Raw genomic sequence first — 139,495 nt, forward strand, 5'->3', positions numbered from 1 at the left:
TCCCGCTGAGTTACATCACTAGCCCACTTTCACCTTGAGAGGCAGTAATTTTATTGCACTTATTACATGTCAAGCACATGCTACACAATTATATGATCATTTTAACAGAGTATCTTTTACTCACCCTTGGACAACTTCATGTGTGTTGTCTTGATTTTAGGCAGCCCCAACTCACTTCTTCCATCCCCGCAAGGAACCCCATCTCCTCCTTCCCACTCCCCCAGGGACCCCATGTCCTTCCCCAATTCCTCTAGACACACAGTACACTTCTCGCCCTGTCCTTCTCGTGTTTTGATGACCCCCCTGAGCACATTCAGCGCCACCTGCTGGAATGTTGGCAGACCTTTGCAGTAGCTACAGCTGCAGCGGTTTCACCAGGCAATGGCCGAAAGACAGCATTCCGCAGGCTCCACCCCATTCTCCAGCTCTTAGCTCCTTCCACCCTTAGCTGTCAGAAGTCTCTTTAGGGCTAAGCACTTAACAGTCACTTATTGCCCGCTTTTTGAGTCTCTGCATTAACTGCTGCTCACCACGAAAAGAGGCGCCTCTGGCCATGGCTGAGGACAGTACCAATTCATGGACAGAAACATCCAGAAGGAAGTATGACAACATGTAGTTTAGCAAAACAACAGCTGCAGGTTCCTCCTTGGAGCCATGACCTCCGGAGCCAGGGGATTTACAGGACCAGGTTCACAGGACCAAGCCTGAATTCAAAAGTAGCTGGTCCCCCTCATAACTGTCATGCCACCACTCCAGTGGGCACATCTTGCCTGACAGGGTTGTCTGCAGGGACATCATGGATGCTCTCTCTTCCCTAACAGCCTGCTCAGCGCCAGCACCTTCCGCCACTATGAAGGCTGGTCATCAGGGAGGAAATTTCCAGGTCAATTCTGCCTGGATGTTCCTACGTTCAGCTACCAAAGTGTATAGCATCTTCAGCAATAGTGTCTTACTACTTAGTTTTGGTGGGCAACCAAGAACAGTAGCAATAGCCTGTATTGTTTGGAGGGCCTCTAGGGCTTCCCCGACCCTAAGTCAAAGGAAGCTATCCCATGCCTGGTATTGAGATTTTCATTTAATAAACCATGTCTTCTGGGGGAATAATCGTCCATCCATGCAGGGTATCTATATTCAAAATTATTTTTTTATCTATGTATTTTCTTTTGAAGATTTACCTTTTTTTATGTGTATGAGTGTTTTACTTGCATATATGGGTATGCCAGCTGCACGCACTCCCTGTGGAGGCCAGAAGAGGGCCTTTGGAATTGAAATTACAGACACTTAGGAGCGCCCAGGTGGAGGGATGCTAGGAACCAAACCTAGCCTTCTTCAAGAGTAACAAGTGCTCTTATTTTCTCAGCTGTCTCTCCAGACCAATTATATTTTTAATTAGCTTACAAAGGTAGTAAGTTTCCATAGGGGTTATTGTTATGTCCAGATCCAAGAAGTCCCCGCAAAAGCCAAAAAAGAGACCAAGTCCCATATGTAAAAGCAAAGAGCCTTTATTTTAATCAAGTTTGCAAACTCGGTCTCTCCACATGTCCAACATATGGGAATAACTGGAGAGCCCCAAACTCAGTTAGAATTAGGTTTTTATAGTAGTAAAGGTGAGAGTGAGGGGTTTCTGAGGTTTAGAACCCCTGATTGACTGACATTTGTCTAGGGGTGTCCTGGTGGGTGTATGCTGGCACGTGGTCCTATCTACAGCGGTTGGAACGCTAGGCATTTCCTTTGAATGGTCTGTTCTGGATGGTACTAGGTAATCTCAGTTTGTGGTTCTTTCTGCAATCAGGTATTGCCTCAGGCCTCTTATTAAATTTATCGATGGCCGAGTTTTACTCTGGCAGGTGATAATGGTTGGAAGTAAAGAACCTCCTTTGGGTGACCTGCCCATACTTAGCTTATCATGGCTGGCCCCCACAGTTATAATACTTTGGCCATATTTCCTAGCCAAGGTGATGATTTAAAATATTTTGACTGTTTCCAATCAGGGACAATGCTAACATTACCTCACTTAACTTCTAAGACCCGTATTACCAGCTATAGTGGCACGAGTCTGTAATTCCAGCACTTGAGAGTCTGGGGTCTGGTGAGATAGCTCACTGGGTAATGGTGCCTGCTGCCAAGCCGGAGTTAGAGCCTCAAGACCCGCATACTGAAAGGAGAGAACCGGCTCCCACAAGTTGTTTTCTGAACTCTAAATGAGTCTGAAGTCATACATTCATACATACATACATACATACATACATAGCACATTCTACACAGTATGACCATGCCTCAGAAAATAAGTAACAAAGTTTTGCTTTTGTTTTTTTTTTTTTTTTTTGGTTTTAATTTAAAAGCTACAAATATGGAGATGCAGTTGGAGACATGGTACAGAGGCTAAGGGGACTAGCTGCTCCTGCAGAAGACTCCCAGAACCCACGTAGTAAAACTGTAGTAATTCCAGTCCATGGGATCCGACTCCATCTTCTGACCTCTCTGGGTACTGCGTGCACACAAATAAGCGATAAAATTTAAATTAAAAAAAAGATTCATAATAAAGCTGGGGCGGTCTCTCTTCAGAATGCTGGCGTCTGCGGCAGCTCTGCCTCCATCAGCTTTACCGTTCGCACGTGGCTCCTTCTCCGAGGTGCAAGCAGCCCGGAAATCCTACGCCCTGCCTACCTTCTGCCCAACCAAGGGAACAGGGAGGGACATCCGCCGGCGCCGAGCCTCTCCCGGAAGTGACGTCGGAGTGTCAACATGCAAGATGGCGGCCCATCACCGGCAGAACACAGCCGGGCGGAGGAAAGTGCAGGTATGGCGGCCCGGCTCCGCAGCCTTGGCGACGCCGCCGTCGGGTCGGCTTCCCCCGCGGGCGGGAGGATGCCTCGGGCCGCGACCGGCGGGGTTCGACGGCCGGAGGATGACGGGGCGGGGCGCAGCCTCGCGAGGGGTGGGGCCGCGGCGCCAACGGCCCGAGGCGGCGGCTGGGCGGACTGGGCGCCCGCGCGGGCCTCGCGAGCGGTCGCGGGGAGCCGCCGTCCCGGGGAACCGCCGTCCCGGGGCAGCGGGCCTGCGGCAGCGCCATGGGCCTTCTGCCCGCTCACCTGCCTCTGCTCTCGGCCGCCTTCCTCCGGAGCGGCCGCGACCCGGCGGCGGAGGCCACGCGGCGCCCGCGGGTGGGTGAGCCCCGACAGCGAGGGGCCTTGCGGGGGCGTGGCGGGACCGGGCCGCACGTGGGAGCGTGCGCTGGAGGAAATGACAGTTTCCCCTCCTTTGCAGTGGGGTTCGCCTCCCCCTCCACGGTCCTCCCTGTGCGTCTTCCAGTCCCTGACTCCTTAGCGTCGGCATAGCGGGTGATGAGTTCGTTAACCCACAGCGTGGGTATTGTGGGTTTCCCTAAATCGCTATGGTATGGTGTACGTTTTGAGTTCTGCTTGCTGTCTTTGGGGCTGGGTCCTGAAACTCATTTGACAGTACTTCCTGTCCTGAGCAAGGTCAGCCCCCCTGCACCACAGAAAACCGGTGGAACTTGCCTGCTGCCTCTACTCTTAGCACCCAACACGGGTCAAGGGGCGTGGTGTTGAGGGCAAGAGGGTCAGGAATTCAAGGTCATTCTCTGGTACCTAACAAGTTTGAGAGCAGTCTGAGCTACATAACAGTCTGGCTCAAAAAAATGTTATCTGCTACCTTTTATCTTAAAGATGGAGGAATTTATTTTAAGGTCCTGTTACGGGTGTTTGCCTGCAGGTAGATTGTATGCGGCTTGGAAAGGTGTATTGTGTCATTAGACAAGTACTGAGTACATAGATTGGGCCCAAAGATGGAAAGAGATTGAAAGGGTTCCACAATAACACTCCACAGAAGAGGGGACCAGGGGACAGTAACCCCAGCATAAGGTTCTAGACCTGTGAAATTTTCTGACTAAATATCCCCTTTAGATTCCTGATCTCACTGGCCAGTTCAGTGTTCCTATGTACTCAGTAGGTGGTTGTTACATTGACTGCAACCAGGCTGAGGAAATTGCTCGGTCTGGTAAAGGGCCTAGGGCACAAACAAATCTAAAATTCTGTCCCCACTGAAAAAGGAGCCTGGCATGTTGGTTGGCACTTGTAATCTCAGCTCTAGGGAGGCAGAAACTGGAGGATCCCTGAAGCTTGATGGCCAGCTAGTCTTGCTGGTCAGGAAGCTCCAGTCCAGTGAGCAACCAAGGAAGACACCCAAGCCAAGCTCCAGCCTCCACACTCGTATACATACATGTGTCTGCATGTGCTGTACACCCCCACACATACACAAATAATAAAATACTTAAAGAATAAGTGAAATTAGAGCAATCTAAAATCCCTTAGCTTTCCCTGAATAGGTGTTGTTTTTCTTTTAAAGGGCATTCGTGATGGGATTGCAGTAACCCCAGCTTCCAGGCCAGGTGGTGAGAATGCCGTTTCCAACTAAGCTGTAACTTAGTCATGTTCTGCACACTAGGATGTTGGTTCTCAATAGAGTAAGGATTATCACTTCTCTCAGTTTGGGGGCAAAGGTTTTAAAGACAAGGGATGGTGAGATGGCTTGGGGGAAGAAAGACTTGATTTCTGGGACTCACATGGTAGAATGTGAGAGCTGACCATGTTATCCTCTGACCTCCAAAGGTGCTTTGTGGCACCACCATCCTATATATATATACATGCTTCAAAGCATCTAAAAGACGAAGCTATGAATATACCTCAGTGTAGAGCACTGGTCTGCCTTGCGCAAGGCCCTGGAGTTCAGTCCCTAGCCTCTTAAAAAAAAAAAAAAAAAGTAAGACAATAGGGATCAAGGAGTGTGAAGATGAAAATGAAATACAGCAGAAGCAAAAACAAAACAAACAAAAGTTTAGCTGGGCTGGGTGTAGGCCAGTGCATGCAGCGAGAGGGAGATGGTGGTCGGTGCAGAGAGGACGAGGGAGGAGATGGTGGTTGGTGCAGAGAGGACGAGGGAAGAGATGGTGGTCAGTGCAGAGAGAACGAGGGAGGAGATGGTGGTCGGTGCAGAGAGGACGAGGGAGGAGATGGTGGTCGGTGCAGAGAGGACGAGGGAGGAGATGAATCTGCTCTTAACCACTCAGAATAAAGCTAGAGTATGGTGTTCAGCAGCAAGCAAATTGTAACTAAACACTATTTCCTAACAAAAGTGAAATTAGCCGGGCGGTGGTGGCGCACGCCTTTAATCCCAGCACTCGGGAGGCAGAGGCAGGCGGATCTCTGTGAGTTCGAGACCAGCCTGGTCTATAAGAGCTAGCTCCAGGACAGGCTCTAAAGCTGCCGAGAAACCCTGTCTCGAAAAACCAAAAAAAAAAAAAAAAAAAAAAAGTGAAATTAGCCTGCTGAAGAAAAAGTTCAGAATTTGTCCGGTAGGTACAGAAACGGTGCTAGAAGCCACAGAGAAGATCTCATCTCATTGTGCAGAGAAGTGGGGACATGTATGCCCACTGCAAGAAGAGCAGTCCTGTCCTGCTGTCCCCCACTCTCTCAAGGCAGCCACTGTGTGGGTTGTCCTGTGTCACCCTAGGGCTTATCAGCCTGCTCACTCTCCGCACCTCAGGTTAGCTCGGTCCTCCCTGAAGGAGCTAAGGGTCCTGTCCTGTAAGCTGTTTAGGACCCCCTGACTCCTACCCACTGGATGGACTTATCCTCTCCATCAGAAGTTTCCCATAAGGGCAGAAGCGACACTGCTTGAGAGCCATGCCTGTACTTTCCCAGTTTGCTACCTGACTTATGTGACATCTTACTTTAAACAGAGCCATGGCACTTACTGCTTTGTCTCCTGCCTTGACAAAACCTAAAGGCAACCCCTTGAGTTCACAGTGCCTTACTGTAAAAATGTGTTCTGTCCTTTCCTGGTGGCACACCCCTTCATCCCCGCCCTCGGGAAGCAGAGGCAGGCCTGATCTACATACCACATTCTAGGTACCTAGGGCTACTTTGTGAGACCATCTCTTTAAAAGAAATTATTCTACAAAAATTACATATATATCTGTTGGCGGAGAGCGCTCATTTGTTTCCCAGCCACTCAGACCCAAATAATCACATAGAAACTATATTAATTACAACACTGTTTAGCCAGTGACTCAGACATATTTCTAGTTAGCTCTTATATCTTGAATTAACCCATTTCTCTTAATCTGTGTTTCGCCATGAGCTGCAGCTTACCGGGTAAGGTTTTGGCTGGCGTCTTTCTTCCTTGGCAGCTACATGGCTTCTCTTTAACTCTGCCTACTCTCTTTATATATCTCTGTTCGGATTTCCCGCCTTGCTTTGATCTGCTCAGCCATTGGTTGAAACAGCTTTATTCATCAACCAATAAAGCAACATATACAGGACACCCCACGTCATATGTCTTTATCTTTCTCTACTTACATAAGATTATTTTTTAGGAGTCTTGTTATTGTAGAAAACTAAATAAACATGTTTAGAAATCTCAGTGTATATAGTTGTCAAAATATGAAATATTCATGTAGTGGGTTACTTTGCAATTATCAAAAAGTAAATTAGAGGCTGGGAAGGTTGTGTTGTTTGAAAAGTGTGTGCCACATGAGGGTCTATGTTCAGATCACCAGTACCCACCAAAAAAAAAAAAAACAGGTGTGGTGGCATGTGCCAAAATGTTAGTATGGAGAAGGCAGAGACAGGAAGAACACTGGAGCTTGCTGGCCATCTAGTCTTGAAGAATTGATAAAGTCCAGAGTCTGTGAGAGACCATGGTCAGCCTCAGATAAAATAAAATGGAAGTAATAAAACAGAAGGCGCTGATGCTTGACCTCAGCCCTCCATGTGCATTCTGCATTCTCATTCTCTCTCTCTCTCTCTCTCTCTCTCTCTCTCTCTCTCTCTCTCTCATGTTAGGGCCTCATAATCAAACAGAAAGGTATCCTGAAGTAAGCAAGTTAACACAATATGTTCACATTTCTGAAAAGTAAGATAGTAGCTTTACTGGACAGTGTGTTGTACGTGGTGGCGCATGCTTTAGTCCCAGCAGAGCTCTGAGTTCAAGGCCAGCCTGGTCTACAGAGTGATTTCCAGGACGGCCAGGGCTACACAGAGAACCTGTCTCAAACAAGCAAAAAATCTAGAGTTGTCAGTGCTGCTCCCTGGAGTGCTATTTTGTGGTCTGGGTCAGAAGGACATGGGGTACATTACTGTAAAGATGTGCACCTCTGGGGCAGCAGAGATGACTCACCAGGTAAGAGCACTGACTGTGCTTGTAGAGAACCCGCATTTAATTCCCGGCATCCACAGGGTGGCTCCCAACCCACTCCAGCTCCAAGGATTTGATTTCCTGTTATGTCCTCTGCAGCACACATGTGGAACACATATGTGCATACACTCAGGCACATACACATAAAATAAATCTTTTTTTTTGAAATATGCCCCCGTATATACTTTAGTATTTTTGTTGTTGCTGCTGTGTGGTTTGGTTTTGTTTGGAGATGAGGCCCCACAATGTAGTCTTGTATCTTGCCTGCACGCCAGCTGGTGGTCTTCCTGTCTCAGCCCCTTGAATGCTAATTACAGGCATCACCACTCGGCTGTTTATGTTTATGCTTGTAAATGATAAAAAATAAAACCTTCCATTTTGGGAAAGGTGGGGAAATGAATGTATTTTGCCTCTTGACTGTGTCTTGGATGAGAAAACAGTACCTTGAATTCTAAAGTCAAGTTACAGACAGGCCTTGTGATTTAATGTTGTTAAGTAGCCAGTGAAGAAGGACCCTCAAAGAGTACTCAACAAGTACAGGTGTTGTGTGAGTGAGTATAAGCAGGAGTGTTTTCGGCTCTTGGGGCTTTGTGGTGTTAAAACGATTCAGCTCTGCGCCCTAAGCATTGGATCTGTCCTTACAGCTCTCACCAGCCGTGGAGAGTCTGTAAACGAACAGGGATGGCTGGACTCCTGCACGCCTAGTTCACAGAAAGAAGGTTGGGGCTGGATTTGTCCGTCAGGCACTTGTTGCTAACCCCTGGTCTAGAAGAAGGCAGACTAGAGACTCTCTCTCTCTCTCTCTCTCTCTCTCTCTCTCTCTCTCTCTTTCTCTCTCTCTCTCTGTGTGTGTGTGTGTTAGAATATGAACATGTGTCCCCATGTATGTGACTGTAGACGTGGGTGTGCCGTAGCACACATGTGAGCTCAGAATAACCTTTGGTATCCGTACTCACTTTCTACCTTGTTTTTGACAGTCACATGCTACTTAGCTGCCATGAGTGCCCTGATCCCCTCCTGTGTCCGCCTCCCGTGGTACTATATAAGCACTGCGATTCCAGATGGGTGCTATTCGGCCTGGTGTTGATGGCTTCTGGGTATTCTACTGCATTCTTGTGCTTTTGTGGCAAGTGAAGCTACTTACTCACTGAGCCATTTCTCTGGCCCTAAAATACTTTTTAAAAGCTGAAATAGAGTTACAAATAGAAAGTCATTATGGGAGTAGACAGAGGAACAGTTGTGAGATCATGGTTATAGTTGGCCAGTTTTTCCTGGACTCAACTAGACTAACCTGCTTTCTAGAAATAGCCTTGCTCAGGAGCTGTGTGATCCTATTAACAGTTGTTGTAGTGATAAAATTAGAGTTAGATTGTCTAAGGATGAACAATCCTTAGATGGGAACTTTGTATGGTGTAATAATGTTCTCTTTGTAAGGTTTGTATTGCACAGGTGTGTTGATTTGTCACGTATCTAGATGTGTTTCGCTGTAAATTTTGTTTTAAATAAATTATATATAAACAGTAAAAACATAAGCAACTGGACAGCGGCACGTACGCCTCAGTGTCTCACGAAAGGTGTCCTGATGTGCTGCTGTCTGAAAGACCTGAGAGGATGGGTGGATCCCATAAAGCAGATGTGGACAGTGTTAGCTGAAGTGTGTGGACTGGGCATGTGCTGTTTCATTGTAGAACTCTTTCCAACAGTACCTAGGCCCTAAGGATTAAAAACTGACCATGGAATCGCCGGGTGGTGGTGGCCCACACCTTTACTCTCAGCACTTGGGAGGCAGAGGCAGGCAAATCTCTTGAGTTCCAGGGCATCCAAGGCTACCAAAGAAACCCTGCTCAAAAAACCAAACCAACAGCTGATCATGGTAAACAGTAGGAGAAACACGTTGTGATGGTGGTGCTGATGGTTTGAGACGGGGCTCTCTGTGTAGGCCCGGCTGACCTGAAACTCGGAGGCCTGCCCGTCTCTGCCTTCATGTCTGTGCCACCAGAGAAGCTCTGCATGAGGTGACTGGAAAGGGTTTGAAGGAAAAGAAGTGAGACAGTTTCTAAGCTGTCTAGACCAAGAACACTCCAATGAGACTATCCAATGGATGTGTCCTGAGGTAGGAATGGCGGCCTGTTCGTGGACAGTAAAGAGGCCTGGGGTTAGGGAAACAGGAGTAGAAGATGGAGTCAGAGACCCGTGTCATGTGGTAGGAAGCTGTGAGTGCAGTGAGGAGTGAGTAGCGAGTTCTGAGCAAAGGAGCAGTGTAGCACACTCATCAGTCCTTTCTTTTTTAAAAAGTGAATTTCGTTTTTATTCTATAAGATGGCCATGGCCATTTTTATTTGAAAACTATTCTGTTGCTGTGGTAGGCAGAGGGGCTGGTCCCAAAAACGCTGGTGCCCTTCTCCCTGGGACTGGTACATCTGTCATGCTGTATGATAAGGATTTTGTGGGTGTGACAAGGTTACAAGTCATGAAGTGGGAATTATCCCAGGAGCCCTCAAGCAGAGGCTTCCCCGCCTGGAAATGGAAGGCTGAGGAGATGGGAGATTTGAACGCCAGGCTCCATGGCAGGCCATTGAAGACCATGGGGAAAGCATGAGAGGGAATGCAGGCAGCTGTAACGGAGCCAGGATGGACTGACCTCTGCTGACTGACAGTTAATGAAGCAAGGACCACAGGCTACAGTCACAAGAAACTAAATTGGCCAGGGTGGTAACTAGTATATAGCTGGCACTATTAGGAGGTGTGGCTTTGTTAGAGTGGGTGTGGCCTTGTTGGAGGAAGTGTGTCACGGTGGGGGCGGGCTTTGAGGTTTCCTGTGATCTGGATACCACCCAACGTCTCAGTTGACTTCCTGTTGCCTGCAAGATGTAGCACTCTCAGCTCCAGCACCTCGCCTGCCTGCACGCCACCATGCTCCCTCACCATGATGATAATGGACTGTACCTCTGAACTGTAAGGGAGCCACCCCAATTAAATGTTTTTCTTTCCATGGTCATGGTGTCTCTTTAGAGCAGTAGAAACCATAAGACAGCCAGCAGCCCCAATGAATTTGGAAGCATGCTCTCTCTTAGTCTACTAAAGAGTGCAAACCTGCTGACTGCTCATTTGAGCCCGTGAGTCCCTTCACAAGGTTCACGGGGGGGGGGGGGGGGGGGACGGGGGGGTGCTCCTAAGCCCAGCCTGGGCTTCGACTTTTAGGAAGGGAAGAATGACATGCTTTAAGCCATTACGTTTGTGGTTATTTATAACAGTTATGATGGAAATCCTAGCTGGTTTCCTTGAAGCAAGAGATGGTGATGATGAAGCTAGGCAGTAGTGGCACACACCTTTAATTCCAGCACTCGGGAGGCAGAGGCAGGTGGATCTCTGTGAGTTCAAAGCCAGCTGGGACTACAGAATGAGTTCCAGGACAGTCTCCAAAGCTACAGAGAAACCCTGTATCACAAAAAAAGAAGGAAGGAAGGAAGGAAGGAAAAGGAGAGATTGAGATGGTGATGTGAGATGAAATGGGGTAAGGAAAGCCATTGTTTCATTGGGAACCAGAAATTTGAAATCAACAGAGGGAGGAGTTCTCTGGTTGTTCTGCATTAACTGTCAGTGGCCTCGGGGCTGTTGAGGTTTAGATGCTGAGGCAGATGGAGGAGGGTCTCCCACATAGCTGCTGAAGAAATGAGTTAGGCAGTGCTTACTATGTGGCATGTTAGGGGTATACTACCCCACTATTTTTCTCCTGTCCTAGTCCCTTTAATTGGCCCTTGCAAAATACATGTTTCTTACTAAAAGTCTGACTTTCTGTTGCCTTACAAAGCTCACATTGTGCCTTTCTGATTTTGCAGGCAGATGAGAATAGTCAGGTATGACTTCTCATCTCTGCCTTCGGTTGTCACAATAACATTATAGTGAAGTCACTGTTGCCTGCTAAGGTTTGCCCAGGTCTGCCTCTCTTGGCCTGCTATTACTTTCAGTTAAGCTCTTCCCTTAGAACACCATACCAGGAGGACTTCTGTGCTCTCCCCAGAATCCTCCACGTTTAAATTGTACCTGGCAACTGGTGCTAATTACTTAGAAGTTGTTGAGTATTGGATGTCAGGCCTGGGCAGGTAGCTCAGTGGCTAAGCACATACTGCTTTTGCAGAGAGTCTGCTTTAGTTCCTAGCACCCATGTCAGGCAGTTCACAGCCACCTGGAACTCCAGCTTCCAGCACCCTCTTTTGCTCTCCATGGACAATGCAGTCACACATGCACAGACTGCATGCATATGCCCATAATTAAAATTTTAAAAATCATGAATTAAGTTCTATTTTTTTTCTGTCTTTCTGTATCTAGACATTTTTTTTTCTATCTTAATAACCACAGTGAGTTGATTGGGGTGGTTCCACTTTCTTGATTCAGGCCTGGCTTCTGAGAATTCCCCTGCTGTGGTCTTGCTTCTCTGGCAGACAGTAATGGAGGCCAGCATATAAGACTAGCATTTGTGCATGGCTAAAAACCTTGGGGGTTTGATATTGTCCCGGACATCTCACAGTAGGAACTGGGGTTCTGCACCCAGGCCCTTGTGTTTACTCTTCTCTTCTGAAGGCACAGTTTTGAAGGCAGGTTGTCACTACTGGACTTTAATGTAAAATGTCTTAAGAACCCATACGTTGGGAGGCAGAGGCAAGCGGATCTCTGAGTTTTAGGCCAGCCTGGTCTACAGAGTGAGTTCCAGGACAGCCAGGGCAACACAGAGAAACCCTGTCTTGAGAAAACCAAAAAGGAAAAAAAATCTTATGACTTTATAAATTTTCCTTCTCCCTTTAATGACTGCATAGAGTGTCTGTAGAGTCAGTTTTAGATACTGTATTATCACTGCACTGGAGGGGTCACGTGCCATGGCACATGTGGTGGTCAGCTCTCTCCTTCCACCTCAACGTGGCTCCCAAGGACCAGATTCAGGTTGCCAGGCTTGTGTGACCAGCACCTTTACCTGATGAGCCATCTGGCCAGCCCAGTGTATGGCAGTGTAACCATTTCATTATTAAAGACACTGTTTCTACTTTTCATCATACTACAGTTTATTGGGAAAATGTAGCGGCAGAAGCTGGGTATGGTCGCACTTAATAACAGTACTAGCACTTGAGAAACTGAGGCAGGAGGATTGATTGGGAGTTCAAGGCCACCCTGGGCTATATAGAAAGTTCCAGGCAAGCCTGGGCTATATGGTGAAATCCTGTCTCAACAAAAGAAAAGATAGGGTTATAAATAGTAAAGGAGGTCTTTTCGAGAGTAAACAGAAAAAAGATGATCCAGATTGTGTTAAAGAAGTTCCACTGTTCACCAGTGGACAAGAAGGAACAAAGAAAGCAGGCATAGCAGTGTCCACACAGGGGCGTGAGGACCACACTCTGCACACAAGGGTGTCTGCAGGCGTGAGGACCACACTCTAAATTAAAAGGGCGTTCTAAATGCATAGCAAAGCCAGTGGATGGTCAAAGGACAAAATCCAGAAATGTCACAACACAAGAAGATCCTAGAAGGCTAGGGGATGGCCTGGGGGTAGGGTAAGGTGTTGGGAGCTATAGGTTCCTCACCCCTTGATTATCTTTGCCTGCCTCAGACCCTTCACCTGCTGGAGTGAACTGAGCAAAACAACTTGTTAACTCTGAGCACAAGACCCTGATGGCAGGCTGGTGGGTCTGTAACTGAAAGATCCCAAGAGCTGGGGCATGGCCAGAGCCCTGTATAAGCTGCCCCTGAGCACAGTAATCTTGGCATTCCTGTATCAAGAGTGACCCATGTCTCCATCTCCATGTGTCTCTCTGTGTGCCTGTGTATGTTTAAGTCTCTCAGCCCAGTTCCTGGCCGCTCCTGTGGTGATGGGAGCGACAGGCGAAGAACCATATCGTAGTACAGGCGCCCGGGTCTGACAGTGGAGGCCCTCAGCAAGATTGGGAACTAGGGGACCACTGAGAGATCGCCCATAATTATATAGAAAAGGGACATTCTTGGCACTCTTGTCTCAAGGATGTCCCTGTGGCCTTGTCTGTCTGCCTGTCTCTGTGTGTGTGATTTTAAGTTTTCGGCCTAGCTCCTGTAGCGAGTAGAGCACAGGGACGGAAGCGGTGGAGTTACAGAAGGTGTCCAGGATGGAACACAAATGAGGCCGCTTTGAAGGAGACTGGAGGCTCGGGCTCGGGAGCAGTAGTGCTGGAGGAGCTAAAGGAGGATTTGTGCATGGGCATCTACCTTTGGTTTTCATTTTTCTTTCTTTTTTATTTCAGGACAGGGTTTCTCTGTGTATCTCTGGCTGTCCTGGAACTCACTCTGTAGACCAGGCTGGCCTCAAACTCAAAGATCTGCCTGCCTCTGCCTCCTTGTGTTTTTTCTTTCTTTGTCATGCTTGAGGCAGAACCCAGTGCCTTGCACATGCCAGCCAATTCTCAGTCAGCTTTGTAGCCAAACTTCCTTGTCTACTTCAAGTGTGAGAGAGAGAGGAGAGACCTTTCCAGTCACCCAGGGCTGTGTATGCCTTCACTCTTCTCAGAACTACGGCGTGAGGCAAGATGGCGCCTTTTGAGCTAGGAACAGTGAGAGCTCTGGCCCAGAAAAGCAGGAAACTGCTCTATCTGTGCTAGGCTTTGGGAAAAGCTGCTCTGGTGCTCTCTCCTCCTGGGCCGCTGGAGAAGGGCATGCTGGAAGAGAGCATTCGGTGCACCAGCCATTGCACAGTCTTCTCAGAATGGGACTACAGGTCTTGTCCTGGCATCTGTCAGCCAGTGATAGGCAAACCAGGCGGGGTTGGGGCAGCTTTCTCTTCCCACGTTTCCTCCTTTTCCTGACTGACTGTCTTCCTCAGGGGTACTGGTGGTTGAAGGTTGGTGAAGTGGATTAGACAGATACAGGCAGACAGGAGGCTGGGGAGGTGTCCAGGTGCAGCTGTAGCCCTGCTTATCCTGAGCTGGGTTAGAGGTGCCCTGTAGTCTCCATGGAGTAAGATAAAGACAGAAACTGTTAGTTTGCTATTGGAACTAGCCACTAATAGGCTACACCTCACCATGGCCTGGCTCTTGTTGGTGTCTGCCAGGTTTCCTATGTTATTCGAGATGAAGTGGAGAAGTACAATCGCAATGGAGTTAATGCCCTGCAGCTGGACCCAGCACTCAACAGGCTCTTCACCGCAGGGCGGGACTCCATCATCAGAATATGGAGTGTCAATCAGCACAAGGTGAGGCGGCTTGGACCAGTGGCTTTGTCTGGTGGGCTTCTTCTTCAGCTCTGGCTTTAATCTCTGAGCACTGAGCTTCACAATATATTCTGTGAAGACATTATCCACAGAGTTCTATAAGGCTGTGAGAAAATGCCTTTGTTAACACAGGGTCTCCATAAATTATTTTGCCTTAAGAGTCCCCTGCCACAAAGGAGCAGAAATATTTGGCTGGTGGGGAATGAACACTTCCACAGGATTTTGGTGTCGTTATGAACTTGGAAAGTCTCTTGATAACTGTGCATTTACAGTCCCTCATTCTGTAAGGCTGGGGTGTAGCTCGGATGGCAGGGTGCTTGTCTAGCACGCACAAGGCCCAGGGCTTGATGCTCAGCCCTGCAAAACAGATAGTGACGTCTGCAGAAGCCCAAAGAGTGGAAGGAGACTACAGCCTTCATGGTTTCACACCGCCATTAGCCAAGAAGACACTCACATGTTGTAAGGACCTTAATCACTTTTCATAAGGAAATTAAATATTTGTAAAAGTACATAATTCAACATTCTGTTCTATTTTTAGCATCATAATCAAGAGACTTTTCGAATATATTGACATGCAAAGGGGTCTGCAGTCGAATGGGAGGGAACGCAAGGGTTTGTTTGAATGTTGCTTTGTGAATGATACAGAGAATGGCACTGGGGAGGGAAAGGAGCATTTACACAACTCTCAACTATGTGTCTGGCCCCTTGTACTCACCAGGCAGTAAACTGAAACTCAGCCTAATCACAGACCCCTGGTGCCAGCACCTGAATTTTTTTTTTAAGTTTGTGTCTTTTTAGCCAGCCCTACAAACCGGTATTCACTGCAGTCAGGGAGTCATTGGCACAGCTGCCATATAAGGTTTCTTGCAGTGGACGCAATCTAGCTCTGAGTTCTTGAGGAGATGAAGACAGTGTCAAATGCATGAAAATAAGAAAAGTGTGTTGCCTTTGCTGTGCTGTAGGAATTCTTTGAATTAGAATGTTAACTTTTTGAGAATTTCCAGTATTTTGAACAAATTAAGGGAAAATGCAGGTTACCTAGAATCTGGCAGTCTTTCTGGCCTACACTCAAACATCTTTTTCCTGGTCTTTATGACAAGTTCTTAGATATGCAAAAGAGCTCTTCCCTTGCCTCTGAAGTGTGTAAACTTGCTTGTGTTGGTGTGGGACATAACTTGATATTGTGTATAAAAGGCTCTGGTAAAAACCAGGGGGTAGGAGTCTGGCAGCTGGATTGGGGTGCCGGTGCCCTTGCACCTTGTCTCCTTCTCTGAAGGACAAGCAGTATAGGGACTCACCGAATGGGATTACAAGCAGCAGGAGGAAGCTAAAAGCCTTTAGGCTAGACTCCAGAACCACAGGTATGCTGGTGTAAGAAATCCCTACCTGTCCTCCGGCACTCTGTGCCCTGTACCATGCCTAGCCCAGAACTGTCAACTGTATAAAACTTAACCTTGGGAACCTAGGCTTTTATTATGGTTAATATCCTGAAACAAGCTTGCTTAAAACATCAGGTCCCTGGAAGCATCGCCTTTTCAGGGGAGTGTCACTCTAGTTAATCTAAGCATGGTAATATATCACATTAACCGAAGAATCTGAGCTTGATTCTACTTTGTCATGATTGTGCTCTCTGTTGTAAACTCTGGTTTTTCGTTTCAGCAAGATCCATACATAGCATCCATGGAGCACCACACCGACTGGGTGAATGATGTCGTACTCTGTTGCAATGGGAAAACGTGTAAGTGCTTCTCAGGCTTCTTGAGTTTTTCAATTCTGTTTGATATGTCTTTCATTCTTTATGTAAGTCTGTATGTGTGCAGGTTTGTATGCGTGTGGACACCAAAGGTGGGTATCAGGTGTCACCCTCCATGATGCTACACTATAGTGTTTGAGACAGCATCTCTCACTGATCTTAGAGTTCACTGATTGCTACATTAACTAACTCCCGAGCTCCTGGAATCTGCTGCTTTCATCCCCCACCCCTCTCCAGCATTGAAGTTATAAGAGGTTCAGGTGTGTGCTTCCACACCCAGTTTTTTATGCGGGTGTTGGCAGTGCCTAATGCCTACACAGGAGGCACTTACTTGGTGAGCCATGCCCCAGACCCTGTAAGACTTTTCACTGAAGCCAACATTCATACAGAATAGTACACACACATTGAAAACCACAGTGAAATATAACAGGATTACCAGATGCCTCCTTGTGCCGTTCCAAACCTTCCTTTTAGCTGTTCAGCATGAGCACACAATTAGTTTGACACAAATTTGAACTATAGATAAATAGAAGTCTATACTGTATATAATTTTTTTAGCCTTAGTATTACGTTTTTGTTATTTTGATGAGTTGCATTTCTTGGTTTTGCAGTCTGAATTTCTCAGTTAAATTAAGGACTTATACCTGGGAGATTAGAACAGTTTGTTCTGTATAATTAAAACCAGTATAATTAAAAGCAATACTGTGTGTGTGTGTGTGTGTGTGTGTGTGTGTGTGTGTGTGTGTGTACATTTACATATGAAAAGAGCTTTTCAGCGTGCATGTATGAGCAGGTGTTTGTGGTAGCATCGCTTGGCTGTTGAGTAGCCTAAAGCTCAAGCCCCTCTAGTAAGTCTTTGCTCGACTCTGTCTCTTCTAGTAATATCTGCCTCCTCTGACACGACAGTCAAAGTGTGGAATGCACACAAAGGATTCTGCATGTCCACACTCAGGACACACAAGGTAATGTCCACGGTTCAGTCTTCCTGTCATGTTGGGAGCTCAGTTCTTTGTGGGACTCGTGTTCTTACAGCATAGATCATAGTGTGTCTGTTCTGTTATAGGACTATGTAAAGGCCCTAGCATATGCCAAGGATAAAGAGCTGGTAGCATCGGCTGGGTTGGACAGACAAATATTCCTTTGGGATGTGAATACTCTGACAGCATTGACTGCCTCAAATAACACTGTCACAAGTAAGGTGTTTGAAAAACATTTTTGAAAGTGATCTAAGTTGACATAAAGAATGTTATACAACATCTTTGATACGTTTGCGTCAAGACGGTGGCTCATATTTTGAGAGTACTTCTGCATACAGCTTCTAGCCCCCAGGATTGTGATTGAACTAGGAGATAGCCCATCGCTGTGCTGTAGACTTAGTAGCTTCTCCAGGTGGAACCTGACTATTCCATGTGTATTTCTTAGCTACATAGCTATGGTGTAAGTCCCTGCAGACAGAAGAATCTTTCTTGTCACACCGTGTACCTCCCATAGGGTTGCTGCCCCAGACACATACAACCAGTGTTCTGAAGAAGGTGATAGTTGGCAATGCAGGCTCTTTTCTGACTTTAGAGTCTTACTGTATTCATGAGCTTTTCATGACCAAGATGAGAAATACCCAGAAGAGAATGTTCCCAGTACCAGTTGAGAAGTCTGTTCAGAGCAGCCTGAAAGAATCCAGCAGTTCTAGAAAAGCCCAGTACGGCTCAGGTGTTTCTAGAAGGATGTAGAGGTGTTCAGTGTGGCTGTTTGATAAACTTCCAGGTCAGGCTTACACGGATCTAGACTTGAAGTTCGATACTACAATAGCTCAGCCTATGGAAGCCTCCAGACTGAATGTCTGAGGACTTCTTATGGGAGCAGAGTTTGGCCTAACCTCAACCAGAGGAGGTGTTGAAGACACAGACTCGGACAGTGAGGTTTCTGCGCTCTGTGGTCTCAGCTTGTGTGACTCCAGGGCTCCCATGGCTTGGCTGAGATAGTTACAGCGTGACCAAGTCTGCTGGGAAGACTGCTAGAGAGACTGCGTTTTACAACTTGTTCGGTGTTGGTTTTCCCAGTAGTGTGGATCTAAAGATGCTCTGCCCCTTGTTCCCTTAGGGTTTTTTGTTTGGTGGTTTTATTTTGTTTTTCAGGGATCCAGCAGGTAGGCCTGCCTGGTCTGTCCTAGGCCTTTCTTTGTAAGGCCTGCCTCTAAGGTACACAGAAACAGAAACTTGGCCTTAGTGAACATAGATCCTGCTATAGCTGGGCTTACTTAGATTGTAAGGGAGGCTGTCACCCAGTTTTATGAGTGTAGAACCCATGCTAATCATAGTTACCTTTGTGGAATGCTTATAAGTAGGCATTTCTAAACCTCCCATGTGTGCTTATTCCTTGGGCCACTGGGTGTGTATTTGTGAACCGGTTACCATGGAAACACTTTCACTTTGGCTTTCAAATCAAAGGGTAGGGACATGATTCTGGCTAAAAGTGGTGCTTTGGATTTGGGGGGTTGGGTTTTTATTTTTTTTTTAATCTGATTTGTGTATGAATTGGTGTTTTCATTTTGCATTTCTTTGAATAACAGTGGCTTTGGAACAAGTCAGGCCCATCTTTGGAAATACACTGCTTTTATGTGGGTTGGTTTTAAATGGCAGTACAGTTCCACTTGACAGATATTGAACACTTACACATACGCAAATCCAGAAAAACAAATGTTGATTGATGATGATACTGTTATTTGGAGTTATCGCTAGTATAGATAGATTTCATGTCCTTAAAGTGTTTGTGAAGTTTCTAGGTCAAGTGTGTAAGCTTGTGATCTTTGCTGACAAGTTGCTGAACACCTGGTCACTTTGTTAATACTGAACTCCTTTTATCCTCAATAGCTTCTTCCTTAAGTGGGAACAAAGATTCCATTTATAGCCTGGCCATGAACCAACTGGGAACAATCATTGTATCCGGGTCCACTGAGAAGGTAAGGATGGCCTGGCCAGTGTCTCTGAACCTAAGAAAATGGAGTCCTTAAAAACATGTCCAGAGCTGGGTGAGGTAGCATATAGTAGTCCCAGCACTCGTGAGGCTGAGGCAGGAAGATTTGCTTGAGTCCAGAAATTCGCAATCAGCCTAGACAGTACGACCAATTCCTGTCTCAAAAGAAGCTAAAGAATAAAATAATAAAGACAGTGATTTTGTCCAGTAGATGATAAAATGGTATTTGTATACATCAGAGTGTAACTGCGCAGCTGCTGTGCGAGGGAGTGGGGAGTTGACTGATTTTTGGCCTTAGAAAGGTGCCCTTAAGCTTAGCAGCCGTGGACAGCACACACTGGCTGCAGCACTGTTTCCTCCTTAGAGTTTAATAGTTGACATTTGATATGAAAGTCGGCTGCTTTCAAAAGCTGGTTGTATCTGTGTTCGGTTTGTATAATACTCTAAACTGGCAGGTTCTAAGAGTGTGGGATCCAAGAACCTGCGCGAAGCTCATGAAGCTGAAAGGGCACACGGACAATGTGAAGGCGCTGCTGCTGAACAGGGACGGCACACAGGTAGGCGCTCGCAGGCCCAGCTGACGGCTCTAGCAGAAGTTCCTCTCTCTGCGTGATTGGAGAGGCTGACCTGAACCATAATCTGCATGTGTAATTTATATCCTAATTTTTGGTCTTTAGAATACTAAATTGTGGCTCAGTGGTTAGAGTACTTGTTGCTCTTGCAGAGAACTGGAGTTCTGTTTCCATCACACAGGTCCAGCGGTTCACAGCCTTCTGTAAGTCTAGCTCTGGGGGGATCTGGTTCCCTCTTCTGGCCTTCGTGGGCACTGCACACAGATGACATATACTCACACAGATACACATACATCTAAAAATAAAGTAAATCTTTAAAAAATAAAAAGCTAAGTTGAAAGCTGCCAAGTCCAGTCCTAACGTAGCTGTAACTGCACGGAGGGCACCACAGCTAAAGTGCTGGCCTTGCAGGCAGGGGGAAGCTTGCTGCCAAAGCCTTGACCTGCCTGTTAGTGGGGGTCTCACGGTTAGTGGGGGTCTGGCTTCGGCAGTTGCCTTGTTGTTGTTTGTGTTGTCTATAGGTTTAAGTCTCTAGCAGTGGCTAGAAGGCCTAAAGCTCTTCCTAGCCACCGCAGTCTGGGTCCTGGGTCCTTTTTATAATAGATAATGTACTTCTGTATGGGGTGGTTTAACTGTCGGATGGAGAGCCCTTAAAGTCAGCTGTATTTGCTATTAACCAGTAATGTTAGTAGGGCTCGGTTCTGAAAGCTACCAGTTCGCTCTTAGGATAGGTCACCCGCGGGGTTTTTCTGGTGATTCAAGTTTCAGACCTAACTTAGGGGTCTGGGATCATATCAAGCAACTTTTCCAATGGTAGCCAGGTCCGCTACACATAGGCACCTCCTACTGCTGTCATAGGGAGACAGGAATGTCTGGTTGGGGTTCATCTGATTTAATAGAATGTTGCATTTGTCTGAAATAATTTCTTGTTGGATATCTCACATTCTTAGCCAGTGGAAGGAAAGAGGTAAAAATGGAGGGTGGGAACTGTTAATGGGTCCTGCCAGCTCCTATAGGACAGGGAGTGTCACCAGGGACCTTGAGGAGGAGGGTGCTTACAGTACTGGGCATCCTTGAGCCCTGCCTCTTGCTGGGTGTTTTCCCTGTGGCTTGCTCACCGTGTAGCCGCAGAGTGCTGGCTGCTGTTGTGATTGTTCTATGTTGTGTGTTCATGTGACCCAACCTCTGTGCTTTCTCCTGTGCTGCCACCATGCAGTCTGCATCTGGTAACCAGCTGTTGCACATCCTCAGTGTCTGGACTTCCAGAGCATCGTCTTTGCCAGACCTTATGTCTGTGGGCGTACGTTCTAGGATCTGAGAGATTGGCCGCATCAGAGTAGCATCTTCTGCCCTAGGAAGCCCTCCTTAGCCCTGTCCCAAAGAACGTCTGAGTCCTCCCATACCCAGGTTGGATCAGTCTTCCCCTTGTGAACTAGCTGGAAGAAGTGACTAAGTTTCTGGTGCTCCTGACAGTTGGTGAGGAAGTCTTCTACTCAGTGTTCATGTAATTCACCTGCCCACGCTCTCACAGGCTCCTCAATTCAAGTGGTGGAGCAGTAACGTTAACAATCTAACCCACCCATCTATTTAAGAACCACCAAGCCTGAGCCACAGCTGTGCTCCTCTGAAGCTATTGCTTAGTCACATCCTCCAGCACCAGCAATTGCTTTGTCCTTTCCCAGGGAAATGAAGTTTTTATGCTTTCTACAAGTTGTCACAGCAACCAGTTAGGAATACCGAGCATGCCCAGTATGGCTGTGGGATGACTCAGTCAGCCTGTTTCTGTCTAACTCAGTGTACTCATCCCTAATTTGTGTGTCTCCAACTTGTCTGTAGTTGATTCTCCTGGACCTTGAGAATGTTCAGAACTACTAGTGTTGACTCACAACCCATGTGAGACTCGTTCAGAATCACAGGAGTCAGTGCAGTCCTTGGCTAGACCTTGCTTGTGGTTCCTGACCTGAGCCACAAGAAATCCGGAGCCTTGAGCAAGAAAGTGAGACAGAACTGTGACACAGGATCCCTAAAGGCTCTCTGGCCAGAGCACTGCCGTCAGCCAGCCGTAGAGCATGGGAGTTACCCGGGAAACCTGCTGGGCATCTGTTGGTGACCTGTGTCCTGCCTCCATGGTCTGGGTGGGACCCGAGAGTTTACATTTTCAGTAAGTTCCCAGGAATGGTGTTGTGCTAAGATCACCACCCCCTTGCCTTCAGCTGCTGTCCAACTCTGTCTGCCTCAGTAACTGAGCATCCAAACACAACTCACCTTAGGGTTTACAGAATCAGCAGGTGCTGGCTAGAGAGGACCAGGGCAGGTCCCTCAGGTGTCCCTGATGGAGCATGCACGCTGTCTGTGGTCATTTCGGACCGGCATGCTCCTGGGAGCACCCTCAACTTATTTCCTCTGTTCACAGTGCCTATCTGGGAGTTCTGATGGGACAATTCGCCTGTGGTCCCTTGGCCAGCAGAGATGTATAGCAACGTACCGAGTACACGATGAAGGCGTTTGGGCCCTCCAAGTCAATGATGCCTTCACACATGTGTATTCTGGAGGACGGGACAGGAAGATTTACTGCACAGACCTAAGAAACCCTGACATTCGGGTGCTGATTTGTGAAGAAAAGGCACCAGTTCTCAAGGTGTGTTGAGTTCTCCAGTTTTCCAGCTGAGGTTGTGAGCTTGGTCAGGCCTGTGTGGCAGAATCTGCACTATGCACTGACCAGATATGGGGGTGAGAAGACCCTCCATCCTCAACAGGGTAGGAAAGTGTCTCAGTATAGACCCTCAGGCCAGACTTTGGGGCACACCCCTGGCACATGGATGGATGGCTTCCTTCTGGTAACTAAATCCTGGTGATACCATGTCAGCCATGCTGCTGAGTTCTCCTGCCCTCCCTAAGGGGAGGGACATGAGCAGACAGAAAAAGAGGCCCGGACGACAAGGTTCAAGCCTCTGCAGTGAGGAAAGGAAGAGCCGTGCAGTAGGAGAGCCCTCTTGAGACTGCACACACTGCCTCCCAGCAGCCCTGCTCACGAGGCTCTAGAGTGGGCGGGAGACATGATCTGGGGAAGCAGAGCTACATGTATGATGTTCTGAAAGGACCAGAGCGCATGTACTGATGGGATCCTGGTGAGCCCCTCCCCGGGCGAGGGCTAATTCGCATTTGTTGTGTTGTCAGGATTTTTTTTTTACAAACAGTCTCAAAAAAGGAAGAAATTGATTTGCCTTTAAGGAAAGAATGTAAGCCAAGCATGGTGGCCATCCAAGGCTAGCTTTAAGGGCATAACAAGAGCCTGTCTCAGAAAATTGTGTGCACACAATATAAAAACTGGAATAGCAGAAACAGTGTTGCTTTTGCTCCAGAAAGCCCTCATCCTTTTGAGTGTGTCCACTTAGGTCCCAACAGTTAATCTAAATTGAAATCTTGAGCCTGTCCACAATGGTACCTGTCTATATTCCAGCTGTTGCAGGAGACTTCTGAGTTCAAAACCAGCCTGGCTAATGTAGTGAGATTCTAAAAATATATAACTGTACGTGTATACAGGCATGAGTGAACAGCTGTATGTAGCTCACTGGTGTGAGGGATACTTGCCTACCATAATATAAGTCTTATAAGACTCTCTCGTTACCAGACTGAACTCCTTTGGTGGAGACCCCCTTCCCTGTGCGTCTGTAGCTCACTGCTAGAAGCCCGTGCAGGCACTGTATAGTTGTTGACTGAGGAGTTGGTTGGTACTCCTGGTGTGTCACCAGGCTAATAGCTCGTCTCTGGGATAACAGCAGAGGCATGAGCTCTTGGCAAAGAAGACTTTGTGTTTGGTTTTTAGATGGAGCTTGACAGATCAGCAGATCCCCCTCCTGCAGTCTGGGTTGCAACAACAAAGTCCACAGTAAACAAGTGGGTAAGTGTGTGACCGTGCTGTGGTGAGTCTGTAGGCGTGGTTGGTTTGCTATCCCAGATACGCCAGTTAGCAGCAACAGAGACTCAGTGTGGCCTTGCCCATGTGCCTCTGTGAATTCAGGCGTGATCCCTGAGAGTGAGAGTAACCCTGAAATTTCCTGGATGACAATAAGCTTCTTTTCTGTCACCAGCTAGGCTATGTGCTTGCTGTGCTTAGAAGAGACTGTTGCCTGATGGCAGCAGTCCAGTTAGACAGCTGCTCGCCTCTAAGCTGCACGTGAGAGCGGCTGTGCGGTAGCCCAGCTATAGCCCAGCACTTGGGAGACTGACAGGTGGGAATGCTGCACATTCAAGGCCAGCCTGGGCTACATAGCAAGATGCTGGCTGTTTCAGTTAAACACAAAGGAAATGAAGTAGACAGACCATATACCCATTTTTCTAAAGGTAATAGAGCAGGAAGTTGGCTTCTGACTCATTTCCTGTCTTCATGACATGGAGAGCAGGGGTAGAAGAAGATCGGGCAGCCAAGTCCAACTGAAGGAGCTGAGCTGCCTTGCATAGCTGACTCTGGGAGCTAGCAGAAAGGGTTTGTGTGCAGGTCAGCTACCTTGCTTGTGTGCCTGTTCTTGTGCCCATCAGTGATAGTCTTTGCTGGAACACGGCCCTGCTTGGGGCTTAGTTACTGTTCGGTTGCTGTGATAAATACCAGGGCAGCTTACAGCAGAAAGTATTTAATTGGAAGCTTACTTAGTTTCAAGAGGTTAGTCCATGACCATTATCTTGGTTAGGGTTTCTATTGCTTAGAGGAGACACCATGACCATGGCAACTCTTGTTTGTTTGAGTTTTTTGTTTTGTTTTTGGTTTTTGGTTTGTTTTTTGTTTTTTTTGGTTTGGTTTGGTTTTTTGAGACATGGTTTCTCTGTCCTAGAACTCATGTTGTAGACCAGGCTGGCCTCAAACTCACAAAGATCCATCTGCCTCTGCCTCCCAAGTGTTAGGATTAAAGGTGTGCGCCACCACCACCCAGCTACCATGGCAACTCTTATAAAGAAAATATTTCATTGGAGTGGCTCACTGGCAGATTCAGAGGTCCACTATGTTCTGGAGGGGGAGAGGCAATGTGCAGGCGGGCATGGTGCTGACTCCATCTTCATCAGAAGGCCACGGGGTGTGAACTGTCTCACTGGGCATGGCTTGACAAGGTGCACCTCCACAGTGACACACGTCCTCCAACAAAGCCACACCTAGTAGTGCTCTCCCTATGAGTTTATCGGGGCCAATTACATCCTGACTACCACAACCATTGTGGCAGGGAATGTGGTGCCAGGCAGGTATATCACATGGCTGGGAGCGCATATCTGGTCTAAAAGTTTAAGACGGAGAGAGTGGGCCTAGTGTGACTTATACTCAAACAAGGCCACACTTCCCAATTCTTCTTAAAGATTTCTACTAACTGAGGACCATGCGTTCAAATACATGAGTGTATGGAGAACATTCTCATTCAGACCAGCACAGGGACCTTGGGTTTTGTTTTTGTTTTCATTGTCTTTTTCTTCCTAAAGAACCATTCCCTCATTACTGTTTGCTGGGGGCTGGGGATTTCTTGCTGTTTGACCCTGTGGTTCCCTGCTGTGACAGTGTGCTCTGATCAGCTGTGACCCCTGAGCATTTGCTGCTTCTGTGGCTATCAGTCTCCTTGCTTGACTCAGAGTGACAAGCTGGGGGCATAAAATGATGACATGATAATTTTGTTCCTTTAGACACTGAAGGGAATTCATAATTTCCGAGCCTCTGGTGATTATGACAACGACTGTACAAATCCCATAACCCCCCTCTGCACACAGCCCGACCAGGTTATTAAAGGTAAGAAGGCCACAGCAGCACGCACTTGTGATGCGGTATAGTCAAGGTGGAAATGGAAGCTCCACCTTCCTGTGACTGCAGTGCCGCTGGGGATGCGTGCTTAGGGTGAGAAATGGGAGGGGCGGGGCGGGCGGTTAAAGGATATTTTTGATTTATTCTTTGACAGTTTCATACATGTGTACCACGTATCTTCATCCTATCCATTCCCAGGTCATCTCTCCTGCTCCCTGGACATTATCTCAACACATTCCCATGCAAGATTTCTTTAGTTGCTTCCTGGGTCCCATCAGTGCCGCCCATATGCACAGGGGGATGGTTGTGATTTTTTTTTTTTTTTTTTTTTTTTTTGAGTGCTGTCTAGGATAGTGCAGATCAGGGGTTTCTGTGGGGCTTCAGTACTTGCATGTGCACTGAGGAGATCCAGCCTCCCTCTGCCACCTTCCCAGACTCAGTGATGGCTTTGTGTGTTTGGGTCTGTGTGAGTGACAGCTGTGGTATTCTGTGTCTGCCTATGTTTGCCGCAGCATCTTCAGTTCCGTCTGCTGCAAACAGGGCATGACAAGTTTTGCGTTCAGTATACCCAAGAGCTTCATGCCATGTGTATTTTGGCACCATTCTCAAGTTCGTCTCTTACCCTATAGTACAATAGCCATGTAAAATAACTCTCATCTTGTCTTTCGGCACAGCACATACCAGTCAGTCAGATGTGAGCCTCAAATTCTATGCTTTGGCTAGCTGAGAAAAAAAAATGTCTATGTAATGTTAGCTCCAGGGTTAGCCTCCTACAGCTCTTCCCGCTAGATAAGAATGGGTAGAAACTGGTCAGGAGGACTGAAGGAGACAACGGAGAGATGCAAGAGCACATGCCAGGCTGGCACACTGACCAGTACTTGGTGCTCATGCCTGACAGCTTGAATTCTATCCTCAGAGCCCATGTAAAGGTGGAAGAGGAGAACCAACTCCAGAGTTGGCACCTGACCACATACATGTGCACCGTGACCTTTATGCCTACACACATGTGCCACTTTCTAAGGATGAGTAGAAAGGCATTGGTTTTTTTCTTTTACCAATTGTTCTTTTTTCTTTCTTTAGGTGGCGCTAGTATCATTCAATGCCACATCCTTAATGATAAGAGACATATATTAACCAAAGATACAAATAACAACGTGGCATATTGGGACGTGTTGAAGGTGAGCGTCCTTGAGATTGGTGGTTATGGGACCATGCATTCCCCCTAGTTTTCCTTCTTTGTACATGACAATCAAGATTTATTTGGGATGGATACTTTAGATATAGGATGATGTGGTGGTTTACATTTTTAAGCACCTAAACCATTTCCCTGGTTGCTATATTATAAATTGTTTTTTTTAAAAAAAAAAAAAGGCTGCCTTACTTTAAAAGGGTCCACCAGAGTTCTTGTCCTTTGTGCTATTGGCATTTCAGGCTGGATAATTCATTGGCTATAGGGAGGGGTATTCTGTCCTGCCCTTTCTTTCACAAAGGGGCCCCATGTAACTGAGCAGATCCAGAGAAGCCTCAATCACTCATTGGCAAAACTGATTGATTCTTCCCTGGTTACCCAACCTCACCCTAGTGCAGCCCTAGGTCATGCTGCCCTGCGCTGACTATTTCCATGGTGCCCAAGAGTCTTGTCAGAACAGCATCTCTGTAAAGTTGAGCTGCTGGTGTTCTGTATGTGGCTCTGTTGCCCACTCTTGGTCTGGTTAGCTGCTCTCAGCAGAAACCTACTGTCCGAATGGGATCTAGTTCTGCTTGGGTGGAGCTCTGAGCTAGTGTGAACAGCTTCCCATGTCCAGATAATGAACCTTGAAAGGTTTGAAGTCACATGATCTGGTATCCTAAACCTAAGGGGGTAAAGAAGACAAGGAAGCCTGGGGACATGGAAGAATGGGCAGAGCTGTGTTCTAGTCTGTAGCCAGTGGCCAGTCACATGACCTACTGGACTTATCTAAACTGATGACTTATCCCCAAAATGTCTTTTACCCATTTCCTAGTGATGTCAAGTGCATATCAGGGCTCAGCACACAGGAACCATTCTGCGGCAGCGAATGGTGGGAGGAGGATGGGAAGGAAGTGGAGAGTGAAGGAGGAGGCTGTGAGGATGTGTGCTCGGTTCTGCTGTGGGAGAGCGAAGGAGAGGGCTGTGAGGATGTGTCCTCGGCTCTGCTGTGGTGGAAGTGGTAGAGGGACAGGATGGTGTGAGTCTGTCGTGGACAGACAGCACGCAGTCCACAGGTACTAGACAGAACAACACAGCAGCCGGCCGTGCCGACGCGCACCTTTAATCCCAGCACTCGAGAAGCAGGAGCAGGCAGATCTCTGAGTTTCAGGCAGCCTGGCCTACAGAGTGAGTTCCAGGACTACACAGAGAAACCTTGACATGGAGGGGGAAAACAGCAACAAAAGCTTCCAGGAAGGAAGGACTAGAACACACCCAGAAGGGCACCTTTTTCTTGCGCTGGGAGAAAGACAGAAGGTTTTCTGTCCACGCTTGCCTATGCACTCACGTGCTCTTCCAGATAGCAGGAATGGTCCGTTGTGCTGCAGACTTCATGTGGCAGAGACGGTGGAGGTGTGAGGGGCAGTGTGTCCTGTGTGCTCTCCGTGTGGGCGTAGTTGTAGCTCAGATGAAGACAAGAGCCTGCGATGACTGCATCTGAGTGGAGCCAGGACTTGGGTTTCCAGAGAGGAAGGAGATGGTCTGGGGGTGGGCGCTGGCCGCATCAAGGAGTGTGTGTGCAGAGCAGTAATGACAGACTTCCCCGTGGCTTGAGTCTGTTGCTGTGGTGTAAGCTTTCCCTAGGTCATTGGGAGGGAGCAATGGGATGTGGGAAAGTCCGTGTCTGCTTGCCTGTGGGGAGCTGACTGCGGCACTAGGTGAATGTGAAGACAGTTTAGTGTTCGCAGAATTAAATTACAGCCCCACCCCCTAGAAAAGATTATTTTCAATTTCAAAAAATTTTTTAAAAAATTTAATGTGTATGAGTGTTTGCTTGCGTACATGTCTGAGTACTGTGTGTGCCTGGTACCCAGGGAGATCAGAAGGGGGCACTAGATTCCCTGGACCTGGAGTAATTGGATGATTGTGAGCCAGTGGGTGCTGGCAACTGAACCCTTGTTTTTTTCAAGACCAACAAGTACTCTTAACCACCGAGCCATCTCTTCCAGCTCATTAGTTTAATTTTTTACTAACACGTAGTTATTTAAAGACCTTAGAATAAAAGAAATCGGCTCCTATGGTGAGGGAGGAGTTCAAGACAGGGTTTCTCTGTGTAGCTCAGGGGCCTGTCCTGGCATCGCTCTGTAGACCAGGCTGGCCACCAACTCACAGAGATCCACCTGCCTCTGCCTCCCGAGGGCTGGATTAAAGGTGTGCACCACACTGCCCATTAGCTCTGTTCTTAAGGTATACTTTAGAATTATTTAAACAAGTGTAAAATCTGGAAGAGTGAAGTGTGAGTGGGTCCATTAATTCATGCCGACCCTTGTGCTTCCTTGTGCAGGCATGCAAAGTGGAGGATTTGGGCAAAGTGGACTTCGAAGACGAAATTAAGAAAAGATTTAAAATGGTGTATGTTCCAAATTGGTTCTCAGTAGATCTGAAAACAGGGGTGAGTTAGCAATCAGTATTTGTATAATTTTGGATAACTGCAGATCCCTAGCACACCCTAACTATTCTGATGGAGTTTGATGTTTTTAAGTAATGTGCAATTCCTTTTTCTCCCATGTTAATAAACTGTCATTGAAGCCTCTGGCATTTGAGTAACGTGAGCCATAGCAGCATTGATTCCCATGAAGCATGGCTTGATGCCTTAGTCTAGTGTGTGGATGCCGCAGGTTCAGGTGCTGCAGAAGGGAGGGCATGCACTGACGTTGTTGTCTCTGGCAGATGCTGACGATTACTCTGGATGAAAGTGACTGCTTTGCTGCCTGGGTTTCTGCCAAAGACGCCGGCTTTAGCAGTCCCGACGGCTCAGACCCAAAATGTGAGTTAAGTGTTTAGGTGGAGCTAGGCAGGGATTGCTGGCTAGTCATCTTTGTAGTGTCCCCCTTTTTTTGTTGTGGTTTGGTGTGGGGTTTTTTGTTTGTTTTTTGTTCGTTTGAGACAAGGTTTCTCTGTGTAGCCCTGGCTGTCCTAGAACTCATTCTTTAGACCGGGCTGCCTTAAACTTAGAGATTAAACTGCTTCTGCCTCCTGAGTGCTGGAACTAAAAGTGTGCTCCATCACTGCCCAGCATATAGGACGATTATTGTGTCTTCGCTCAGCATTCTTATAAGAATTTGCTGTATAGAAAGCAGTGCATATGTACAGATAAAGCATTGCCAGTGTCAGGAGAGTATCTCTGTAAATAACATCAAGTTATTTAGTTTTTAGTGACTCATGCCTGTGATCCCAGCACTCAGGAGGCTGAGGCAGGAGAATAGTGTGAGCTCCAGGGCAGCCTTAGCTACTGTGTAGGACCCTGTGTCTACAAACAGGCAGGAGAGTGACTCCTGAAGAGCAGAGCCGTCCCCTGCGTCAGCATCTCAGAGTGGAGGTCGGGCTGAGCCCTGCATCCACACCCCAGCATGAAAGCACCTCCCTGTCATTCCTGGACTTGGGAGTAGGAAGAAAGAAGATGAGAAATCGAAGGCCAGGCTGAACTCACAAAGAAAAGACAGTGCCACTTTAAAAGCCACCAGATTTGGGTGGAATGCTGTAGGCACTCAATGCCGGCCCCTCTCCCGAGAACCTGCTCTCCCTTTGGGTGTCTCCTGCTGCCCTGCTCCTAGCCTGCCCTGCCTGTAGTTGGCTTCTCCAGCATCAGATGTAACATCCGAACATCGCTCTTCCTGTCTGAGCTTGGAGATCACACACTCTCTCCTGTTTCTCCTGTTAACTTGCAGTGAACTTAGGAGGACTCCTACTACAGGCACTTCTGGAGTACTGGCCGAGAACACACGTGACTCCCATGGATGAAGAAGAAAATGAAGTCAACCACGGTTAGTGTGTATGTTCACAAAAGCAAGAGTTGCTTGGGGTCAAAGGGTACTTAACACAGTGTGCTGAAGTGTGACGTGTATCTGTGGTGTGCCCAGTTCATTATGGGGTGTAGAGAGACCACAGCTCTCACAGGTGAAAGAAACCCCATGTTTGATATTCAGAACAGAAACATGCTGTGGTGGGGTGCATACCTTTAATCCCTGCAGAAATAAAACAGAAACATGACCAGCTCCTTCTGTGCCGGGGCAGTTAAGACTCCTGGTTTGTTGTTTGTTTGTTTTGATTTGGTTTGGTTTGGTGTGGTTTTTTTCAAGACAGGGTTTTTCTGTGTAGCTTTAGCTGTCTGTAGACCAGGCTGGCCTCGAACTCCCAGAGATGCCTGTGTCTCCCAAGTCCTGGGATTAAAGGTGTACACCACCACTGCCTGGCAAGACAACTATTTATAAATAATATTTCCCTTCCCTTTCTTTTTCTTTTCTTTCCTTTTTTTGGACAGGTCTCTTGTAGTCCAGACTAGCTCACAGTTGCCATAGCTCCTCCCACCTGTATCTCCCAAGTGCTGGGATGACAGGTGGTGCCACTGTGCTCGGGTTTACAGGGGGCTGGAGGCTGGCAGGGCACATGGTGCAGGGCAGGCAGTGGGTCAGCTGCCTTTCTCTTGTATTAAAACCCTCCAAAGGAGCTCTATTTACAGTGGATAGCATGCTGACTTCTGACCAGCTCCTCTAAGATACAGTCAATATAAAATACCAAATTCTTATTTTCAGGAATTTAATGTTTGTTTTTTACCTTTAATACTTTTTAATATTTAAAAAACTTTTATATGTATATGCCATATGTGGGAATGTATATGAAGGCCACACAAAGGCATCATATCCCTTGGAGCTGCAGGGTGCTGGGAATTGAACTCAGGTCCTGTGGAAGAGCAGTCTTATCTGTGAGCCATCTTTCCAGCTTCCTCCACCAATTTTTCTAACTCTAAGTAACAGGATTTTTAACTTTTAATTTTTTGACTTTTAGTTTGATATGTATCAGTGTTTTTCTGCTAGTGTGCATGTGTAGCACTGTGTGCCTAGTGCCCATGGAGGCCAGAAGGGGTATTGGGTTCCCTAGAACTTAACCTGGGTCCTCTGGAAGAACAGTCAGTGTTGTTAACCACTGAGCCATCTTTCCAGCCCCAGGATTATGTTTACAGCCTGTTGTGATGAGTGTTCAGAAGCTGTGGTCTCAGTACTAACAGACTGCTTGTCTTTTCTAGTGAGCGGGGAGCAGGAAAGCAGAGTCCAAAAGGGAAATGGGTATTTCCAAGTGCCCCCACACACCCCTGTGATCTTTGGTGAAGCTGGAGGTCGTACACTGTTCAGGTATGGATGAAAAGGACCAGAGGCCTGCCTGAGAAAGACCTTGCTTGATAGTCCAACCCTTTTGCTAGGAAGTGCTGGCTCAGACATGAGCAGTGTGTCACTAACCTGTAAGAACGTCTGGAGTTGGCTTTTCCGTCTGCTTGAGACAGTTAAATGCCCGGTGCAGTGCGTGATGCTGCAGAAGGGCCAAGGCAAGAGTCACAGCCCCTTCCCCGCAGATTCCTGCCTCCAGGCAGAGATCAGAAAGCCTTACAGCAGTTCCTGCCCACAGGGGACTGGGCTGCTCCTGGGAACTGTTAACTGCACTGACTCAGCCTGGGCTGCCGAGAAAATCCTCTCTGGACCCCCCAGGAAAGGAAAAGCTGATGTGACTCACGCCCCCAGCACAGCTGTGGGGAGCTGGGCAGGTGTCACTGGTGTCGCGTAGTTGTCAGAGATGTGGAAGGTGTCTGTCCCGCCCAGGCGTAGTAGCCAAACTAGAGCCCTCAGTGCAGGCGAAGTCCGTGTCATGCACCATGGCACTGGCTAGGCCCTATGGTGACCCAAGACTCAGAAGCAGCTTCATTAGGGCCCAAGTCTCTCTGCTCTATCTACTGCCACCTCTGCTGTCCTCAGTGAGCACTGTGAGGGTTCCTCCTCTGATGTCCCCTTGTTGTGACACTGACTACCTGATGGATTGTGTCTAGGCTGCTCTGCCGGGATTCCGGGGGCGAGACTGAGGCGATGCTTCTCAATGAGACAGTACCACAATGGGTAATTGACATCACTGTGGATGTAAGTGTCCCCACCCCCACTTCGCCCTTTGACTTTTCCCAGATTGTGACATTAAGGACTGTTGTAGACAGCACAATCTTAAACTGTAGCAAAAGTCACCTGTCAAGTGGAGTCCCCTCTGCTTTCCTGGAGTTCTCAAGTTGTAGATAATGCTGATAATGGTTTACATATCAATCGATTTTTATTTGTCAGGATTCAGTTATGATGATAACATATGCTTATTCTATAAGATTGGTGCTTGGGGTGAAGTGCCCACCTCTTGCCATCCATCCTCCCCACCTTTCACCCACCCTCCTCAGAGCCAGCACCCACTAGGAGGCTGACGCAGCCTTGGCTACTTTCTTCACCTACATGAGCCTATATTATGTGTGCATGTGCAAGTGTATAGCTCATTTTATTTTGCACAAAATCTCTTACAGTGTTCTGCAACTTTTTATACTAAAAGTGTGTCTTGGACATCTGTTCATGCCTGTACTCAATGGACTATTCCCTTTAAATGACAGCACCCTATTCTGTTGTGGAAATGTAGCATCCTCTATTTGATCAACCCCTTATTAGTGGACTTCGGTTGTTTCCAGTGTTTTCTGTTGCAAACAGTGCTGCAGTGAATGTCCTTGTACTACTTATATCTTTGTGTGCTTTTTAGGATAAATTCCTAGAAGTGGAATTGCTGGATCAAAGAGTATGCACATTTTAAATTCTGATAGATAATGCCAAATTGCCCTTCACAATGGCAATTTACTTCTGAGCCAAGTGTGCGACTGTCCAGTTCCCACAGCCACACAACAATGGACACTTAGCTTTGCTGTACGATAGGCGAATACTATCTGATGACTTTGATGTGGCGTTTCCCTTTATTCATGGGGAGGTTAAGAGTCCTTCATAGTGGCTGTTTGCATCTCCCCATCACCTGCCTGTTTGTGTTCTCTGACTGACTTGTAGGTGATCTTCTGTTGCATATTAACCTGACTCCTCTGTGCCTTCATTAAACTTTTACTTTGTTCAAGGTTCTTTCCCAGGTGGAAACCTAGTTTTTGTGTAATCACATTAAGTTAGGACTCTGGGTTCTTCCGTGTTTTGTTGGGTATTTCCTAATCCAGAATAGGGTGGAGAGAGCCTCCTTTCTTAGGTTCTTTGCACCTTCTCATTTTCTTGCCTGGCTCTGTAATCTGTTATTTATTCTTGTGTTTGCTGTGAGGTAAGGCTCTGGCTGTGCCGGTGCAGCCTGTGGCGTCTGTCTTGTCTCCGCTAATCTGGAAGGCTGTGTCAGTTCGTGCACTAAATTCCTGTAGACACTGCTCAGTCTGTTTCTAGACTTTCTTACGTCCTCTTGACTATTTTGTATATTCCTAAAGCCATTTGAAAAGGGATTTAATCTCTTAAAGCTTTAGAAAATTTGCTTTCTACCCCAGATATACAACCCAAGAACTTAAAGCCAGTTAGACCTGTGGCCTTCTCTGTCCAAGCTTCCCATAAACTACTGCTTCCTTTGAATGTAGAACTCATCTGGATGCATTACTGACCCTGTGGCATGGCTTGTGCCCTGAGAAGGATGGCCAGATGATGTCAGCCATCATTTGAGAATGGGTATTTTCTTCATGGTAGACCTCTGTCTGTCAGAGGGATAGCAGGAGAGTCCCCACTGGTGATGGCCACCCATGCAGCAAGTGAAGGCTCTCGGGCTCTCTCAGGACGCTTAAGCTTCTGGTTAGGCTTTTAGTCATCAGCCCCAATGTTTTGATTTATACAGCTTTAAAATTTTAGGTTTGTTTTCCTGTGATGCCTTGTACAATAATTTTAGAAAGGCCATGCCACAAAGCCTATTTATGGCACAAATATTGTATATAATTTGTCTTAATCTATTTTTACCTTAAACTAAACATCATACTTGGTGATAAAGTTTTCTCTTAAGGCACATTCAGTTGATACTGTAAATCTTGTTTTCCTGTTGACAGCATTTTAGTTTTATCAGCTAATAGAAAGTATTATACCTCTTCAACTTTTAATATTTCAGAAAAATATGCCCAAATTCAACAAAATTCCTTTCTACCTCCAACCTCATGCATCTTCAGGAGCAAAAACTTTAAAAAAGTAAGTAACTATTGCTTCCTTACCCCAGTCACAGCAGACGCCTCTGTCCCTGTGGTCGCTGCGTAACAAGGAGACAGGTGCTAGGTGGGAGGCTGGTTATTGTGGAGCTAGTCTCCTGCCAAAATGTACCTGAGCCATAATTGCTGACTCATGCCTCTGTCGTCTCAGCACTTGGAGGCAGAGGCAGGAGGCCAGCCGAGGCAATATAGTAACTCCAGCCCAGCTGAGACCAAGCAAGCAGTAAGTGGCAGCACACACCTGTAATCCCAGCTCTTAGGAGGTGGGCAGAGGAGGATCAGTTCAAGGCCATGGGAGACTGTCTCTAAAGGACAAACCTATGTGTAGTAGCTGCTCTTACAGATACTTAGGGAGGAATGAGAATGGGAAAATAACCAGTTTCTGAGCAGAGCTTTCCAGGTTTCTAGAAGGAATCACCAGAACACGTACAGATGGGTGGACTGTCAAAGACACAATTCCCAAGCAGAAACAGCCTCAAGATACCAAAAATGGGTATGGGGGTGCATGTTCCCACTCGGGGTGGAGTAGGAAGACATGAATGATTGTATGCCAGGTCGCAGAGCGTGCCGTGACATACCACCAGAAATTCCTGACAGGTAGATGTGGCTTCAAGAGAGGCTAACGGCAGAGAGGTTGAGTCTAGCAAGGAAGTGTGAACCATGATGAGCATGTATATGCTAGCAAGCAAAACCAGCAGGACTGCTAAACCGTCACTGGATTCGCGAGCTCACAGAGGAACCAGTTCCCACTGGCCCATCAAGACACTTCAGGAGTAACCACCATGTGGCCAAACGTTCTGTTCCATCTGTACCTTTGTCTGCGTGCACACACTGGATCACTTTACAGCAAGGTGCAGACATCACTTCCAGTAGACTCAATGACTGAACCTCAGACTCCTTGAAGACTTTAAACCTTACTGAGAGGTTTGATGATTGATTCATACCAGAGATAAGGGCTTAGTGAAAAGGGCTTCCGGTTGTGTAATTTACAACAAGCCAGCTGCTGGGTTTGTGGTCTGGAGCAGGCTGTGGCTCCTCCACTAGTGTGTCTAGCCTGGGGTGTTTGTTGTTTGCTTCTAGTTGAAGGCACAGCAGTGGGAAGTAACACTGAGCCGTGGGTAGTTAATTGGTGGGTCTACCCAGGGCTGCCCTCGCTTCAGGCAGTACTTGGAGTAAAATGCAGGTAGCCTTTGTGTGTGCATGAGCCATAGAGGGCACCATAGGAACTCTCTGACAGCTCTCAAATGGATCAAGACCATGACTAAATACATATATTGATTTTAGATGTCTGTGTGACTTTAGTTGTTGACACAATAAAAAATAATGAGTTTTCATGATGTCAAAACATGTCATTGTCTGTTCTAGAGACAGACTCTCTGCCAGTGACATGCTGCAGGTCCGGAAGGTGATGGAGCATGTCTATGAGAAGATCATCAACCTGGACAACGAGTCTCAGACCACCAGCTCGTCGAATAACGAAAAGCCAGAGCAGGAGAAGGAAGAGGATATTGCTGTGTTGGCAGAGGAGAAAATTGAACTTCTGTGCCAGGACCAGGTGAGTCCTGCAGAGATAACCACAAAGTCCAATACCGCGTGCTTAGGTTCTTAAGCCGTTGGCCTCCAGGGGCATCGGCTTCCAGAGGCTCTAAAGAGCCTCTCCCTCCCCGCCGCATCTCCCGGAAAAGTTCTTCAGCACACCTGAAGGAAACAGATGCACAGGAAGAGGACACAGCTTTACAGATGCCCACATCTGTAATGTGCCTGGTTAACAGAGGCAGTGGCATCTTGATTTGCAGGGTGGCATCTGTCATGTTAAAGAATTTGGGATGGAGGTGGGTGGAGAAGAGATGGAATTACAAGCAAGACGCACAGTGTGTCCTCAGGCAGGGCCGAGCCGGTGCTGCTGGTGGAGCAGCAGAAGCACAACTTCCAGTTCCATGGATGGAGTGGAGACAGGCTCCTAGGCAGTGGGAGCCAGCTGGGCCAGCTGGCAGGGCCTCTGGTTAAGGATGCCTTTAACTGTTAGTGACCGTAATGTTTTCAATGCACTTTGGCTATTCAGGTTTTGGACCCAAATATGGACCTTCGAACAGTAAAGCACTTCATATGGAAGAGTGGTGGAGACCTCACACTCCATTACCGTCAGAAGTCCACGTGAAGAGTGGGCCGTGCTCCTGGGTTATTCATCAACCTTCCTCTGTGGCCCCGAGTAGTCCTAGGAAGCCCGCCAAGCCCTACTGGGAGCAGGAGCTCCGCCGGCCGATTTGATGACGTGACTAATCGAGATGTAATATAGAAGCAGGCTCCGTGCATAGGTTAAGGTGTCCCCAGGGATCAGTGCAAGGACAGACGAGCCCCAGGCACTGTCCTTCGAGATGTACAGAGAACCTGCAACAGGCCAGTGCAGACTTGGATGACTCCTTGGAAGGACCCACCTTTGTCTCTTAGCACTTGGTAGAGAACATCAGCGGGGCCATCTGTCAGCGCATCTCAGTTTCAGACCCATGAGTTGTGCAGCTTTTCTAGTACATTCCACTCATCAGTACCTATGAAGGCTTTTTCCAAATTTGTGGTTACAGAGAACAAAAGTTGTTTTCATCATCATGTAAGAGTTATTTCTAATGGGAACCATCGCTGCTGCGCAGTTCAAGAGCCAGCCCATTTCAGGAGAAATGGCCATGAAATACCGAATCTCAGCTCTGCTCTATAGGAAGACCTGCCACTCCAAGGCTAGGGCACAGTACTCGGACTTGCAGGCAGCAGCCTGTGTAGTGAAGTACTGCCCCATAGTCACCTGGCCGCACAACAGCCCAAGCAGCTGTGGCCACTCTTTTCCCTCCAGCGCCCAGTCTTCCTCATAGGCAGAGCCAGCGGGAGCCACAGCTTCCTGCCCTGGGTGAGCGGCATGACGCTGTCAAAACTAAGGCCATGCTGAAGTTTGTTTCATTCGAATGCTACCTAGAGTTTGTTATTAGAGTAAAGAGATCTCACAGTGAGTTGGTTTGATATTTCTATCGTGGTCCATGTTTGTTTTTCCAGTTTTATATGTGGGCTTTTGTTAGACCTGCGTCCAGATCTTTCCTCTGTCTTTCTAGCAATCAAAAGCTTTCGTAGACTCATGGATCTTGTACAGAGTATTCACTTACTGGGGATAAACACTTCAACTTTGGATTCTTCCCAAGGCTGTTCTCATTCAGACAGATCGATGGTCCCATCCACCCCACTCCAGAAGACAGCCTTGAACAAAGCCAGAAGCACAAGTGCCTTCAGGGGCAGTTTATTCCAGTCCAGTTACCTCCCTACCGCGTGGCCTGTCCCCCACAGGAGCAGGGACTGGGGAGGGCTGGCTTTTCTACATCTTCAGTGGTTCTGCTGGGGGCAGCTGATGGGTCCAGGTCCGTTCCTTACAAATTGAAGCATCGATCCGCACAACCGCAGAACGGGGTCCCCTTACTGCTAACTGTGGAGCACAGACATGCCATGGCTTCCACACCTTCAAGTGAGCAAAGACATTTCCCAGGCATTAAAATATTCTCCCTCAGAGCAACTGACGGCTTTTTTACTGAAGTCCTTTTTGTCTGTTGGATACAACAGTGCACTCGGGGTGCGTGTTTTTAGTGACGGTCATGAACTGAAGCAAGGGATGGGGTGGGGTGCTGGCCCTCAGCAGTGTTTGCAGGAAGGGCCTCTGCACTAAGGGTTCTACTGGTTATGGCCCAGCACTGAGCGGCGGGCAGCAGTGCCCCTGTGGTGGATTTTACCTCCCAGCATGGTTGTACTTTCTTTTCCCCTCTAGTCAAAATAAGTAATAAGTTTTCCAGAAAATTGGACAGTCTGCAATGGCCGAAAAGGTCAGAGTCTGTATTTCAGGTTGTATAGAATAAAGCTTTAGTTAAAATACTTCAGTGTCGTACACATTTATTTTTCCATTTGTCGTTTTCCTTCACAGCAGACTATGGGGAAAGAAAACACCCTCAGCATCCATCTTAACCTGCTTATGGGGTCTCTCGGGAACAGAACCTTCCAGTTAGGGCAACCAGGGCTCAGAGCACCTAGCTACAGAGCTAAGGTGAGCTGGCCCCAGAGCAGCCCTGTGGGGGTGACCCTGTTGTGTGCCCACATTCCTGGCACTCACCAAGAGGCCCTGGGATGCCTCCCTCATAGACCTGGCTATAAATGTATTCCTAGCGTTTGCCCATCTGGTGGCCCACTGCATTGCTCGGCCGGTGCTTCCTAGCACAGTGAGTGCCCTGTACATAGAGTTACACAGATGGGAAACGACCAAAGGCCGCGTACAGTGATGATGCAGGAGACTGCAACTGCAGAGGGCATGCCTGGCCATGTAGAAAGCCAGCAGAGCCCACAACCTCCCCTAGCCTTAGCCTCTAAACTCGAGGCACCTAGAGTTTTCAGGACAGTTTCCCTCATACTAAGGACAGACAGAAGGCCTGTACCCACTCTCACCTGGTCTCTAGCAAAGAGGTAGAGGGGTTTCAATGGAGGAGCCATCAGACCTGGCTGAATACCTTCTGCACTCAGGCAGTTGTCTGTATGTGGGGCCCCTGGTAGGAGGGGTCACGGGACACCACAGCTAGAGTGTGTCTCTCCTGTGGGGAGGGGAAGGTGTCACTAGCACAGGTAGATCCCTGAGAAGGGCCTTTTCCAACTTGAGAAGAAAGTGGCCAAGTATACACCTCTCTCCTCCAGCGTAAGGATTAGAATGGGAAGGGAGGGCCCTGGGACTTGGAACCCCACCTCAGTACAAGGGGGGCTGCTGGAAGACATAGCCTCTCTTGTCCCTCGTCTTCACACTCAAGATTGGGCCCTGCTGCCTCTCCCTACCCATGAGGCTTCAATGCTGTTGCTCCCAGCTTCCCTGCCCCTTCAGTCCAGGACCATGTACTGGGGTAAAGGTGGGACCCTAGGAGACCACGGCAAAGCCCATGCCTTTGGGAGCTACACAGACAAGCTAAGCAACACCAAAGGTCACGGACCCTTCTCACAGCCCAGGCTGCGGTTCTAGGGCGACCCCCTCGGTCTCTGTGTCTGCTGGCTCCTCAGTCTGTGCCTCCAGCAGCTCCGCAGACAGCCCATCTGGTGAGGATGCAGAGGTGAGTCCGTCGGGGAGAGTCAGCTGGGGCAGGTAGTCCTGGGTCTGGGCCCCGGGACTGTCCGGGAAGGAGATCTCAAACTCGGAACCTGACCACGTGGCTTCCCCTGAAACAGAGTAGGGCCAAGGAGGCCCAAGCTTAGGGGTCACTCCCCTGCAGTCAGGCTGTGGTGGAGGTTAGAAGCCAAGCATGTGAACCCCTAACCCACCTTTGAATCTCAGGGCAGCCCTCCCCAAACCCAGGGTTTCTCGGGGCGTCACTGAAGGTCACTCACCACCCCGCTCATGTGAACTGCTACTGGAACCCATGTCCTCTGGTCCCGAGGCGCTGAGAGCTGTGGAGGTCAGCACTACGGAGGAGGACAGGCTGGGGCATACACTGGTGTTGCTGCTGTCTAGAAGAGACATCCCTGACACATCCAGGAAGCCTGGGGAAGAGAGCAGCTCAGGTCTCTGCTCACATAAAACCCCAACTATTGGAAATCTGGGAGCCTGTCTCCCCCTGCCATGTTCCTAACTCGCCTTTGGCCCTACCAATACCCTCCACCAAACCCTATGGAGGTTGTCCCTGAGGGACAAAGAGTTGAACATCATGGGGTAGACCATGGCAATGGGCCCAGACCCTTCTCTGCCTCTGTCTGTCTACCCTTGACTGGACGACACAGGTTAGCAGGTCCTGAGAAAAGCTGGGGCCTGCTACATGAGTGTAACCCTGAGCCTGCAGCCCACTTCAGCACCAGGGCTCCAGGTGCCTCAGTCTCCTCTGGAGCCTGTCCCATACCTGGGTCCATAACCCGCTGCACTGGAGGTGGAGGCTGAAGAGGGATCTCCATGGAATGTGGGCATCCCCCAAAGTCAGCAGCACCATGGCTAGGACTCCCAGGACCAAGGAGCTGCCCTTCCGTGGAGCCACTGGGGACCTGTGTCAGGGCCTAAAGATGCCAGGAAGGAATAAATTGGGAGTCAAGACAGTGCCAATAAAGATTCAATACAGAAATCTCCAACCTGACTGCGGCCCGCCCCGGCACTATAAATAATATCACCCTTGGTTTCTGTGAGTGGTGGGGTCAGGCCAGATCCTCCCTGCAACAGACACACTGAGAAAGGTTTCTGACACTCTGGGGGGGAGGGGGGGTTATCCACACTCCCTGAGCCTCACTTGAATCCAGGTACACATGGGGGCCACGCATCCTAACATGTCCACCACTGGCCCGGCTGTCCCTCCCTCACTGTAGTACAAGGTTCTGTCCGTTTCAGGGTCTCAATTTACCACTCACAAAATGACCACCAGTGCCTCGTCTCTACTCCCAGGGCAACTGAGTCAAAAGCGTGTTTCTCTGAACCCAAGCAGAGCCTCTCTGCTTCTACTGCATACCGGGGCAGATGGGCCTCCTCACAGGCCCATGGGGAGGCTGCCCCAGAAACTCCTCCCATCCCTACCATGACAGATGCTGCCCACACACCTCCGTGTAGTCACTGTGTCTGGAACCCAACTCTGGGCTGGAAGAATCTTGAAGGATGGGCCACGGTGGTGGGGCACCAAGAGGCAAGTCACTAGGTTGTGGAGTATTAGCTGCTGGAGTACCAGACGGTGAGGTCCCGCCTGGCTTCTTGTAGTGGCCGGAGGGCTGTGTTGGGATTCGGTGTAGGTACCCATAACCAATACCACACCCCAGACTATGGAAGGCCAGAGACATTCAATCAGGGTTGTCCACGACACAGCCCTCCCTACCTATACCACCCCCACCCACAACCATGACTGAGCAAGGACACTCCTGGGCAGGGAGGAACCTCAGGACTCGGGGTACAGCTCCGTCTCCTCCAAGGGATGCCAGAAGCCCAAGCCCACTGGGCCAGCCCACCCATCTAGCCCTGTAGCCCTGTGACCCCAGGAAGTACCTGCCCTCTCCACCCCAGGCTGCATTGGGAGTCACAGTCACCTCCCGGCAGGAGTCGGACTCGGAATTATACACCATCAGCTTCAGGGGCTTCCCCTCATGGGATTCAATGAGTGAAAAGAAGTCTTCAGACTAGGAGAAACACAGTGTCTGAGGGCTGCTCCCAGCACTGGCCTGGAAGCCTCAAATGAGACACCTATGCACAACACATCTGTCCACGACCCTTCAAGGGGCCTGGAAACAGACACCACGGGTTCCTTACCTCCTGCAAAATCTGGTCAGAGCCAACCACATAGTCTGTGTAGGGACACAGGCCAGCCAGGGCAGCAGGAGAAGAGGGCTCCACGTCCTGAGGTAAGAAAGAAAAACTAAGACTCACGGCTGAGCAGAGAGACGAGGCAGGGGGCTGTCTCTCTAGGAAGAAGGACCTTGTCCTCTGTTGCCAAGCACAGCCTCAAGCGAGACTTCCTTCTTAGAGGGACCACTTCTCTGCCTCCCCCAGTCTAGCCAGCAGAGGGCAGCACCTGCCTGCAGTCCAAAATCTGACCTGCGGCTCCACTGCCGCACCAGTCACAGGCCAGTGCCTGGGAAACCGCTACCGAGCCAGCCACAGCTACGTAGTGAGACCCTGTTTCAAAAAACTTAAAGAAAGCCAGGGGCGAGGGAGCTGGTTTGTGGGTGGAGTATAAGCATGAGCTCCGGGGTTTGATCGCCGACAGCCTTGAGAAAGCCAGGGCAGCAGCACTGGGCAGGAGGTTAAGGAAGGAACTGCGTGAGAGAAAAAAGATGCTTGTACATACACAGCAAGTAAAGGTATGTGCCACAAAGCCTGGCACCCTGAGCTCGGCTGCCTTGTTGCCCGTGTTGCAGACAGAGGCTGGAAACATGAGGACTAAGAACGTGGTTCCTTCCTTCCTCCAAGGAGAGTTCCACTGGAGCTTGGGCGTCTAGCCCATGGCCTATGGCCACATGCGGCCCGGGATGGCTATTAATATAGTCCAGCCCAAAGTCAGAAACTACTAAAACCATTGGGGGGGTGGGGGTGGAGCAATCAGTAAAGCACTGGCTTCACCTGAGTTCAAGCCCCAGAATCTGCGCCAGGGCTAGGGAGGTGGCAACAGGCAGACCCCAGGAATTCACAGGCCAGGAGTGTGGTCTAGCTGCTGAGCTCAGGCCAGTGAGAGAGACACTGCCTCAAAGGAGGTGAACAAGACTCCAGGGATGAACCCAAGATTGTCTTTTTGCCTCCATGTGCACACACAAATGAGCACGTATGTATCCATGTGCATATACATCCATATATATATATATATATATATATATATATATATATATATATATATCATGATTGGCTAGCGAGCCAGTTTAGTGCAAAGAATGTCACGCTGGACCTGAGTTCAGCCCCCAAGAGCCCACATGGTGGAAGGAGTGTTGTCCTGACCTCCACATGTACCAGGGCACACATGTACCCACAGAAGATAAATGTAATTATTTGTGAATAAAAACAAAGCACTAATTATGAGCTGGTCTGTAACTAGGCTGTGGTTGGGTAGCGTGAGCTTCGTAGACGACAAAAGCACAAAAGGAAGAGGTGCGCTCTCAAAAACCCACGTGTCAAAAGCCGGGCACCACTGAACATGTGACCCAAACCAGAAGCTGGAGCCCTGCTGCGGCCCCACTGTTCCTAAGGAGTGCTCAGGTGGCTGCTTTACCGGCCCATTTCCTGCAGTCAGACTGCAAAGACGTCCCAGAGAAATCGTGGGAGGCAGCTAGAGCCCCAACCAGCAAACCTTCCATCAGGGCACTCCCTCCGCCAACCTAGGAGGCTGAGCATCGGAGAACTCGGGTGCCACCAAAGCACACAGGTGCCAGGTGTGCATGTGTCTGTCACCTAACGCTAACATCTGGGGCGGCTGTTACTGAGGCTGGCTCACGTGGCTGCTATATAGCAACCACACAGAAGGTCACAGAAACTACCATGTGGTCTGTACCTATCCACCTGGAGCAACCCATCAACGCTGTAGAGGGCTTCTGGCAGCTCATTCTACCTCACCCTTCAAGAGAAACCATGGCATGGGGCTGCACAGACAGCTCAGAGGTTAAGGGCACTGGCTGCTCTGGCAAGGGACCCAAGTTTGATTCCCAGGACCCACATGGCAGCTCACAACCATTGGTAATTCCAACCCCAGGGGACCAAAGGTCCTCTTCTGACTTCCAGGGCACTGCACACACGTGGCACACAGACCACAGACAATACATGCAGACAAAACGTCCATATACACAAAATAATAAAACAAAATTTAAAAGAAAGAAACTAAGCTACAGAGTTAAGAATGCCCAAAGGTGCTAGGTGTGGTGACGGTGCACACTTAATTTGGCACTCGGGTGAGAAAGGCTGATTGATGGGTCTGTGCAGGTTTGTGGCCAGCCCGCTGTATACATTCCAGGCCAGGGAGGGCTACACAGTGAGACCCTGACCCAAAGCAACAAAATAGAACCAGAATGCCCAAGGTCACACAGCTAACAGAAGCAATGTTCATCTGTCCTCTGGGTACAGGGACACTAGGCAAAGCCTATCCTAGGGCTTTACTCTGCCCTCTGCTCCCTGCCCCACCCACCAGCCCTGGCCAGCCTGCCCCCGCATGCACCCGCATGCACCCACATGCCCCAGCCCTGCCCAGCCCCACGCCCTGCTGGTACTCACCAGCACGTGCCACACGTGCTCGCTGGCCCTGCGGAAGCTGCAGAAGCGCACGCTGGCTCCCAGTAGGCCCTGGCCACCCCACATGTTGCTGGGCACCACCTCCACCTCGCGCACCTTCATGGTCTTCATGTTGAAGACCTCCAGCTTCACCGGCTTCTCCACATTGGCTTTCAGCAGGGCCTTCAGTGTGTCATTCTCCTTGTTCTGCGTGGGCCAGGAGGGGCTGGCTCAGACTGAGGCCCCGCACCCCTCGGACAGGTCAGGGCCAGAGAGGCATGGAGGGCCTGTATGAGGGCATGCTCCGACAATACTGGGTCCAGCTGCATGGGCTAGGTTTGGGCCTGCAGCCACTGTGGCCATGACTGTCACTACCCAGCTCCAGGAACCCCAAGTCCTACCAAGCCTCGTTCCCTAAGCTTTCCAGAAAGCACAACAAAGCAAGCAAAAGGCCTCTTAGGCCCATGTCCAAAGGGCTCATATGCCTTGAAAGGCTGCCTTCTTAGGGCTGGTGACCACCTCCAGAAGTCCCTCTGGCCCTGGACTACCCAGGAAGAAGCAGGCTGGGCATCCCGTGGGGACAGGGAGAAGCGGGGACCCTCACCAGCCTCGAGTGCCCAATGGTGATGATAAAGTCGAAGTAGGGTTCCAGGCCTGCCTGCTGGGCCGGCGAGTTCTCCTGTACCTGTCACAGGGCAGAAGCAAGTCACGCCCCGCCCCAACTCACGCAGGTTCCAGAAGCCCTGCTCCAATTCCACAACTGCTCTGGCCACTGCCGGGGTTCCCCTCAGCTCCCGCTCACTACCTCCTCAGACACAAGATTCCTCTGAGGAAAATGACCTCTCCTGACTGTGACATACAGATGATTCCAGAAAAGACTCCCACCGCCCTGGGAGTAAGGGACAACTGGGGAATACGGCCCCCCACCCAAAAACTGGGCTGCAGCTGGCCAGGAGGTCAGGGGGATTGGCCAGGAGAGCCCAGACATGCAAGAGAAATGCTGTTGGGCCCTGCTGGTCCCTCAGTGGCCAGCCTCGCCCCCGTCCAGCAGGCAAGGACAGCCTGATGGGGAAGGAAGGAAAGCAGATCCCAGGCAGGGACCGGCCTCTACCTGAGCCCAGCTCCGCCCCCTACACAGTTCTGATCCAGGAGTTCCCCACCCCTTTGGGTGCTCCCTACTGTCTCCAAAGAACAGGCAGTACAGCCAGCTCCCGCCTCCAGCGGTACCCAGGACACACAACAAGCACCCTCTACAGTGCCTTGCTCAATGCAGCCTTTGTTCCCAGGTCCTGAATCCTAAAGATGCACCAAGGCCATTGGCTCCAGCCTTCGCTAGGAACACTTGATTACTCTTTGGGCCAGGCATCAGCCAGGCCCCAAGGTGACAGTTCAGGTGACAGGGCACTGAACTCATGTGACCTCAGATCCTTGGTGCTTCAATGGATTCCCCAGGATGAAGGAGAACTTTCTGGGAGCCGGATAAGAACACAGTATCTGAGGTGCCTCCAGTTCAAGACCAGTCGCGCCCTGGCATGGAAACCCCTCCTAACAGCAACACCAGCTGAGTCCCCGGGTGCCACCTCCTGGAGCTGCCACAGCTGCCAATGGGAGTAAGCCCATGTTGGTTGCTGGCCCATCCCAAGGGCAAGCTGTCCCTAGCCTGTTTAGGGACTTCAAGTCCTGCTCCATCCCTGGAGGGCCCTACTTCTGAGATCTACCCTCTGTCCCTCTTAGACCAGCGGTTCTCAACCTTCCTAATGCTGTGACCCTTTAATACGGTTACTCATATTGTGGTGACCCCAACCATAAAATTATTTCCATTGCTACATAGAACCGTAATTTCACTACTGTTATGAATCGGAATGTATCTGTTTTCTGATGCTCTCAGGAGACCCCTGTGAAAGGGTCGTTCAACCCACGCAAGGGTCACGACCTGCAGGTGTGAACCACTGCTTTAAAGGCTTTGGAAGACCACAGTTCTAGAATATCTTAGAGGGTGGGGGTCCCCCCAAAGCAGGGCCACTTCCAAACCACCCCAACTCCCTTGGGTAAGGCCACTTTGCTCCTAAGAGGCAAATGTCACCGTCCTTCACATGTGAGTAACCCACCACGGTAATGGGGTCCGGAAGCCCCGTGTCCCTGCCCTGCCCATCTACGATCTCCACCCACTCAGGCCTGTGGATCTGTCCTCTACACCGTCTACACTGCCCACTAGAGGTCCAAGCGCTGAAATGATCTAGGCTGTTGCCCATCTTAACCCGTGCCTGCAAAACCCGCTGCTCTTCCACCCTGCTCTCCCTGCCCCCGCCCCCACCACAGCCTACAGCATGCGCAGCCTTTCCTAACCCCACACCTTACCTCCCAACCAAGGACCCTATGGAATGAACTGGGAAAGACTCTCGACAGGAGCTGGGTGCCAAGTATCCCAGATGCTAACGTCTCCTATGCTTTAAAGCGGTCTGCAGGCCATTTCACTGCTTCAGTTCATACATGAGATGTAACCCAGACATCTGAGCCTAGAAAATGCAACCTAGTGACAGCAGCATTTTCTGTGTGTGAATCGTCCACCACTGCGCACTGCCTGAGTGCTGAGGGCAATGGCATCACCAGCAAGCCTGGGAAGATCGGGAATGACAAAATTCAGACACGTTACCTCCCAGTTCTTCAGCTCTTAAAAATATAAATAAATGGCAGCCTGACGGTGGTGGTGTACCTTTAATCCCAGCACTTGGGAGGCAGATGTGGGCGGATCTCTGTGAGTTCAAGGTCAGCCTGGTCTACAGAGCAAGTTCCAAGACAGCTGTTACACAGAGAAACCTCTCTCTCTCTCTCTCTCTCTCTCTCTCTCTCTCTCTATCTATCTATCTATCTATCTATAGTATGCATATATGTATACATACACATACATGCATACATACATACATACATAGGGACTCATAGGGAACTGGTGAGGTGACTCAGCAGGTGAAGACACTTGATACCAAATCTGGCACCCATATGATGGACAGAGAGAACCAATTCCACTGACCTCCTCATATACATGACATTTCACACATGCATACATACACATACAAATACAAGTGAAAAAAAGCACTTTAAAAATTGTGTGTGTGTCTGTGTGTGTGTGTGTGTGTGTGTGTGTGTGTGTGTAGGTAAAGTCATCCCCCACCTAAAATCTTCTGATAGGAGCTGGAAAGATGGCTCAGTAGTCAAGAGTACTTGTTGCTCTTGTAGAAGACCTAGGTTCAGTTCCCAGCACCCACAGGGTGGTTCACACCCATCCATGACTCCAATTCCAGGGCACCTAACACCCCCATCTGGCCTCTGTGGGTACCAGGCACATACACACATTCTTACACATAAAAATGAAAATAAAATCTAAAACAATAACAAATATCTCCAAATAAAGTACCAAGTCTCAGGTCCTGGGGAAGGCACTCAGCAGCATCCCCAGCATCCAGGAGCCCTAGGTTGGATCCCTAGCACTGCAGTCTCAGGACCAGGTGACTTAGCTTGGTGGCATCCCCAGCATCCAGGAACTCAGGACCTAGGGACTTAGCTCAGCAGCATTCCCAGTATCCAGGAGCTCAGAACTTGGGGACTTAGCTAGGGGGCATCCCCGGCATCCAGGAGGCCAACGTTGGATTCCCCGCACTGCAAAACCAAAGCTCTGCAAGTCTTCAGGACAACATGGAAGGCCCTGCACGCCTGGCCTCGTCCTCCACACTCCCCTGATGGCGGCCACACCACGCTGCACACCAGCCAGCCTCAGTGTGATTTCTCTTGCAGAACCTGCCACCTGCCCCCTGCTGCTCTCCCCTCCACTCTTTACTTTCAAACGTTGAGCAGACATCTTTCCCGTTCGGTACCACTCTTTATCCCCTAACCTAAGCTATTTTTCTTGCTAGCAATTACCATGTAGCACATGTTTATTTGGATGTTTAAGATCTGTGTGTGCGTGTGCACAAGCACATGCCTGTACACCCATGTGTGCAGATGCCAGGTGTATATGGATGCCTATGGAAGCCAGAAGAGGACTCTGGGTACCCTAGAGCTGGAGCTACAGACAGATGCGAACAACCCAGTGTAGTTACTTTTGCTTGTGCAAACACACAATGCCAGGAACTGAACCTGGGTTGTCCAGAAGGCAAGGGTTCTTAACTCTGAGTCATCTGTTCAGCCTACTGTGTATGTTTCCAAGATAAGAGTCTTCATGTATAACACAGACTGTCCTCACACGTGAAGTCCTCCTGTCTTTACCTCTAAATAGCAGTACGACAGCGGGGAGCCCCGCACCCCACTACACATAGTTCTTATGGCCTTCCTCCTCTTCAATTTGGCTTCCAATAGACATGCTGTCTCCCATGTTTCCTCTAGTGCCTGAAGTTCTGCCTGCCACAGAACATATATTCAAAAACACTTCTATAGCTAGGTGTACAGGTACTCAGGTGGAGGCAGGAGGACCAAGAGTTCAAGGCCATCCTTGGCTACAAGAGGTCCTATATCCAAAAACAAACACAAACAAAGGGACTGCAGAGACAGGTCAGCAGTTAAAGAGTTAAAGGTTCAGTTCCCAGCATACATTGGGGGGGGGGGGGGGGTAGCTCCCAAATGCCTGTAACTCCAACTTATACAGGCACTCTCACTTCACACACACACACACACACACGAAATACACCTCTGTGAAGGGTTCTCATCCTCTGACCTAATCAACCTGCCCTTTCCACAAGTCCCCCTTGCCTTCCCTGGCACCCACAACCTGACCACCCATACCCCTTGTGCGAATATGCTTTAAAACACCCCTGTCTAGATGCATTCCCATGTCTGCCAATCCCCAAGCACAAATCTTGTCTCTTTCGGTCTGTGAAGCCACCGTGGCTTTCCTGCTAGGAACCACTTCTTAGCCCTGATGCCAGCCTTCCTTTGACATAGACCAGAGAAGCACAGTGGCTCAGGAGGCAGAGGCAGGTGGATCTCAGGTCCCATCCAGGCCGGCCTGGTCTACATAGCAAGTTCCGAACCAGTCAGGGCTACATAGTGAAACCATCACAAATAAAAAATAAATAAAATGTAAAAGAGGCCGAGAAAGGAAGGCTACTGAGAGTTCGAGACCAGCTTGAGCTACAATACTAAGACCCTGTCTGAAGGCAGGCAGGCAGGCAGGTTGACCAACAGCCGGGCATCAACCTGATAAACATGCCTGCCTGCACACAGCTCTGCATCTACCCACTTTTCAAGGAAGAAGAGTTGGGGAGCTGGGTTCAAAGCCTTTCCTGTCCCCAACACCATATTCCCCCACCTCTTTTACCAACCAGGTTATAAACCACTTTGTCTCTACTTCCCATAAGCCTGTTCGCTCGTACCTCCCTGCAAGTGACACGTAAGGCCTTCCCCAAGTCTCGGGGTGTTTCACTCTTGGGTCCCATTGCCTACCCTGACTCCAGTCATTCTGGCCACCTCACCCTCCTGCAGTCTTCCCGAAGCCCTCGCGCTCCTCTAGCCCCTTACACTGCGCCTCCCAGAAGGGGCCTCGGGTCTCGGGCGCGCTGAGCTTACTCAAGCTGGCAGGGAGGTCACCACGGGCCCCGGAGCTGTGCAACCCTTCCCGATGCCACCCCGACTCAGCGGCTCACCCCGTGCAGGTGGAAGCCCTCGCCGCCCGCCGGCTGCTCGGTGCTCGCCCCTAGCCCCATGGCCGCCCTCTCCCTCCGCTGCGTGGCTTGGTCACGTGGGGCAGGCCACGCCCTCCCGGATGTCACAGCTCTTAGCAACAGGCCGGCTGCCAGGTTACCAAGGACGCGCGCGCCTCGGACTTCCGGCTGCGAGCCGGGTCGCGAGTTGGGCAGCCAGAGCTGGGAATCCCGCTCAGCCAGGCATCAGCTGAGCCGGGCTGCAGCAATGAGCAGCGATGACTCCTCCCTCATGGTGCGTGAGCGCTGGGCCGCCTGTGCCCGGGCGTCTTCTGCTGCCAAGATCGCTCTGCCCTGGGCTGTCCCTCTGCCCTCTGGCCATTTCTGCTCCGGGGCCACCTCTCTGCTCTGGGACCATCTCTCCGCTCTCTGGCCATTTCTGCTCCCGGGCCACCTCTCCGCTCTCTGGCCATTTCTCCTCCGAGGCCACCTCTCTGCTCTCTGGCCATTTCTGCTCCGGGGTCACCTCTCTGCTCCCTCATCATCTACGCTTGGCCCACCTCTGCCTGACTACACGCCCTGCTACCCTAAGGCCATCTCTACTCTTGGACACTTCCACCCCTAACCACCCCTACCCCTCTGTCCACTCCTCTGGCAGCATCAATGAGTCGTCCCATCTTCCCCAACTCCCTAGCCAATGTATTGCTTCCTGTGTCCTCTGTACCCCCAGCCTCAAATTAGCACCCTGATCTGACCCTGTCCCCTGTGCTCCCCAAATTAAACCCATATCCATCATCCTGTCATATCTTCCTCTTAGCCTCCCTCCCAAGTCTCTCCCATGTCCCCGCCCCATCTCAGTAGATGCTATGAGCTGTTACTCTCTTCTGTGCCCACCTTCCAAACCTAGTCCTAACCCAGCAGGCCAAATGTCTCCAAGGTTCCCCTATTTGATTTTATTTCCTAAGCCAGAGCCGCCATGTCTCCCCTAGACACCCCTAACCTAGTTTCCCTACGTTGACTCATTTCTTTAGAATATATATTTGAGGTGCCTGGAGCCGTAGCTCAGTTCCTAGAGGATGCACCAAGCCCTGGGTTTGATTCCTACCACCATACAAAACAGGTCTGGTGGTACGTGCTTGAAAACCCAGCACTTGAGAGGTGAGGAAGGAGGGTCAGGAGTTCAAGGTCATCCACGGTTATGTAGCTGAGTTTGGTGCCAGTTTGTCAAAAGGAGACTCTGTCAAAACAATCTTAAAAATCTGAGAGCACCACTCCCCTGCTTAAACCATCCCAACTGCTTCCTGTTTGCTGCCCTGAGATGGTGTCTAGGCTCTTTCAAATGGCCCGTGAGGCTTTTGCGACCCAACCACATCTATCCTCAATTGAACACCCACAAACCTTAGAGGAAGTGAGACTTGACTTTGAAATCTCAGTGTGAGCTCTGTGGAGCTGTATCTCCCTGGCCTTCAGCTTCTTTGACTACTACGATGATGGTCATAGAGCCCATGACAACAGTCCCTAGCTTGTCCCTGCAGCTGTTCCAACATTCGTTCCAATTATTGCTCTGTACTCCTCTCCCCTCCCCACCCCATAACGAGCCTGAGTTTGTTTACATTGCATCTTAACCAGAATCTGTTGCTATCGCCCAATCACCTATAAACTCTGTCCTATAAAAACTGCCTGGAGCGACTCCCAGGGCTGCAGAAGAAGGCAAGGCCTGGCTGTTGCCTTTCCCTTCCTGAGTGTAGAACTGAAGAGGAGTACAGCCTGCCTGGGTCATCAGGACAGAGACGGGCGACCGAGGTTATTCCAACCATGTCTTCTTCACAGGCTTCGATCATTTACTACAGCCAGGAAAAGTACTTCCACCATGTGCAGCAGGCTGCAAGTGTGGGCTTAGAGAGGTACAGCAATGACCCTGTACTGCAGTTCTTCAAAGCTTATGGAGTCCTCGGGGAAGGTAAGGCCTTGCGCTGACCCTGGTACCATCCTCACCCTTATCCTCTGGCAGCATCCGGATGCCTACGCCTAGCTGTGTTCCCATGGAAACAGCCTCACGCTGCCCACAGAGTCCCGCTGATAACCTGTGAAGTCTGTATTCAGGTTGGATTTTGAGATCTTGGCTCACTATACCTGCCATGAGCCTCAGTTTCCCTATCTGCAGAATGAGTTGTTAGAGAGGGGGCTACATGACTTGAATTCCCCTCGGGCTCGGAAGCTGAGAGCTGGAACTTCAGGGAAGGAGAAGTGGGAGGCTTGAGCACAGGAAAGCGGGGCATAGACGCGAGAGAGAGGGACTTAAACAGAGCCCAGATGCTGAGACCTGTCTAAGCAGCCTGTGGCCAATGTTGGGGACATTCAGGATAAATGGAACTGAGAATGCCCTGTCCCTCTTCAGAACTGACTCCAGCCCCCTAGGGTTCCCAGGCTCATTCTAGGGCATACCTCCAGGTTCCAAGGCTCTTAGCCGGTGGGCCACGCATAGTGATATGCGCTTGTCCTAGCGCTAGGAAGTTCAATGTTATCTTAGACTACACGTCAAGTCCCAAGCTACCTGACGTACGTGAGGACCTTTCTCAAAGACAAAATTAAAGTGGGGGTTAGAGACGATGGCTCACCAGTAAAGAGCACTGACTAGACTGATTGTTGATGGTGCACACCTTTAATCCTAAGCACTCAGGAGGCAGAGGCAGGCAGATCTCTGTGAGTTTGAGACCAGCCTGGTCTATAGAGCGAGTTGCAGGACAGCCAGGGGTTACACAGAGAAACCCTGTCTCAAAACAACAACAACAAAAAAAAAACAAAAACCAAGCCACTTAAGGTCATCCTCTGACCTCCAATCACAGACACACAGAAACCTCCCCTTGCCAGCCTGGACCACAGAGCCGGCTGTCTTCAGAGAGCATTGCCCTCCAGGAAGTGTGTGTGTAAATGCAGGTAGCACTTATCTAACAGGAGTCCCCTGTTGTCTGTCTGGGACCCCAGAGCAGAACAGTGTATAATGCTCTTTCTACAGACCATATCCATGATGCCATCAGTGAGCTGGAGAGTATCCAAAGCCACCCAGATATGTCCTTGTGCTCTGCCATCGCTCTGCTTTATGCTCACAAGTGCTGTGACACCATTGGTGAGTGGACCAGGCCCCTAGGGGAAAGGCCGCTGCACAGACAAAGCCCTTGGAGGGCTACTGAAGGAGGGGCATACACAGGCCACTTGGATCTGCTGTTAGGCAGCCAAAACAGACCATGCCTCATGCTCACCCCACAGTCCTCAGAGAAGACCTGAAGCCTGAAACCGCCTGAAAGGGAGCAAGCAGAAAGCATGACAGGAGAGGTCATCCCTCTAGACTGTGCATTAGAAAGTGTCCTTCATTCTTCACCAAGATACTTAGAAAGAGAGAGAGAGAGAGAGAAAGAGAGAGAGAGAGAGAGAGAGAGAGAGAGAGAGAGAGAGATGAATGAAAGAAAAGAAAAGAAAGAAAGCCAGCCATTCTAAATAATTGTGCTTTTTTAATCTTGAGTCTCTAGGGAGTCAGAGAGAGGTGCCAATGTAGACTCCCATCTCTCGCTCAGGATAGGGTGTGGACCTCAGTTAGGGATTCAGGCTCAGCACACCGATGAATGTGGGGTGGGGAGGGGTGCCTTCCAGACAGTAAGCTGAGCCCACGCATACATACTGCTGTGGGCAGTCGTCGCTGGTGCAGAGAAGGATACACTGCATCAGATGAGAACCTCTTGGTCTCACTCGGCCTCTTTCTCTTCCGGATTTAGACGAAGAAGCAGTTCAGGAGTTGGAGAGTAGCTTGAAGGAAATCCGCAAGACAGCCAGTGACACTGCCCTGTACTACGCCAGCCTCTTCCTCTGGCTCATAGGCCACCACGACAAGGCCAGGGAATATGTTGACCACATGCTGAAGGTCTGCAGTGGCTCCAAAGAGGTACGAGAGCATCTCAGGCCCACAGCCAAGCGAAGCAGTATCCAGACACATCGTCAGGGTTACTCCTTGAGAGCCCTGTGGTCAGGGCCACAGCCGGACAGTGGACCTCACACTTGTACCTTGTCGAGAGCCACAGCGCATCCATGCACAGTGCCCTGTCTCTAGACTGCTTTCCTATGGCCTATCTTTCTTTTTTTTTGAGACAGGGTCTGTGCATAAACTTTTCCTGAGAGACACAAACAAGCATACACTCACCCATCAAGAACAGACCAAAGTACAATTCCTCTGAAGTCCAACTTGGTAGAACAATGAGTCTATTGGGCTTGACCCCAAAGCAGCCACACAAACCAAAACAACCTCACCACAGCCTGAATGACCAATCCCCCATAACCACATAGACAGAGTCTCTCTTGAAAGGACCCCCCATATGTACCTTAGCACCTCCCCTGACCACAAGGCCACCTGCAATTATGGCAAAATGACATGCACCAAGCAGTGAGGTGCAAGCTGGTCTACATGAAGCTCCCAACCCCTTCTGTGAGTGAACACAACAGCCTTGCTCTTGAGAGTGGTTTGTGAGCGCTTACAGCTGCTTCTGGTGATGGTGGCACAAGCTGTTGTACTCAAAGCCTGACAAGGTTGAGCAGCTCGACAAGGTTGTACATAGTTCACAGCAATTCACACTGTAGCCAAGGATAGCCTTGAACTTCTGTTCCCCCTGCCTCCACCTCCACAGTGCTAGGGGTGTACTCATTCAGTGCTGGGATTGGAACCAAGGCAGGCACTCTACCGTACATACCCATCCCAATATAACATTTTTTTTGTTTTGAGCTTATTTTTTATGTGTATGGGTGTTTTGACCACTTTTATGTCCATGCACCATGCTAGATGCCTGGGACTAGAGTTACAGATGGTTGTGAGCTACCATGTGGGTCCTGGGACTCATACCAGGGTCCTCTAGAAGAGCAGGCCAATACTTTTAACCACTAAGCCATCTCTCGAGCACCCTCTGCCACCGTATGCTTTAAATATCTTGAATTAGTTGCTGACATGTAGAAAATCAGATGATTTGGCTGGCAAGGTGGCTCAGTAAGTTAAGGCATTTACCACCAGGCCTGATGACCTGAGTTTGATCTCTGGAACCCGTATGGTGGCACATGTGTGAACACACGCACAGACACACACACACACATACTAACTACATACATACATGTATACTACATAAATGCAATAACATTAAAGAAATCATAAAATTTAAAGAGGCAATCAGGCATGGCGTGATGGTAGCTCATGCCTGTCCCCATAGCACCTGGGAGGCAAGCAAGAAGCCAATCTGGGCTACAGGGCAAGACTCTATCTCAGTTCAGGTTCCCTGGTTCTTTTGAAAACCCAAGTGAGCTGTCGGACACTGGGCTCTGCCCTCTCTGCAGCGTCTTGATGGACCTGAGAGTTCAGGACCTCATGCTGGTGCTGATGCTGGGGCTGGAAGCCCGTTCCACTTGTACATTCTCGGAAACCTCGTAGCAATGTTCACGAGTGTAAAGCCTTCGTCCATGGGGAGGGGTGAGAACTGACATGTCTGAAACAGATGCACTGTGCGCAGCTCTAGAGGGAGGCATTGTCTCCTTAGGAGAGAAAAGAGAAGCATTGCACTTAACTATCAAGGGGTGCTCAAGGCCGGCTTTTCCCAAGTGCCCCTCTCCTCCAATGCTGCTTCCCAGGCTTGGAAGAGGCTGTGTGCAGGACAGAGAATCAAGAGCAACCCCGCCCAAGCCCCGGGGCTGTTAACCTGACTGCGGTGACCAGTCTCTGCAGACACAGGAAAGGGGCCTGAGTGAGGACGACGGAGAGCTGTGGGGATGTGGAGAGCAGTGGGGATGTAGGAAGGAGAGGTCCCTGGGGAGGGGGGCACTGCCAGGCTAAGCTGTGAGTCCTTAGGAGATGGATACAGACTGATTTGGAAGGTGAGAGGCGGCAGGATGTCACAGGCAATGCAGGCAGGAGTGACCACCCGGCAGAGGAGGTAGCCTGCTGGGATCTGCACGAGGTGATGCCCACGCACGATGTGGAGATGGTGGAGGGCAGGACGTGAGCTAGCTCGGGTAGAGGCTGTGAAGGACCCAGGACTTTTACCTTTCCCGCTTGTTCTCCCCCCAGGGCTACGTGCTCAAAGGCTGGGTGGACCTCACCTCCAATAAGCCCCATGTCGTGAAGAAATCCATCAAGTACCTGGAACAAGGGACTCAGGACGCCAAAGATTTGCTGGGGCTGATGGGCAAGGTGGGCAGAGGGAAGGGAGCCAGAGAGCTGCCAGGTGAACTCAGGCCAGATCTGAGATGCAGGCCCAGAAAGGGCCAGCAGCCAGCCCACGGTCACGCCAGTCCAGAGCCCATGCCTCCTTGCTTTGTGTGGCAGTCCTTCTCATTCTGTTCCGTATTGTTTTGGATGCTAGGGAATTGGGCCCAGGGCTTTGCACGCACCAGGCAAGCCCTCTGCCACTGGGCTACATCTACATCTCTAGTCCCTATTTGGTGTCTTGAGATAGGCTCCCGTGTACCCAAGGCTGGCCTTGTACTCACTATGTAGCTGGGGCTAGCCTTGAGTTCCTGGCCTGGCAGTACCTTCCTCAATTTGCCTGGGACTGGATCAGGCTGCCTTCCTCTTAGCCTCTTCCACTTCTGACTTTCACTCCTCCCATTCCTACCCCCATCTTGCCCCCGCTTGTTAGTTACTTAGCAGCCACAAGAAAAGGGAGGCATGCACTCTGCCTGTTTTGCATTTCCTGATCTTAATTTGAATGATTTTTTTTTAAATTTTCCTTTTTGACCCTCGTTGGCTCCACCTTTGAGAGAAGAAAACTGATCTCCTACTATCTTTCTATGTGTCTGTCTGTCCTTACAAAATGACTACATCATCATCAAATCACAGAGGGACAGGAGGGAGCAGGAGACACCACCAAGCCTGGATAGAACCCAGGGACTCACGCATACTAGACAAACACTCTGCCAACCAAGCCACTCCAGCCCTTAAGCCTCCCCTCTCTGGAAGTCCTGCTCCGGCCCTCAGAGCTCCTGGCAGGACACCCCAGGGGAACAGTGACTAGCACTGAGTCCCCAGTCACACAGAATAAACATCTTCTCAGCTGGCTACCTGACAGCTGGGCCCCTACACTTAAACTCTGGGTCTTTGGGCTCTAGGCGGGTCAGAAGGATCTGGACTGCCCATCCTGCCCCTCATCCCCTGAGGTTGAACCCACCCCTGCATCACTGGTGGGGCCTCTTCTCTCGGGTTCCCACAGGCAACATACTACCTGATACAGCAGAACTTCTCCGGGGCCCTGGAGGTGGTGAACCAGGTCACTATGGCCTCAGGGAACTTCCTGCCAGCCTTAGTCCTGAAGATGAGGCTGTTCCTGGCTCGGCAAGACTGGGACCAGACAGTAGAAACTGGACACAGGTGAGGGAAGAGCCTCATACCAGGCCTTCTGGGGTGCCAGGGATGGAACTCAGGGCCTTCTTCAAGCTACTGAAGCATTCTACAACAGAGCTATAGACTCAGCCCTCTCAAAATTTTATTTTGAGACAGGGTCTCACTAAGTTGCCCAGACTGGCCTTGAACTCATTCTGTGGCCTAGGCAGATTCTACTGCCTCAGCCTCCCAAGTAGCTATGATTATAGGCTTAAGCCACCATGACTGGTCTGTTTTTCACGTTTGGTTTGTAGTCTAGGTTGTTCTGAAACTCACCACGTGGCGCAGGCTGGCCTCAAGCCTATGGCAATCCTCCTGCCTCATCCTCCCATGTGCTGGAGTTACACTGGTGAGCCTTCACACCTGGCTTGGTTTTTCTTTTTCTTTCTTTCTTTTTTCTTTTCTTTTTTTTTTTTTTTTTTTGATTTTGCTTTGCTTGTTAATTATCACCATCATCGTGAATATGTGTGCAGAGGTCAGAGGACAAGTTCCGGGAGTCGGGTTTCCCCTCCCACTGTATGGGTCCAGGGGTCGAACTCAAGTCCTCAGGCTTGTGTTAATGCAGTACCTGCTGAGCCTTTTCTCTAGATTTAGGTTTAATGCTTTTGAGACAAGTTACGACAATGAAGGCCAGACTGTACTTGAACTCAATGTCCTGGCTCTGCCCCCAAAGTGGCTTCTGTTACACTGGAGGGGCAAAGAGGAGACAGAGGAGCTGTGGATGGTGACAGGGTCGGTTTGGGGGGGGGGAGAGGGGTGAGGGCAGCAACTGAACATTGACTGGTTGCGTCTTCCTGGGTCCTGACTGGAGTGCATTGTAGATTATTATTTTAACTAGGCAGAGATATGTTATATTTGTTTATGCTGCAGAATATTACTTTACTGTGTAAAGATGTATTACTTTTGTTTATGCTGCATTTGTTTAATTATGTAAAGATGTGTTGCTGTTTCACCTTGCCTGCCTAAGGCACCCGATTAGTCTAATAAAAAACTGAATAGCCAATGGCAAGGCAGGAGAGGGATAGGTGGGGCTTGCAGGCAGAGAAGATAAGTAGGAAGAGAAATTTAGGAATGAGAGAAGGAGAAAGAAAGAAGGGAGAAAGAGAGGGACATGCCTGGAGCCACGAGCCAGACATGGAGACAGCAGGAAATGTAAAATATATATATATATATATATATATATATATATATATATATATATATATATATATATGATATACAGAAAGAAAAGAAGGAAGATAGGAAGGAAGGTAAAAAGCCACAGACAAAACGGAGATAAAGAGAAACAGAATAAAATAAAAGCTAAGATAAGGCTGAGCATTCATAGCTGATAAGAAGTCTCTGTGGACCCAAAAGAAAGCCTGGTATAGGGGTGAGGAAGGGGGACAGCTGTGGGCCTTGTGCAGACAGAGCCACCAAAATGAGGCAAGGCGACCGCGTGGGAGCAGCTACCGTGAGGACCAGCAGGCAGGAGCCACCAGGGTTGTTCTTTATTATCTTATGCATACAGGCGTTTGTCTGCATGTATGTCTATGTATTGCTTGCATGCCTGGTGCCTGAGGGCTAAAGAGCGAATTGGATCTTCTGGAACTAGAGTTAGAGATGGTTATGGGTCACTGGGTGGGTGCTGGGAATCAAATTTAAGTCCTCTGCAAAAGCAATCAGTGCCTAATCCACTGAGCCATCTCTCCAGCCCTTCAATTTCATTTTTTAAACCATAGGTTAATGAGGAGCTGGAGAAATGGCTCATAGTTTAAGAACACTGATTGCTCTTGCAGTAATTGCTCTCTTTCGTGTGTGTGTGTGTGTGTGTGTGTGTGTGTGTGTGTGTGCGCGCGTGCACCATGGCAAGTGTCGAGGTCAGAGGACAGCAATGTGGAGTTGACTTTCTCCTTCCACCCTTTATGTGGGTCCTGGGGATTAGGGAGAGAACCCCTCTTGTGTGGCAACTGCCTTTATCCCCTGAGCCACCTAAAAGTTGTTTTGCTTTGCTTTGTGGTTTCGGCTTCCAAATGGAAAAACAGCAAAAGCTCCTGCCTTGGGGTCTCCATGCTTTCAGAATCATTAGCCCTGGCTAGACCTCTTTCAGTGTGGCTTACCCCCAATCACATTACAATTTTGTTGTTAATTGAGTAACCCTGAGCTAAGTGTGGTGGCGTCCACCTGTAATCCAGCTCTCTGAGGGTGGAAGCAGAAGGATTTTGAAGCCAGCTTGAGCTACAATAACAACTGTAGCTCCAGCTTCAGGGGATCAAACAGGCATACACACATACATATAATTACAAAATAATAAAACTAAAATAAAAAGAAATGGCTCTTAAAAGACAATCAGATGTTTCCAATATCCCATCCTCGCTGAGCTGTGAACACTGTCAGTTCGTGTCCTTCTTGTCCGATTCCAGAATCCTTGAAAAAGACGAGAGCAATATTGACGCCTGGCAAATTCTAACTGTTCACGAGCTTGCTAGGGAAGGAAACACGACCACGGTGAGTCACCCCATGGCTCAGAAGCTGAGCCAGAGACAGGTCTTCACACTCAGTGCTGAGGAAGGCTGATCAGATATGAGTTCAGGTCAAGACCCCGCCCCCCACCCCATCCCCACAGACAGAAAGACAGAGGGAGGAGACGCACCGACTGAGGAGTGAGCATCGGACAGACGGGATACAAAGAGGAACCCACTGTAGCCCCAGCTCCCCCTCAACCCTGGCTTTGCTCTGAAATAACCAGAAATACACCATCCTTTGATGAGGCAGTAAAGCAGAAACTAAGGGGGTCACCATAGGAAGTAGGAAGTTCTGGTTCCTCCCATCAGCAGAGCTCTGAGATGGTGGGTTTCTGGGTTGGGTTAACAAATGAGGGACAGTTCGTACCAGGGGAAAACCCTGGACAGGCCTTCATCAGGCCTGATACCAGCAGGGTCAGCATCTCGTGCCCCATCTCCACCCCCACCTCAAGTTCTTGGGCCTTCCAGGCAAGCGCCCTGGCTGCATACTTGTAATCCTATCTCACTGAGGAGAGAAGCCCCAGCTGGGCTTCTTCCCCCTCTCCTTTTTCTCCTTCTCTCTTGCTTTCTGGATCTGTGTTGGGGGCTGGCAGGGTGGGGGGCAGAGGGCAGTGGGGCAAATGGGTAGCGGTCAGAGGATAACCTGCAGGATGTCCAACCTTCTCCTCCACCATGTGGGACCCAGGGCTAGAACTCATGATGTCAGGCTTTCCCTCGGAGCCCCTGGACTTCTTCCTCACTGCAGTGTGGGCAGGAGAGTCAAACACACAACGGAAGCTCCTGGGTGGCTGGGCGCCCCTCCCAGACTTCCTAACCCCTTCCTCTGCTGTGTTGGGGAGTCGAGACAGCAACACCCACTTACAGTACTGTAGAAGGTCCAGTGGAACAACAGGGGTGCCCTGTGACCCACATTTCAGAACAGAGCTGAGGACCTGACAGCTGCAGGCTGCAGGCTGGGACTTAAGGGCAACCGTGTGGTGGGTCACATGAGGCCACTTAGAGCAACGGCCTCTGCCTTGGTGGGGCTGTCAGGGCAGCTTCCTCTCACACTCAGGGCAAGGTCCGGGGTCATCCCTGGAGGGAATGTGTCCCTTCATGCTCCACTTGTGGGGCTTTGAAATAGTTCTGTTGCCTTGGTCATCTGGGACAGGCAAAGCCGAATCCCGGAGGGTGGCGTCAGAGCGAAGTGAGGAGTGGCCCCAATTGCCCATCTAATGTGCAGCCAAGATTGAAAAAAGTTTCATGCAACTCTGTTTTTGTGTTTTGGGGTTCAGTTTTGCTTTGTTCCATTTATAGACAGGGTCTGGAACTTCCTGTGTAGTAAGGATGTCCTCTCCCCCACCCCATGCTACCTCTACCTCCTGAATGCTGGTATTACAGGCATGCACCATCATGCCTGGTTTTATGCTGTGTACTTCAGGGTTTCATGCGTGCTAGGCAAGCACTCAACCACCTAAGGTATGTCCCCAATCCCCCACATTGTCTGTTTTATTCCTGCAGGCTATCGATCATGTTAAAAATCTCATCAAGGCACTAGAGACGCGAGAACCCCAGAATCCCAGCCTCCACCTTAAGAAGATTCTTGTGGTCAGTAGACTGGTAAGTGGGCAGCATGTGGTTTCTGACCACGCCCCCCATGAGAGGACCTTGGCTTCTCTCTATGCTCTGAGCACCCACCCCCTCCCTTTCCCCTGATAACAGAGACATGATATAACCACATGTTCTCCACGGAGGTGCTACAGTGACCAGGGAAATGGGGTCTGAAGGACTTCTAGAGTGATAGCTCAGCCATGGGAGAAGGTTATCACTGCCTCTGCTCTGCATAACGAAGCCAGCCCTGTTCCAGGATCCATATTCTCCTCATAGGAGTGACCTAACGGACAGTCCACCTGGGCCTCTGGCATCGAAGGTCCAAAAAAAAGACAGAGTTGCCGAAGAACTTGTCTTTTGTAAGAACATTTGCTCCAAAAAAGGTTTACAGGAAAAACTAAGAATGAGGCCAACCCTGGGCTGCAGAGACCAGAACGGGATTGCTAAGTGCTGCTGGGTGACTGTCCCCCTCCACGTGTGTGTCTGAGTTTCTCAGCTGTGTCCTTATGTGGCATGGGACATGGTTCATCACAACCACTTCCCATCACCAAACTCAAATAGCTCTTCAACAAGCTTTAGATAAAAAATAAAAACAGGGACTGGAGAGATGGCTCAGTGGTTAAGAGCACTGACTGCTCTTCCAGAGGACCCAGGTTCAATTCCCAGCACCCATATGGCAGCTCACAACTGTCTACAACTCCAGTTCTTGGGGATCTGACACCCTCATACAGACATACATGCAAACAAAACACCAATCCATATAAAATGTAAATGAATAATCTATTTATAAATAAATATAATGCAATGCAATACAATAAAACCCACAAAACCAAACCCCACCTTCTGGTAATAAGTTGGGAGTGGTGATGCCTATGATCCCAGCACTCAAAGGGTTGAGGCAGAGGATCAGGAGTTCAAGGCCATCCTTGGCTACATAGCAAGTTAAAGGCCAGCCTGGGCTACATGAGACCCTGTCACAAACACAAAACAACCTGTTGGTAACTACTAAGATCAGTTTCTGCCAAGTAGTGGTGGCACACACCTTTAATCCCAGCACTTGGGAAGCAGAGGCAAGTGGGTCTCTGTGAGTTCAAAGCCAGCCTTGTCTACAGAGAGAGTTCCAGAACAGCCAGGACACAGAGAAACCTTCTCTCAAAGAAAAAAAGAATCAGTTATTGTGGCCAGCCAAGGATGTGTTTGGAGGGCCTATGACTGGAGGCAGGTTCCTCAGGAGATGGATAGCTAGCTACACACAGATCCCAGGGACCTCTTGGGCTCTTTGAGTCCCTCCCAGCTCTGCTGAAATGCCCCAACTTCTGGCGTATCTTCACCCAGGCAGCTGGACTGACTCTCTGTTCCCATTTGTCCACTCTTGGCAGTGCGGGAGGCACCAGGCGGTCCAGCGACTTGTGAGCGGCTTCCTGGAGCGCATCTTCATGACCACACCTTCCTGTGCCCTTGTGGCCACAGAGTTGGGCTATCTCTTCATCCTACAGCAGCAAGTGAAGGAAGCATGCTTGTGGTACAAGGAGGCCATGAAGCTAGAGGAAAACCGGCTGACTGCATTGGCAGGTCTCCACGGGCCCGGGCAGGGTGGTGGCCTGCTCTCCATACTGTGTGTGAGTTTAGGGGGTACCCTCCAATGGGGATCTTCCAGTGAAGCCACCGATTTAGATAGAAGCCCAGGACTGATCCATGTAGTGGCTGGAGCACCCACATCCTACATCAGCAAAGATGGGAAGGTTGGCATTTTTCCATGGGTATTGGGTCTCCTGGAACTGGAATTATAGACAGTTGTGAGCTGCCATGTGGGTGCTTGGAATTGAATGTGGGTCCTCTGGAAAAGTAGTCAGTGCTCTTAACCCTGAGTCATCTCTCCAGCCCCTGTGGAATATTCTGTTTTGTCCCTTAAGTAAAGAGCACAATCAGCTGGGTGTGTAGGTGTGCACCTGTCCTCCCAGAAGGTGGAAGCCAGGAATCAAGAAGAGTTCAAGGTCATCCCCAGCTATGTAGAGCTTTGGAGGCCAGCCCAGGCTACATGAGACCCTGTCTCAAAAATAATGATTAAAAACAAGTTAATTACCCTAGTCTATAAAACAGGCAGACATGGCTTAGTAAGTGTTTGCCTGGCAGGTGTAAGGCCTCCAGTCCCTACTACACTACCACTATAGAAACAGTCACCCTGAAAGAAAAGAAGGGGGGCTACAAATAGCAAATTCACAGTGTGATTGAAACATCACCAACGTAAAGGTAAAAAAATATGTTCATTGCCCCTAATAATCAGGAGAATATGGATTAGAACCCATTCCTTTGGTCCTTTGACATTGTGTGTATACCTGAGAGGGGTGTACTTGTGTGAGTGAGCGTGTGTATGCACGCGCACCCCCACAGAGGTCAGAGGAGGGCGTTGGATCCCCCAGAGCTGGAGTTGCAGGCAGTTGTGAGCCCTCTGTTGTGAGGGCTGGGAACCTAACTCGGGTCCTCTGGAACATGTTTAAATTCTTAGCAGGGACAGCAAGATGGCTGAGTAGTAAAGTGGCCTCCTTCAAGCCCGACAGCCCGAGTTCCGTCTCCGGGACCCCATAGCAGAGAGCCAGCTCCCACAGTTGCCTTCTGACCTCCACATGTACTGCATGGCACACGAGCTCACGCATGTGCTTGCACATACACAGTCTTACCCATGCTAGGAGCTGAACCCAGAGCTCCATACATGCTATGCCCTGAGCCCCTAAATCTGTAGATCTTCGGGTTGCGTGTTGCTGTGTGTACTTTAGTCACAAATACTTAGAAAACCGTGGGAAGGGTTAAACCTCACATGGTTAATGGTGCTTCTCACTGGAGCCATTGTTAAGCCAACACATGGATGGGGGATAATTCTCTCTCGGCCTTTCTCTTTCAGGTCTCTGCCCCACACCTAGCCTTGCTCCTGCAGTTTGTGAAGATGTGAGGCGACCTCCTGCCTGGGCCCTTCCTTTCTTCCTCTCATTCTGCCCCTGAATCTGCCCAGCTGCTGGCTCTGCTGCTTGCTCAGCTTCCTTCTTGTCCCATCTACAGGGAGCATCTGGTGCCAGATCTTGCAGGGCCAGCTGGAGGAGGCGGCGCACCAGCTGGAGTTCCTCAAGGAGGTGCAGCAGTCCCTCGGGAAGTCTGAGGTCAGAGCTAATGGGCAAGGATGGCTCCCCTTGGAGTCTCCAGCAGAGGGCGATCCCAATGGTCCGCCTCACTGCTGGGGCCAGCCTCGGTTCCCGGGCCAGCTCGGCTCAAGGCCCCAAGCCTCTCTTCCACAGGTGCTGGTCTTCCTGCAAGCCCTTGTGGCATCTAAGAAGCAGAAGCCGGAGCAAGAGGCCACCGCGCTCCTGAAGGAGGCAGTGGAGCTGCATTTCTCCAGCATGCAAGGCCTGGCCCTGAGCCCCGAGTACTTCGAAAAGCTGGACCCCCTCTTTCTGGTCTGCATTGCCAAGGAGTATCTGCATTTCTGCCCCAACCAGGTTAGGGAGATGACTTATCTTCTCATCAGGGGCCTAAAGTACAGGTGTGATTGGCAGCCACACAAGGGACAGAAACAAGGGCTTTACCTGGCCAGCCACCAAGCCAGGATAAACTGTGAGGAAGCAGTCAGGAATCTAGTGTTTTTCTGTGGTGTTTGTTTGTTGTCTTGTTTTTGAGACAGGGTCTCCTGTAGCCCAGGTTAGTCTCTAACTTGCTGTGTAGCCAGGGATGACCTTTGAACTCCTGATCCTCCTGCCTTCACATCCTGAGAGCTGCCGCCACACCCCGTTTATGGGGTGCCATGGATGGAACTCAGTGCCTCCACAAAGCAAGTGCTCTATCCCCTGAGTGACAGCCCCAGCCTGTGCCAGGTCTTTTCAAACAGGAACAGGCTGAAGCCAGATCACCTCAGAGGCTGTTCTGGCGCAGAGCCAGCTGTCCCAGGTAATGCGCAAAGTGTCCTCTCTCACACAAGTTCCCAGGCCTGTCTGAAGCTGTGGCACAGACACTGTATTTGAGTGGGGCAGCACACCGGCCGTGCACCTGTCCTTATCTTGGCATGAGCTGTAATCCCAGCTCTCAGGCGGCAGAGGAAGGAGGGTTAGAAGTTCAAGATCGTCCTTGGCTGCATAGGGAGTTCAAGGCTGTCATGGGCTACATGAGACCCTGGGTAGAGGGTGGGGAAGGGGCGGGGGGCAGGGCGGTGGTAGGAAGAAGAGGGGGTAGGAGAAGAAATAAGGCAGCCACACATTTAGCCTCTGATCTTCCCACAGCCTCGGTCACCTGGCCAGCTCGTGTCTCCACTTCTTAAACAAGTCGCTATGATCTTGAGTCCTGTGGTGAAGGTAGCCCCGGCCATGATGGAACCACTGTTTGTGACGGCTCAGGTCAAGTTCCTCTCAGGTGAGAAGCGAATGGTAGCAGACACCTGGTGGAGCTTCTGCCTTAGGTTGTAGCCACAGGCTCCTTGCCTGGGATTCTTTTCCTGTTTGTATATGTGACACACACACACACACACACCTGCATGCATGCATACATACATACATACATACATGCACACGTATGTACATACATACACGCACAGAATACCGCTGTGGAGGAAACTGGAAGGCCATGTGGGATAGAAAGAGTATTTCCATGAGGCCCTGGATGGCAAGGCTTTCGCTGAGGCCACAGTCAGGTCTACAGTCAGGTCTGTCAGCTTCTCCCGGGTCCCAGTTTAGGCATCAGAGAGAGGAAAGGGAAGAACATTCCGTGGGCGGCCAGTTGTTCTCCGCGGTACACAGCCTTCCCCTGAAGCACTTCACTTACGGCCTGCACCATCTCCCTGCCTGCGGAACCGACTATTCCCACATCTCCTGCTGTCTCCACACTGAGGGCTTTCACTCACCTGAGGGCTCTTAAGACTTCGTCCTCAGGGCTCTCTGGGCCAGGTTTACTCATAGTTTTAATGTCTTCTGGGTCCAAGGCCAGGGAAGAACTGTCCCAGAGGTGCTGGCAGCTACCAGCAGGTTTGGGACCAACGCTAGGTCTCCAAGAGGTGAGGTTGCCATGGTGACCTCTTCCTCTCCACAGCACACAAGAAAAGATGAGGGAGTTTGGGACCTAAAAAAGGTGTATCCCAACCTACAGGTGATGGAGAGGCCTGGCTACAGAAGGAGGAAGTGCCCCTCCTATCCCTCTGCACCCTGGCATTAAGCTGCCACTATCAAACCAGGACAGCCTGCCTGGCTTCAGAGGGGCACCTAAGTCTCCTAGTGTCAGGAGTTCAGACCTCCATGGGCTTGAGTTTAAATGAAGACTTTGACCCTTGGGATAAATGGCTTAGATGACTACATCCTGAATCCCATATCCAAAAGACAGTACGTCAAGGCCCAAGTGCCTCGTTAACATGCACGAGGTCCTAGGTTCGATTCCCAGAACCACGAAAAATAAAGATAAAATACAAGGATCAGAAACAAAACTTACAGGGTCGTGCAGATGTTAAGTCTAGTCAGACTTTACCAGGCCTGGCAGGACAGAGCAAGAGCTCAGTCATTAAAGCATGTTTCTTGTGATTGCAATGGCCTGAGCTTGATCCTTGCTTGTGATCCTGGTGCCAGAGAGGCAGACAGGGGCAGGTGGATCCCTGCTTGTGATCCTGGTGCCAGAGAGGCAGACAGGGGCAGGTGGATCCCTGCTTGTGATCCTGGTGCCAGAGAGGCAGACAGGGGCAGGTGGAAGCCCGGGGTGGGCTGACTGGCCAGCATAGCCTGCCTGCTGAGCTTCAGCCCAGAGACCAACCCTGTCTCAACACAAGGTGAATGGCTCCTGAGGAATGACACTGGAGTTGTCTTCTGGCATGCAGCACACACACGCACACACACACACACCCCGCATATTCTCTCTCTCTCTCTCTCTCTCTCTCTCTCTCTCTCTCTCTCTCTCTCTCTCTCTCTCTCTTCGGTAAAATACCAACATTTGACAGAGATTTCTGTAAATAACAGATTTCCGAATAGCCACATATGTGAAACCCATTCTTCCTCTACTTGTTGGGTCTCGGGGGCTCCTAAAGCTCTCTTATGCAGGCTTTGGTTTTGTGTCCCTAGGAGAGCTGGAGAATGCCCAGAGCACCCTGCAGCGCTGCCTGGAGCTAGATCCCACCTTTGTGGATGCCCACCTCCTCATGTCCCAGATCTACCTGGCTCAGGGCAACTTTGCCATGTGTTCCCACTGTTTAGAGCTGGGTGTCAGCCACAACTTCCAGGTAGGAGCTCTCTACACTCTGCTGCCAATCAGACACCCCTTTCTGGACCATTGCTGGGGCGGGGGAGCATATAAAGGCATAGGAACTCTGCTATCCCACAGGCAGGACAGGCTCATTGGTTCCCCCGGAGAAGCTCCCCAGACTGCCGTGTGAGCAGCAGAGGTAGGCTAACCCCCAGTTCCGCTCTGCCTCTCCTAGGTCCGAGACCACCCCCTCTACCACTTCATCAAAGCCAGGGCCCTCAACAAGACTGGTGACTATGCCGAGGCCATAAAGACCTTGAAGATGATCGTAAAGCTGCCCACCACAAAGGCGGAAGAGAGCAGGAAGTTCCGAGGCCCCTCTGTACGGCCCAGTGAGCGGGCATCCATCCTGCTGGAGCTAGTAGAGGCCCTCCGACTGAATGGGGAGCTGGTGAGAAACGCCCTGCATGGGGCTGGGGATTAGACCGTGAAAGCATTGGGACCAGAGTCCAGATTGCCAGAACCCCCAGTATGTCCGAGAGTCCTAGGTTCAGTGAGAGAGACTGACCTTGATGATAAAATGAACACAGAGGATGATACCTGGTGTCAGTTTCTTCCCTGCTCGTGCAAACATATGAGTGTGCACCTGCACACTCACGCCTCCACCCCCAATGCGAACATGCATACACACATGCATGCACACCAAACACATAGACATGCAACAAAGAAAAAAACACTTTGCTCCCATTCCCTGGGCTGGGGCACGTTTGGAGGCCCTAGGAGACCAGCCTGGGGCCAAGCTCTGATTCTATCTGAGGTTCACTTCACTTGGGCTATGATCTGAGCCCTTTTGTTTGTTGATTTGGTTTGGTTGAGACAGGATTCTCTTATGTAGCTCCGGCTGTCCTGGAACTCACCATATATACCAGGCTGACCTCAAACCTGCAGAGATCCCCCTGCCTCCGCAAGAGGCAAGAGTGAGGCTTGGAGGAGCTGAAATCTGTATGATACCCTGGCCTCAGCAGCCTTGCCAGCTCACAGGATGCGGTCTGACCTGGACCATCTCTGTGACCAAGGCCCATATCCTTCCCTTGTGATGCACCTGATTGAGACAGAAAACTAGCCTGAAAGGGTTTTTTTTTCCCCTTTCAAAATAAAGGACTGTGAAGATGGCTCAGTTGGTAAAGTGTTTGCCATGGAAGTGTGAGGACCTGATTGGATTCTGGAGGAAAGGGGAGGTGTTGACTTATGTTTCTGTCCCACCAGGTCCCACAGCCGTTTAGTCCCAAATAAACACACAGAGGTCTACATTAATCATAAACTGGTTGGTCTAGTAGCTCAGGCTTCCTATTAATTAATTCTTACATCTTACATTAACCCATTATTCTTGTCTGTGTTAGCCACATGGCTTGGTACCTTTCTCAGCAAGGTAGTCACATCTTGAATCCTCTGTGTCTGGGTGACGACTGCAGACTGAGTCTTTCCGCTTCCCAGAATTCTTCTGTTCTCATTGCCCCACCTCTACTTCCTGCCTGGTGGCTCCACCTATACTTACTGCCTGGCTACTGGCCAATCAGCATTTTATTAAACAAGTACAATAAATAAATCTTTACAGGGTAAAACCTGTCCCACAGCAGGGAGGCAGCATGGTGGCATATGCCTTTAATCCCAGCTGCGGTGGTTTGAAAGAAAATGGACCGCAAAGGGAGTGACACTAATGGGAGGTGTTGGAGCAGGTGTGGTCTTGTTAAAGGGAGTACATCACCGTGGAGGAGGGCTTGGAGGTCTCATATATGCTCAAGTCACACCCAGTGAGACAGTTCACTCCCTGTTGCCTTTGGACCAAGATGTAAGGATGCTCAGTTACCTCTCTAGCTCATGTCTGCCTGCATGCTGCCTTGCTTCCCGCCGTGATGATTATGGACCAGACAGACCTCTGTTTCCCTTTATAAGAGCTGCTGTGGTCATAGTGTCTCTTAACGGCAATAGAAACCCTAACTAAGGTCTGGAGAGATTACTCAGTGGTTAAGCGGTTTGCCTGCTCTTCCAAAGGTCCTGAGTTCAATTCCCAGCAACCACATGTGCTCACAACCATCTGTAATGAGATTTGGTGCCCTCTTCTGGCCTTCAGGGATACATGCAGGCAGAACACTGAATACATAATAAATAAATAAATCTAAGAAAGAAAGAAAGAAAGAAAGAAAGAAAGAAAGAAAGAAAGAAAGAAAGAAAGAAAGAAAGAAAGAAAGAAAGAAAGAAAGAAAGAGGAAAGGAAAGAAAGAAAGAAACCCTAACTAAGACACCAGTACTGGAGAGGCAAAGGCAGGCAGATCTCTGTGAGTTCAAGGCCAACCTGTAAACAAAGCAGATTCCAGGACAGCCAGAGCTGTTACACAGAGAAACCCTCTGTTCAAAAAGCCATGCTTGGGGGCACATGACTATAATTCCAGATGGGGGAAGTGGAGCTAGGAGGATCTCTGGGGCTCACTAGCCAGTCAGCCCCCTCCAATGAGCAAGTTTCAGGGCAAAGAGAGACTGTCTCAGAAAATAAAGTGCGTGGCTCCTAGGGATAACACCTGAGATTGACCCCTGGCATGTGTTCACATGTGCTGATATGCCTGCTCATGCTCTAGCATGCAGTTGTAACACACACACACACACACACACACACACACACACACCCAGATGACTCTCTGGGTAAATGTGTGAACATGGAAGCAAAAACTACCCAAAGGAACACAAGACAGGTAGAGACAGATGCTCTACCTGTGCAGAACCAGGAACTGCCCATCCAACGTCAGCTGACAGCTCAGCTGTTCCTAAAGCTAAGGGTTGGTCTGTCAGGCATCAGGAAGGGAACTGGATGAAGGACAACAAACCCAGATGTTCCCACTGGGGACAGAAAGTAGGGGAGTGGGGCTGGGGACGGAGTGGGGCCCAGGATGGAGTGAGACAGCTCCCCCTGCGCCCAGGAGCACAGGAGCACCCCTAGGGTGGCCAGCTTCAAACCAGGACTGCTGATAGAGGTCTCAAATGCAGCACCCTCTGCCTCTGTCCATCCTCGACTCAGGAGAACAAGCAAGGGGATAAGCTGAAAGTCAGTTCTGCAGTCAGACAAAGATAGGGGCCATGAGCTGTGAGCCCAGGGTTCTGCCCAACTTCCTTAAAAGGCACTCCCAGAGGAGGTTGCAGTCTGGGGCAACAGTGCCAAAGAATGTTCTCACTACAGCCTAGCACTTTGAGGTTTGGGGGTCAAGGGTTGTTTGACTTATTTTTTTTTTTGTTGTTGTTGTTGTTTGTTTCTTTGTTTGTTTGTTTGGTTGGTTGGTTGGTTGGTTGATTGTTTGGTTGATTGTTTGGTTGTTTAGTTTTGCTTTTGCTTTTTTAACTTTTAAAGTTGCATTTATTTTTGTATATATGCATATATGAACATGTAGGCATGCATGCATGCATGCATGCGTGGAGGTCAGAGGACAAATTTATGAGAGTCCTCCCACCATATGCACCTGGGGATTGAACTTCGCAGCCAGCACCTTTACCTGCTGAGCTGCGTCGTTACCCCTTACCAGAGTTTTTTAAAACTGTCTGGGTAGTCCAGATTGGCACGAAACTCATGATCCTCCTGCCTCAGCCTCTCAAGTGTTAGAATTGTGGGTGTTCATCATCATAACTGGCCCCCCAGTGAAACTCCTGTGGAAGGGGTGTGGTTGAATGAGCTGTCCCCATTAGAGGAGGCACAATCATGACAGCAGCATCTCTGTGTTCTAATGACCAGCCATTGCCTCCACAGCTGCTCTGCAGTGGCCAAGTATCTTCTTGGCACAGGCGCACCCCTGGGCTGGGACAGGAACAGAGGTATAAATGTCCTCGGGTCACCTGTAATAGATCTTAACAAAGAGAGGGTCTGTTTGGTCCTCCACCTTGTAGCACGAGGCCACCAAGATCATGCAGGATGCCATCAATGAGTTCAGCGGCACGCCCGAGGAGATGCGCATAACAGTCGCCAATGTGGACCTGGCGCTGAGCAAAGGCAACGTGGACTTGGCCCTGAGCATGCTGAGAGGCATCACGCCCAAGCAGCCCTGCTACACGGAAGCCAAGGAGAAGATGGCCAGCATCTACCTGCACACGCGCAAAGACGTGCGCCTCTACATTGGCTGCTACATGTAAGCTCCACCCACGCGGCAGGCGGCTGGCACCCTTTCCCCTGGAGGCTGGGGAGGGTTCCCTCGTGTTATATGCCTTCAACTTGGTCTCCAGAGTGTATTCCCAGAGTGCATTAGACCACATTAGACCTCGTAGGTCTCCCTGGCCGAGGGTGAGTTCCGAGGACCCTCAGCCCTTCCCCCAAGCTGTGTGCTTTACATTATGGTGGGAGCATATAGGTCCAGATCCCAGCACTGGTGCCAACGGAACCATGAGAACAACTCACACCCTGGCCCAGCTCTCTGCCTTTCCTTGGTGCAGGGCCTCAGGGATGATCAGTGCGGGGTGGGCGAGGAAAGCGTGGAAGTCGGAAGCATCATCCCTGACTCCTAGAATTTGGTATTGGAACCTCAAGAGGTCCTTCCCAGCCCCTTTCTCTGGGAAAAGCTAGGCAGTCTGGGGCTTGGGGAGCTAGGAGGGTAGGAACTAACCAACAGGGATTAGACTTTCAGGGGAGCAGTGTGGGGCTGGGATGGGGCTCAGTGTGCTTGCCAGGCATGTCCAGCCTCTCAGGAAAAAGAGGTGTAACTGGGGTTGTAGCCCGGTTAGGGCCGGTTACGGAGTGCTTTGCTTAGCATCTCATTAGTTCCGTGTTCAGTGTGATGTAAGACCAGGTGGGGCGACCCACCGCTGTAATCCCGGTACTTGGGAGGTAGAAACTAAAGAACCAGGAGTTCATAATCAGCCTGAGACATGGCCCCTGGCTCAAAAACAACCAAGTCCAAACATCCAAAACAGTATGGCCACTCATGGAGAAGACCAGAGGGCTGGGGTGGCCCTCGGCCATGACCCGGACGGACGGGAGGTGCCAGCCTGGCTGTTAGTGCTCCCCAGGATCTCTGGGACTCAAGATGATGAACGGATGGACACTCGCCAGGCCCAGGCCTGAGAGAGGAAGTTGGTTTCTCCCGTAGGGAGCTCTGTGAACACCTGCCCGGCCCCCACAGCAGCCTGCTACTGGGCGACGCTTTCATGAACATTCAGGAGGTAAGGAGAGAGACTCTCCGGGCCTTGCTAACCAGCTCCCAGGATCACTTCTCTGGTGAGAGGAGAGAAAGACACCCCTTCCATACTTTCCCCGCCAGCCTGAGAAGGCCCTGGAGGTGTACGATGAGGCCTATAGAAAGAACCCTCACGATGCCTCCTTGGTCAGCAGGATCGGACAAGCATACATGAAGACCCACCAGTACGCCAAGGTGAGGCTCCCCTAGGGAGGGCCAGCGACGCAGGAAAAAGCTTAGAAAGCCCACGAGTTGGGGGTCTAGATGGGAAGGGACAGTGTTTCACTCCAGCTTCCTGCTGAGAGCGTGACGGGGGTGAGCGCACAGTCTGCACTGTCTGCCCTCCCTGCTTCACCTGAGGCCTGAGCCCAGCTGGGAGGTGTGTGCCGAGGGACGATCTAATGTGGTGGCTGCTAGAGGGACATGGTGTCAGCAACCCCCACGCAGAGCCAAACTGAGGCCAGTATTTCCCGTTTGCACGAAGGCCATTAATTACTATGAGGCTGCCCAGAAGATCAGTGGGCAGGACTTCCTGTGCTGCGAACTGGCCGAGCTGCTTCTGAAGCTGAAGAAATATCACAAGGCAGAGAAGGTGCTGAAGCAGGCCTTGGAACGAGACTCTGGTGAGGCGGCATTCGAACTCGCTCCAACCCCTGTCCTACATTAGCTAGGAATCTGAACCCAGCCCTTCCCATCAACCCAGGGGCCAGACTAGCTGACTGAGTCTCTCTCTCTCTCTCTCTCTCTCTCTCTCTCTCTCTCTCTCTCTCTCTCTCTCTCTCTCTCTCTCTCTCGCTTTCTCTAGGGGTCAAGGACATTCCGTCCCTGATGAATGAGGTCAAGTGCTTGCTTTTGCTGGCAAAGGTTTACAAGAACCATAAAAAAGAGGATGTGGTTGGAACTCTGAACCAGGTAACTGACCTAAGGTCTTTGTAGCTCCTGATGTCGGGGAGGAAGGAGGCTCAGCCCACAGGCCTGCCAGGATGCAGACCTTCCTCAAGCGAGGCCCATCACCCTCTACTCACGTCTGAGAACCCTGGGCTGGGCTGGGCTGAGAAGAGCCAGGAGATAGTGACTTTGTCCTTAAGAAGAGTGAGGTCACTGTCGGTGTGAGAGTGGCAACTCTGTGCATTGAAAGCTCTGTGAAGCTGTTTGTCCGCCTCTCCTTCCCTCCCTCTGTTCCTTCTTCCTGCCCTCCCTAGCCCAGTACCTACCTTCCTTCTTTTAGAGACAGGGTCTTACTAGTTTACCCAGCTAGCCTAGAGCTCACTATGTAGCCCAGGCTGGCCTTACGGTAGTCCTCCTACCTCAGCGGACCTAGTGCTGGTATTATCCAGGGAAGCATCTCTATGTCCGGCTTCTCTGCTCTTTTTTAAGTTTTCACAGCGGTGCTTTGGGCTAAACACTATGACATTCCCATCTGACTGAGAAAACCTTTCAAGGCATGAAGACTAAAACCCAGAGCTAAGTACAGAGGTTTATGACTTGAGATGATTTGGCTGAGAGTTCTAGAACTTTTCAGAACTGTAGGTCGAGTTCTGAATTTTTACTTTTCCTGGGATATACGGCGCTATACTGCCTTGGAGATGCTACAGCTTCCGGGGGGCCACTCTCTGCCAGGCTCGCCCAGTGCTCTACAATTTTCTTCTTGCTAAACTTTGAGGCCCAAGACGTTTGGTACAGTCAATGCAATTTTTTTTTCCAAGACAGGGTTTGTCTGTGTAGTCCTGGTTGCCCTGAAACTCACTCTGTAAACCAGGCTGGCCTCAAACTCAGAGGTCCACCTGCCTCCCAAGTGCTGGGATTAAAGACTTGCGTCACCGCTGCCCAGCTCTAGTCAATGCTGTTTCGTAAGATTTAATTTTATCAACATAATTGTTTACCTACACATATGTATGTGCACTGCATGCATGCCTTGTGCCTGTGGAGAGCAGAACAGGGCATTAGATCCCTTGGCACTGGAGTTATAGGTGGTTGTGAGCTGCCCGATTTGGGTGCTGGGAACAAAACATGGGTCCTCTACAAGAGCAGTGTGTGCTCTTCATTGCTGAGCCATCTCTTCAGCCCAAGAATTTTGAATTTTTATTTTTTTGAAACAGCATCTCACTCTATAGCCCTGGCTGGCCTAGTACTTACTGTGTAGATCTTTGTGGGTCATGACCCCTATGGGGGTCAAATGACTTTCACAGATATTTATATCACAATTCATAACAGTAGAAAAATTACAGTTATGAAGTAGCAACAAAAATAACTTTATGGTTGGAGGTCACCACAACACAAGGAATTTTATTAAAGAGCCGCAGCATTATGAAGGTTGAGAATGACTGACAGACTAAGCTGGCCTTGAACTCAAAGACCCTTCTGACTCTGTTTCCCAAGTGCAGAGATATCACACCTGGACCAATGCATCTTTTACTTGCATGTATTCACCTTACAATGGGTTTATCATATGTCAAGGAGATGGAACTGAGATTGAAGTCTGGCCTGTACCAACACATCTTCCCATACTGGGCTGCCCTGATCCACACGCCCTTGGCCATTGCTGTTGGGCCTTCCTCACTTTCCACCCGCAAGTGCCGGCTCCCACTTGTTCCCAGGGCAGAACCCCCAGCCTCTGACCACTTGAGGTACAGGGTTTCTCTGTGTTACAGTCCTGGCTGTCCTGGAATCACCTGTAGACCAGGTTGGCCTTGAACTCACAGAGATCCCGCTATCCTCTGCCTCCCAAGTGCTGGGATTAAAGGCGTGCCTTCTTGTCAAGCCCTGATAAGGTGCCTTATCTTGTTTACCACCCAATCCACTTATCTCTTTGAGCCAGCACTAGTTCTCAAGCACTTCTAGCAACTTGGCTATCTTTCCTGCTCCTCACCTCCTCCATTCACGTCTTGGGCGTGTTAGAACTGCCTCATTTTCCAGAAGGGAGATAAACACAGAGCAACTGTGTCTGTCAAATCACAGCCCCGGCACATAGTTGAGTTGGTAGCTTGCACAAATAAATGCCTTGGTTCTCCCTTCAGTACTACACAAACCAGGCTTGGTAGCACAGGATCAGAGGTACGAAGTCATCTTTGATTATATAATGAATTCCAGGCCAGCCTGGAGTATGGAAGACCCTGTCTCAAACAACAATGAAAACCCAGCTGGGGCTCTCCGGAGGCAGAAGACAATCTCTGTTTCAGGCCAGCCCGGTCTACATAACGAGTTCCATATCAGCCAGGACTACATAGTGAAACCCTGTCTCAAACAACAAATAGCCAGCCTGAGCTTGGTTGGCATATGCCTTTAATCCCAGCTCTCTAGAGGCAGAAACAGGACGGTCTCTAAGTTTGAGGCCAGCCTGATCTACTTAACAAGTTCCATATGAGCTAGGGCTACATAGTGAGACTTCATCTCAAAAACAAAGCAATAAACACCACTAGTAACAAATGCCCAGCCTGTTCTGGGCACCTACTGTATGTTGCTCTAGCCTGCAAGACAGCCCAAAGCAAATCGACACACAGCCTCAAGGTGTGGTGGAGGCAGGGCAGGCAAGTGAAGACAAGTTTGCCCTCCACTTCTGCTCCTCCTGGGCAGGGGGGTGGGTTGGGGGGCAGTGCAGGCCTCCCTCCCGCGTGCTGAGGGAGTGGCCCAGATTTCCTCAAGGTGCTCTTTCTGACATTGCCAGCTATAGAGCACACTGGGAAGTCCTGCGGCCTGGCACCTGAGCTGGGAGTCTCTGACCCTAGCCTCACTGGTTCCCCCAGGCCTTGGACCTCCAGTCCCGGATACTGAAGAGGGTTCCCCTGGAGCAACCCGAAACGCTCCCCGTCCAGAAGCAGCTGGCAGTCTCCATCTGCGTCCAGACCGGGGAGCATTACGTGACGGAGAAGGACTACGACAACGCCGTGAAATCCTACAAGGATGCCCTCTCCTACTCGCCGACCGACAACAAGGTGCATGGCCCTCGAAATAACACCGTGGGGGCCGGGGAGGTGGCCGGGGGGCACAGCACTTGCCCAGCACCCACAGAGCCATGTAGGGTCGTACCCAACTGTAACCTCACCCCTTGGAAGGTGGAGGCAGGACCAGGAGTTTGGGGTGGGTATTCTTGCCGAGAGAGGCCTTCTTCTGAGCTGCTGCGGGTGTAAAGCCGGAGGGAATGCAGGAAGGCCAGCCCACTGGAGCCTCTGGGGCAAGAAGCGGCTCTGGCTGACCCCGGACCCTCACCTGCTACCATTCTTAAAGCAAGGCTAGGAAGGCCAGCTTTGGGCCATTTATGAAGGCTAGAATAGGGAAAGACAGCTCTGGAAGTCTGGTTGGCCTGGCCTTTGTCAGTTCCCGCCGGTGGGGGTGCCACGGGTGGGAGTGCCACGGGTGGGGGTGAGGGGTGACTCCTGGTTGCCAGGCTGCGTGGGAATCCAGCCCAGGCTGAGTTTCCAAGCCAGCTGAGAGTCGTGGCAGGGGTGTGGTGCCAGATGAGGAAACAGTTCACACTAAGTTCACAGTAAAGAGCTTGGACATTGGAAGAGTGACCTTGGTTTAGCGTCCATGCCCCCTCCTACATAAAACTTGTCATCTCAGCACCTGGCAGGAGGCAGGAGGTCATCCTTGAGTCCATAATGAGCCTGGGATACATGACCCATGAAATACATGTCTCAAAAACTTAGCTAAATATATTGTATAAAAAAATAATAATACAAAAAATTAGCTTGGTAACTGTTCACCCTTTGACAGGCCTTAGAGACAGTGGGGTATGACGGGCAAGATCCTTGCCTGAGATTGGCCTCAGGCAAGAGGAAAAGAGTAGCAAGAAGGAGGTTCTGGTGCGTTGTCATCCGTCCTGGAATCCAGGACACAGAGGAGTCCCCAGAGGAAGCAACAGAGGCCAAAGGATGAGATTAGTGGCTTAGCCAGGCCCCAGCTCATTCTGTTGGTAAAACCAACAGAACGGCAGGGGAACTGGGTGAGAGGGAGGCCTGCTTTCAAAGCCAATAGACGCGGAGGCGGCGGCGGCGGCACGGAGGGATCCAAAGGTGACTGCAGCCAGCGAACGCGGAGCTGGCTTGTTTTCCTGTCTGGTCTCCGCACAGGTGGCGCTGGAGCTGGCGCAACTCTACCTGCTTCAGGGGCAGCTGGACTTGTGTGAACAGCGCTGTGGCCCCCTCTTACAGATGGAGCAGACGCACGAGAGAGCTGCGGTGGTAGGAGCTGCCCGTCATGCTGCGCACCGCCCCGAGGGGCCCCGTGACAGATTCCTAATTATTTAACCTTAGACAATTCACCGGCCCACCCTAAGAGCTTTGGGGCCCTGTCCCAGCCTCCTGCTCTGTCCTTCTTTGGGGGTGGGGGTGAGGAGGCATGGGAAGGCCAGCAGGGGGCAGCAGCGTCCTCGAGGCTAGGCTGGGGGCGGGGCACGGTTGGACCAACTTCAGGGGAAACCACACCCCCTGTTAGGTGAAGGTGAAGGTCGGATGACTGAAATCACCCTCCCTGGTCAGCCTTCTCCTGGGCCACGCCAGGCCTCCACCTTGCAGGGTAGAAAGTCACCTGCAGTCCTCCGGGGGGCTCTCCGGACCAGGGAGGCTACCTGGGGAGTCTTCTACTTTCCTTCCCTGCCAGCCCCCACGAAGCCGCCCTTGTATGTCTTCTAATAGATGCTGGCTGACCTGATGTTCAGAAAACAAAATTATGAAGCGGCCATCAGTCTCTACCGCCAAGTGCTGGAGAAAGCTCCAGGTACCCAGGGCCAGAAGACCGCCTCCCCACCCAGCCAAGATGGCTATCCCAGAGAAGGGTGGGCCTTCTCCCCTCCTTCCTGGCTGGGCAGAGGAAGCCCCTTCCTTCCCAATTGTTCCCAGAGAAGCAGGAAACTGATAAAGACCCAGAACGTGGCAGCCCTTCCTGAGTCCAAGGGGGCCAGTTCCTGGACCTAGGCGCTTGGCACTGGAACCAGGACAGCCTGTCTGTCCCCATATCGCAGCAGCTACTAGGGCCCAGCACAGTACCCTCTATGGCCACACCCACCTGGAAGCCGGTAGGCGTTCTCTCTAGGTTGGTTAGCCACACCCCTAGTTGCTACTGAATGAAACAGCAGCTTCAAGGGTCAAACCTGAAACCCAAGCCAGAGGCCCAACAAGCCTCTGCGGTCCCCACAGGCCAATTGTGCTTAGGAGCAGAGTCTCCCGGTCAGGCTGCCTGGGTGTGAAGCCTGGTATCGCTCAGTAGCCCTGCAACCTTTGAAAACCTACTCACTCCTCCATGCTCAGCGGGGACAGAATGAGGGCTCAACCCTGTAGTTAAATCACAGGTAGGACATCACAGAGCCACGTAGAGGGTAAGTGCTGCGAGAGAGAGAGAGAGAGAGAGAGAGAGAGAGAGAGAGAGAGAGAGAGAGAGAGAGAGAGAGAGAGAGAGAGAGAGAGGAGAGAGAGAGAGCCAGCCCCTAGAGGTCAGGGGACAACATGGGTGCCCTGCTCTAGCACCTTCATCTTGTTCCCTTGAGACAAGATCTCTCACTGAACTTGAACTTGGCGATAGCCAGCAAGCCCCGAAATCCTCAAAAGTCTGCCACACTTTGCTTTCCGATGGGTGTCGGGGATTCGAACTCAAGTCTTCGTGTTTGCTCCGCAAGTACCTTCCTGACCAAAACATGTCCCCAGCCCCTGCTGTCGATATTCTAAGCACTGCATAATTTACTCACTCTTGTGTGTGCAATGTCTTGTCTCAGCCTGAACAAGTAATATCTCCTGAGACCTCCTCAAAGTCCAGTGCTCCCTCCTCCCTCCCGCGTCGGACCTCAGAACACCCACCTGGTGCAGCGCTGTCCACTGCATGCTGCAGATTTCTGCTCTGTCTCTCTCGCTCTCTCTCTCTAGACAATTTTTTGGTATTGAATAAGTTGATCGATCTGCTACGACGGAGTGGCAAGCTTGAAGAGGCTCCTGCTTTCTTTGAACTGGCCAAGAAGGTGTCTAGCCGGGTGCCTTTGGAGCCAGGGTTTAACTACTGCCAAGGCCTTTACTGCTGGTGAGTTAGCCTGGAGCATACCGAGGGTCCGTGGTAGGATAACAGGTCTCCCTAGCAGATAGTCAGGGTCTCGCTCGGCAGAGGGGAAGCAGAGAGCAGCCTCCAGGAAACGCTCAGACCAGATATCCAGAGTGCTCCCCATGTGTCCACGCACCCTGGTCTCCACGTGCCTTACACAGCTCCTCTTACCGACGCCTGGCATTTCCTGCACTCTTTGTAGGCACATTGGACAGCCCAATGAAGCCTTGAAGTTTCTGAACAAAGCCCGAAAGGACAGCACCTGGGGCCAGATTGCCACCTGCTACATGGTCCAGATCTGTCTGAACCCTGATAACGAGATTGTCGGTGGGGAGACCTTCGAGAGCCTGATGGCTGATAGCAAGTAAGAGGGCTGGGGTAAGCAGGGGGCGGGGCACAGGAAGGGGCCTCTGCCAGGCCAGGTGAGGGCCACATAAGCAGGCTGTCAGCCCGAGCCCCGTGCCTACAGCTCCACCAGTAGGAAAGAGTCCCAGCAACACGGGGTGCGCACGGCAGAGAAGCTCCTGCGGGAATTTTACCCTCACTCGGACTCCAGGCAGACCCAGCTGCGGCTGTTGCAGAGCCTTTGCCTGCTGGCCACCAGGGAGAAGGCGAATGTAGAGGCGGCTCTCGGGGCCTTTATCGAGATGGCCCAGGCTGAGGTGCGAGAGCCAGGGATGGGTTCTGGTGGGCAGGGGTCAAGATGGGGGTGAACGCCAAAGTGTCCCAGTGTCCCACTCATGCTTCCGCGCGTGTGCAGAAGGACAGTATCCCTGTATTGCTGGCCATGGCACAGGCCTACATGCTACTGAAGCAAGTCCCCAAGGCCCGCACGCAGCTGAAGCGCCTCGCCAAGGTCCCGTGGACGCTGGATGAGGCCGAAGACCTGGAAAAGAGCTGGCTTCTGCTAGCTGACATCTACTGCCAAGGCGGCAAGTTCGACCTGGCCTCAGAGCTGCTTCGCCGCTGCCTCCAGTACAACAAGGCAAGGGTCACTGGAAAGGGAAGAATAGTGGAGGTGCGAGAGAGTTGGGAAGAGGTGGAGTCAGGGGGAAGAGGTGGAGTCAGGGGGGAAGAGGTGGGGTCAGGGGGAAGAGGTGGAGTCAGGGGGAAGAGGTGGAGTCAGAGGGGCAAGTCGGTGACAAACCTGGAACCAGGAGCAATAGGTCAAGGAAGAAGCCAAGCTTAGTGGGGTCAGGCACAGCCTGGGAGAGGAGAGAGAGAGGTCGGTGGGCTTGAGGGATGCGCAAGGATTAGCTTCTAACAGATGGGATGCTAATAGAGGGGCTTTCTATGAAGGGGTCGTGCCAGCTTTTGAGTAAGGAGTGGGTACACAGTTAATCCCTCAAAGTGTTGAGGGTGCTCTTGGGTGTCCCTGTGTACTTTGGGTTAATGCTGCTCACTGCCATCCTGTTGCCCCCTCCTGGTCCCAGCCTGAGGACCATGGTGGCTGCTTTGGGGCAGGCAGACATGCTCACTGGCTTTCCCTGCAGTCTTGCTGCAAGGCCTATGAGTACATGGGTTTCATCATGGAAAAAGAGCAGTCCTACAAGGATGCAGCCACCAACTATGAGCTGGCCTGGAAATACAGTCACCAAGCCAGCCCTGCCATTGGTAAGACAACAGGCCAAGGTGCCTGGGGGCTAGTGCCCAAGTCCCGCATCCTGGCGGTTGACAGAGCTCGAGGGCTCCCCAGTACCAAGGCATCCTCCTTACCTCCGGACAGGTTTCAAACTGGCTTTCAACTATCTGAAAGACAAGAAATTTGTGGATGCCATCGAAGTCTGTCACAATGTAAGTCATCAGCACCAGTGGGACGGTGCAGGGCCCCCTGCCTGGTTCCACACGTCTGATCTATCTCTACCAGGTCCTGACGGAGTACCCCAATTATCCCAAGATCAGAGAGGAAATTTTGGAGAAAGCCCAAGGGTCCTTGAGGCCCTAGCTGTGACTGGAGAGGGCTTGGGCCGGTAGAAGTCATCAGTCTATACACACTGCATCGGGGAGAGCAGGAAGTGGACCGGTGGAGAAAGAATTGGGAAAATGACATATTCTCGCCATTTCTGTATTGTCTGTGGTTTATTTGGACTCATGCCTCATCTGGCCTGAAGGTGTCTAGAAGCTTTATGTCTTTAAGGCCTAAGAAGCAATTTTCCCTGGGGAAGGGAGTCAGCCGGTTTAGCCTGCGCCAAGGCTCTCTGGCCCCGTCCTCATGGAGCTCACTTTTGTTCCAGACTCTTGAAGAAACAGAACAAAGAGATCTCCCAGTAGAGCGATGGCTGGGAAAAAGCACCCTATAGCTATTTCTGAGTGTCCCCTGCCCCAATCTTGTTCCCAGTATCTCGGAACTAGAGAAGCAACTACCCCTCCCTACCATGATGTCTACTGAGCCTGCCCTGGCAGTGGGCTCAGACCGTAGGACCACCTGCAGAAGGGCCTGAACTAAGACCCTGTGCAAGAGGGTCAACAGATTTTCAAGGCCCATTGTCTTCAATGTATTCACCCACCTCCCCCAAGCTGGACCTCACCTGGTTGGGACAAGTCACATTCCCACCAAGCCACATCCTGCCCCAGCTCTCCTTCTAGGAACCCATTTAATGCCCAAGGGGGCAGGCACAGTGCAGTGGTCCCTATTCAGATGCTAATGATCATTTTACCTGTAAGAGAACTCACCTTTGCTGGGTTCCCAATACACCTCTCCCTGTTTCTCAGGATGGAATTATGGGTCAGTCCAGCCTTGGGGTGGGGGGGGGGGACGACTCTGGACTGGGTGTCCTCCACTCAGATCAGGGTAGGAGATGTGACTTAGCTGGTGGATCCCTTGTCCAGTGTGCATGAGGTCCTGAGTTTGACCCCCCCAGCACACAAAAGTCACACCTGGAAGACCAGCACTTTGGAAGGTCGAGCTCATCCTAACTGAGGTGATCTTGGGCTATATAAAGACCCCGTCTCAAAAGAGAAAAAGACTCCATTTCCCGAATCTTGCATCATCCTTTGCCAGTAATATCTAGAAAATCATTTATTTTCAGTAATGGGTTGGAAGTGAGGGTCTCATGACTCCTAGGTACACACAGTACCCCTGAACTCATCTTCTACCCTTAAATTGAGTAATGATGTGCTTACCCGTGTTTACTGATAGCTAACACAACAGTTAGGGATTCTTGGATGCTGTTGAAAAGGATAGGTCTCAGCTGCTAGTGTGCGCCTTTAATCGCAGCAGCACTTGGGAGGCGGAGGCAGGTGGAGCTCTGAACTGAAGGCCAGCCTGGTCGACAGAGTGAGTTTCAGTGAGTGAGCTACCAGCAGAGAAACCCTGTCTTCAAAAAGAAGAAAAAGGATGGGTTTCCCTTTTAAGCATATTGCTATATTCTAAAGAAAACTTCCAGGCCAGCCCGGTCTGCATAGGGAGTTCTAGGCCAGCCAGGGCTCCGTAGCTGGTTGTAGTCTCAAGACCAAAGACTGGGGCTGGTGAGACAGCTCAGCAGGTAAAGGTTCCTGTCCCAACTCTGATGACCTGACTTGAATCCCCAGGTCCCATGTGGTGGGAAAGAATCAATTTGCACAAGTTGTCCTCTGACCTCCACACAAGAATTGCGGCATGCGTAAGCTCATGTTTATACACAAAAATAGAGTGGCTGAATTAATGAATAAAGTGGTTTCAAAATAAAGGCCTCAGTGTGGGTAGAACGTAGATGTGTGGTGGCGATGGATGACCTACCATCCCAGCACTGGGGAAGTCGAGATTAACAAAGCAGGTACGACCTGGGCTACATGAGACCTTGTCTCAGAGGGGGAGTGTGTGTGTTTGTGTGTCGGGACAACTTCCTATAATCCCAGGACTTGGGAGTTATTGGCAGGAGGATCAAGAGTTCAGTCACTCTCAGCTACCTGACAAGAGAGTTTTAGACCTTCGGTTGCCTGGATGGCTGCTAAGTCTTGTTTTCCATCTTTCTTCCAGTGCTGGAGCTAGAACCCAGGCCGGTGAGGGTGCCCGGCTGGTACTCCGTTGTGCACTCCAGCCCTGGCCCCATCCTTTCTGTAACACTGCTGACCATGTGCATGGATCTAGAATGCTACCCTCTCTCCGACAGGGACGATCAGGTCTTTTTTCTGCTGTTTGACAACAATGTTGTCGGGACAGGCTGATTAGGAGGCAGGTCTGTGTTTTGGAGAGCGCTGCTATAGGAAATTGATGTTAATCACGTTTTATCTGTCTCCATTTAAACAAAACTCCCCAGAACTGACCCTGTGACCCTAGATGGGAATTAAAGGCCTTAGTCTGAGCTGAGCAGGGACGTTGAGGAGCCTGTAGGGGCTGTCACCAGGCGCCCTGGATTATTAGAGGACTCTCAGAAGAGACACAATGCTGCATGCTAGCGCCATCTCTGCACAAGGGTCTCCAGGCTCTGGTGATGGAAGGGGCAAGGAGGTAGGTCAGAAGACCATACCAGGAGATTCTACTCTGAGAAGTTAAAGAAGCTAAGCCAGTACATGTGGCCCCTTTACAGGCAGTGATCCAAGCCCTCAGGCCATGGTGGCACATGCCTTGAATACCAGATCTCTGTGAGTTCGAAGCCGGCCTGGTCTATAGAGCAAGTTCCACAACAGGCTCCAAAGCTACAGAGAAACCCTGTCTCAGGGCTGGAGAGATGGCTCAGTGGTTAAGAACACTGACTGCTCTTTCAGAGGACCAGGTTCAATTCCCAGCACCCTACATGGCAGCTCACAACTGTCTAACTCAAGATCTCTGACACCCTAGCACATACATGCAGGCAAAACACCAGTGCAAAGAAAGAAAAGGCAAAGGTCAGAGAGAAACACGAAAACAGAGTATCAGAGTGTGCTCACAGGCTTATACACACCATAGGCTTTCGAGCTGCTGCCTGGGTAGGAATCAAGCAGTCTGAGTAGTCATTGCACAGGACTGGGGAAACCAGGCTCTCGGCAAGTGATCTGCACATCCCCTCACCAGGGAGTGAGCAGGTAGCGCACAGCAGGGGTGCCTGCGGTCATTCCCTGGAGGACTGTGCAAGGCCCTTCAAGCTCCAGACTGGGGTTCTCCAGAGCAGGGTGCAGCCTGGCCTGCACTGCTGGCCTGAGGCCTATCCTGGCTGCCTTGGGACAGGTCTGACAGGTCTAGCTGGTAGAGACACTTCCGGAGCAAGCGCAAGTCCCCAGGGACTACAGCTGCCGAGCCCTGTCACCAGGCCAGGCCTCCCCTAGCCGCATCTTACTGCCCTGCCCTTCCTAGACCAAGATGTGAGTGACAGTAGCTTCTGGGCCAGTGTGCATGAGGGTGCCCTCGCCCAGCCTAAGCAACTACAATTCTCCGCTGCGTCCCAGACGGCACTGCCAAGGAATGGGTTAACGCAGAGGGAAAACTTCCATTTGCTCAGCCAACCTCTCAGCTGGCTTTCTGCCTCCAGGCTGACTGGCCAGCCTGGAAGGAAGCCCGATGCGCTGGCCCTGCAGCACGGCAGGGCCACAGTCCGTGCTACCCTGCGTGTGCCCCGCCCCACTGCTTCCTGGGGGTGCACCATGCTCCCCACCCCACCACAGAGACCACACTTAAAAATAGAGCGTCTTTATTGGTACCTGTCAGCTCAGGTACAATGTGTTCCCACAAGCACACAGGCTGGCAAGGCCTCCTGGGCAAAGAGCAGGGCCTGCGCCTGTGTCTCTTGGCACACACACACATACAAAGAAATGAATAAATTATAGTTCTGACACTTAGAGACAATATAAAAATGCATACAAAATCCAACGTCAGCTAATGAAGGGCATAAAAGCCCTCAACAAGTCATCCCCTGCCAACTGGCCGAGGGGCACATGGTGGGCGAAGGGTGGAGTTCAGTGCCCAGAAAGCCCTGAGACAGTGACGGGACGCACTTCGGGGTGCGCTTCATGCCCTGAGGCAGGCCCGTTGCCCCTCCTTGGGGCCTCTGGCTTCCCATCCTACAGGAACAGGCTCTATAACCCATGGCCTTGGGGGAAAAGGGAACCTGGAACAGGACAAGTAGTGGCCAGGCAGGGGCAAAAGAGGTTTTTGGTCAAGGCTGGTGCAGCGCACACCCTCAGCTCAGGAGCCAAGCAGCTGACGTAGGTAACAGGCTCAAACCCACGCAGTCCACACCAAAGACCAGGCAGGCAGCGTACACTGAAGGGGCTCTGCCCCAACACTGCCCACCTGCCAGAGAGGCTCGACCACTGATGCCGCCCGCAGTCCCCAAATAAATTACAGTAATAAATTACATCTTCACAGTCCAGAAGATCTGGTTCCCAGGCTTCAGAGGAATGCACAAGCCTCTGCGCTCAGCCCAGTTGCTGTCTTGGGACAGGGAACCTATCACAGTGCAGAAAGATAGTTCCTGAGGCTCCAGGAGAGCCTCGCCCCTCTCTCCTTCTGGAACACACTGGGAGGTGGAAGACCTCTGTTTGGATACAAAGAGACCAGGCATTGAAAGAGGGACAACCCCTCCCTGCCCTCTCTTTAGTACAGAATAAAAAAATAGAAAAATAAATAACTTCAGAGTGTTAATGTAAAAATAAGAGGGTGCATTCAGCACCCATGGCCAGGACCAGCCCACGGGAGACCGTTACATACATACAAAGACCTTGGGGAACCCCAAAATCACATAAAAAGCAGCAACAGGGCTCTGGGGGCAGGGAAATGGCACCTTGGTCCTTACACTGGCACAGGCTCCATCAAAGGTGCCAAAGCAGTGTCCTCAAACTGGCTCTCCAGAAGGGGTGCCAGGACATCGGTAACCGGCTCTGACAGGCCCATGAGTGACTCCAGGAAACAAGAGTTGGCATCCCTTGGTGGAGAGAAGCTGGGCAAAGGATGGAGGGCCTCAAGGCTGTCCAGGCTGCCAGATACCCTGCGGGAAGTATAGTGAGGACCCAGACTATAGTCCGGCAGAGCCTGGAGCAGCTCAAAGGAGTCACAGGAGGATAAGCTGAGGTCCAAGGAGCTACTCTGCGCGGCCTCCATCCCAGGGGACCCGGAACTGCCAGGGAGACTACCTTCCCTCAACCCTTCAAGTCCACTGTTCAGGAAGCAGCTGGCATCCAGGTTGGCATTCTCATCCAGGATGCCCGTCGCAAGGCTAGAGTAAGACTGGCTGTGAGTCCAGCTGGCCAGGCTGCTGGGGTCACCAGCACTAAAGATGTCAGCCAGATGGAAACAGCTGAGGTTATCCAAGTTGCCCACACCCCTTTCCTCCTCCTCCTCTTCCTCCTCCACGCCGAGGTCAGAGTCACTGAAATTCAGGATCTGCACCAGGCTGTCTTCGTCCACGCCAGACCGGAAGCTGGGACCCGGCAGGCTGGGGCGGGCGAGGCGGTCTGAAGGCTCGCTGCCACAGGAGGACGAGGATGCGGAAGAGTCGGTCATGTCGCTGCTGCAGCTGTTATCTCCCAACTCGCCGCTCCCGGGGGGCTTGGCCAGCGGAAAGGGGGAAACCAGGGCTTGTTCAACGGGGCTGTCCTGGACGGGAGACTCCAGGTCTCCCAGGCTCTCGGCACCCTGCTCCATCTGCAGGCGGGTGAGCGTATGGACAAAGTGTGTCTGAACTCTTGCCTGATTGAATTCCACACGGCCATTGGGGTTCTCACAGCCGTCACTGCAGCAGCCACAGGGGAAGGATGTGTGATCCATCTGCAGAGAAAGACAACGCCCAAGTCAGGACTCAGTGGGTGCTGGAAGCCCGTCAGCTCAGCTCCCCACCCCACCAAATCCCGTATGCTTTGCTTTTTGTTTAGTTTTTGAGACAGGGTTTCTCTGTGTAGCTCTGGCTGTTCAGGAACTCACTCTGTAGACCAGGCTGGCCTTGAACTCTGAGATCTACCTCCCTCTGCCTCCCTAGTGCTGGGGTTGAAGGCAAGTGCCACCAACGCCTGGCTCGAAACAGGATCTCACTGTGTAGCCTTGGCTGGTCTAGAACTTAGTATGGAGACCTGGCTGGCCTTGACCTTACAGAGACCCGCTTGCCTCTGCCGGGATTAAAAGCACCATCATATTTGGAGGATTTTTTTTTTTTTTGATGGTTTTGTTTAGGTAGTGGTGGTAGGGATTTAACCCAGAGATCTTGAGCATAGCAGGCATACCCCCCCACATCCTCCCCAGTCCAGCCGCATACCTGGCATTTGATCCCGGCCAGGCTGCAACTGCAGGTCTCGGGGTCACAGACTCCATCACAGCGACAGCCACAGTCCTCCCGCGACTGGCGCAGTGCCTGCAGCTCCCGCTTCTCTTCTCGGTCGATCCTTCGGACACCCGAAGCACGAAGTAGGGCCCGTCGCTGCCGAGGTGGATGGGGCTGCAGGAAATTCACTTCCTCCAAGCGGCCACCTGCTACAGCCGCTGCCAGGTCGTCCTCCACAGAGGCATCAGGGATGGCATCCGCCGTGAGGGGCAGGCCTGCCCCTGTCTCTGGAACTCCAGCCACGGAAAGCTACGCACACAGGAAGGGTGTGAGAGATTTAACAGATCTGTCATCCATGTTGTCCTAGGTCAGACACAAAACCGCTTCTCTAACCAGACACACATACTAGCAATGTCAGCTCTGTCTCCAACCCTAGGAAGTCTAGAACAACTCAAGCATTATGCTCCATACCTGATCCTTGTCTGAAACTGCCTACTTTTCTTTTGAGACAAGCCTCAAACTTGCTAGGTAGCTGAGGATGACCTTGAACTTCTTACTCCTCAGCTTCCACCTCCCAAGTTCTGGGATGACAGATGTGTACCAGGATGCTTGGTTTATGCGGTGCTGCTAACGGATGCCAGGACCTCCTATACATCTGGCTCCTATACATCCGGCAAACATTCTATTTGCCCGAGTTATAGCCGCAGTCCTTGAGCCCTCTCTGTATATCTCCCGACACCGAGCGCAGGCCTGTTTCTCTGCACACACAATGTGCAGACTGATTCCATGGGTCTCCTTACCTTCCACCTCAGCGTCTCCAGCTTCTCCTCCTTCAGGCGCTGTCGGAGCTTCTCACACCGAGCACGGACCTGCTCCTGTGTAAACTCAGCCAAGGAGAATAGGCGGCAGGCGATGTGGCGAGGAGCCATGCCCAGGGTGCAGCCACCACGGCTGGGCACACTGGTGAATCCCTGGCACCGTGGGAAATAGTAGACAGTGATGCCGTCGAAGGTCACGCGACCCGGACGCTCCCGCGGAGCCCGCTTCAGGATGGATGGGGCTGGAAGGGACAATGAGATTGGGCAGAGAGTAAGTTCTCTGTGCGGTGTCATTTCTAGGAAGATGCTTACCCCGCCATTCTCTCCACCCAGTGGCCTGTGTGATCTGGAGAAACGGAGGGCGGCACCCAAGTCCACATTGGCTTACTGTTGTTCATCAGTGCAAAGGATTAAGCACCCTGCCATCATTATCAACCAATTACAGATCCTCTGTACAGTTTTCTGTAATTTTTGTGCATCTGCTAAGCGTTCTTTACATGTAATAAAGGTAATAAGTCTGTGTTTAAATATATCGAGGCACTGGAGATATGGCTCAACAGTTAAGAGCACGGGCACCCACACGGTTGCTCATGACCAACATAACTCCAGTTCCAGGGGCTCCAACGCCCTCTTCTGGTCTCCTCAGGTATAGCATGCACATGGTGTAACATGGTATTCACACACATAAATTAAAAAAAAATCTTATTGATGTTTTCCTTGATAGTTTAAATGTTCTGCAGAAGACTTAATCTTTCTGTTTCTAAGTTATTGATTACATATTTAGTTGGCTCTCCCACCATGTGGGTTCCGGGGGTTGAACTCAGGTCGTCAGGCTTGGTGGCAAGCACCTTTACCTGCTGAGCCCCCTCGCTGGTACTATTTAAAAAGAAAAAAAAAAAGCTTATTTACTTTTAATAAGTACATGTGAGTGTATGCCCTGCATGCAGGTGCCCTTGTTAAAAGGTGTCTGATCCCTAGTGTGAGAGGTACAGGTGATGGTGAGCCTTCTAATATGGGTGCTAAGGGCCCAACTCAGGTCCTCTTATGGCCTAGAACCTGATACACACCAGGTTGGCCTTGGACTCAGAGATCACGAGGCTTTGCCTCTCAAGTGATGGAATTAAAGGCATCAAAGGCATCCGCCGTCACATCTCACTTATAAACAAGTCTGCCCTGAGACTGGTTCTGTACAGGAGACCTTGAATCCAGCCGTGGCGAGCACTTCTGTAATCCCTGTACTATGGAGGCAAGTTGGAGGACAACTTGGGTTATGCGGGATTCTGTCCTCAAGACTGGGAGGGGGGAGGGGGGGGGGAAGAAAAAAACTAATCAGGAAAAACCCTTCAGAAAAAAGCTAAAAAGCAGTAAAACAGGAGGGAGGTGGCTCAGCGGGCCATGTACACAGGGACAGGAGATGCAGGACCAACTCCAGCTGGGTTCCTGGGAGGGCAGGTGCACTGGGGAACTGGAAAGGCAACAGAAGACAGCCCCTTGGGAAGGCCTCAGAGCCCCAGGACTCCCAAGATCAAAGGGAAGTCAAGGCAGGCCCAGGTGTCTCTGGCTAGGAGGCAGTAGGAGAGACGCCCCAAGGCTGCTCCCAAGGCTGAAAAGGGCAATTTCACCTTTGGAGAAGTAGAGGGTATGTGTGTGGGGAGGGGCTCCCAGGACAGAAGACTTACGAGTGAAACTCTGGAGGCCACCGGAGTCCTGATCAGGCTGGAGTGCCTGACCACATGGTCCCTCCTCATCTGAGTTCCAGGCAGGGAAGGCAGAAGAACCGGGGGAGGAGGAGAAGAAGAGACTGCCAGAGGAGGAGGAGGAGCTGGAGCTGAAGAAGTCGTCTTCCAGCTGGTCAAACTTCCTCTTCAGTACCCCAGCCATGGTGGGACGGAGGGGCTCTAGGAGCGGAGGACAGATGACCTGAAGAAGAGAAGAAGAGACCTCTGAGCAGCAGGCTCCCAGCCTAACCATGCTTCCCCATCCTGGCTCACCTCATGGTGTACCCAAAAAAACTCCATCTGGGCCCTCCAGTCTTGCCAGAAGCTTCAGGCTCATGGTAGGCTTACCAGGAAGGTCTTCAGAACCAGACAACATAGCACCTCTCCATCAAATGACTCTAATCCCAGAGACTTTGACCTCCCAAGACATGGCCCTGATAGCAAGCCTTCTCGGGAAAACAGCCAGGTATCTTCCCACTGCTTGCCTCCTACACACACACACACACACACACACACACACACACACACGCTGGTGCGCACGCACCACCAGCAGCCAGGTACCTTCCCACTGCCTGCCTCCTACACACACACACACACCAGCAGCCAGGTACCTTCCCACTGTCTCCTACACACACACACACACACACACACACACACACACACACACACCAGCAGAGCCAGAAGGCAGACAGACTGACAGATGGACCGACAGAACTCAGCCTGCCCTGGCTCATCCTCCCAGGAATCCTGGGGGCTGACTCACAGGCACTCAGGTCTGTGTGCCTTTGTGTGCTTGTGTGCAGGGCTTCTGCAGCGGCATCTGCACAGCCTGCCTCTAAGGGCAGCACTCCTCCACTGCACAGGTCCGCCACCTTGCCCACTGCTGGCCAGGCTGACTAGGCACTCTGGGAGTAGCCGCTGGGTTTGACATTGGCTCCACTCCAGGCAGAAGGACTTCCCCATGCCCCTCCCTTCCCCGGGATGGAGCTTCTTAGAGTTTCCCTCAGAAAGTCCCATGCCACAGGAGAAAAAGTCCCCTGCTCTAGGCTGGACTGTAGGCAGGATACTTTGATCTCAAAATTCACCTATGTTTTGCCTTCTACTCTAACATGGTTAATTATCCTTAAAACAAAACAAAACCTCTAATAGTGAGACTGACCCAGAAAGCTGCAATCCAAGCCTCCCTTACTTGTCGGTGGCTTTTCTGGACCTCTGGCAGGGTGCGGTCACTCAACAGTCAGGCTGGGGGAGAGGGGGTGAAAATGCCTTCCCAGTAACAGCCCCTCCCTCCAGGACTTGGAGACCAGAGAATGTGGGCTGAGGGAAGCTACCTGCTGTGTGACTGACTGGCTGGAGTCCTGTGGAACTCACTCCTTCAGGGCTGAATGGCCACAGCTGGGACCCCTCCCCCAGCACCATCACAGGAAGTGAAAGGGGCAGGGAAGCTGCAAGGGTCTTCTCCACTGAGGTGTCGGTCATTCCTGGTCATTCCTACTGGCTTGCCCTATCCCAAGCCTTCCTGCAAGCCCCTGATCTTAGGACACCAGCTGTCAGCCCACTCAGTGGATAAAAGTACTCATGGAAGCAACAGCCTTCTCCTCCATGGCAGGCATGGGAGAACCAGGCCAAGCCCCCACCCTGGACCTTTGGGGGAGAGAGAAGATGACAGGTGTTTCCGGGGCAGCTTCTCAGCCTTGGCTACCCCCCTTCCCAGAGTCAAACCGCAAACACAAACAGCTCGGTTGACCTGTAGGCTCTCCTAGATGATGTTTGGGCATGAGCCAGGCACCCTACCACAGACACACTCAGACACACAAACTGACAGGCAGCCCCTAAACACAGGTGGCCTGTGACGGCCACCACCACAGTCTAAAGCATGGGACACAACACACACACACCATCCTTTTCTCTAATCCCAGTTGCCGTCCATAAGACAAAAGGTCCATCTCTGAGACCCCAAGACCAAGGGCCCATTTCCCCTGGAAATACATAATTCCCAGGCCCCAAATTGAACCCTGTCTGTTCCCCATCCCCCATGCCATCTGTTCCTCTTCCTGTGTTCCCTGTCTTAGTAACAGCACTGCCACCCACCCAGTTGCTCAAGCCAGAAACCTGCAGCCACCCCTCCCCAGCCCTCCCTCCCCCCACTTCTTGCACCCACACCCAGGCAGTGCTCAGTCCTGGAGTTCACACAGGCCAGGCAGAGATTCTGGAGGTATCCTAGTGGCTAACCAGTGCCAGAATTCGCTGGCTACATTTGAACCCTGGCTTGGTTATTGGCTGGGCCATCCTGGGCAAATTCCTTAACATCACTGTCTCCAAGGGTCTTAAGTCCCCAGAAGCCAGGCAGGGCTGTGCACACCTGATATCCCAGCACTTGGGAGGTAGAGGCAGGAAAATCAAGAGTTCAAGATCAGCCTCAGCTATGAGATACAGTGTCTCAAAGCAAAGCAAAATTAGAACCTCTAGGGGTGGGAGGTGTACAGGAGTCAATACCCGTCAAGTTCTCTCTCAACTACTCGTGCTCATTGAGTGTGAAAAAAATAATCAGCTCTAGGACTCACGAGACTAAACACAGACTAGTGAATGCACCAAGAAACACGGACCAAGATTATCAGAAGGTAGAACCAGTCGGTGGGGACCCCAATTGTCTCTGCCCTCTCCACAGCCAGGCCAGAGAAGGCAGCGGGGAGAGTGTGTACTGGGGACCGTTGTGAAAGGGTCCTGGGGGAAGTATGGGAAGACTGATGTTCAAGGTAGTTTGTGTGGGAATTAAATGTTTTAAAATTCCTCTAGCTGTATTTTTGATATTCTCTCTCTCTCTCTCTCTCTCTCTCTCTCTCTCTCTCTCTCTCTCTCTCTCTCTCTCTCTCTCTGTATTTCTATCCAGGTCACTATCAAAATTTGGGCTGATGGTATAGCTCTGTGGTGAGGTGCTTGTGCAAAGCCCTGAGCTGGCTTCTCAACACACGCGTGCAGAGTTTACCACCTGTCCCATGTCTCTGCCTCCACCTGCTACCACCCATCCCTCTCCTGAGCTGACCTAGACCCCATAACCAGGGTAGAATGAAGACACCACCTTGCAGGCCCCATGCTGAGCAACACTCTGTAGTTCCTCATGCAGGGGCCCTGTCCCTACCAACCTCCTTGGCTTCTGCAGACTGGAAAAGCCCAGCCTTACATCCTTCCAGAAGCCACAGCTTGAATCTATAAAGTCCCAGGTGAGGCACGAGAATTGCCTGGAGTTTCAGGCCAAACTGATTTACAGAGTAAGATCCCCCTCCCCCAAAAAGGCATCTCCAAATAAACCTCAAAAGCTCCCCGCCTCTGCCTTTTTGGGGGTACTGCTATGGACAGAACACTTTCCATACTCCTCTACTGAAGATTAATCTCCAGTGTATAGACCTTGGAAGCAGGAACTTTGGGAAATAACAGTATCTTGAGTGAGAAAGGGTCTCGTGTAGCCCAAGATGGTCTCAATTCCTCATCTCCCTCCCAAGTGCTGGGTTGACGGACATACGCTGCCACGGACCTGTGCCTCTGAGGGCCAGGGCCAGGGCTCAGCTATCTGGCCTGCATGAAACCCTAGGTTCAGTTCCTTAAAGAAGAGATATGAGTGGCTGGAGGGCAATTAAGAGCACTGGCTTCTCCTCCAGAAGTCCTGGAGTCAATTCCCAGCACTCACATGGTGGCTCACAACCATCTGTAACTCCAGTTTCAGGGGACATGACACCCCTTCTCGCTTTCAAAGGCATCAGGCATATACATGACACACAGACCTACATGCAGGCAAAACATTCCCACACAAAAATTAAATCATTTTTAAACAAAGAGATGGAGGACCTGTCCCTCTATTATAAGGAAACAGTAAGATAGTGCCCATCTTACAGATCAGGAAGGGGGCCTACACCAGGTAGGGGCTTTGATTTTGGATGCCCCAACTGCCGGAAACAGAAAAATGTCTTTTGTTTAAGCAGTTCAGACTGGCTGAAATGGCTCTCAGAGATCCTGGGTTTTCCTCAGCGCTCTCTCCTTATCTAACCACAGTGTAACGGCCTCCCTCACACCATACTAGGCTACTTCTGTCCAGCCGTAGTAAACCTGGCCCCAAACAAGCAGTCAGGACAGTACTTTGCCCAAGGGTCTCCGTGTGACTTTTTCCTGCTCCTGAAAACTAATTTAAGGAGGGGACACATGCCCATCCCCCAGCCAGGGTCAGAGCTCAGTGTTCAAAGGTAGCTTTGAGGGCAGGGGAGGGAAGCTCACTTGGGCTGTAGGCAAGGGTGAGATGGCATCTCAGAGGCTCCCCGTTCCCCAAGAGTAAACAGATGTCAGGGAGGGAGGTGCAGCCCGGACCAGGGCTCCACAGTCAAGTGTATCCAGATAAGAACTAAGGCCAAAGAGTGTTCACATCCAAAGCTGTGAACATCCCAGAAAGGTTAGGCTGTGCTCCAGGCTGGACCTCTGGCTGGTCTGAGGAGAGGGAGGGCAGGAGGGAAGGGTGCCACCTGGGATGCAGAGGCCGAGAAGTCAGGGACAGGAAGAGGCAAAGTCAGTAAAGGGAATGAAAGACAGCTAAAGAGTCCAAGAGAAGTGCCCGACAGTGAGTCAGGGGGTGGGGGAGGGGCCGCAACGCTACTCAGGAATCAAGATCCCGTTCCCAGGGTGAGCAGAGTCCAGTCCTGGGGACCTGGAGGAAGGAAAAGCCATTCCCAGGAGCTGGCTCAGACAGAGACACCACACTCCCCGAGAGCACCACAGACAGGCCCCGGAATCAAAGAGAACCAGGCTCCTTCCGGGATGGCAGCAGCCTGAGAATCTGGGGCCTCCCCCTTCCTGCCACCACACACAGGCACTGACAGCCCAGAGAACGGAATGTCACCCCAGGCTAGTGACCACAGCTATCTAGTACTCTGAATCCAGGGAAGGCTATTCCACCCCGACAACCAAGGGGCAGCTGTGGGAAGCCTCAGCCCACCGATGTGCCCCAGCCCCCAGCCAGGGCTGGTACTCGGGAGGGGGCACCTCGAACTACCTCGATCCCCCTTCCAGGAATCTGAAGAATGTGTCCTTTGACCTCAGAACCCCAGGTCCTGATCAGTCATGCTCCCACCCCTGACACCTTGGGTCACAGGACCCCAGACCCTCCGGGAGGACTTCCTGGGCTGTGGAGAGATCACCTCGGAGCCGTTTTGGACCTCGCAGAAACAAAGTGCAGGGCAGCTCAAGAGAAGGCAGACAGGAAGCACACTGACATGCCCCTCCCCCCACCGGTGCCTCCGAAAGTGATCAGGGGGGAGGGGACAGTTCTTTCGATTTAGCCTCGAGGGCCCTGCACTGGGTAAATGCCAAATGTTTGCAGGCTATATGAAATACTCGGTTCATCTACCCAGGGAAAATTGTATCTGACTGTTAGTGCTTCCTCTGCCTTAAGCCCGTTCTTCACATTCATACATTCATTCATTCATTCATTCATTCAATCAAATTCTTGCTAAGTTTCCAAAAGACTCCAAGCATTACTGGCAGACACTTGGTGCAAAAGGGAAGAAGACCTACAGCCAACATCTCTCAAGCTGGAGTTACGGGAGGTGGGAGGAAGGGTACAACTGGGGACCCTGTTGCAGATCCCTCTGAAGAAGGGACGCTCTTGGCAGATTTCCAGAGAAGGGACACAGCACGGCCAGGGACTGGAGCAAGGTCAAGAAGCGCGCCTTCTGGGTGGAGGTGCAGTTAAGAGGGCCTGTGTTAGCCCGAGGGCACAGGAAGTCACCCAAGGGTGTTAAGCAGGGACCGACAATTCTAGATTTGCCTGGCTAAAAGATGGCTCAGCACCTCGGCGGGAGAGGGTGTGACCCATACGACACACAGGGCAGGGCCAGGTAAACTGACAGGACAAGTGCCAGGAGAAAAGGGAGGGCGGGAGGATTCGGTGACAGCGGGAGAGATGGGGGCGGGGTTGTCAAAGATTTGGAGGCAGGGAGTGCAGACTTACTCCCGGCAATGGGGCTAAGACTTCGGGCCGGAGGTGTTGGGTGGGCAGCCGGAGCGCAGGGACGGATCCTCTGCTGTCAGGAATGTGGGCTACGTCTGAGAGTGACTGTACCGGCAACCCGTGTGACTAAGTGTGTGGCTGTTGCTGTGGTATGGGCACTTCTACAGTACGTGAAGAAGGCGAGAGGGCCCCCGGGGAGGGGAAACTGAGGAAGGGGAGGAAATGCTTGCAGAAGAGGGAATAGAAGTGCGTGGGAGAGAGCCTACGAGTGCCCGCGGGTGGCCGGTGGAGCTGCGCCCCGTGACTCACGGCAGTGGCCTCAGCGTGTGACGGTGACAGGTGAACATACGACACAATCCTCCGCCCCCCTCCCTCCTTCCCTCCCTGCCTCCCGGGGTCCGTGACTCACCGAGCCTCACTCACTCCTCACTCATCCCTCCACGCCCTCCCTGACCCCCGCCTGCCGGGGGCGCCCGGCACACGCCGCAACTCCGGCACTCTCGCCCCCCCTAGGGAGCCAGAGGAGGAAGACGACCAATGTCACCTGCCCCGGCCACGCGAGTAACTTCTGAAAAGTTCTCAGGCAACTAGGTCAAAAGGAAACTCAGCCGCCGGGCACGCGCGCCCCGTCCCTCTGCCACCTGCACCCGGCTTTGGGGCGCCTGGGCATCTCGGGGTAACAGCAGCGGGGCGGGGGAGGGGAAAGGAAGCCTGGGGCTCCCCCCCACCTCGCAGCCGTGGGCTCCCACCCGGGGTGCGCGATCTGCAGCCGGGCTAGGCGTCCGGATCCCGGCGGCCCCTCGGGAGGACTCAAAATAAGCAAAAGAGGTTGGAGTGACAGCGCCACTCAGGCTGGACGCCCCCTGCCCCAATTCCCTGCCGGTCGCGTTTCAGGGTCCCCGGAGCTTACCTGCGCTGGCAACGCTCGCCAAGGACGCCGCGGCTACCCTCGTCCCCGTCAGGGTCGCAGCGCGCGCAGCGACCCGCAGTGCGCTCGGCCGGGCGGCCGTCGGTGCAGCCGAGCCAGGTCTGCGCGTCCGGCCGCAGCGGCGGGAGAGACTGGCTGAGCCCCGGCCCCGCCCGCAGCTCCGCCCTCCTCGTCAGTGGAAAACTCCGGGGCTCACGGCGCTGACGCACGCCGGGCCTCCCGCCAGGCCGCCCCGCAGCCCGCAGCTCGCGCAGCCCGCGGCCCCGCCCCGGAGGCGCCGCCCCCTCCCCCGCTTGGAGCCTTCCCGCGGACTCTGACCCTGCCGCGGCGCCGCTGCTCCGCTCCTCCGATCGCCGCCGGGCTCTGTGCTGAGCCTGGTCCTAGAGAGGCCCGCCCGCCTCTCGACAGTCCCGAGCTGCAGACTGGGTAGACTGAGGCTGCGAGCGAGTGGAGGGAGCTCCTCCCCCACCCTACCTCCGCCCGCCCGGGGCAGTTTAGTACCAATCCAATTCGACGACCCTACCCGGGCCCCCACCCTATCCGTCTCATTCCCAGATCCCACAGAAAGGGAACCGAGACAGGAGACTAGCCAGGGATGGAGGAGAGAGGGCGGAAAAGGGCGTCCCAGGGCCAGGCGCCTGGCCTTCACCTCTGCCCTCGGGCCAGAGCCCCTACTCCGGAACAATACCTAAAGGAGATTGCTGGAACCAGCTCCCCCGCCCCCATCCCTCTTTTAAAACAAGAAAGAATTTGGCTTTTCCTAGGCCGGACCCTAGCCATTTAGAGCGGCCTGCTACCTTCTCTGCTCCCGCCAAGACCGTCCCTAGGCTCGCAGCCAACTGCCTGTACTACTGGGCAGAAGCAAGTGTGTTCTAGCAGGCAGCTTCTATCTCAGGAGCCCACCCCAGTCCTCGGCCCACGGCAGGTCCGGTACCTAGAGCGTTTTCGCTCTTGGATTCTGGCTGCACCGCCTGGAACGTTCCACCCTCTCTGCTCTCACCTGAGGGAATCCCAGCTACGCCTTGGAGGGCTCGGTGTGTACTGCCTCCTCCGGGAAGCCTTCGTGGAAGCTTGACCCTCCCCCTCAGCCCGGCTCCCGCTGCATTCTGGGTTCTTCTGAATATCCTAGATGAATGTTGTCAGTGGCTAGTCCAACCCTCAGGATTCCTTTCTCCCCTCCCCCGGATGCAGTAGGGAAGTGACCTTCTTTCCTGTCTAAATGGCGTCTAGGGTGGAGATGATGGTAATGGGAGGGTCCCTTCTTCGGTCTTCAATCCCGGGTATCCATGTACAGACAACAGGCAAGGTTCGGGTATTCCCTTCACCTGTGGTAATCTGGGGTCTGAGGCGCAAATGAGATTCCTGACACACAACTTATATTGAAGCTGTGGTGGCTGGGGCTGCTCAGGAAATAATCTGCCGGGCTAGGCGAAGATGCAGGGGACTTGCCTGCCATCTTGAAAGCCCGTTTGAGACCAGCCAACGTATATGAAACCTTGCTTCAAAAAGCAAACCCGTAAACCGTGTTTATGGGTGGTTTATATCTATAATCCCAGCACTCAGGAGGCAGAGTCAGGCGGATCTCTGAGTTCAAGACCAGACTGGTCTAAAGAGCGAGTTCCAGGACAGCCAGGGCTACACAGAAAAACCTTGTCTTGGAGGAAGAAAAAAAAAAAAGCATGGCCTGGCATGGTGGCACACACCTTTAATCCCAGTACTCTAGACACTTTAATCCCAGCTCCTGAGAAGCAGAGGCGGGTGGATCTCTGTGAGTTGGAGGCCAGCCTGCTCTACATAAGGCGTTCTAGGACAACCAGAGTTACATAAAGAGTCAAGCTCTGTCTGTCTCAAAACAAAAAGCAAAAACAACACTACAGAACTGCTCACCAGTCTCTGCAGGTGACTGAGTGGTCGCAGAATTGTCCCTCCAGGCCACATACACTTCCACTATCAGATAGTCAGCTGGTCTCACCCTGTGCCTGTTTGTTGGCCCAAACATATCTTGGCACCACCAGCCTTCCTACTTGACACCAGAAAAAGGTTTTTTTGGTTTTGGTTTTTCAAGACAGGGTTTCTCTGTAGCTTTGGAGCCTGCCCTGAAACTTGCTCTGTAGACCAGACTGACCTCAAACTTACAGAGATCCGCCTGCCTCTGCCTCCTGAGTGCTGGAATTAAAGGCGTGCACCACCATCGCCTGGCAGCAGAAGGGTTTTTAGTCTTAGAGACACATCTGATGTATCCGAGTCTCGCCTAAACTCAATGTGCAGCTGAGGATGACTTTGACTTTTCTGATTCTCTGACCTCTACCGCCTGAGTTCTGGGATGACAGTTAGGTACCAGCATTCAGGATTTTAAGTAGTGCTGGGGAACGAACCCAAGGCCCTGCATTCTAAGCAAGCACTCTGCCAGCTGAGCTACGTCTCCAGCCCAGAAAGGGCTTTGATGATGGCTGAAGTGTTAATCTACTTGCCAGCTCTGGTTTCCAATGTATAAAATGGGAGCACTGGACCAGGGAGCCCAGCCAGCTGCACATTCCTCGCCTAGGATTCTGCGAGATGCTGATGAGGGAGCTGGGCAAGGCTGGACTCTAGAGTTAATGAGGTTTTCGGGGGCTACCCAGGTTTACATCCTGCCAGGCTCTGTATCCAGGAAACCAGACAAGGCTGAAAGCAGGGCAGGGAGTTGGCACGGACTGCAGTGGGGGCTTAGAGCAGGGAACGTGATGGGCAAGGGAGTCTGGCGAGCGAGAGGAGATTAAAGGGAAAAAATATATAATCAAATAAGTGATGTATTTTCTGCAGAAAAGCATTTCCCTGTCCTGGGATAGCTCACCAGATGTTGCCCAGATGTTGCTGGTGATGGGGAAGCATCTCCCTCAGGGATCTCATCTGAACTCTTCCTGTTGGTGGGGAATGAAGGGTCTGTTCCAAGGCAGGCAGGGTGGGGTGTGGAGCACTCGTCTGTAACTATGGCATATACACACACACTGTATAATGTGCGTGTGTGTGTGTGTGTGTGTGTGTATGTGTGTGTGTGTGTGGTGTGTATGCAAAAACACCCACACATCCTCAGGGAATTTCTGAAGAAAGTGGAGATCTGCAAGCTCTATGTTTTCAGCATCTGAGGACCACCCACCCATCCACTCATTTAGGTAAATTAAAATTATTTTTAATAATTTTTCTTTTTTTTTCTTTTTTGAGACTGGGTTCCTCTGTATAGCCCTAGCTATCCTGAAACTCATTCTGTAAACCAGGCTGGCCTCAAACTCAGAGTTCTGCCTGCTTCTGCCTCTGAGCACTGGGATTAAAGTATGTGCCACCTCTGCCTGACCTTACATAGTATTCTCTTGATTGCATGGAGATGGACTTGAGGCAAAATAGCCCTTAGGAACATAGTCATACTATGGAAGCAGGGGATGCTGGGGCAGGAGACCCAATAGCAATCATTACTGGTCAAAGGGAGGAAGAGGTCTTTGAGTTTAGCAGGTGGGTAAAAGTCTAATAAGATGTAAGGTGTGGTTGGTGGTCTCTGCAGGAGCAGGATCCGTGATCCATCACTGCCAAGCTTTCTTCATGGCAAAGATGCCCTCTGATAAGGCTATAGATTTGTAGACGGTGGATCCTCGAGTCTCTGAGCCACCGTTGGTTGTAGAAGGAATTCAGGGGATTCTTAACTACACTTGGGAAAACAGACCATAAATCCTACCTCCTTAGGACCCAAAAACATTCCCTTCTGGAGATCTTCAACTTCATCATCCCTGGAGCAAGTTCTGACCTTCCCCATGGGGCTGTTAGTCTCCCTTAAAGGAACCCTCTAGATCCCCGCCCCCATCTCTCCACCCTCCTAGGACTCTCAGAAGCCTAAGGCAGAGCAGCAGAGATCCAGGGCCTGAAGGTTGAGTCGGTAACCTGGCCCCAGCAGCAAGGACGCCAGAGCTCCTATTCCAGCAGTTCTAAGACCCACTGAGCTCTAATTCCAGAGGCCCTTTCACTGTCAGTGGAAGGCTTGGGTGGGCATCACAACCACTGGCCTAGATCCCACGCTCAGGAGGTAGAGCATCCTCGGCTACATAGCAGTCGGAGGTGAGAAAAAAAGAAAAGGGGTTTTAGTTGAAGATAGGGTCTCACTATGCTGCCTAGTAATGTCTCACCTTCCTAGCTATAGCCCAGTTTTAAATGGGAAGACTTGCTGGGCATGTGGCACTTGGGAGGCAGAGGGTACTCTGAGTTCGAGGCCAGCCTGGTCTACAGAGCAAGTTCCGGGACAGCCAGGGGTACACAGAGAAACCCTGTCTTGAAAAATTAAAAGGCAAAATAAAACAAAACAAAACAAAAACCCTACCTATTGGTTTCTGGGTCAAAGATTTTTGACAGATACTACCAAATCGCCTTCCCCGAAATTTCACCAGTTTCCCTCACAAAGGTCTTTGGGGTGGTTATTTCCCAACATCCTCCCTAGATCTGGGTGTCATCATAGGTACTGGTTCCTGCTACTCCGGCTGGAAAAACAGGAGTTTGTCAATTTTGTTTCATCTTAAACTCTTGTTTAAAGCTCCCATAGCTCAAGCTGGATAGGCAGCCCTGGGGCTGAGTGTGAATTTCTGATCCTCCTGCCCCCCCCACTCCCCCACCTCCCCACCTCCAATCCCCACTCCCACCTCCCAAGCGCTAGGATTGCAGGGCCATAGTGCCATATTCAGCTACTGGATTTACCTAAGAGATCTTGGGTTGTGAGGGCTCTGATCTCCATTATTTGATACACAAATTTGTTTACTATTTTGTTATTTAGTGCTGGGATTAAAGGTAGGAGCCACCACACCTGGCCCCTTTAGCCATCTTGAATTCAGTTGTTTAGGTATAGAAATGGAGTAATTCCAATGTTATCTTTTTTCCTTAGTTATTTTTTTTTCGGAATATGGTTTTGTTTGATGAGTGTTTTGTTCCTTGGTTTCGTTTTCCTCTTTGGTCTTCTGTTCTTTGTGGTCTGTATTTCTGGTGGTTGGTATCACCTCTGGCCTAGTAGGATGTCCCCTGAGTTGGGGGCTGGACTTAGGTTGACCTTTGGTCCAGCAAGGGGGGTCCCCATTCTTCTGATTGCTAATTGTTACTTTTGCTGTCATCTTTCTCTTATTCTCCTTTCCCTATGTATGTGTTTATATGTTTATTTTTGGTTTTTCGAGACAGGGTTTCTCTGTCCTGGAACTCGCTCTGTAGACCAGGCTGGCCTCAAACTCACAGAGATCTGCCTGCCTTTGACCCCGCCCCAAATACTAGGATTAAAGGCGCGTGCCACTATGCAAATAGGATGAGGCCCCCACTGGAACTTTAGCATCTACCAGTGACCACACGACTAAGAAAAATGATTCTCTCTAGGCAGTGGTGGTGCACACCTTTAATCCTAGCACTCGGGAGGCAGAGGCAGGAGAATCTTTGTGGGTTCGAGGCCAGCCTGGTCTACAAGAGCTAGTTCCAGGACAGGCTCCAGAGCTACAGAGAAGCCCTGCCAAAAAGAAAAAAGAAAAGAAAAGATTTTCCCCCTTTTAGCAACCAACAAGGTCCAATAGTTCCTCAGTTAGGGGTGGAGCTTTCTAAGCCCCGCCCCCATTCACGCTTGACTTTCAACTGGCTTGATCTTGTGCAAGTAAGCACACCTCCTTGAGTTTCTGAGCACAACTGCTCTGTCTGTCCAAAAGACAGCATTTCCCAACCCTCCTCTGCGTCCTCTGGCCTCTCTGTCCTTCCACCGCCTCTTCATGTTCCCTGAGACCTGGGGGCAAGAGGGGAGGGGAATTGATACAGACGCTCCGGCTCCGTTCCGTTTAGGGTATTTGTTTTCACTGCTAACTTAAGATGTACTTTAGGCAAACAGAATTCGTATGTGTATTGAAGTCTGCTTCTGTATTTATCTATTATTTATATGTATGTATGTGTCTACATGAATCCGTGCAAACATGTATGTGAAGGAATGTACCTATGTCTGCCAAACTAAGGTGTTGAGTGCCCTCCCCTAGGGGTCTCCATCTAGTTCTTTGAGTCGGGGCCTTTCTTTGAACCTGGGGCTGGGCTAGAAGCCAGCAAGCACCAGGCCTCCTTCCTGTCTGCCCACCTTGGGGCTGCTGGTCCAGGGGTAGGTGAGATACTGGGCTTGTTTCGTGGGTGCTGGGATCCAAATTCATGTTGAACAGCAAGTGCTGGTAACTGCCGGGCCTCTTTCCAGCCCTCGGGTGCATGGTCTGGGTCACACTAGATCTTTGGCCTCAGGGAGAGGTTCTCATCACTTTTCCTGTTGAGGAAAAGACACCAAGATTTTGAAGATAGAACTAAGATGCTGAACTTTAGCCTTGGAGAATAGAGCCCTTTCTTCCATTTTCTTCTCTTGGCAGAGATATTTATATAAAAGTAACCACTGGTTAGGGTAGGGGCAGAGTCGAAGCCTCCAAATCATTGCATGAAATTACAAACCCGTGCACACACTTGCCACTCACTGTAAGCAAAAACCAGACATGGAAAAACAGAAAAGTGGAAGCATTGAAATAAAAACAGAGCAGAAGATCATATTAACAATTAAGGTTAATAAGTGTAACTGGGATTAAACTCACCCTCATAACAACAACATAAAGATTCTTACACTGGGTAAGAAAAAAAGCAACACTCTCCTCTGTGCTGCAAGCTAGGGTTGGGCTTGCATCATCACCAAAATAACTTGGGTTGAAAAATGCAAACTGAGCCCAGCAGTGGTGGGGCACACACACCTTTAATCCCAGCACTGGCGGGGAGGCAGAGGCAGGCTGAGCTTTATGAGTTCAAGGCCAGCTTAGTCTACAGAGTGAGTTCTAGGACAGCCAGGGCTACATGGAGAAACCCTGTCTTAAAGAAAAAAAACAAAAAACAAAAAGTACAGGCTGGGCATGATGGTGCACACGTTTAATCCCAGCACTGGGGAGCAGCTGGATCCTGTTCCAGGATAGTCAGGGCTCCATAGAGCGTCTACCAGGGTACTGTGCACTTTTATACACACACACACACACACACACACACACTAAATATAATGAAAAATTTTAGAAAGTACAAAAAAGATGGGGTATGTAGCACAGGAGTAGAACCCTTGCCTAGTAAGTACAAGGTTCTCAGGATGACCAAGCGCAGTGAGCACACAGCCTCACTGATGAGTCGTCCATATCTGTCCATGTCCGTCTGTCCCCAGCAGCTGTCTGCTCCTCCATACAGATTTCTGAAAACACCAGAGGCCATGAGTGCAGACCATTGGCTTTTATTGCTGTGGAGTCTAAGGCGAGGAATGGGTTGTCACCTGACTGCCAGTCTTTGTGAGGACAGTGCTGTGCATTGACACTCAGGTGCAGGATTTGTTTGGTTCTGAATCTGTGAATCGATGTTGGAACGGTCAGCATACCAAAAGATAAAGACACACTTGGAACATGATGATTATAAAGAAGGCTTATTTACACAAGTGGGTTCAGGAGATCCCCAGAACACAAGCAACCACAGAACTGAGGTTGGGGAGAACCAGGGGGCAGCTACAGGAAGGAGAGACCCAGTGGCATTATCTTGGTAGGAGTGCTACAAAATCTGTAGTGACTCACAAGAAGGGGTTCCCCAATCTCTTCCCCCATCCCTGTTCCCTGCTGGGGTACTCATAGTAGAAGCCACCTGGAAAACAGTATGTGACTCTAATATTTTTCTGGGGTTTTCTTGTTTTGCTTTGTTTTTTAGACAGAATTTCAGAATGTAGTTCTGACAGCTCTGGAACTCACTAGTAGCCCAGGCTGGCCTTGAACTCAGTGCTCGGCCTGCCTCACCCCCAGCTTGATTCTAATCTGTGTGTGTGTTGGGGAGAGGTATGTTGGTGCACACACTCTGGTGTGCAGGAGCATGTCAGACCCACATCAGGTCCTTTCCTCTATTGCTATTAGCACACCCCTGTAAGCCCAGCACCCCCACTTTGGAGGCAAAGGTAGGTAGTTCAAAGTCACCCTTACCTACGTAGTAAGTTCAAGACTAGCCTGGGTTACAGGAGACACTGTTGGAAAACATCATAACAAAAATTGTTGCCAGGTGGTGGTGGCGTACACCTCTAATTCCAGCCCTAGGAAGGCAGAGGTAGGTGGATTTCTGTGGGTTCGAGGCAGCCTGGTCTACAGAAGTAGTTCCAGGACAGCTAGGGCTGTTACACAGAGAAACCCTGTTTTGAAACACACACACACACACACACACACACACACACACAGTTAAAATTGTTGCAAAGGACCCCCAGGAGACGTCTCATCCTATTGCACCAGCCAGGAATTCGTCTCCTACATCAGCGAGGGAGATTAGCAAAGTGGGGAATGGGATGGTCATGACTGATTTAGACCACTTTGTTTGCCTGAGCCCGAAGAATGCATACATGGATCAAAACCAAGGGTCTGTTACCAAGAAAGAAGGGAAGGGATGAATTCCCCATTGACACGGTGTGCGGCTGGCTTCCAGGGTCTTTGTTCAACAATGAAGCTCTTGTCTGCCAGCACTCACTGGGGCCGCAATCGCTCCTTCACAGTTTGTGCCATTGATTTTGTGTGTCATCCAAATGGGTTGTTTGATCAACTCATTTCACCAAGAGCTTGCTCTGCTTTCTCTCTGATCATAACATCTCTCAGTAGCCTGTGGCTCTGTTGAGAAGCCACGGAATGAACGGCGGCAGTTTCCAGTACAGGCTGGACAGTTTCAATGAAGCTTCAAGGGTTCTTATTTTATTTTTTTAATTTTTCTTTCTTTAAGGAAAACACACAAACATCACACTAGACTTAGTTTTACCCATATTCTGGGAACAAACTTGGTTTTCTAGCTGCTAATAGGGCCCCAGTGGGATTCCTAACCACCATTTCACAAGATTTCATAACGTAGGGATGGGGATGTAGCTCAGTTGGTACAGAGCTTGCTCAACACGCACAAATCCCTGTGTCCTGCCCTCAAGCACCACATGAAACTATGTTTGGGGGTACATCCCTATGACTCCAGCACTTGGGAGGCAAAGGCAGAAGGTCATCCTTAGCTATATAGTGAGTTCAAGACCAACCTGTGCTACAAGGAGACCCTATCTCAAACAACAAGAAACACCATATTTACATACTGATGTCTATGCCCGTCATTCCTCCTCTTCGTGACACAGGGTCTCACTAGACAGATGACGATGGCTTCAAACTCACAGAGGTCGGCCTGCCTCTGTCTGAAGCCAGGCTGCCACATCACAACGAGAAGAAGATGAAATTAAACATAACAATCCTAAATAGGAATGTGGAAATGGCTCGGGCATATTTTGACCAGTTGGATTGCAGCCGATGGCCTTGTTTTTAATGAACCTGAGCTAGACTGAACTGGCCAACTCCAGTCTGGTGGCTCAGAAGAACAGGACAGTTACTACAGAAACGGTGATTTCTTAAGGACATTATCAATGATCTCACACTTTTGAGACGTGCTGAACAAAACACCTGACTGCTTAGCAATCCTTGCCTCAACCCTGCTGCAATCACGGGTCTCACGTGTGCCTAGTTTAACATTACAAACAGCTGACTCCTGGCCTGGGGCAATCTTTCTGTTGACCCAAACCCGCTTCAATTTACCCAGAGGGCAGGTTGGAAGTGGCCTTGAACACAGTCCTTAACAAGCTGTGGGCTAGGGTGGAACCCTCTGAGGAATGTTCTAGACCCCACCTCAGAGGTCTCAGTGAAAAGAGCTGCTGTTACTTCTCTGGTAATGTACCCATCATCCTTTGTTGGTTTTGTTCCCCTTTCCCTATTCTTATACCCATGGGCACCTGAACACACACACACACACACACACACACACACACACAAAATATTTGAAAAAGAAAAGAAAGAAATAAGGCTTGAAACTATAGCACAGGACTATAATCCCAGCTGCTCCAGAGGCTGAGGTGTGGGTTTAAAACTTCAAGGTCTGGCTGGTCAATTCAGTGAGACTTTGGCTCAGGATAAAAAGTAGGCTTGGAGCTGGGCAGTGGTGGCGCATGCCTTTAATCCCGGCATTTGGGAGGCAAAGACAGGCAGATCTCAGTGAGTTCGAGGCCAGTTTCATCTAAAAAGTGAGTTCCAGGACAGCCAGGACTGTTACACAGAGAAATCCTGTCTCGAAAAGAAAGAAAAAAAGCAATCATAATTTTGGTATGTGGTGGCAGATGCTTGTAATCCTAGCTCTTGGGAGGTGGAGACGAGGAGTCGGTCACTATATAGTGAGTGAGTTTAAGGACATCCTAGGCTACATGAGACCCTTACTCAATGAAGTTAATTAATAAATTGATTAATTAAAAAAAAAGAGGACTGAGGGTATAGCCCAGAGGCAGAGAGCTTGCCTGGCACACCTGCTTTCCTACACAGGACATCACCCATGCATCCTTCTTACCCAACTGTGCCCGCCTGACGCTCATTTGCTGCATGGAGTGGTCCACAAGTACTGGGTGCTTGTTCTTGTGGAGACACGGTTTCTCTGTGTAGTCCTAACTGCCCTTGAACTCACTCTGTAGACCAGGCTGGTCTCGAACTCACAGAGATCTGCCTGCCTCTGCCTCCTGAGTGCTGGGATTAAAGGTGTGTGTCACTGCCTGGCTTTAGGAGTCTCTGGGTACAGGGCATATGGAGACATTGGAATTATTCTCAGTGACCGATGGGGAGGGAAGTAGGACCCACACTGACCTTAGCATGTCAAGTCCAAGAGGGAAGGGGGGGCAATGGCTCGCTTTCCTCTTCTGACCCTTCTCTCTTGGGAAACCCCTTTGTAGGGAAGGCATAGAGTCTGTTAGATTGGAAATCCCCCTCACAAACCAAGGAGGTAGCCTAGGGAGGGCACTGTTTTCCCCTATCCACCCATTCCTCCCCTCCCCATCTGCCTGTGGATAAAAGGAGCCTCCTGAAGTTGGCCTGTGGTTTCTCTGTCGCTTTGAAGCCTGTCCTGGAACTAGCTCTTGTAGACCAGGCTGGCCTCAAACTCACAGAGATCCACCTGCTTCTGCCTCCCAAGTGCTGGGATTAAAGGCGTGCGCCACCACCGCCTGGCTAGTTCTACCTTCTGATCTTCAGGCAAGTTTTATTTATACAAAAATAAAATCTCTATATGTGGGTGTACACATGTGTGTGTGTGTGTTTGTGAGTGTGCATGTGTGTGCGTGAACACAAGTGTATCCAAGCAGGCTAGGGGAACCAACTCTGCTTGGAGCTGGGCTGTAGTGATAATGGATCCAGGGAAGTAAGCAGGCTCGTCCTCCTCCGCAAGAGCAGCACACGGTACTCCACACCACTGAACCAGCCCAGCTCTACCCGTTTTTATTTTGAGACAGGCTCTCACTAAATTGCTCAGGATGGTCTTGAACTGCTGACCTTCTTGGTTCAGCCTCCTGAGTACTGGGATTACAGACTGATAAGTAAATGAGAAACAATGGAGTTTTGTGCTCTTCGGGGGGAAAATATATCTGGTCTTGGGTATTAGCGGTTTGCTGACCTTCCAATCACCTGGGCACCTTATCTCTTTAAGAGACAAGCTTCACCCACCAATCTCCCCCCTCCACGCTCTCCATCTCCATCTTTGAACTCTCTATCCTTCCTTCTTCTGAAGAGGTTACTGCCTCCCCACTTCCCTTTTCCTCTCTCTAGCTGTCTGTCTCTTTCTACTTCTCTATTTATCTCTTCACTCCATAATCCCCTTACCCATTAAATAAACTCTATACCCAAGCTCTCTCCACATGCCCTCTCTGTCTGTCTCCCACCCGCCAGGGGACTTTTCACTGGGTATACCTTTGAGAGGGGCAGTGGTGGCGCACGCCTTTAATCCCAGCACTCAGGAGGTAGAGGCAGGCGGATCTCTGTGAGTTCGAGGCCAGCCTGGTCTACAGAGCAAGTTCCAGGACAGGCTCCAAAGCTACAGAAAAACCCTGTCTCAAAAAACCAAAATAATAATAATAAAAATCCCTTTAAAAAGCAAGCTAAACATGGCAGCACACGCCTTTAACTTGGGAAGCAGGCTCAGAAGTCCAAGACTAGCTTCTGCTAGATAGACTATATAATGAGTTAGAGATTAGCCTGATATATGAGATCCTGTCTCGAAAACCAAAACATACAAATTTGACATGGAAAACACTCAGGAAATAATGAGTTGTCAGGCCAGCGAGATGGAGAAGCAGGATAAGGGCCTCGGAGTCAAGGCTGAGGACCTGAGTTTGGGTCCTGTAACCCACAGGGTAAAGGTCAGAACCAGCTGTCGTCATTGTCCTTTGACTTCTACAGCCACACGCACGTGCACATACGCGCAAAACAAATAGATATATATGAAAAGATAAGATACTAAAATGTGAAGATAGCTTTCCTTGCCTCTCTTTCTTTTTTATTTTTCCAAGAAAGGGTTTCTTTGTGTCGCCCTAGTTACTTATTTATTGCTTGTGTGTGTGTGTGTGTGTGTGTGTGTGTGTGTGTGTGTGTGTGTACGTGTGCGTGTGTATCAAGGGTGCACTCTCAGTTTTGAAACAGTTTCCCACTGAACCTAGAACTCTCTCTCCTCTCTCTCCCTCTCTCTCTCTCTCTCTCTCTCTCTCTCTCTCTTTTAGACCTCCTCGTCCCTCCCCCAGTACTGAGGTTATATACACAGGCTGCCAAAGGTGACTTTTACACGGACATTATTTTCTGTGGACGTGCGTGCGTGCCTGTCTGACTCTGACTTGTCTGTCTCCCTCCCCCCTTCCCTCCCTCTCTCTGTTCTTAGCCTGTTTAAAGTATTTATCCCAGCCTGCTCTCCTTCTTCCCATTCCCCCTTCCCTCCTCCTCTGACAATACTGCTTTCCTCGGCAACAGACCCGACTCCGGTTCTCCGGTTCTGCATTCTCTCTGGAAGACTGACCCCATCTCTCCCAGTTCTGGTTTCTCTAATCTCTAATGGCCGGAGGGTAGTGGCCTCTTTTCCTTTTCTACCTGAGTTCAGTCTCTGAGATCAAGGCTTTGTGCACAGATCCTCTTCCCCGCAGCCTGCCCATCACCTCTCTTTGCCCTGCACTGACTGTCCCCGAGGGACAGGGGCTGACTCTGCAGGTTGTCCCTGAGCCTCATCGGGCTTCGGGCTTCCCAGGGGCTTCGGAGAAGAGGTGTGGAGTGAGGTCAGAGGTGTGTTCCCCTTGTAGGGTTGCCAGGGACAGGTTCCAACACAACTCAGCTTCTGCCAGTTGGCCAAATCCACACTGGTCTAGCAAAAAGTTAATCCCCTTCCTTGGATGAAGTCACACAAGCTGGACATCTCTCTTTCTATTCCCTCCACTGAGCTTCCTCTCTCTTTCCTCTCATTTGAGACAAGGTCTTGCTATGTTTATGTAGCCAGTCTCAAACTTACCATTGTCCTGCCTCAGCTGACCCCTTTCCAAATGCTCACTATGCCCAGTGCAGTATCTCCTCCTTACCCCTGGGACCTGTGGGTGCTAAAATCGCCATTCTCAGGAGCCTGGGGTCCAGCACTGCCCTCATGACTTCAGTAGACTTGGCTTGCAAAGGCTAGATTTTTTTTTTTAATGAAACCCTCCTCAAATTCCTCATTCAAGCATGCCAGCTGTTTCTCTCCGGGGCCTGCTCCTGTTCAAATTCCAGACACTCTCCTGTCTCTACCAGTCCTGAAACCCTGACCCTTGGAGGCGGCTCACACTAGCTATTCACACGACCTCTATCCTGTAAAGGACAGGCTCCTGCTTCTGGTTACACAGTAGCCTGGGGCCTCTTACCCTCACACCTACATCTGGGCTACTGGTGAGCAAATTAACCCAGAAAGCCTACGCCGCTGCTGATTCCTTTCTCCTCCCTCTCTGGTTGACTCTCATTGAGTTGATGGCTAGATCTCCTCTGGGGTAGGATCTCCACTCAGAACTAGAATCTTCCACAACCTGTCAGTTCATTCTTCACAACCCATCGAGGGGCTGGGCATGGAGTTCAGTTGGTAGAGTGTTGACCTGCCCCTTTAGTCCCGAATAAAGCTATGGGCAGTAGTGTCAATTGTAATCCTAGCACTCAAGAGGGTTATAAATTCAAGGTCACCCTTGGCTACGTGGAGAGTTCAAGGCCAGCCTGGGCTATGCTGTGTAGACCCTGACTCAGAAACAAAACACCTGCTAGGGGCTTCTCTTCTGACACATAAAAGCCGAAGGGCCCACAGGGCCTGCTGGGTCCTACCCGGCACCCTTCCACCTCTCCAACCTTGGGCAGACACAGGATGTTCACAGCTCGTTCTGGTCTCTGTGCAAATGCCAATTCATGCACAAGGCCTTCCCTTCTTCTCACGCTTGGTCACCACTATGCATTGTGATTGCCCTTTGCTCTGGTCACAGCTTTGCCAGTGTCTGTGTGGCATCCTGAACCTCCTAAGTACTCAGTCTGATTGATCTGTCTGTAACACAGGGTCTCACTATGTAGCTTTGGCTGGCCTGAAGCTAGGTATGTAGACCAGGCTGGTGACGGCCTCTGCCTCCTGGATGCTAGGATTAAAAGCAGAAGCAGGAAGATTGAGCTCATGAGCTCAGAGCTACACATGGAAGATTTATCTTCAAAAATCCCACGGTGGAGATATAACTTCAAAGCCCAGCGCTTCTCTACATGCACAAGATCCTGGGCTTAATCCTCTGCACCAAAGGAAAAAGAAATTAGACCAGAACAGTAGGCAAGGCCGGGCGGTGGTGGCGCACGCCTTTAATCCCAGCACTCGGGAGGCAGAGGCAGGCGGATCTCTGAGTTCGAGGCCAGCCTGGTCTACAAGAGCTAGTTCCAGGACAGGCTCTAGAAACTACAGGGAAACCCTGTCTCGAAAAAACCAAAAAAAAAAAAAAAAAAAAAAAAAAATTAGACCAGAACAGTAGGCAAATATGCTGGCACGGCATTCTTGGGCTCTATTATAAAGCATCTTGTAATCCACTCAGGAAGCAGTGGCAGGAGGATGGAGAGTTCAAAGACAGCCTGAGCTATATATATATATACACATACATACATACACACAGTGTTCCAGGTCGGCATGGCTATGAGACTCTGTCTTAAAAACAAACAAACGCGCAGAAACAACCCAGCCAGCCAGTTGTCTTTCTAACCCAGCCTACGGAGCGCTAATTTACCACGCTCCTTTCAGATGGATTGTCTAGGTCTTCTATAGTTTAAATAATCGCTGCCACCAAACCACTTTAGTTAGTATTTATCCTTCTGTTGTGTCCTTATCCTTGCGTGTGCAGTTAGGTCAAAGACACGTTCATGTAAAATCTGGTCTTATTCTCAAGTTGTTCTTCGAGCCCGCAAACCCTCTCCTTTCGCCTCTTCTGCCCCAACACGAGCTATCTCGGATTTTTGGTTCATGGTTCAAAGGGATGAGTATCGCTTTGTTTCGTTCAACCGGCCTTTCTCAAAATACGACAGAGTGAGGAGTCACCTTTTCTGGGGTCAGAAGAGCCAAGATCCGGCAGGGGACAAGCCTGGGCTCAGACAGCTGGCTGCCACCCCCTCACCCTCCAATACTCCCTCTTTCCTTCTTCTGAGTTTTCCTTTCTCGCCCACAAGTTTCAGATTCCTGGAACCGCTCTCGGTGACCTCACGCCCGTGACTTCACATCCGGAACCTTCTGGGAATTCTCAGCTGCACTTTTTCGTAAGAAACCTTGCAGGGGAGGAGGTCTGGGCAAGGCGGAGCTTTGGGTACCCGGCCGCGGCCGCGCGCCCATGGGCCCGCCCCTCCCGCGGCGCGCACCCGAGGGCCCGCCCATGTAGCGGATCCTAGTTGCCTGCGAGTCCCAGGTTAAACCTGTACCATTTGAATTTAGCTGGTCGTCCGTGGGAGAGGGTACCGTGAGGGAAACAAAAGAGCAAAGTGGATGTGGAAGGATCCACAGCACAGTGGGCAGGACTTCAGGGAGTTGGGGTTGGAGCCAAACATGGGCATTCCTGATGGCTTTCAAGTCTTCAGTGGTGACCTCAGACCTGAGTCTTCAGATTAAGCTTTCCAAAACAGGTGGATGGAAATAGGGGATGTGGGGTCCAACCCAAGCAAAAGCAGGATCCCACGGGGTCTCTTTTTCTCTATGTACTTTATGACTGGGAAATAAAAGATGAATATGTCAGTGCTGTATGTTAAAACCTTTCCTTTGGTGACTAGGGCTGGTGCTCTATTGGTACCCTGCTTTGCCTAGCTTCCACAAAGCCCAGGGTTTGATCCTTAGCACTCTGTAAACCAGTGTGACGTCACATGCCTGTAATCAGGGGCTGGAGGCTAGAGTTTCATTAATTCAAGGTCACTTAGTAACACAGCGCGAGTGAAGTCTCCCTGACTTACGGCAGACTTTGTCTCAAAAAGGAACATTTTTACTGGGCATAGAGACTCACACCTTTAATCCCAGCACTTGGGAGGCAGAGGCAGGCAGATCTCTGTGAGTTCGAGGCAAGCCTGGTCTACAAGAGCTAGTTCCAGGACAGGCTCCAAAGCTACAGAGAAACCCTGTCTCAAACAGAAAAAAAAAAAAAATTATTTTTTCTAGAAGTTAACAAGCACCCCTGGCTCTCCTTCGGATTTTAAGAGAGGCTGTATTTCCAAGGGTCTCTAAAAGTATCTCAGGCCTTAAACAGGATGAGGTTCAAAGGGTAAGTTGGCCCTGGCCCAAACCAGAAGACTGCGACACAGCCTGGGCAGAATAACAAAGGCCCTAGAAGGACCAGTGACCTGGGTGATAAACAGCAGCTGCCAGGAAGAGTTTGAACGCCCACAGATGGGGAATTTGAAGGTGGAGGTGGAGAGAGCTGCAGGGCTGGGTAGGAGGAGTCATGGCAGGGGCGGAAGGCTGTTACTGAAGGACGGGCCAACACTGAAGATAAGGGGTGTGTGTGGGGGGGGGGACGACAAAGCTTCAGGTCAGCTACTGGGACCTGGGGGCAGGGCAGCTGGGAGCCTGGGCTTGAGTGGGTGGTACCTGCTGCCTCCCTCACAGGAAGTGAGGAGAGCAGAGATAATGTCCGGGCTCCAGGGTTGAGAAGGATCCAGTAGATGCTCTTCTTGAATAAGCAGGCAGAGGGGTTGAGAAACTTAACAGGTTTGTCTTAAAATAGCCAGGCGGTGGTGGTGCATGCCTTTAATCCCAGCACTCAGGAGGCAGAGGCAGGTGGATCTCTGTAAGTTCGAGGCCAGCCTGGACTACATAGTGAGTTCCAGGACAGACTTCAAAGCTACACAGAGAAACCTTCATCTGTGACCTGGGTCCCTTTGTCTTTATGGGTTCCCACCTTCTCCCTTTTGCCTGCTGCCCCCTCCCTCAGGCTCCGTTCCCAAACATCCATTTTTCTGTTTCTGATGCCTGTCTGTCAAGACCCGCTCAGGTGGACATTTACAGAGTTTAGAGTGGGAAAAGGCAGACTGGATTTTCAATGCCCTGGGTGATAGAAAACCGTCAGAGCCTTAGACGGTCATGCATTTCCTAGTCCCCAGTAGCTGCATCTGTCCCCCAAAAGAAAACAAAAAGGTGGGATTGGTGACATTGCCCTCTGACCTCCATGAGTGCCATGGCAGGAATGTGCCCCCATTCATAAATGGATGAATAAATACATGTAGTTAAAAAAATGCTATAGTTGCCTGCTACCTTTGATACAAATATGAGGTGTGGTAGTCCCCCAGTGTGATGGGATTTAGACTCCCCATGGGAACGAAACTCTGGTGTGTCAGGAGAAGACAGGGAGAAGACCCACCCGGGAGCAGTGTTCATCTCTCTCTGCTTCCTGACTGTGATTAGGCCGTCATGCCTTCCCTACTGTGACTGACTGCATCCTTAAGCAACAGAGAAAAACAAGCAAACCGTAAGTCCTTCCTCCCTCACAGCCGTGAGAAGTGGGTACCCGTGTTCCAGTGATGCTCTGGCTGACACGCCCTTGTCCACTGTAAAGGACACACTTTGTACCTACCGTGTGCTTTGGAATCATCCCGGGTGGAAGGATGTGTTCTCCATGAAGGTGGGATGACAGTGAAGAGGCGGTGGAGAGGGCACTTGCCAAAGACAGTGGCATGGTCTACATTTTTGCCTCTTCTCCATGAGAAGGTTCCACCAACACCCCTTGCTTTTAATCCTGGCAGATTCGTGATTAACTCGCAATCTGCAGACTGCCAGTGTTATTCTCCAGGACCTCTGAATTTGGCTTCTGCTTTGTCAGGTGGGCGGCAAGCCCTGCCACAATGAATGATGTCCACAAGACAGCCATGCTGTGAGGAGGGTCACACAGAGAGCTGCAGTCCTCCATGTTACAGGGCAGGGGAAAACCATCTCTCCTGGCTTCTGTCCCAACACCTAGGCCGTTAATGAGCATTACTGTTTAAAGTTTAGGGGTTTCTGGTGCAACAATTATGCCTGTGACATTAATATGCTCCAGCAAACACAAATGGCAAGATCAATGAATTTTTGTGGGGAGGAGAGTGTTTCTCTGTGTAGTCTTAGCTGTCCTGGAACTCACTCTGTAGACCAGGTTGGCCTCCAGCTCACAGAGATCTGCCTGCCTCCATCTCCTGAGTGCTGGGATTAAAGGCGTGCACCACCACTGCCAGGCTACTCAAGAACAATTTTATTAGAATTTAAAAGAAAAATTCCAGAGCAGGCCAACTGTAAATCTCGGCAGCTGCCTGGAGGAGGAGAATGCCAGAGAAAGGAGAAGGGACCACACCATTTAAGCTGGTGTGGGGATCAGACACAGGGTGGGAGGGAGCTTTAGACGAAGAACATGGAAATTATATGCTGGAGAGGAAGCCCCAGTGCTATGGAGAGCAAGTTTGGAAAAAAGAGAGAAGCCGGGCATGGTGGCACACGCTTTAGTCGCAGAAAGTGGGAGGCAGAGGCAGGCGGATCTCTGTGGGTTTGAGGCCAGACTGGCCTGCAGGGCGAGTTCCGAGAAAGACAGGAATATAGAGAGAGACCAAAAGAAGAAGGAGGAAGAGAAGGAGGAGATGATGATGATGAAGAAGAAAGAGAAGGAAAAGTTGTCAGGGTGTGGCTCTGCAACTGTGTAACCTGGCAGGAATTTTTATGTCCATAGATCTTAGGGAGAGCTTGAAAAGGCATGGAAACGTGGAGGAAGTCCTTCCTGTTTAGACAGGAGGAAAAGGCTGGGCATGTGTGGGTAACTTCTCCTGGGAAGACACGAACAAACCGACAGCAATGACCAAACACAGTTACAATCCCACCCAAGTCTGACTTGGAAAACAAAGGCGGTCTATTCGGTTCACTTCCAAAACACAGATGAAGAGTCACTGACAGGAACGTGGGCGACCCCCAAACAGCTGCATCACCGAAAAGTCCCGCTTGTCCTGGATCATGAGCTCATGGAAGCTTCGCGGTGGAGTCCCCCTCGGTATATTCTCTATTCTGTTCCAAGACATGCAGCCTGGCACCGGGAGTAGGAAGGGGTGATGGCTGGGATCCCAGGCGAGGTCCCTGTGACCTCACCACCTTCCTACTAGGGAAAGTCAACGGCTCCATTAAGGGACATCTTCCTGTCACCGGATTGTTTTGTTCAGCCCGTTGCCATGGCAACCAAACCAAGGTAATCTGTACTCCTAGGTGGTGACGGAAGACCGTGTTACGCCCCGAGGAAAAGACCGTAGCACGGCGTCACTGACGTGGAAGGTCTTTCTAGAGAGAAGCTTGGTTGAAAGCAAAGTGAGTTAGGATTTCAGCCCCTGAAGACCTGGGAGACTTCCAGGCTGGAGGAAAGTACAAAGGTCCTGGGGCAGGAATCAACCTGGTGTTTTATGACCAAAACTAGTGTGACTGGTGGAGGAGCGGAAGGAACAGTGGGGGCCTGGGGAGAGGAATGTGGAGAGGCAAGCCATTCTGGTCCTACAGGCTACCGAGAGAGAGAGCTTAGATTCCAGACCTAGTAACCTGGGAGGCCAGGGCAGGGTATCGGGAGGAGTGGCTTCGGGTGTGTGTGTGTGTGTGTGTGTGTGTGTGTGTGTTTATAGGTGTGTGTTGAACCCAGAGTCTTGCACATGCTCAGCAAGTACTTTACCACCAAGCCATATGTCTAGATATGTTTTTTTTCTTTTTCTTTTTCTTTTGGAGACAAGGTCCTATGTTATCTTGACTCGTCTGGAACTCACTCTATAGACCAGGCCGACCTCCAACTCTCAGAGATCTTCCTGCCTCTGCTTCCCTTAATGCTACCGTTAAAGAAGTGATCCACCCCACCTTCCCCTTTTTCTTTTTAAACTTAAAAAAACTTTACTTTGGGCTTTTTTTTTTTTTTTTTTGGAGACAGCATTTCTCAGTGTAGCCCCTAGCTGTCCTCGAACTTGCTCTATAGATCAGGCTTGCCTGAACTCACAGAGATCTGCTTACCTCTGCTTCCCGACTGCTGGAATTAAAGGCGTGCAGTCATGTGTACACACACCACAAATGATAAAAATAAACCAAATTTTTACTATCGTGTATGCATGATGTGTGTGGATGGGTGAGGAAGGATGCCACGTCCTGTGTGTGGTGGTCCAAGGATAACTGTGTACATTCTCGGCTTTCCACCTTCACCTGGATTCTGGGATGGGACTCAGGCTGCCAAGCTTGCGCCATAGGCGCCTTTATCAGCAGAGTTATCTTGCCTGCCCAGGCTCTTAATATTTTACTTTGATATAGTCTCAAACTGGGGAGGCAGAGATGGATGGCAGCCGGAGGCAGAGGACGAATTCCAGACACAGGCAAGGACAGAGAGCATCAAGGAGGGACCAGGCGCCCTCCCGGGTGAGCCCCAGAACCGGCATCAGTTTGGAATCCGGGAGGGAGGCTCCGCGCAAGAGCTGGCCGGGACGGCGCGTCCTGGCGCCCGGCGTCTGCTCGCGAAGCCAGCCCTGGCAGCACGCCTGCCGGGCGTTTCCTGGCAACCAGCCACCGCCTGAACGTTCCGAACCCAGAAGCCCGCGACGTCACCGTCACCTTGGCGACGGCCGTGGGAGCCCGCCCCGCCGGCTCCGGGGGCGGGGTCTGGGCTCGGCGCGCGTGGAGAGGGGCGGAGCCTGGGCAGGTGCGGAGGCAGGTGCGGTTGCAGGTGTGAGCGAGCCAGGGCGGGGCCTCCTGCACGCACTGCTCAGCCGCTGCGCACACCCGGCACCTCCGTTCCGGGTGCTCTGCAGCGACGCCTCCTCGACCACCCAAACTCAGCCTGCCCTTGCCGACTGACCTTGTTTTCCACACACAGTTTTTGTCCCGTGTAAAATGACCTAATCTGCGTGTATATTTATTTGTCTTCACTGTCAGTCCTTGTGAGGTCAAGGGTAAATTCTGCCTTGTTCATCGCTATTTTTAGCATCCTGAACAGAGATCCTGGCACGAAGCGCTATTGAATGCCAGTAGCGTGAATCCACCACAGATTGACTCAATCGTTTCGTTCATTTGTGTGCTCATTTGACTAGTAACCAAGATGAACAACACTGGGCACACGCCCCCTGCAGGTGAGAAAGGAGATACTTAAAAAAACTCCAGAAGGTTACCGTGACGACACAGCCCACAATTCCAAGACTTGAGAGGTAGGGGCAAGATCAAGGGCTCAGGGTTCATCTTCAGCCACAGGGCAAATCTGAGGCCAGTCAGTTTTGTTTTGTCTTGTTTTTCAAGACAGGGTTTTTCTGTAGTTTTGGATCCTATCCTGGAACTAGCTCTTATAGACCAGGCTGGCCTCGAACTCACAGAGATTCGCCTGCCTCTGCCTCCTGGAGTGTTGGAATTAAAGGCACGCCACCACCGCCCAGCAAGTCCATTCAGTTTTAAACGAGACTCTCAAAAACAAATAAAAAGCAAGGCTGCTGGGCGGGGTGGTACACACTGCCGTCCTCAGCCCTGGGGGCGGGGAGGTAGAATTACAGCACAGGCTAGTAGAATTTCTAGCCGGGTCTGCATATTAAGGCTCAAGCCAGTCAGGGCTATAGAGAGAGAGAGACCTTGTCTCAATTTTTATAAAACAAAACAAAATCTCTCCTAAATTGCAGTACTAAGAATGAATGCCAAGCAGAGGCTTAGCTTCAATTACTATTAATTACCATTAATTCAGTTGTCACATAATAGGTCCCACAACAGTGCCCATTTTACAGATGAGGACACTGAAAACACTGCCAGTATCATGCTGTTTGTAGTAAATGGTTCTATAGTAGAGCGTGAAATCAGTAAGTTCCTTCATGTGTTAAGCTGCTGGACCCGGTGACCAAGTGAGAGCCAATGGCAGGTTAGGAGAGAGACAAAGTGGGGGCCGAGACAGGGGAATTCTTGGCACAAGTCATTTTATTTTTTTGTGGTGTTGAGGATCGATATCCTGGGACCTTGTTCATGTCAGGTGAATGAGGAGGCACTGCTGAGCTCTATCTCCACCCCCACACCCTATTTTCTTATTTTAGGCAGGGTTTCACTATGTAGCCCTGGCTAGCTCAACATTGGCTCTGTAGATCAGGCTGGCCTATGCACAGAGATCTGCTGCCTCTAGCCCCTTAGTGCTGGAACTAAAGGGATGCACCACCATATCTGGCTCCCACACCCTTTGTTTTGAGACAGTCTGATGTAGTCCAGGCTGGCCTCAAACTTGCTCGTTGCCAAAGATGACCTTGAACTTCTGATCCCCCCCCCCCACCTCCCGAGTGCTGAGATTCACTCTGAGTCCTGTTCTCTTGGCATTCAGGTATCAGATGGCTTCCTTATGGAGGCCCACACTTGCCACCTCTCTGAGGCTATTCTTTGTCATGGTCACATTGCCATGACTTATGACTCATGTCTCCTGAGTGGAAGGACAGCTCAGTTAGGCTCATCACCCTCTGTCTGATGTCATCTTTCTTGTTTCTCCTTCTCGTGCAAAGCCGGGTTCCCAGAGCAGCACCTCGCTGGATCTTGCTGTCATCCCGGCCACTAAAACTGCACCTGGCAGAGAAGGTTCAGTGGCTTTGAAAAAGGGGGAAAGGCTTTCACCGAATCATTGCATTTTCCAGTCAGGATCTGACTGCTTCCTTCCGAAGAACACTTCCCTGCTTGGCACACGGTACCTGCTGTGCGCCAAGAGCACAGGTGAACGAGAGAAGGCTGAGCAATTCTGGGCATGGGAGTTCTAGCATGAATGCTCCTACCTCCCCTTCCCTGGTTGTATGGGGTTGCTTTCCCATTCTGGGCCAGGATTTTAAGATTTTTTTTTCCTAGAATGATATCCAAGAACATCACGGGGAGGTAGAGATAAAGGGGGCAGTAGCATGTGGATCTGCGGTGTGTGCATATCTGTGGTACACGTGTGAGTGTTTGTGTGTGTGTGAGAGAGGTACGTGTTGGCAGTCTCTGTGTGTGTGCCTGTGATGTGCATATGTGTGTATGTGCAGCGTGTGGATATGAGTGTGTATATGGAGTGTTGGTGACCATGGAGTTCCCTTTGAGCCCTGTGCAACCTGGAGGCTGGCCCCCCCTCCCCCCGCCCCCAGGCAGTGATAAGGGAGTGTAGTGGATGGTTACACCAGCAGGGATCACAGAACAGGGGAGTGAGTGGGCGGGGCCTTTCTGTTTCCTGCCCCACACTGTGGAGAAATGCTGGCTCTCCAGTGTCAGTACTGCTAATGTTAGAACAGGCACCTGATGATCATGACTGTGTTCCCCGTGGGAACGATGACTCACAGTCTGTTACACACAAAGTAGAGAATCACCTTTGGGTTTATTTTAGGGTCATATTTTTCCTGTTTGGGGTACAGAGTGGGGGTGATGGGAGCAGAAAGGGCAGTGTATTTAGCTTCTAGGAACACGGTTGACTGCTGGCTCTTTCCGTGTGAACTTTGGACCGCTGGTAATGAAGAGGCAGGCGTCCAGGTTTTTCTGGAGCCTTCTGTCCAGTCTCTAACAGAGACCAATGCCGTGTCCAGTCCAGTCGGCCCTGGTCCTCACCAGGAATTAAGACAGTCGGATTCCATAACAAAAGAAATAAAGGCTGACGGGGGGGGGGGGGGGGGGGGGCACAGTGGAGGGGCATCTCTCCATCGCTAGACAATGAGGTACAGACTCACAGGTGCGCGGGCAAGCTGGGCTAGTGTGGGGGAACATGTGCACACTTTCCTTCCTCCACAGACATCTGGAGGCCCCGTCCACCCATCCAGCACTATTCTTTGGCGGGCTCCTTTATTTTCCTTGTCTCTTTTTCAAGAGTTGAACCAACATGGCAAACAGCCCTCGTCGGCTCTCTGGAGAGCTCCGTTCTTCTTGATCCTTGCTCCACACACATGCTGGACTCAGTCCTAGAGCTCTGGGGGAGGGACCCAGGATGGGTGGGAGACAGAGGGGCTCACTGGGCAGTTGGCTGGATGTGGCTGCAGGGAACCCATGCTATCTCAGCTTCTGTCACATCCCTGTTGAACCTGGAGGGGCTGTGTAGGAACTGCTTCATCAAGGGAGCAGTGTGGAGCCGGAGCTGTGGGCTGGGGTCCATCAGGGGCTCTGCCTGATGGGTGATGGTGGTGGAGGAAGTGAGGACTGTATTCCCAAACTGGTCCATCTCCTCATACTGCTCAGTCACTGTTCTTGTGGTTCCATAGGACTTGGAGCTAGCTGGCGCAGTCTGCAATTCCAAGACATTCTTTTGCTGCCCTGTGGGCACAGAACCCTTGATAACCATCCCAGGCTGGTCCTGGATATCTCTCTGGTAGAACAGAGCTTGGCCTGTGTCCTGAGCTAGGTCTGTACTTTTCCCTGAGATACAATGGCTTCCCTGAGGGCTAGAAGCTTTTAGAAGTTTCTCTGTAGCTGATTGAATAGAGATGAAAGTTGGGGAGGAGGAACCCCTACAGGAAGATGACACTTGTTGGAGACCAGACTCTTCTCTTGGTGTCTCCAGCCTCCTGGAGGGAAGGGCAGTCAATGCTTCCTGACCTCTGACCTCTGTGTGATTTAAGATCTTGGCTTGACCTTGCTCCTGGGGATGGCTCTCAACCTTGCCTTGATTTTTGATTACAGTTGGATCTTTGGCCTGACTTGAGCCAGTAGGTCTGTCTCCGCTGCTGGTGGAGACACTGGCCTTGTTCGTGTTGGAGTCTTTTGGCATTCTCTGTGGATAGCCTCTTGTGTGAGTCTCAGACTGGAGGCTAGACATGGAGCTAAGAGCCTTGTGTACTGCTTCTTCAATGTCCTGCAGCCTGGCTAGGGTCTGTTCCTTCAGCTGGGCGACCTCTGCACTCACCCGAGTCAACTCCCCAAAGGCCTGCTCCACAGATGCCTCAGTCTTGTGGGGTGCAGTGGGAACCCGAGGGGTGTCCCCTCCCAGTTGGGGTACACCCTCAAAGAGCTTCCGCAGGGCTTGCACATCCACACTGTGGGTTGCTTCCTTCTCCAGGGCTTGCACTTGGGTTAGGAGGCCCTGGAGCTCTCGATGGCTGCCTTGTATAGTCTCTGGGCTCTCAGGGGTCCCCTGCTCGGAACAGTCCATGGACTGCTCTTTTGGGGAGCTAAGGTCCTTTCGTGGTGGGGTGACGTCATTGTTGAGAGTGTTCGCCTCCAGGGACTCAGGGCTCTGGGTGTTGCTGGGTACCTGACCCCTGCTTGGCCTGGAAGCCATGGTGCTGAGAAGTTGCTGATGTTTGGCTGGGGTCTGTCCCTTGGAGCGTCCGGCTGGAGGCAAGCATTCCAGCTCTGCTGTTCTGGGAACTTTGGCTGTGTCAGGCTCACCTGGCTTGTACTCTCGTCCTGCTTCTGAGACGCTGGAAGAGGCTGCTGAGGGCTTGGGTGGCCTCTGAGGCGGGTGGACTTGGCTTAGATGTGCAGGTTTGGGAGGCACTGGGGGTTTCTTTCTTGGAGACATGGTGCATTCCGGTTTGGAGCTTTTTGTCTCTGACCCCTCAGGGGTTTTCTGGCCAGCAGGTCTGTTGTGAGTGTGAAGAAGGGGGTCCTGCAGCGGCTTGTGGGCCTGCTGGATGGAGTCCGCATGCTGGTGGCCTTGAGCTGGGTGGTGAGGTTCTGTCACAGCAGCTGAGAGAGCAGGAGGGGGAGGAAGAGAGGCATTATGGGAGGCCAGGCTGGCACTTGCCGCCCTGGGTTTAGATGTCAGAGTGTGATGAATTAGAGGGACAGTCTTCAGGGTAGTGTCTGCTGCTTGGAGGCCCTCGGGCCGGATTTGGGCCATCACCTTCCCCAGAGGTTCCCAGGCCCTTTGTGTATGTCCCCCAGGCTCATGATACCCTAACCTGGGGTTCTGACCTGGTTCTGCCTGGGCTGGGCCCGGACTGTGTGTGGAGAGTACACTCTCCCCGCCCCTTGGCTGGGGCTCTTTTTCAGAAAGCTGGACAGCCCCAGGTGGGTCAGAGGTCCGCACAGGCTGAGCAGTATAGATACCATCCTGTATGGTCACCCGCCCCCCAGGCAGCCCTTCGGGGACTACTTTGCTGTCCCCACTGACCTTTCTGGGGGCTGCTGGGATCCTGGCGTCACTTCTGGCCACAGGCCCAATGTTGCCTTGGATCACCGTGGTGGCAGGAGTCGATGCTTGCAGAACATCTCGGTTAGGCATGGAGGTGACCGCGGGGTCCGAGCCCCGTGGATGTCTGTTCAGAACTTGCTGGTGCAGGTTTTGGGCCTCTGCAGTTGCCATCCGCAGGTTTTGCATGGCTTCCTGGAGATCTGGGGTCCCAGACTCTAGAGGGGAAGCTGTGGTTCCTTCTGGCCCTCCTAAGGCTGCTTTTACTGTCTGCCCAGCCGGGCTGGTATCTGCTTGCTTTCTTGCTTCCTGCAATGGGGCCTGAGCTACCATTTTTCCAACTGCCCGAGGTGGAGGTGGGCAGGGTATGGCCCCTGAAACTCTCATGTGTCCCATCTCTATGGTGGAGTCTAATGGGGCAACCTGTATGATGCTCTCAGCTGGGGGAAACCTCTGGGACTCCTCCCTGCCTGGTGTAGAACTTGGGTCTGTTGGTGGCTCCCACCGCAGACTGTGAAGGCCCATCAGGTCTCCTTTGTCTATGCAGCTGGCCAGCAGCTGCACACTACTCCTTTCGGGGGCCCTGCTGGTTAGCTGGGGCTGGAGGGAGTAAGCGGTCAGTGCCACTAGGCCCTGCCCTGTCTCTTGCATCACCAGCCCCGTCTTTGCCACAGAGACTCCAAGGCCACAAGCCAGCAGCTGTTGGAGCTCAGGGTCCATGTCTTCAATATTCCCAGTGTCACCTGGCCCGGGCAGCTTGAGCGGATGGAGCTGGAGCTGGCCAGCCATGTCCTCCTGAACCAGCAGCCCCTGCTGGTCCACATCCGCCCTGCGTAGCACTTGGCGTAAGATCCTGGGGAGCTCACCGCAGACCAGCTCCTCCTTCCGTATGTAGGGGCGCCCCTGCCCTGGGCTTGGGAGCACATACCTGGCAAGGCAGAGCTCCCCTGGCCCCCGGGCTTCCATGAGGATACCTCCATGGTGCAGGATGCCAGGTGTGGCTTGCAGAGTCCGGAGGGTTCTCTCAGCCGCTGTCTCCTGCCTTTCTGGGATCCCACGATCTGCAGAGCCTTTAGGCTGTTCTTCCTGGAGGTTGTCCCCTCTGATGCTCTCGGCTGCCAGGGAGCCCATGGGGCAGTTCTCAAACAGCCAGGTGAATTTGTGTACAGAGCCTGTGGGGATGGACTCAGGGCTTCTCCTGGCTTCCCGTGTCTCTATCTTGCCAGCCTCCAGTGCCTGGAAAACCTCTTTCTGCCGCGATACCTGCCCTGAAGGAATTTCCACCCGGCTGCTGTACCTTACAGGCCTTCTGCCACAGGGCTGGCCTGATGCCTGCAGAGATTCAGTCTCAAAGACGTGTCTGTCTGTCTGTCTGTCTCTAGCCCGGACCTGGCTGGTTTGCAGGTGCTGCTCCCCAGAGCCTTCTCCCTGGTTCAGAGATTGGGTCCCAAACATCCAGGTGCATGACTGTGCCTCGGCCTTGCTCACGGGATCTGTGACCTCAGATTCTTGCTTCTCTGCCAACTCGCTCATGGGGTAGGTCTCAAACAGCCAGCGGATGGTCTGCACATCACCTTTTCGGGGGGGCTCAGAAGGGGTTTCTGGACCCTTCCCATCCTCCTCCTGTCGTTTCTGTCGCTCTTGTTGGTGGATCATCTCCAGTGGCTGTGTCTCAAATAGCCACCGCCTGGTGCCAACATCCCCAGCCACCACATCCTGCCGAGTGATGCCTCGTACGACATCAACGGTGCTGGGGCTTCGGCCCAGCTGGTCTAGGGGCTGCGTCTCGAACATCCACTTGTAGCCCTGTACGTCACCTCTGACTACCTGCTCTCTGCTGACGGAAGTTAGGGCATGGAGCTGTCCCCTGCTGTCCTGCATGGCATAGATGGGGGAATCTGTGCCCTGTGACTGTTTGGCAGAATCAGCAGTTTGTGCTAGGTTTATATTTCCACAGGCTAAGGGCTCACCCTGACCGATGCTGTCTAGGGGAAGGGTCTCAAAAAGATTCTTGAAGGTTTTCACATCCCCCTTCAACCCATCACTCTGGGGGGCACCCTGAGACAGAGGCAATGCTGAAGTGCCATCACTAGACAGACAGGCGGTTGTTAGCCCCTCACCCTTCTGGTGACCCACCCGTTGTAGATGGCCCACTTGGACCTGGTCTCTAAGAGCATCCAGGGGTTTGGTCTCAAACAGCCAGAGTGTAGAACGAACATCACCAGGGATCACCTCCTCCTTGGGCGGAGCCTCTGCCCCAGCGTCTCCTTCCCCCTTCAGAGTATCCAGGGCACAGGTCTCAAACAGACGTCGCTGCTGCTGAACATCTGGACCAGGAGGGACGAGATCTGGAGATGGCTGGAAGTCCTTCTCGTCCACCAAGATCTCGCGGATGGCATCCAGAGGCTGAGTCTCAAAGATCCAACGAGTCGCACTGACATCGGGCAGGGCTCCCTCCTCAAGGGAGATCCCCCGAATCACCCGCACCTGGCTGGGATCCTGGTTGAAGGCATCCAGAGGTCGGGTCTCAAAGAGCCAGCGAGCTGACCTCACCGCGTTGCTTTGAATCTCCTCCCGACAGGCAGCCTTGACTTCGTGGATGGCGCCCTCTGCGTCCTGGATGGCACACAGAGGTTCCGTCTGAAACAGCTTCACTGTCTTCTTCACGTCGCCCTTCAGCTCCTGAATCTCTGAGCGCAGCTCCAAGGGGCTCTGTTCCTGCATAGAGGGGCGGGACCCGAGCCGGTCCAGAGGACGCGTCTCAAACAGCTTTCTGGTACCCTGTACGTCTCCACTGGCTGCAGGCTCCTTCGCCGTGACCTCTGCCGCCTCCTCCCTGACTGTCAGTGCATCCAGCGGCTTGGTCTCAAACAGCTGTCTGGCAGCTTGAACATCGCCTCCAGATGGCCGGGACCCAGCTGGCTCCTGCTCTGGGCTGCTGGCAAAGGAACCTTCCTCAAACTTCCGAGAGGTGGCCTGAACGTTGCCACCTGACACAGGTTCCTTGGCAGCAGGCCTCTCGTGGTCACCGATGGCATCCAGTCGCCAGTTCTCAAAGATCCAGCGCATGCATTGAACATCGCCCTCGGTGGGCTCCTCTGAGCCCAGCACCTCGGCCAGGTCCTCGGCCACAGCTTCCTCGAGGTTCTTTCGAAGCTCAGGGTGGATGTGTTTGTAGAGACGGCGGAGCTCGCTGGCTTGCCGCTGTTGCTGGAACCTGGAGAAGGATTCCTTGGGTGGCGGCGGAGGCAGACCCTCCAGGGCTGGGGGAGGAGGGAGGGAGAGGTCCTCCTCTCTGGTCCTCATTTGGACGGTTGGTGCAGGAGCCACCTGTGTCTGGGCGTGAGCCATCCTTCTGGGAAGAAAGGGAATGGGTGAGTGGAGTGAGGGCCAGTTCCTGGGATGAATGGCAGGAGAGAGGCCAAAGGACCATGTGGAGCCCACTAAGGGGCCCCTCCCACATCTCTAGCTAGCTAACCAGAGGCTCACACTCTGCCACTTGCCTGGCTGGTGTATCCATTCATCACCGTGAGCCCCTGCTTCCCAGTCTCATCTGGATTGCTGGGATCAGGTAGGACACAGATGGCCCTGAGGGCCACTGGAGGGATCCGGATCTCCAGTGGGAAAACTGGATAAGTCATCTACATCGCCCTCTATCAAAATCATTTATCCCTGGGAGGCTCACAAATGGGCACTCCTATCTTAGGAGAAGCCTAAATGAAGACTCATTTCCTATGGGGGTGAAATTCCCTCTCTGAACACCAGAGGGCGGAATTAACACGTTGACCAGAAACCTTTCTCCAACCTCCACTTCTTGGCTCTCAGCTCACTCCAACCTTTCCCAGGCCCCTGGATCCACAGCCCTTGCTGGTGAAATAGAGGACCAAGGAGGAGAAACTGCTCATGTTTATGCAGAGCCAACATTTGAATTCTAGGTCAGGGTTTTTCTTTTTTATAGACAGGGTCTCCAGTAGCCCTGGCAGGCTTCCAACTTGCTGCATAGCTGAGGATGACCTTGAACTTCCAATCCTCCGGTTGTCACCTTCCAAGCAATGCAATTACTGGAATGTGCCACCACTCTAGGTGCTGGGTATTGGCAAGCCTTCTGCCAACTGAGCCACATCCCCAGTCGGGAACTAATGGTATCTTATGTCCTTTTCTCCCCACAACTTTTTGCCGTTAAGGATAAGAAACACGGTGCCCAGAGTGAGATCCTGTAGAACGAGCTGTGGGCAGTGCTGAGCTGGAAGAGTAGACCTTACTGAGGGCCTCACTCCCAAGAAATAAGGGGGCTGGGTATGCGGGGCTCTTTCATTGGCCATGGGGCCCCTCTAGTCCTCAACAGGCAACCCTAAGAGTCTTGGGGGGATGACATATCCAGGGTCTGTGTGTGGCAGAAGACTGTAGGATTAAGATCACTTCTGCCAAAACAGCTTTGGACATGGGAGCGCTATCCCTGGCTCACAGAGAGCCCTCCCCGTTTGTACACATGCAAGTATATTTCAGAGTCTCTAGGGCAGGGCCTCCAGCCAGAATCTGGATCCTGACCCCTCCCGTGCCCAACCAGCTTCCACCAAGGCTGGTGTACCTCTCCCCTCCCCACTCCTCAGTGACCTCATACCCCTCCAGTCATCTTCTGGTCTGTTTCATGTATGTCCAATCTGTCCTGTGACAGGTGTTATGACAGTCCCCAGAGGCCATTAGGGAAAGAATGTGGACTATGTGCCGCCCTGACCCCCTGCCCCGCCCTGCACTTGGCACTAAATATAGCTAAGGTCCATGCCTCAGCCAGACACCATGGCTCTCAGAGGGAGGTTCCAGCTCAGCCAGGGAGACCTGGTGTACCCATGTCCCATGTCATCTCCTTGCATACTTTGTACTCCTAGGAGACTCTACCTTCTGCTTCCTGTGAAGTTTCAAAGTATCTGGCCTAGAGGCCAAACTGGAGGATCCCCACCGCTCAGAGATCTGAGGGTGTGGGATGAAGTAGGAATACCGGTGACTGACAAGAGACAAGATATCCTCCTGACCTCCTATCCCAGAGGGAGAAGAGGGTGGGCTGCCTGCCTCAGTCCCTTCTTGGCCTGTCCACCATGGGTATCAGAGCCCTGAGGAGGTGAGGTCTGACACTTCCTGCCTGTCCCCCAAGCAAAACCTCTGGGTGGTCCCTCTTGTCTCTGAGCTCTGATAAGGAGACCACACACAAACCCATGCTCTCTCTGATCACTACGAGGGTGGCCCGAGCTGACGTCCTATACTGATCACCAGCCACACCCAACCCCAATTCCCAGGAATCCTCAGTATCCTTGCTAGGGTCACAGAAGCCAAAGAGGTCAGACTGAAGGGACCTCAGAGCCCTGTCGTTAGGGGAAACAGAGGCCCAGTGAGGGGTAGGAGCTGTCTGTGGAGGCTCAGTGAGGGGGTGGGAAACACTGAGGCGAGTTTTCTGGCTCCTGACCATCCTATCTCCACTCTTGCCTGGCCTGAGACTCCTACGGACATGTTTGGGGCCAATTTCAGGAAATAGTAAGTTTCAAAAACTGTCTGTGCATGGGACTCCTATGCCGAGTCAGTTACTCAGAACCACCCACTACTTGGGACCACCACCTCCACCCCTACGCCCCTTTGGCACCAGCCTGCTCTGGATGTCTACCTCTGAGTAATTCCAGACCTGAACTTCCATTCTGAGCTGCCCTACACCTGCTTTGGGGGTTTTCCCACGGGGCAAGTTGTCCCACTAGGACAATGTTGTCGTACCTAGGCTGCCTCACAAGGGAAGTTGCTCACAGGCTAGCCTGGGCACGATATCGCTGGGGTCATATATGCCAAGATTGCCACCAACAATGCTGGGCACTGGGCTCTCCCTAGGCCATGTTCTGGCTTTCTTGCTATTCCTGGTCTTTTACCTTCCCAACTTTCCTCTGTCCCTGGACTGGACTCAGGCTTCCTGGGGAGGAAGCCCTGAAGTGATAGTAGTTCCATATTTGCAATTTTATTTAAATTTATTTATTTATTTATTTTGAGACAGGCTCTCATCTAGTCCAGGGTGGTCTCAAACTCTGTAAGTGACTGAGGATGACCTTGAACTTTGGACCTTCCTGCCTCTGCCCCCAAGACAGATTAAGCACTTCATCAACTAAGCTATATCCCAGGCCCAGAGCTGCTTTTTAAAAATCAAAACTCCAGGGCTGGCAAGATGGGTCAGTGTCAAGGTACCTCCTGCTATTCTAAGGACCCGAGTTCCATTCCTGGGACCCACATACATGGTAAAACAGAGAAACAATGTGTTCTGATGACTACACCTTCACCATGGCACACAGACTCACTCACATATACACAAACAAAAATGTAACTTTAAAAAACTCTGAACTCCAGGTGACCGCTTGAAACTCTCTCCGGATTATGTTAGATCACAGAGAACTTGTTTCTTGGTCCAGCCTGTGGTAACCACAATAGCTGTTGAACACATACAAATGCTTGCTACCTTCTAGAGAAAAATCTTGCTGGATTTTCTCTCTTGGGGCCTGCCCTATACACCTGTGCCCACACACCTCTCAACATCCTCCAGACAGGCTCACTTCTGACACCCAGGCTGCAAGATCCAGGGCCCACAGCCTAGAGAGCTGGGGCGAGGGTACTCACCGAGAGTCTGGCCTGGAGTCGGGAGCTTTTGGGTGTCCAGCAGGTGCAGCCTTGGAGTCTGTGCTGGCGTTCTAGGGCCTTACTTAGTTCTGTTCTGTTCCTGGGTCCCACGCCTTCTCTCCACCTTGGCTCTGGGTCTCTGTTCTCTGCCAGCCAGGCAGCTGCCTTTATCTGGCTGACTGGGGGTGGGGGATGGGGGCAGGGAGAGGCTATGTTCGGAGTATTAAGTGGTCCAGTTATTTTTAGGGCTTGTGGAAGTCAGTTTTCCATCCCGGGGAATCAGTTACAAGGCGTTTGGACTGAGAAGGGGTAGGGTGGAGGGGGAGTTCCATTCATGCCCAGTCTGCCCCGAGGATGGGGTGGGTGACTCAGTCAGGGATGGAGACTTCCAGACTATTTTGAGGGGATGAATAAGGGGGACACTTGACATTGGGTTTCCCTGTTCTCTCATCCTGTATGCTCCTCTCTACGCTATTGTTGCCCCCTGTGCCCAGAGCCTGGTGGTTCCCCAAGGACAGGACCAGGCTCTTCTTCATCCACCTCTACCAGAGACATCTCTGAGCGAAAGGTCCAGGTCTTCATCTCTGATTCTCTCTGTGCAGAGAGAAAGCTGGGCTGGCTCCTGTCTGTTCTCGCCCTAGCTCCACAGCCCATGTCAGCAAAGCCATGAGGAAAGTCAACCTGAGCGGATTTCTGAAGGAAGAGGCTTTTGATTTATTAAAAAATCTCTAGGCTAGTTCTGTGATGTCTCTGCCCAGTGACCTGGGTCCATGGATGCTTCTGGACTCTTCGCTCTGACTCAGGGCCCAGATTCTCTGGGAATGGCCGGGAGGACTGGCACATGGAAGCTGACTATGGGGTTATTTCTGACCCTGGAGTCACCATCTTTGTGGTCACAGATGGGGTGGCAGACATCACACCTGCCTCCTCCTCAGTTACCCTGGCAAGCGTCATCACTTATGCTGGCACACAGGCCCGTGGGGAGGATGCCAGGGAGGAAGAGGCTTTTGTCCCAGGTGGGACAAAAGCTTCTGGGTGAGAGTGCATTCTGTCTTCCTGATGAAATCCAAGTTTTTTCAGATGCCAGGGGTGATGATAGGCACTGCGAACCTTTTCCATAGAATTGCTGTCTCTCTCCTCCCTCGAAGCCCCCACCCCAAGAATCCTGGTTGTCCTTGGTAGGGATGGAAGTGGCAGAGCCACCTTCTCACAAGATGTCCCAGAAGAAGCAGGACCATTTACAACCAGAAGCGACTACCTCCCTGGGTTCCCTGGGTGATTGTGAGATTCTGAGCATCGAATGAACTGTCACAGGGGAAGGTCTGTGGGGAGTCCATGTAGTGTGTCATAAAACTGCCTGGTTTACGTGTGTAAGAAAAGCACAGGTTGGGAGTGATGGCTCAGTTGGCGAAGGTGCTTGCTACCAAGACCTGCGTTCAATCCCAGGGGACCCACGTGGTGGAGAGAGAGCCGACGTCTACACGTTGTCCTGTGATGTGCACAACACATTCTTTTGAAAACAAAGAAACAAGCCAGATGTAATTAAGTGGGGTGTGGCGGCACACACCTAGCCCCAGTACACAGCAAGCAGGGGCGGTGCGTCTCTGAGGCTGGCCTGGTCTAGAGGCTGCCATGGATACATAGTAAAATCCTGTCTCCCCCTTTACCCCCCAAAAAGTAATCAAAAAAGAGGGGAAAAAGGCATGCAGGCAAACTTGCTTTCACAGCATCAAGCATGCTAACTATCGCCAGAAAGTCTCCGGGTTCTGCCACTGAAGTGATGGGAGGTTCTCCCCACATGTACCACAAGAAACACGCTGTTGTCTAAACCGTCCAGGAATTCCAACACTTGAGTAGAACCAAGAGGAGGTTTATTTTTGCTTGTTTTTTCGTTTATTTGGTCAGTTTGGTTTTGGTTTTGTGATACAGGGTTTCTCTGTGTAGACCTGGCTGTCCTGGAACTCACTCTGTAGACCAGGCTGGCCGCAAACTCAGAGATCTGCTTGCCTCTGCCTCCTGAGTGCTGGGATTAAAGGTGTGCGCCACCACTGCCCAGTTGGGTGGTGAGTGTTTTAAAGTTTATTTTTATTTCTTTGTGTGTCTGTGTGAGTGAGTGCAGTACCCAGAAGAGGTCCTCAGGTCCCCTGGGGTTACACAGATGCTATACGAAGTGGCTCTGTTTTGTTTGTGTCTGCAGTTCAGACAAGGGTGAGGTCACCTGTGATGCCCATGCCCCCCCCTTCACTCAGGAGCTGTTGAGGTCAAGTCTGTGCTAGATGACTTTATTTATTTATTTGTATGTATGTATGTATGTATGTATGTTTGTTTGTTTGTTTATTTTTGGTTTTTTGAGACAGGGTTTCTCTGTAGCTTTCTTTGGAGCCTGTCCTGGAACTAGCTCTTAGACCAGGCTGGCCTCGAACTCACAGAGATCCGCCTGCCTCTGCCTCCCAAGTGCTGGGATTAAAGGCGTGCGCCACCACATCCGGTTTATTTTATTTTTTAAAAGATTTATTTATTTAATATATGACTGCTCTATCTGCATGTACATCTTTATGCCAGAAGAGGGCATCGAAGGGCATCACTAACGATGGTTGTGAGCCACCTAGTGTTTGCATTGAACTCAAGACTTACTGGAAAGAGCAGCTGAGTGCTCTTAACCGCTGAGTCATCTCTCCAGTAGCCTCATCCCCATAACTGACTTTAATGAGACAAGGTACATGCTCCTCCTTGGATGCTGTCAGGCATTTGGGCTTGAGGCTGGGAGGCTGACCATGTGCTTGTTAATAGCTTCCAGGAAAGCCAAGCCACACCATTAAAGGGGCTTTAGCACAGGGTAGAGCACAGGGCAAGAGAAAGATACTTTCTAGCAGTGTCTCCTTTGTGGCCTGATGCTCCAGGTCCCCAACCTTTCCTTCAGGTAGGGCCTGTTCATACCAGGATTGAGCAGAAGGGGGTTCTCAGCCTCCCTCCACGCCAAGATGAACTCAGTACGAGTAGGTCTAGTGGATTAAGGCTCGATCAGGAGACACTGCTTGAGTTTGAATCCCACCTCTGAAACCAGCTGTGTGACCTTGCAGGATTTCTTTCTTTCTTTTTAAATTTAAAAAAAATCACATTAATTTATTATTGTGTGTGTGGGTTGTGGCAGCATGTGACCCAGGACACATGAGGAGGTCAGAGGTCAGCTTGTTGGGAGTTCATTCTCTCCTTCAGCCTAGGAATCAAGTTAGGCTTGGCCACAAGCAATTTTAGCTCCTGGGGTGCTTTGAATAGGTATGGCCTCCAGAGCCTTATGTCTTTGAAGGCTTGGTCCATAGGGAGAGGCATTGTGGGAGGTGTGGCCTTGTTGGAGGAAGTGTGTCACTGTGGGGGTGGGCTTTGAGGCCTCATAAGCTTAAGTCTTGCTGGTGTGGCTCAGTCTCTTCCTGCTGCCTGCAGATCCAGATGTAGAACTCTCAGCTCCTTCTCCAGCACCGTGTCTGCCGGCACACTGCCATGCTTCCTGCCATGATGAGAATGGACTAAGCCTCCGAGACTGTGAGCCAGCCCCTGGAAACAGACGTTACCTGTCTGAACACCCCATCCCAAATAACCGACTCAGAGGCTGAATATTGTTTGGTTGAAAGTGTCACCCCAGCCCCCTGAGAGTGGCCGCTGTCCAGACTCCACCTCCAAGAAAGCCCGCCAAACAGTGACCCCTTCTCAGGGAGGGTCAAGACCACTCCCATAGGCTATTTAAACTGCTCCACAGAGAACACACATGGGGTCACCCCTTTTTCTCTCCTTGTTTTTCCGGGGGGGGGTGCCCAGGAGTGCTGGCATCCATTAAACCTGGGCTTCTTTTAATTTGGTCTGATTTGGTTTGATTTGGATTATTGCGTCAGCAGAGAGGTTTGTCTGCCTGGGGAAAGCCTTAATAGCTGGATGTTCCACCGAGATGGGCTGTTTTTCCCACTAGCCCAGGGCTACGTGTTGGAAAATGCTCTTCTTGCCCATGCTCTCCACCAGGTTAAGATTGGCTTTGTCGGGTGAGTTTCCTTTTCGAGTATCTGCCCCTACGGTCCAGGGCCCATACATTTGTCGGGTAGTCTGCTGAAGTCACAGTCCATGCCAGATTCCCAATCTCACTGAGCAGTGAGGCAGTCCTCACTGAGGTGGGGTTTTGTGGGGTGGATACATCTGCCCACGCAATTCTCACACCCCTCTGTTTTTTGACTCAAGAGACTTATCACAGTGGATGCATTGTGGTAGGTATTGAGTCCTGAGACTTGGCATAGACTTGTAAAAATGGACACTTGCAATTTGAGGCCTGAACTCCAAACACCATTGGGCTGCCTTCTACAAAAATCTTTTTAAATTGGGACTATCTAACACCCAACACAAAACAAACAAGGCTCCATATGCCCATGGTTTCTGGATGCTGTGCTCCCACTCCTGCTCCCCTTCCCCGCTCCTCTCCTCTCTTCTCTAGCTGTTTTCTGTTTGTCTCACACTGGATCTGTTTTCCCCCTGTCCTTCCGCTCTAAAACTGTATAGGTGTTCATCCTTATGTTTCTGTTCCCTTTTGCAGCATCTGCTAATCCAGTGGGACCACCTGTGTGCTTCCCTGGCTTCTGCCACCTGGATCTTTAAGTTGGTCAGCTAACACAGATTCCTATAAACAGTTTTATTTGTCTGTGGCCACACTATGCTTTTATGTCTATGTGTGTATGTGTGTTTGTTTCCATAGTATGCATGTCTTATTTCCCTGTGTATATGTGAGTGTGTTTTAAGATCTGTAAAACTTACAACTCCAAACTACAACAGCTCTAGAAAAATACAAACACGTGGGTAGCTGCCATTTTGACTTCAGCTCCATCTTTGGTAAGAGTAACCATGTGTGCTGGATCTACCAAGGAGACATTCCACCTCCAAAATTCTTTAACTTACTAAAATATTTCCTTTAATCTTACATTTACTAGCATTGGTAAGCTGTAACTAACTGGGTAAAATATACATCTAAATTTAACTTATATGTCTCATTTAAATATAACAGGTAATGGTACCCAATTCTCAAGTGCCTTTAAGATCTGAGAGTATGGCATTTAAGAAAAGGGCTTCTGCCGGGCGATGGTGGCGCACGCCTTTAGTCCCAGCACTCGGGAGGCAGAGGCAGGCGGATCTCTGTGAGTTCGAGGCCAGCCTGGTCTACAAGAGCTAGTTCCAGGACAGGCTCTAAAAAAGCTGCAGAGAAACCCTGTCTCGAAAAAACCAAAAAAAAAAAGAAAAAAAAGAAAAGGGCTTCTAACACAGAGACATGCCAGCTCCTGCAGCATCCTTTAGCTCCTCAAAGAAGATGTATGGTTATGGAAGACCTTCTGCCTGGAGGCTTGCATTTGGGTTTTGATGGGGGAGCTAACCAATCCCCTTGTTTGAGGGGCATGCCCCCTCCGGGGCCCCAAATACCTTTAAAACATCCTTGTGCATTTGTTTTCTCTCTTTGTTTCCTGCGCTTCGCTGGAACTCTGGCTTTGTAAGTTTTTCCCTTTTCCTCCTTTTATTAAAACTGAGTATTTTATAATAAAGCTAGTTTGGTTAATTCCAATTGCCGACCGACCACGCCCCTTCAGGGTTTGGCAAAACCACCCACACAGCAAAAAGTGGCCTTCCACTTCTTCAGCTTCCTGGATGCTACACCAGGAATCAATCTTCTCACTCTGCCAAAATATATAGACTAAATCTTCCCCACACAGGAAAATCTTCAGGCCTCCTGGACTCAGAAGCTAACGGCAAGTATTGATTCTAAGGCTTGTGTTCTCCAAAGACTATGGAGAAACTTGGGATTGCCTGCGTAGCTAAAAAATCTCTCATTTCTGCTTATTTATCCCTCTTAGCTCTGTCTAATAGCACTGGATGACTTAAGGTACTGGTAACTCATTACTTCATTTGTTAAGTTTCCTGCTAAAAATACAAACAGGTGTGCCTCGTTCACAGGCTTCATGGTCCAGGACTAACAGGTTTCAGGTCTTCAGAGATCCAGTGTTCCCAATTCCCTTTAACTGTCTCCTAAAACGTTCCTGTTCCAATTGTCTTACAGATACCTGCAGGTTCCTAGAAAAAGTTCTGCTTCTGTATCAAAAATCAGGTCTGGTAAAAACTAACAGTCTCCAGAGCCCATTTTAAGGCCACCCATTTTCAAGCATATTTTACAGGTCACTCCTGCTGTCTGGGCCAAGACCAACTTACAAAGGGCCCTCCAGACAATGCTAACACCTGCACCAGCTCCCGGAACTTCACCATTCTCCTGGCTCAAAAGAACACCTAACAACTAAAATCTGGTTTTAAAGGACATATCTGCTCTCTTGTCTCACTTTCACCTGTGCCTCTCCTGTACAACCAGAGCGCTTCTCTGTCCCATTCTTTCTCTTTCTGACAGTTAATGACCCTTCCCATGGCTAGCCCCATTCATGGGGCCAATAATAATAATATTTTCTCTCCTACCCACCTGCCTTCTCATATTCCTCAAGGAACAGCTTCCTGAGGTCTCCAGGATAGCAGTAAACCACACCTCTCGCTGAGTGTGAGCCCACCAACATCCAGCTCTCTCCTCTCCCACATTGCCCCATGCCTGCAGGAAGTAGCCAGACTTGAGCTGATGCCCCCTTTATCCAAAGAGTCTGGAATGTTTGGTTGGGAGCTTCCCCCCAGCTCCTGGCATCCATTTTGGAATGTTGGGTGGAAAGTTCCATTTCAAGCCACCTCCTCTGGGAGTTGCCGTAGTCCAGACTCCACCTCCAAGAAAGCCTACCAAATGGTGACTCCCCTCCCCAGAGAGGGTCAAGACCACTCCCATAGACTATTTAAACTGCCCCCCCAGAGAACAAACATGTGGTCTCCCTTTTTCCCTCTCCATGTTTTCCCAGGGGGCTGCCCAGGAGTGCTGGCATCCATTTAACCTGGGCTTCTTCTAATTTCGTCTGATTTTGTCTGGTTTGGATTATTGCATCAGTGGAGAAACTTACTGGACCAAAAAACCCTTAAATATGAATTATAAATGCTTGGCTGACAGCTCAGGCTTGCTACTAGCTAACTCTTACTCTTAAGTTAAACCATTATTCTTGTCTATGTCTAGCCATGTGGCTTGATACCTTTTCTCAGTATGGCATTCTCATCTTGCATCTCTGTGTTTGTCAGCGACTCTCTGACTCCACCTTTCCTCTTCCCAGAATTCTCCTAGTCTGGCTCTCTCACTCAATTTCTTCCTGCCCAGCTATCAGCCAATTAGTTTTTATTAGCAAATGAGAGTAATACATAGTCATAGTATACAGAAAGATTGTTCCACAGCAAGCCCCAGTTTTCCTTTATAAGAGTTGCCATGGTCATGGTGTCTCTTCACAGCAGTAGAAACCCTCATTAAGGCAGCGGCTGAGTCGTCTCTCACTGGTTCCCAGCGCTTTCATGCCTAGGGTACCCTGTTTGATGGGTGGAGATGCTGGGCTTTCACCACTGTCTGCAGCGGCACACACCTGCAAGCATCATGGGAACATGGTGAGACTGTCTCAAAGAACAGCAGCAGAGCGTGCAGAAATACTGGTGCTCTGATGAACAAACGGTAGCGCCAGAGAGGCTTTACCGCTATGTCCAGCCGCCACAACCGAAAGCAACTCGGGGAAGACAGACTTTGCTTGCTCTTCCGCACCACAGTTCATCATCCAAGGAAGTCAAGGCAGGAACCCTAGCTTGTGTCAAGGTGACATAAACTAGCCAGCATGCAGAGCCAACAGAAAAGGACTCCATGACCCCATTGAGGAAAGGGAAAATTCAGGGCTCCTTCCGCTAGTATGGCTTGGGGAGTGAATGGGTAGGACAGCAGCGGAGTAGGAGACAGTGGTTCCGAACAAGAGATTCCATGACCCCAGGAACAGTCTGTGAGACACCCTAGAGCTGGAAGTCAGAGACAAGACTGGGCTGGTGTCTTCTCAGGCACACGTAGGAATTGAGGGGGTGATGATCTCTTGAGGCCTGTGAAGACAGTGAGCTCAGTGCTGGACCTGGGAAAAGGAAGACTAGAGAAATGTCTGAGGAGAGGCTGCAGCCAGAGAGGAAGGGAGGAAACCAGGGACTAGCTGAGACTGCACAGAGAGAAGCTATTTTGGGCGGGAAGAGTGGTGCAGTGTAGGTAAGACCGGCTGCCAGGAGCCACGGCACGCCCTGAGGGACCCCGCAGAGCAGACAGTGGAGGAAGCCAATCCTGGCTGGGGATTCAGGAGGGGACAGTCCGAGCCCTGTGGACAGACACACTCAAAACAATTTCTGTAAGCTCATCAGTGTTCTCTTCAAATGAAAATCAGTATAGGGGCCAGGATGGTTAGTAGACAGGCAGACAGGCAGACGGACCAACCATCAGGAAGTCATATAAACTAGGGTAGGAGGGCTGCGTGGTTCCAGAGACAGGAAAGGCAGTTGAAATAGGTGGCATTATCCTTGGTGCCCAGAAGGTGGCAGCACCTCACCACTCTGTAGGCCCATGTGGTGTCTCCTCGTTCTTTTTTCTTTTTCCTCCTCCTCCTTTTTCTTTTCTTTTCTCTCTTTCCTTTCCTTTTCTTTTCTTTTCTTTTTCTTTTTTTTGAGATAGGGTTTCTCTGTGCAGCTTTGGGTGTCATGGAACTCGCTGTGTAGACCAGGCTAGCTTTGAACTCACAGAGATCCACCTGCCTCAGTCTCCTGAGTGCTGAGATTAAGGGCATGCGCCACTACCCAGCTACATTCATCTTATTCTAAAACAATGGTTCTCAACCTGTGGGTC

At 50.9% G+C, this 139,495-nt stretch overlaps 5 protein-coding genes across 14 annotated transcripts; 2 read left to right on the plus strand and 3 right to left on the minus strand.

Annotated features, from left to right (window-relative positions):
- The first annotated feature begins 2,732 nt into the window (after positions 1–2,732).
- On the plus strand, positions 2,733–38,653 carry Wdr48 (WD repeat domain 48). Of its 4 annotated transcripts, XM_038323270.1 has the most exons (20): positions 2,751–2,800; positions 4,369–4,414; positions 14,285–14,425; positions 16,103–16,181; positions 17,076–17,158; positions 17,260–17,389; positions 19,064–19,152; positions 19,622–19,723; positions 22,152–22,376; positions 23,565–23,639; positions 25,400–25,502; positions 26,595–26,692; positions 29,027–29,134; positions 29,413–29,509; positions 30,411–30,506; positions 31,766–31,871; positions 32,558–32,645; positions 34,660–34,736; positions 36,119–36,308; positions 36,816–38,653. In XM_038323270.1, exons 4-20 carry the CDS (start codon positions 16,124–16,126, stop codon positions 36,909–36,911), a joined length of 1,821 nt encoding a protein of 606 aa, XP_038179198.1. In that variant the 5' UTR covers positions 2,751–2,800; positions 4,369–4,414; positions 14,285–14,425; positions 16,103–16,123; the 3' UTR covers positions 36,912–38,653. The 4 variants fall into 4 exon arrangements, with proteins under 4 accessions (XP_038179196.1, XP_038179198.1, XP_038179197.1 ...); XM_038323268.1 differs by lacking the exon at positions 4,369–4,414 and having other exon boundaries at positions 2,733–2,800; XM_038323269.1 differs by lacking the exon at positions 2,751–2,800 and having other exon boundaries at positions 4,369–4,486.
- Positions 37,877–80,982, minus strand: Gorasp1 (golgi reassembly stacking protein 1). 4 transcript variants are annotated; one of them, XM_038323273.1, is made up of 10 exons: positions 50,096–50,194; positions 45,067–45,147; positions 44,466–44,669; positions 42,024–42,110; positions 41,763–41,893; positions 41,327–41,540; positions 40,645–40,795; positions 40,139–40,291; positions 39,748–39,970; positions 37,877–38,246 (listed from the first exon to the last, which is right to left on the minus strand). In XM_038323273.1, the coding sequence occupies exons 1-9, from the start codon at positions 50,153–50,155 to the stop codon at positions 39,753–39,755; spliced, it is 1,299 nt and encodes a 432-aa protein (XP_038179201.1). In that variant the 5' UTR covers positions 50,156–50,194; the 3' UTR covers positions 37,877–38,246; positions 39,748–39,752. The 4 variants fall into 4 exon arrangements, with proteins under 4 accessions (XP_038179201.1, XP_038179204.1, XP_038179203.1 ...); XM_038323276.2 differs by lacking the exons at positions 37,877–38,246; positions 50,096–50,194 and adding an exon at positions 79,785–80,982 and having other exon boundaries at positions 38,618–39,970; XM_038323275.2 differs by lacking the exon at positions 37,877–38,246 and having other exon boundaries at positions 38,618–39,970; positions 40,139–40,258.
- Positions 50,332–83,687, plus strand: Ttc21a (tetratricopeptide repeat domain 21A). Of its 4 annotated transcripts, none has more exons than XM_038323263.1 (29): positions 50,332–50,387; positions 51,923–52,052; positions 53,109–53,219; positions 53,863–54,029; positions 56,187–56,309; positions 57,328–57,485; positions 59,900–60,023; positions 61,502–61,600; positions 62,971–63,163; positions 64,646–64,743; positions 64,879–65,079; positions 65,854–65,983; positions 67,669–67,826; positions 68,025–68,240; positions 71,717–71,955; positions 72,910–72,982; positions 73,081–73,191; positions 73,481–73,619; positions 73,802–73,908; positions 76,740–76,928; positions 78,066–78,176; positions 78,630–78,711; positions 79,851–80,001; positions 80,222–80,383; positions 80,489–80,681; positions 80,780–81,004; positions 81,513–81,633; positions 81,746–81,813; positions 81,887–83,687. In XM_038323263.1, the coding sequence occupies exons 1-29, from the start codon at positions 50,361–50,363 to the stop codon at positions 81,962–81,964; spliced, it is 3,984 nt and encodes a 1,327-aa protein (XP_038179191.1). In that variant the 5' UTR covers positions 50,332–50,360; the 3' UTR covers positions 81,965–83,687. The 4 variants fall into 4 exon arrangements, with proteins under 4 accessions (XP_038179191.1, XP_038179193.1, XP_038179194.1 ...); XM_038323265.1 differs by having other exon boundaries at positions 67,672–67,826; XM_038323266.1 differs by having other exon boundaries at positions 59,900–59,984.
- A 1,900-nt stretch (positions 83,688–85,587) lies between these two features.
- On the minus strand, positions 85,588–97,741 carry Csrnp1 (cysteine and serine rich nuclear protein 1). The gene is made up of 5 exons (XM_038324368.1): positions 97,605–97,741; positions 90,664–90,904; positions 88,967–89,226; positions 88,161–88,475; positions 85,588–87,679 (listed from the first exon to the last, which is right to left on the minus strand). Exons 2-5 carry the CDS (start codon positions 90,863–90,865, stop codon positions 86,705–86,707), a joined length of 1,752 nt encoding a protein of 583 aa, XP_038180296.1. The 5' UTR covers positions 90,866–90,904; positions 97,605–97,741; the 3' UTR covers positions 85,588–86,704.
- A 24,203-nt stretch (positions 97,742–121,944) lies between these two features.
- Xirp1 (xin actin binding repeat containing 1) lies at positions 121,945–127,416 on the minus strand. The gene has a single exon (XM_038321099.1). The coding sequence runs from the start codon at positions 127,414–127,416 to the stop codon at positions 121,945–121,947; it is 5,472 nt and encodes a 1,823-aa protein (XP_038177027.1).
- Between the last annotated feature and the right edge of the window lie 12,079 nt (positions 127,417–139,495).

The sequence above is a fragment of the Arvicola amphibius genome, chromosome 3 (assembly GCF_903992535.2).
Source record: "Arvicola amphibius chromosome 3, mArvAmp1.2, whole genome shotgun sequence".
NCBI classification, from domain to species: domain Eukaryota; kingdom Metazoa; phylum Chordata; class Mammalia; order Rodentia; family Cricetidae; genus Arvicola; species Arvicola amphibius.

Excerpts from the sequence above, each read along its gene's own strand:
- Wdr48 (XM_038323268.1), top strand. The coding sequence starts at position 2,753 with ATGGCGGCCCATCACCGGCAGAACACAGCCGGGCGGAGGAAAGTGCAG. Across the intron at positions 2,801-14,284 it reads CCGGGCGGAGGAAAGTGCAG|GTTTCCTATGTTATTCGAGA; the intron begins GTATGGCGGCCC and ends GGTGTCTGCCAG. Across the intron at positions 29,135-29,412 it reads CAGTAGATCTGAAAACAGGG|ATGCTGACGATTACTCTGGA; the intron begins GTGAGTTAGCAA and ends TGTCTCTGGCAG.
- Gorasp1 (XM_038323273.1), bottom strand. The coding sequence starts at position 50,155 with ATGGGGCTAGGGGCGAGCACCGAGCAGCCGGCGGGCGGCGAGGGCTTC. Across the intron at positions 45,148-50,095 it reads AGGGCTTCCACCTGCACGGG|GTACAGGAGAACTCGCCGGC; the intron begins GTGAGCCGCTGA and ends GCCCTGTGACAG. Across the intron at positions 39,971-40,138 it reads CAGTTCACATGAGCGGGGTG|GGGAAGCCACGTGGTCAGGT; the intron begins GTGAGTGACCTT and ends ACTCTGTTTCAG.
- Ttc21a (XM_038323263.1), top strand. The coding sequence starts at position 50,361 with ATGAGCAGCGATGACTCCTCCCTCATG. Across the intron at positions 56,310-57,327 it reads TGCTGGGGCTGATGGGCAAG|GCAACATACTACCTGATACA; the intron begins GTGGGCAGAGGG and ends GGGTTCCCACAG. Across the intron at positions 65,080-65,853 it reads TGCATTTCTGCCCCAACCAG|CCTCGGTCACCTGGCCAGCT; the intron begins GTTAGGGAGATG and ends ATCTTCCCACAG.
- Csrnp1 (XM_038324368.1), bottom strand. The coding sequence starts at position 90,865 with ATGGCTGGGGTACTGAAGAGGAAGTTTGACCAGCTGGAAGACGACTTC. Across the intron at positions 88,476-88,966 it reads TGGAGACGCTGAGGTGGAAG|CTTTCCGTGGCTGGAGTTCC; the intron begins GTAAGGAGACCC and ends CTGTGTGCGTAG. Across the intron at positions 87,680-88,160 it reads TGGCCGGGATCAAATGCCAG|ATGGATCACACATCCTTCCC; the intron begins GTATGCGGCTGG and ends CTTTCTCTGCAG.
- Xirp1 (XM_038321099.1), bottom strand. The coding sequence starts at position 127,416 with ATGGCTCACGCCCAGACACAGGTGGCTCCTGCACCAACCGTCCAAATG.